This window comes from Vombatus ursinus, unplaced genomic scaffold (genome assembly GCF_900497805.2).
Source record: "Vombatus ursinus unplaced genomic scaffold, bare-nosed wombat genome assembly UNPS02007284.1, whole genome shotgun sequence".
In the NCBI taxonomy this organism is placed as follows: Eukaryota; Metazoa; Chordata; class Mammalia; order Diprotodontia; family Vombatidae; genus Vombatus; species Vombatus ursinus.
Genome location: NW_020947062.1, coordinates 27,226,614 through 27,333,897, shown reverse-complemented (window position 1 = coordinate 27,333,897; position 107,284 = coordinate 27,226,614). Strand labels below are relative to the sequence as shown.

Sequence of the window (107,284 nt, the reverse complement as noted above, 5' to 3'; positions counted from 1 at the left end):
GTGTGTGTGTGTGTGTGTGTGTGTGTGTGTGTGTGTGTGTGTGTGTGTATGTGTGTGTGTTTGGTGCCAATACTTCTTACAGAATTTGTAGCCATCCAATTTCACATGCAGCACCAGCTTTGGATGTTTCAAATGAAAAACTATCAAAGGGAAACAATAGAATCTCCTGAACTTGAAGAATCATCACAGCAAGTTTCTGGTTTGTCTTCCTTTATTTTTTTCTTTTAAAAGGTATCATTGCGTTTTGTGTTTGTATTTACCTTGTGGTCATTTACCACCCCCTTCAAGAAAGAACTTTCTCTCATGCCAAAGAAAAACAAGCAAAAATAGCTGATATTTCAGTCATGTCTATCAATGTGTACAAAGGAGAATCCTCGTGGGTTTATAGTGAGAACCTTCAGAAACTCTGGATGACATTGTACTGCATCAGGCCCCAGAAGACTGTAGAGGAAGAGATCTGAAATTACTCAAAAGAGTTTGGCTTGTCCATTCACACTGAAAAGACCAAGAAGATGAAAAATGTCTGTTGCCTAGATTTCAAAATACATTTGGATGGACACCCTATAGACTTGTCCAACAGTTTATATATCTGGGACAGATAGTAAATGAGTTGATCCTAGAGTTGAATAGGAAGACAGCGGGCTGGATTACTTTTAGGAAATTACAAAGTCTTTTACTGACCCCAAGCTTCACTTGGAAGCAAAGGCCTATCTTTTTAACAATAATATTTTATTGGTGTTGCCAATGGCAGCAAGGCAGCAAGACAGAGCTTGATGGCTTTGTTGTTAAATTGTCTTCAGTCACGGCTGACTCTTCATGACCCCATGTGAGATTTTCGTGGCAAAGATACTAGAGTGGTTTATCATTTCCTTTTCCAAGTCATTTTACAGATGAGGAAACTGAGGCAAACAGGGTAAGTGACTTACCTAGGTTTACACAGCTAGTAAGTGTCTGAGGCCAGATTTGAACTCAGGTCTCCCTGACTTCAGGCCCAGTGCTCTATCCATTCACCACCTACCTGCCCATTGCCTGCTTATGAAAAGCTAAAAATAAGTGTCCCACAGAAAGCAGTGAAAAGGCATTTGGTGGGTATAAACAGGCACTAACATTTATCCAATAAGGAGCTCCAAAGAACAAGAGTAAAGGACATCATCAAGGAACTACATGATAAAAGAGAAGCTGGGCCAGTCACATGGCAAGACCAAGTGTACCAGTGGTATCCTCTTGATGGTTCCAGAAAGTAAGGAAGGCCTTTAGGGCACTGGATAGAGCCCTTGTGATTAGTTTTTGGGCAACATTGGCAAGAGTTGCACAGGCATGGATAAATTGCACTCTGCATTGTTGGAAGGAGCTCCCAAATTGATGAGATCGCAAATCCTTATCAGCATTTTGAGCAACTGAGCATTTAAAATTTTTTTTTGATCTCTGAAAATGTCTGAGTCATGATTATAATAACCAAATATGCTGGGTATCCAATTATTCACATGGGGAGAAAGGATGCTGTATATATATTTATCTGTTTATATAGGCTGCAAATGAGGGCCTGATTTATTGTTTTGTTGTTTTTCTACACTTAAAAAGTGGTGGGAAAATGTTAATACAGATTAAACTTTAAAATGTGTTGCATATTTTGGAGAGTTGGTTGTTTAAAACTTACCAATACACCCTTGGGTCTTATACTAAAGTAGCTATGGATATTTTTAATAGATTAAGCTGCAGGGAAATGTAGTAATTTTCTTTTTCAACATTTGAGAAATATTTCAGCTTGTTTGAAAAATAGCTAAAAAGACATTTCCTTATAATAAACTTTCTTTTAAAATAGCTGAATTCCAAATGTCAGATCCATAATGAAATTTTATTTGGAAAAAAGATTTTGACATTTTAGAATTAGAGAAGAGTAAATTTCCTGCCCTTAGCAGGTCATCTGCACAGTGTTTTTAGATGAGCTTGGAGATCTGTGTGATGATGGAGCCAGAGAGATATGGCCTAAAGGCATGGAGGCTGACATATGAATCAACAGTGTTGCAGAGATCTACTTTGTCTAGTTTTCTCTGCCTATATCTCTGAGGGCCTTAGCTAACCAGGTTTTGTCAGACTAGGCATTTCTTGCCATATAGACAAACATTCCTTCTATTAATTAGCATCAGTATCACATGAAATGATCAAAAAAATTTTTCATTTATTCCACATCATTGAACTCCACTTCCACTATCCTGTAAGATACAGATAGTCTCTGTGAATGAGATAATAAACTAAGTTGAGTCTAAATTTAAAAAGGTTAGTACTTTACTTCTATTTGCCTTAAGTGGTGATGCTTACTTTTTTAGTCCTTTTCACTGTTTCATGAGATATATGCAGATGGATCTGCATGTACATGAACATGAAAAGATATGCTTTAGATATATAAAAATGTGATGATCACCAAGAAAAGAAAAGTACATTAAAAACAAAAATGTAAATTTGCCTCCTCTCTATGCCACTGAACTAACACCATGCCACTAGACATACTACTCATATCAAAACTATGTCTTGAATAGTTCATGTTATTTTCAATAAAATATTTAGTTAATAATAGCCAGCAACACAAAATAAACCCCCAATTACTGAAAATTAGAAAAATATATCAATTCTACTCTCAAGTCTTCAGACAACCAACATGAACTTGGTCAAACTTGGAAACTAGGGAAAAAATAATTTTGTTGTTGTTAATACATTTGTCAGTTGTATCTGATTCTCCATGACCCCATTTGGGGTATTCTTGGCAGAGATACTGGAGTGATTTGCCATTTCATTCTCCAATTCATTTTACAGATGAGGAAACTTAGACAAACAGGGTTAACTGACTTGCCCACGTCATACAGCTCGTAAGTATCCGAGGCCAGATTTGAACTCAGGAAGATGAGTCTTCCTGATGTCAGCCCTGGGCTCTATCCAGTGCCGCTCCACCTAGCTGCCCTAAAAAAAAAAAAAAAAAAAAAGAATCTAACATGAGACTATTTGTACACTGGTATTCCTGCAATGCAAATGTATTGGCTTGAAAATAATTCGCATCTATAATGATGTTTTTATGGTAGTAGTCAATTTGGTATTAATTGGGAGAAAGAATATGGCAAGGTGGAATGATTGACAACAAATTTTTATTGCGTATCCTCTGTGGGAATAACCTCTTCTAGACATTTTCTTCAGCTTCATCCCAGAGAACTACAAAATATCTTACCCCAAGCATTGTCTGAATCCCACAAAAGTACATTCACTAGCTTAATACACATTCATGAGCGCCTCAGTGGATACCTGTTCTTTTGGAACCTCAAAACCCTAAATGAAGTATGCTACATAAATATAATATTTAATTTCCCAAAGCACACAAAATACTAATGTCTACCAGACGCTGCAAAGAGCCACTTGATGTTGGAACCAATTGGCTGTAAATGACAAAGGAAATTCACTTGAATTGGTTCAAGATGTGTGTTGCCAGGAAACTGTATCCAGTGTACAAATAGCAGTATTGATTTCAGGGTAATGGTGACACAAAGTAAGTGAGCAGACAGATGGAACAACACAACAACCATTTAGTTGTCAATGATGAGATGCCTGCTCTTGTTACATATTAAAAAGATGATGGCACATGAAGATTTAGAGGTAAGAGGAAAGTAAGCCATAATCATCTGTTGGTCCAGAACTCTGATTTCATAGCTATATGGAGCTCTTGGCAAGAAAAGTCATTCAACCAATGGAGATTATCAGGTAGTCTATAATTTATAGTATAGTTTTAGAGAGGTGCCCTTAGGGGATGTTTAATGTGTAAATGATTTGCTAAGAGGTCAGCCAGCCAATATGTGTGAGTCAAGATTTGAAACCAACTCTGAAACCAGCTCTCTATTAGCTGTCTCTCTTAGGGGCAAGTAAAGCCAATTGATTGCTCCACTATATATTAAGAGTAGAATTTTTCAAGAAAACCTGTATGGATTGGCAAAGATGGGGAGAATGGCTCTAGATTTAGTTTGGCAGAATTAGTTTGTCTTTATTATTATCCCATGAAGCTAGATGACACAGTGGATAGCACTGGGTTTCGAATCAAGAAGAGTAATCTTCCTGAGTTTATGAGTTCAAATCCATCCTCAGACACTTAACTGGGTGTGTGTGACCCTGAGCAAGTCTCTTAACCCTATTTGCCTCAGTTCTTCTTCTGTAAAATGAGCTGGAGAAAGAAATGGCGAACCACTCCAGTATCTCTGCTAAGAAAATCCCTAAAAAAAAAAAAAGTCCCTAAATGGGGTCATGAAGAGTCAGACACGACTGAACAACAACATCCCATGAGCTAGACAGTGCCTGCTGTCAGCTCTGAAAACAATGACCAAAAAGTAACATAGGTTATGCAGCTGCTATTAACTCTGAAAATACCAAAGAGCCACACAAGTTATCACAACCATAGTGAACTCTAAATAAAGTAAAATAAAAACAAAGAGATAACAGTGGTTATAAGCAAAAGGCTTTCTTTATTCCATTGGAGGAAGGAAAATAGTTACACATGCTAGGACTCGTGGAAGAGGAGATACTCTTTAGTGAGGACAAACCTTGATACATTTAGCAGTTCCTACACAGTGGGCTGGAGCCATGACAATGAGGGGTAACAGCAACAATGAGACAAGTTTGATTCATAGCAGGGCTTTATGACCAGAACACAGTTCCTGCAGGTGTTTGTCCACGTTCAGGGACCACCTGAAGCTTGTGTGAAACAGTTCTGGGATTTTGCTGCAGCAGAGTTCATCCAGAGGGTGAGCGCAAAGGATCGTTTTATGCTTAGCTCAAGGCACAGCTTGCTTTTTGGGCCTTATCTGTTGAAAACAAGGAATCTAATAGTAAAAAGAGAGGAGCATAAAGAGAGGGGTGGGCTTGACATGGGGATCCTGATACAGCTCTTCAAAAGCATGTTTGTGGGGGCAGCTAGGTAGTGTAGTGCATAGAGTCAGGAGGACCCAAGTTCAAATCTGGCCTCAGACACTTGACACTTACTAGCTGTGTGACCCTGGTCAAGTTACTTAACTCTGATTGCCTCACCAAAAAAGCAAAAAAAGAGCAAAAAAAACATGTTTGTGAGGGGAATTTTCTTGTATTTCCCATGTTGTTCATGCCCTCAGTCATCACTGCGCTCACAGGAATCTAGACAAATCATAACCATACAAATCAGTCAACAAATTTAGTTGGAACAGGAAGAGAAATAAAGCAAACATTAGAAGCAATCTCAACAACTGTTTTTCAAGGGATAATTTCCTAATCTTTATTTCCCCAGCTTGGTTCTGAAAGAAGGTTCTACTTCATCCACTCCTTTTAGTTGTTCAAGTTGTTTCTGACTCTTTGTGACTCTGTTTGCAAAGATACTGGAGGGGTTTGCCATTTCCTTCTCTGAGGCAAATAGGGTTAAGTGACTTGCCCAGGGTCACACAGTTAATAAGTGTCTGAGGCCAGATTTGAACTCATGAAGATGAGTCTTCCAGGCCTGGCACACTATCCACTGTGCCACCTATCTACCTGAAAATAGCCCTACTGAATAATAAAGGCCTATGTCATGCCACCTCAGCCTGCTCTGCCATTCTTCCTTTTGACAAACCACTAATGCATCATCACCAAGTTCCGATGGCAATGAGAAAGGTTTCAAGCCACATGCACATCAGTCCCAAGTGCAGGGTTGGGATTTGGTGAGATTGAGTCAATGAAACAGATGTCCCCTTCCCCCAAATAAAATACAACAAAACTCTTTTATTAGAAAATGACAGTAAGGCTACATGCTGAAACAACAAAGATACTTAAGTATAGTTCTCTGAATCCCTCATCTCCCCAGTGGGACATGCCCTGATGAGCAGCAGTAGCAGCCCTCATTGTCAACAAAGACAGGACATAGCAAATTTAGCCAAGCAGTGGGTAGGGTTCTTCTCTTGCCTAATTTGGAATTTCATCCCAAAGACAATCATTGATAACACAGTGATACTTATGTCCACATTTCAGCTCTCTATGTCATATAATTATAATCATAAGGAGCTATGCTTTGACCCTGAATTTCTGACTGCACCAGGTAGCCCAGTCAGTGCCTCAGAACCCAAGACCCGGGGAGAACATGTGTCACCTGCTACAATAGCATAACATTTTGGGAGCTCTGTTCATTCAGACCCTTGTAATTTAGTTATTCATTGGTTCATTTGATGTGTCCTTGATTCTGATTTTAGTCAGTTCCAGATAAAGGACCTGACACCAACCCCCTGCATAGTTCCATTTTTCTTCTTTTCTCTTCATCTCATAACTATTATGATCTGCCCTTGTTACAAGCACAGAATCCCACAAGAACTTGAAATCTTGGTCCCCTGACACCAGGTTCAACCTCTGGAATTTTGGACCAAACAAGGAGTGTAGTTTCTGATGTGGTAGGTGTGCATTGGTGGCAAAGCATGCTAGGAAGTACAAGTTTCCCTCAATATGACTCTTGTTACATCTTCCCTCCCCCACCCCAGTTAAAAAAAAATTACAGTCCTTGCAAAATGCATCAGGTTTCTTTATAAAGGTGTAACAGAGGACTTGCCAATGAGGGCCCAATCTTTACTATATGAACAGACAACTCATATGTATGATCACTGAGCCTCCTTCTGAAAGTTTGTGATGACATGGAATAATAGAAGGGCCCAAATTTCCTCTTCAGATCATGTGCAGATATTTTCTCACTGTTTCTGGTTCACTTACTGCCTGGTAAAGAAAAGGGCATTTGGCGGGTGCCTCACTGGGGTTGGCCACTCTGATCATGTAACACTCACCCCAACCCCACACCCCTTCAGTCAATTCCATTGCTTTCCTAGTATGTGTAGGATCAAAAATAAAATTCTCTGTTTGGCTTTTAGCAGATAATTTACTACTTTTCCTGGAGTATTTCCTATTTATATTTCCAATCCTGGCATTTCTCCTCTCACAACAACTAAATGCCTACTAAACGTTTTTAACTAATTGTCCTGAGGGATTTTAAACTTAACATGTTTAAAACAGATCCTATTTTTAAACCCAAATCCACTCCTATTCCAAATTTTCCCATTTTTGTCAAAGGCACCAACATCCTACAGCAATCTACCTCCATCACGCAGATTGAGAATTTCAGTCATCTCTCCCCCACCTTCCATGTCCTATCAGTTGCCAAGTCTCGATTCTACCACTGCAACATGTCTTGAATCTAACCCATTCTCTGTACTCACACAACAACCACTTTCATTCAGTCCTTCATCACCTTTTCCTTACTGGTTTCCCCAACTGAAATCTCTCTGTTCTCCAACCCATCCCTTACTCAACTGTCAAAATAAAATCCCTAAAGCACAGATCTGATCACATCCATCCCTGATTAATAAACTCCAGTGGCTCCCTAACATCTCTAAGATAAGACACAAATCCCTCTGATGTGCATTTTAAAGTCCTTTATGACTTAGCTACAACTTATATTTCCAGTTTTATTATATATTACATACATATTACTTTTCAGCCAAATCAACCTTTTTTGCTCTTGCTTAAATACATCATGTTGGCGCCTTTGCTAAGGCTGTCCCCATGCATGTGTACTTTTCTCTCACTTCTACCCCCTATGATATCTGGCTTCCTTTGAAGTTCAATTTCAATATCGCTTCCTACATGAGGTCTTTCCTGGTGTCTCCGAATTGCTGGTGCTACCCTCCCCCATTAATTTTTATTTATTTTGTATAAACTTATTTTATGTATGCATGTATATAAACATACATACATACAGATATAAGGATATATGTATGTATACACACACCCAGTTGTCTTCCCCAGTGGAATGTAACATGCTTTAGGGCAGGGACTGTTTTCATGCATGGCTTTATATCTCTAGCATTTAGGATATTTTCTGGCACACAGTAGGTGTTTTTTGACTGAATGATTTTCCTCTGCATGATGTACTCAATAGGGCAAGCTTGGAGGGAACTTAGAAATAGTCTAGTCCATTATATGAGGCACCCCTCCCACAAAGAGATCTGGCTCCAGATTTCCACAGATCAAGTTTTGGCCTAATCCCAAAGCAGGGGGTCAGACATCTCTTTATCTCTTACTTGAAGCCCCCAAACTCTAGGGAAAGAACTAAAACAAAAGTTTTGACATGGCTCTTGAATAGGGTCTTTACCAAAAGTGGCAAAAACTGGCTAGGCAATATGAGTACCATGACTGTAGTCTATTTTCTCCACCACTGCAAATGCTTCAAACACACCTTAACAAATACAAAAAGATACAACAATAACTCATTACAACTTATAGCCTGCATAGAAACAAAAACAACTCTTTGGGATTGCTTGAAATAGATATTTCAAAGAAATATACGAAATGGGGTACAGAAATCTATCCTGCCTTACAGGAAAACTGAAGGGGAAGGGGATAAGAAAAGGGGGAGAGAGATAGAAGGGAAGGCAGACTAGGGGAAGGGGTATTCAGAATGCATGCCGTCTTGGGGTGGGGGGAGGGGCGAGAGGGGGTGAAAATTTGGAACTCAAAATCTTGTGGAAGTAAATGTTGAAAACAAAAAAAAAATTTATTTATTAAAAAAAGGAAAAAAATAGCTATTTCATTTTAACTTCAGACCTGCACTATCTGAACAACTCTTAAAGATCCCAACTTCCTCACCAGCTAGGGGATACCTCTGACTTACTCCTCCAAGCTCCACTCCAGGGACTGGTGCTTCTTCTCCTCCAAGAAGCAGCTCTATGCCCGCAATCCCCACCTCCGAAACTCAGAACCTCACAGACTCATGAGGTTACATCAGGGTTGGAGAAGCCTATTTCTCTTAGGATCACCTGCTGCTGGACTCTGCCCAGGAAAGTAAACAGAAAGCAGAAGGCAAAAAAAGGACTTAGGCCCATCTGAGCAAGCACATAGCCTTGCTGCCTGGTGCTCACAGCCTCCAACACCATTGGGGGTGGGTAGGAAAGATAAACACTCACCCACCATCCCACCCTTGCCAAGGGAGAGTATGCATTAGAACAGTTCTAGAAAATAGAATCTCAATTGTTACGTATCAGGTACTTTTATAGCCCTAAGGTTTCTGTGGACAATAATCTTTAACAGTGCTCCTCCCCCCAAGGTGAGCAATCAGGAGTTTTTGTGTTATCTCAACAAGGGTCATGTCTTCTAGCAAGGTCCTAGGGCACATGTCCCACAGAAGTGGACTAGAGTACATGCTCGACCCCATGCAATGTGCCCCTGTCCTGAAGATCAGGGTATTCTCACGATTACTTCTAGAAACAAAGAATAATAAAACTTTGTTTTTAAACCAGATAGGACAAATAGTCTAGTCTAAATAGCAAACATGACCATCTTGCTCAATGATTTAAAAAAAAACAACCCAAACTTTTTTTTATCTTTGTCCATGAATGCAAAATGAAGAGAAATATTAAAACAAAGATGGTTTTATAACAGCAGTGTTAAAGTTTTCTGCTGTGGGATAAGTTTGGGGAAGCAAGTCAATTGATAAGCATTTATTAAGTACCAACTATATGCAAGTCGCAAGTCACTGTGCTAGGTGTTGGCAATATGAAGACAAAAATGAGTTGATCCTTACTACCAAGGAGCCTTTGCTAGGGCTGACATTGAAGAGGTGACGCTTGAGGATGGCTTCGGTACCCCAGCACAGTGAGTGGGCAGACCTCTTTTCCCTATCCCTTCTTGCTATGGAAAATTGTAGTAGCTTAGAGACTTTGGGATGTTGGTAATGACAAGGTTAGCATATGCTAGTAGCCTGCCATGGATTTTGTGCAATTATGTATCCAGTCCATATTCATTTCTAACATTGTAGGATGAGACTGAGTTGGGGCATTTGGGCAAGAAGGAATAGTGCTTGGAGTCAGAGGACTGCAATTTGAATGCCAGCTCTTTTTACTGCCTAAGTGACCTTGGGTGAATGATTTAACCTTTCTGGGTTTCAGATTCCTCATCAGTAAAAAAGAGGTTGTTTGAGAGCCTTGGAGCCTTTTCTAGCTCTAAACCTGGGATTCTGTGAACTTAAGACTTGAATCACATGTTACTGTCAGTTTAAGCACCTACTAATATGCTAGGCACTATGAATGTACTGGACAGAGGCATAGTTCTACAATGACCTCCATTCTAATTTTTAATATTTCATCCTTCATATTGATTCTGAGATGTTATGAAGAGCCAGTAAGGAAAACCTGGATTACAGGATGGAAGAAAAAGGGAAAATACGTTGCTAAGCATGACTTATTTAGTAAGGAAAATGTATGTAAAGAACAATCTGAAATGAAAACAAGGTTATGAGGAAGATTTTCAGCACACTGGTGGCTAGATCTTTGTTTTTTCTGTTTCTTACTCTATGCTTTAAGTAAAGGATTCTTGAGGCAAAGCTATTCCACAAATAATGCCATACACTTTTCATTTATGCCTATATATGATACAAATTGAATATCTTTTTATGGAGTTTTGTGGGGATTCCAAAATCATTAATATCCCTACAAAAACAGACCAAAGAATAGCCTGTCCCTAATTATTTTCTTTTTTTTCCTCTGGTTGGGTCACTTAAACAAAGAATAATGTCACGTTTTAGTGGTGATGGTATTGGTGCCAAAAAGGTCAGTCTGATAAAACAAAAATTATTAGTATTTTAAATTTCCTTTTTTATTAGTTGCAAAAATACTTTAAGTATGTTTTGTTAGATTGACAGAATTGTATTCATCCATGTGTCATTTATTCTAAATGGCCAGAAAGCAGGCTGCAGGAACAGGCTGCTGAACAATGAGATTTTATTAGGTGTAACTCAATTTTAATTTAAAATGGTCACATACAGACTTGAGTGATAAGTGAATCAGAGACCTGAATGGAAGATTTCAGTGTAATAGATCACAGAAAACAGGGAAAGTGTTTGATCTGTGACAGAGGAATTGGTATTATAAGCAACAGACACAAAAATGTGCGTTATTTTCCACACTTCTTTGCATTTATCTTTGATGCTAACAGCAGTACTTCCCTAAACTACCAAACTCTATTTGGATTATTAATGACATGCTATGGAAGCACAAAAAACAAAACAAAACAAAGCCACATTTATCAGAGATGCCTCTAGTGTCTTGTGAAAAAGACCTGAGTGTTTTAGTGGCTTGTAAGCTTGATATGAATGAATTAAAATGCAGTGATTAAGTGCTTACTATGTTCGAAGCATTGTGTTATGCTCTGGGAATAATCAATAGAAAAGCCAGATAAACCCTGCTTTCAAGCGGCTCGTTCATAACGGGATATGAGTTAATGATGTAATGTAGCAACAAAAAAAATTGTGTTACTAGAAATAAAGTAGTGAGAATGAGAGTAATGATAGTTTGCTGAGCAGGATTGCAACCCAAAGAGGGCGACCGGGAGAAAGTGATTTAAAAAAATTTTTAATTAAAAACTTTAATAAACATTTTAAAAATATATGCAGACAAGTATTTTCAGCAATCTTTAGTGAAAGATTGTACTTTTTGGTGGTCACAGGAACCTAAATTAATGATTAATTTATTAGTTAATTTAATAATTTTATTAAGTTGATTTACCTAATTAATGGTTTTAAAATATTCCATAAGAAAATAGAGGGAAGAATTTGGGATGTTTAGTGTGAAGAAGTGAAGAATTTAGGTATCCCGAATAGGATGGCAATCTTCAAGTTTAAGGTGAAGGAATTAAGACTTGTTCTGTTTGACCCCTGAAGGAAGAACTGGGACCAGTGGGTGAAGTTGCAAAGAGGCAAATTTAGGCTTGATATGAGGAAAAACTTCCTAACAATTAGAATTTCCAAAAGTCAACTGGGATGCTTTGGAAGGTGATGGGCTCTCCATCCCACCTCACTCCTATTTTGCCCCTTAATTGCTATTTAATGAATCATTTTACAATATAAATACTTATCATCTCCCTGTTGTATAAGTTCATATTCTTACATAGAAAACGTTTTGAGGAAAATAATATAAAATAATATTACCTATTTGGAATGAAAAAAAAAAGCTATATGACTGCATCATGTAGCTTGCAGAATCAACCTGATTATAAAAACATAATGGGTTCTTTTTATCACAGTGCCTATAGAACTCCCTCAGAATAATATACTTGGGGAGGTTTAATTACTATATCAGAAGCCAAATCACTATCATCAATGATTAATCAAAAGGCCACCCCTTGGCACTAGACATTCTCAGGAATTGAGAAATTCTGGGGGAATTTGGCTCCTAAGGAAAGCAACTGCATGAATTGTTTATGCTTCTTGATTTCTCTCATTCTATATAGACTGGTTTATTCTGAACTTCAAAATTCTGATCTCTGCTTAAGGGATTTCCCAGCTATTTAAAGTTGGGCAATCAAATTCTCTGGCAAGGACAAAGTCACACGGATATGGAGAAATCATAGACACATAAATAGCATGCACCCAAGATGATACTGAACATCAGCTATAACTGAAGAATAGGTAGTTCAAGATGATAAATACAGTCAGTCCTCAGCTTTCAAGGGGATAACATTCCTAGAAAATGAACTCACATGCTGATACATTGAACCTATTTGAAATAGGGGGTTAGGTTACTATGACCACCAAAAACTATAATCTTTTGCTAGAGATTGCTGAACATACACTTTTTCTGCATATAATTCTTTATAACAAAATAGTCATTCTGATAATACTTACTTTTCCTAACACAGTAACCATGAAATAGTCCATAAAATACATCACACAAAATAAAATTGGTAACATGCGAAATATTTTTTCTATTCAGTAATTCCCTAGAATTCTGTAATCTTTTGTGCTAATATCTTAATTTAAAAAACAAAACCATTGATTCAAGACAACACTATATTGCTATAAACCTCTCTACCTTGGCTGCCCTCTGAAAACAAAGAAAGAAATTGCTGGGACTTTAGTCGCTGCCACCTGAAGACTCCAAAAATGGCAGGGTCTCCACATCACCCCCAATGCTCCAAATGCAAAGGGAACTTTTTACAATGGTAGGGTGAACAAAATGAGTGAAGCACCTAGGATACCAGATGCTCCATAAATTTGCAGACGTTGGCCTTTTCATTTTTTTCTCTACTGCACATAGCTGAGAATGTGCCCGGGTGCCAACATGAAAGTGAAAATGAGATTACTAATAAAATCATGAGAATGCTTGAAGTCGGGAAAGTTAAATGCATGAATGTTGAGCACTGTATCTCAATGTTTGACTCTTACACCACTGGGAGCACCATTGAGGCCAACTGAGTGCCGACTTTATTATCTTATTCCCGGTGGTGCAAAAGGAACTTGGACTGAGTCTTCTCTAACCATATTGGAGCACCAATTTCTTTTTTTATTTTTTCTTTCTGGGTCTCCATCCTTCTCATTTTTACCTGTAACTACCCTCTGAGAACTATTTTTGTCATTAGTAATTATTAACTTAAAAGTCCTTTCCACAGTACTTTGAGATAGGGAGAAAATATACCAATCAAGGTAGGCACCTTCTCTGCTTCACGTATAGCTTTAGAGAGGTATCTAGATTGTCCTGAGAGATCAAGTAAATTGTACCAGGTAACACAGCCATAGTATTTCAGAGGCAGCACTAGAACACAGATCTTCCTGGCTATGAAACCAGTTCTCTATCTACTATCCCATATATAAACAGAATAGATATAAACGCATATGCAGTACTAGAGAGACTGCTAACTATATAAATAATGTGACCACAAAGGCTGTCTCTGAAATATGATGGTATCAATGGGGGGGGGGGGAAGCTTTTAGATTTCAAGGGTTAAAAAACTCACTTTCAAAAATATTCTTTTAGTGAATCTTGGAAAATGTTTACAAAATTTTTGAGGAATAATATGAGTGCTATTTTTTAAAATAATAAATTTATTTATTTATTTTTAGTTTTCAACATTCACTTACATAAGATTTTGAGTTCCAAATTTTCTATCTCTCCCTTCCCCTCACCCCAAGACAGCATGCAAACTGATAGAGGCTCAACATATACATTTATATTAAACCTATTTTCACATTAGTCTTGTTGTAAGGAAGAATTAGAACCAATGGTAGAAACCATGAGGAAGAAGAAACAAAAAAAAAAAGAGCAAATAATATGCTTTGATCTGCATTCAGACTCCATAGTTCTTTTTCTGGATGTATGCAGCATTTTCTATCATCAGTCTTTTGGAGCTGTCTTAGTGTCTTGCATTGCTAAGAAGAGTTAAGTCTATCAAAGTTAGTCATCACACAATGTGGCTGTACTGTGTACAGTGTTCTCCTGGTTCTGCTCATTTCACTCAGTATCAGTTCATATAAATCTTTCCAGGTTTTTCTGAAGTTTGCCTGCTCATCATTTCTTATACTATTCCATTACATTCATATACCACAACTTGCTCGGCCATTTCTCAGTTGATGGGCATTCCCTCATTTTCCAATTCTTTGCCACACCACAAAAAGAACTGCTATAAATATTTTTGTGCATGTGGGTCCATTTCCTCTTTGTATGATCTCTTTGGAATACAGCCCTAGAAGTGCTATTGCTGGGTCACAGGGTATGCACAATTTTATAGCCCTTTGGGCATAGTTCCAAATTGCTCTCCAGAATGGCTGGTTCAGTTCACAACTCTACCAATAGTGCATTAGTGTTCCAATTTTCCCACATCTTCTCCAGCATTTATCATTTTCTTGTTTTGTCATATTAGCCAATCTGATAGGTGTGATGTGGAACCTATCTGTGCTATTTTTAAAGCTATATTTGGACACTTCTCTACATAAATCTCTAGTACTTTAAAGTATGTTGCTGTCTTCTTTTCTATTAGTTAAATGCAAAGCTATCCCTTTTGAACTTTGTGCATACTGCCTGAATCCCGGTTGATCCAGGGAATAGCTCTGAATTATAAAGGTTATGATCTGACCACTGGTTACCTTTCTTTCTAACCATTGTGAGAAATAATTTGTTATATGGATTTAGGTACCTCATTGTTCATATCACTAGGTATGAGGAACTAAAATATTTTTAAGTGAATACATGAATTAATATCCACCCCAATGGCTTCTAAAGAGCAAGAGAATGTGCTGTACCAATGCTTAGTAAACTACTATGTACACAGTACAAACCAAATTATTGGCGACACTGATGTTCTATTGTTACAGAGTCATTATAGTATTATAAGATAAAATAGGCAAGAATTTTACTGTGATGCTTAAGCTAGGCTATATAATACAGTAAGAATGAATTAATACAGCATAAATGAATAAGATTTTAAACTATTTAGAACTATGAAGAAATCATAAGATTTTATTAACTGATGCAAATTTTTTAAAAATGACCTTTGACCCTCTTCTATAAGTATACTGAAAGTGATGAAAACATCTTTTGGCATCTGAGAATGTAATCAAAGTAGTTATCAATTTGGGCAAAGTTTATTTGATCAGTAATCTCTCACAGTTTTGCATTAACCCTCTCTGAAACTTCTAGAATCCAGTTTTGCCAGAAAACACTTTTTGTTTGCTTGAAATCAAAAGGTTAATATGAACTACTTTTCTTGAACAGCAGCCCAGCTGTTGCAGGTCAATAGGTAGGTGCTTTGAGAAAATGATGACAGCATTCCCTGCCTGACGGCTAACAAATATGCTGTAACATTTTAGGTGCTTGATCGATGGACAACTTAAGTCTTCAATTTGTAGGGTATTTATTCTCCTGACCAGAGTTACAGTTGGTCATGTTGCTAACTAACAGAACCCGCTGGCAGAAGAAAAGGTCGCTCATCTTTCCACTTCTTCGGGGGGTGATGGCAGAGAGGGGAAGTGCTACAATTCTGACATTGCCCTGTCTTCTGTCCCCGGCCCCCCACAATTAACCTTGACAGAAACGGGGTGGGGGGGAAAGGCCAAGCTGATGGACTGCCCGTTTCCTCATCTCTGGCTATGACTCTCAGACTGATTCCATTTACCTCCTCCCTCCGTACCTCCTGTAAGAACTAAATCCAGTTCTTCCTAGTGGTTCATGCCAAAGACAGCAAACAAATGCATTGGCCACGCGCACGTAGTCTTTTACCAAACACCCACCGAGGGGAAGCCCCTTTCGCTTTGCGCCTCACCCGACTCCCAGCCGTCGGCTCAGAGGAGTGGGTGGAGGCCAGGCTGGCAGCCGATGACGCACGGGCGAGCTCTGGCTAATGGGAACCATGCCCTCCTCGGACTCTATAAAGGGGGTGGACGCAGCAAGCTGGCTGTGACAGTGAAAGAACACTTCTCGGACACACACGGGCGCGCACACAAATACACAGGCGCGCACTCACTCCAGGACAAGCATTCAAACCCTGGGAACCCTAAGCGTGCGGAAAATCCCCCAGACAAGTTCGGTGGCAGCACTCCCAGTAGCTGGCTATGGAAGGCGTCCCAACTTCCCCTAGAGCGGAACGACGGCCGCAGCGGGCTCCAGCCCCTCTCCTGCCCCCCAGGCAGATGGAGAAGGCTGGCAGTGCTCGTACACCAGCGGAGAGGCGGCGAGGTGCCCAGTGCAATGGGTATGCTGCGAAGGAGCAACCCCGGCCAGAGCGGAGTGAGCCAGAGGAAAAGCCCCGGGGCCAGGAGGAAAAGAGCGCCCAGCAGGCGGACTATTGGAAGACGGAGCGGACTCGCAGCGTGGAGGATAACGAGCTGAACCTGCCCAGCCTGGCGGGCGCTTACTCCACCATCCTGCGCTCCCTGGGTGAAGACCCCGAGCGGCAGGGGCTGCTCAAGACCCCCTGGAGGGCGGCAACGGCCATGCAGTTCTTCACTAAGGGCTACCAGGAGACCATTGCAGGTCAGTGCGATCCTGCCAGTCTGACTTAGTCATACCCTGGGCGAATCGACAGGTAAACGTCTCCCAGTTAGGGCATCGAAAAGTTTACTGAGTTAGTCTCTTTCCTCTACGCAGACACACACCTGCCTTTGCCAAGCCCAAACTTGCCCAGTGAATCATGTTTCTCTAGGTTCTCGATTGTCTGCGGGGCTGGTTACGCACTGAAATGGGGAAACAGAGGGGCTATCTAAACTGAGTCCTGTGTTTTGGTGGAGAGGTAGTGTAAAGCAATAGGCAAAGACTGAATTTAGAATCAGAACGTTTCGAATCCCAATTCTCCCAGTAGTGTGACCTTGGGCACTTTAACCTCCCTGAGCTTCAATTTCGTTCTCTGTAAATTGAGGGGAATGTAATGATTAATGACACCTACGGTGCTTTTCAATGCTAAAATTCTATTATCTTAAATCCTGTCCTTTTGTCCTTTACTCAGAGTACTTCCAGGAACCCTGTTGGACATGGATAGTCTTTGGCTCAATGAAATTTGAGATGCATGGGGTCCTTCATTCAGTTCCCACTCTTGGCCCATGGCCGGTTGCCCTCTTTTACATTTTTTGAGATCTGTCTCAAGTGTTAATGGCATTTGTTGAAAAGGTCATCCAATTCAGTTAAGGAGGAACTTTGGTTCACCATCAGGAGCGCTAAGTTATCTTGGCAACCAGGGAGTGGGTAACTTTGTTGTGGTTTCTGCATACTTGCAAATGCAGATCAGGCCTATTGAAACCCAGAAATTTTACCAGACTTTTCAGCCAAAAATCAAATCTCCCGCGGTTAGTAACTCCCCACCTAACCTTCCTTCACCACTTTCTTTTCCCCAGACACAGAAACCCTGGATTGCCTCGTCTTAGCTAGGAATCTGAGATAGTGACATAAGGATGTATGAACATACAAACCTATGAGATCTTTTAAAATCACTGCAAATAATCAGATGACTCTTCCTGGCAGGTGGTCAGTTGATCAATAAGCATATTATTTATTATAACTAGAGCTTTCGAGAGACAATGTTAGAGACTTACCTGAATTAAATAATGTTTAAAAAGAGCTGTTTGCTATTTCTTACCATCTCCTGTGCACATCATTGGTAAACAATCATAATTGGCAGGAAAAAAAGGAGACTTTTTTTTTCTTGTGAGAAGAAAACTGTTAGAACAGACTTCAGGGCTGTTGATTTTTGCATAGGAAGCTCTTGAAAGTCTGTGAGACTTGGTGTGTCTAACAAGCCTTATCTACTTGTCTTCCCCTTTTCTCTGTAATGGGTTGCTGATTCTCCGGGTACCTTCTCTTCCCCATTTGTTCTTTCTTTTACCTCTGAAACAATATTGATGGAGTTCATCTAGAAGGGACTTTAGGAAATTACAACATTCTACGAACTTCTCCACACCCAAAAGGAAATGGCAGACCAAAACCGGAAATACTACTCCCGAAGAAATTGCTAATTTTGATTGTGTTTCAAGAGTAACTTTCCTTGCCCTACTTTTAGTGCCTGATTTCCTCTTCCTCCACTCCTCCTCCAAAGGGAAATTGGGAGCTGCAAAATGCAGAGACGCAAGGAAGAATTGTTTGTGACAACTGTAGCTCAATGTGGTTTCTATTCACAGGGAATATTTAAATTATTTAAATTGAAAAGGGGGATGTATCACACATAGTAAATTGAGAGCTAGCCTCAGAGTCAGGAATACCTGGATTCCAGTCTCTGACACATGCTTGCTGTGTTACCTTAAGCAAATCATTTAGCTTTATGTCACTGGAGATAATTCTCTAAGACCATAAATTGCCCAGCAGTTACTGATTTCCATTGATAGAATTTCTTTACCTGCAAATTCCCTACACTAATTAAATGGTGTGTGTGTATATGTGTGTATGTGATCTCAATCCTATCCTTTAATGAAGTGGTTTTCTTTGAAGACCTTGTGGCTAGTTTTTTCTGTTTCAGTTTTTCAGTGGGAGAAAAAAAATACGACAGTGGCAAAACGTGATGCTCATCAAGGGGAGGAGAATGGAAGTGTCAGAGGAAGGGAGGAAAGAGGCTTAGCATACACTTGGAGCTAAAAAACAAACACAAACAAACAAATTTGAGGCCCTTCCTGAAGAATAGGGAACCAGATGGTCTGAGCAAGCATCAGCTTTACCTCTAAGAAATGATATGGTAGAGCTCTCAAAGCTAACAGGTGAGATCTCTTCCAATAAGCATTAGAGGAAACAGCAAAGTAGAAGTGGCTGGTGATTGCCTACTCAGGGATATTGAAGTAGCTGTTAGCAACAGTAGAGAGATCTTTTGACTTTATGGAGGATTTATCCTAGATGTAAGAAAGAACTTTTCGTAACATCATGACATCAAAAAAGTTGACTATCACTTCTTTTGATTGATGGGGGTGCAAACAATACTGCCAAAACGAACCTTAAAACCACTGGAAAATATTTATGAAATCTCCAGTAATAAACTGAAGACCATAAGGCATGTGTTAGTTTTTCCTCATTACTACTTATCGAACAGAAAGGATGCCAAAGAGAAAAAAAATGAACATCTTTCCAAGAAAGTGGTATCTGAGAATGGGATTTTGATGTCTGGAATATGGTTTAAAATAGAGAGATGAGTGAGTATGAGGGAGTGCACCTGAGGGCTGTTGAGAATGCATTGGCTGGTAAATTAAAACAATTCTAAGGTTCCAGTTCAAACCCATCAAATTGACAAAGGTGACAAAAAAAGTAAAATTACAAATGTGGGAGGGGGGGCGATGGGAAAACAGCACATTATTACACTGTTGGTGGTGTTATGAGTTAATCTGACCCTTCTAGAAGGCAGTGTGGAACTGTAACACCAAATTTTTAGACTGTGCATACCCTTTGAGCCAAGAAGGCCAAAGTGATTGACCCAATACTCCAGAGTGATCAAAGAAAGAGGAAAAGGACCCAAATATACAAAAATATTTATAGCATTTCTTTTTCTGGTGGCAAAGAACTAGAAACTAAGGAGGTACCCATCAATTGGGGAATGGTGAACATATTATGGTATATGAATATAATGGATATGGAGTGTAATGTAAAGGAATATTATTGTACAATAGGAAATAATGAAAGGGATGATTTCAGAAAAAACCAGGAAGGCTTGTGTAACAAACTGATACAGAATGAGGGAGGAGAAAATTACTACAATAACAACGTTATAAAGACAAAAAATCTTGAAAGATTTAAGAGCTCTGATCAGTAAAATGACCGATCTTGATTCCAGAGGTCCAATCATGGTACCTACCTCCTGAAAGAGGTGTGATGGACTCAGGATGCAGAATGAGACATATATTTTTGGGCATGGTCTATATGTCATCAAGATTTTCTTTTTCTTTTATTTTTAAGTGGAGGCAGGGAGGAGGGAAGAAAAAAATAGGTTTTTATTCTTTAAAACAATTAAATTTAAAAAATAAAAAATATTTTAAGGTGTTTTATAAATCTAATCAAAAGGGATCATGAAATCATTGATTTAGTGCTGCAAGGGACCTCAGAGGACATATAGTCCAACCGGTCTGTTTTTGACTTTATTTTTTACTTTACTTAGATATTAAGTGTCAGAAGTGGAATTGAGCTAATCCTTTGCCTCCAGAATTCTTCCCACCTTGTGGTAGGATGGGAAACAGAAACTGGGCTATGCGTATCCTCCAAGCTAGAGAACATGGAGCGTAACTGCAATGAAGAAGGAAGAATAGCAACTGAGTGTAAACTCCTTAAAGTGAAGGGTGGTTTCATTCTTCGTTTGACGTGGATTATGGCTTTGGCATCAGTGTACCTTATTCAAAGAAGCAGAGTAAGTATAAGGGTATGTGTCGGTGTTGTGGGTTTGGAAATCCAGGAACAGAAGGAACATTTGCATGAAGATAGTAGAAGGAGAAACAGAAATAATTTTGTCATTGGTGTATGCTATAGACCCTCTGGACAGAAAAAGGAATTAGATCTGTTCATTATCAACTTGGTGAGTGGTCTCAAGAGGAGCCAGAGTTCTGTGATTGATCCTTTACTATTTACATTTTTTAAAAATTCAGAACTTAAAGTCCAAATAGAATGAGTATTTTCATATGCATGGTAGAACAGGAAAAAGAGGATTTAGATCTCTATTATATTGTTGTTTACCGCGTCCTACTCTTCATGACCCCATTTGGGGTTTTCTTGGCAAAGATATTGGAGTGGTTTGCCATTTTCTTCTCCAGCTCATTTTACAGATGAGGAAATTGAAGCAAATAGAGTTAAGTGACTTGTCCAGGATCACACAGCTAGTGAAGTGTCTGAGGCCAGATTTGAACTCAGGTCTTCCTGACTCCAGGTGCACGCTATATCCATTGCACCACCTAGCTCTATTATGTACAACTTGCTTTTCTTTTCAAGTAAATAAGCGTTACCCGTAGTTTTTAAAACTGTCTTGCTTGTGTATACTTCTTTCTGGCCTACCTTTTTCTTTTTGCATTTGAAAAAAAAAGAAAGATGCGTCACTGACCCAATTCTCTTTCTTTTCTTTCTGTTTTTCATCTTTCTTTCTTTTTCTTTCTTTCCTTCTTTCTTTCCTTCTCTCCTTCCTTCCTTCCCTCCTTCCTTCCTTCCCTCCTTCCTTGCTTCTTTCTTTATTTCTTTCTGTTACTCTATCTCCCCTTACCCATCCATTCCACTGCCCCACCCTCCTCTCCCATTGGACAAAAGAAAAAGAAAAAACAAGCCCTGGAACAAATATACATAATCAAGTGAAGCAAATTGCCACATTGGCGATGTCTGAAAACGAATGTCTTATCCTACATTTTGAGTCTATCACCTCTTTGTCAAGAGGTGGTTAATTCATTTTATCATTACTCTTCCAGAATCATAATTATTGAAATGATCAGAGTTTTTATGCCTTTCAAAGTTGTTATTATATAAATTATTGTTCTGCTCACTTCATTCTGTATCAGTTCATAGAGGTCTTCCCAGGTTTCTCTGAAACCATCCATTTAATTATTTCTTATGGTGCAATAATATATCTTTATATCAATGTAGCCTAATTTGTCTGTTTTCCAACAGATAATGTACCTCTTCTGTTCTTTGCTACTATATATAAAAAGAGCTGCTATAAATAATCTTGGACATAGGGGTCTTTTTCTTCTTTCTTTGTTCTATGTGGGAGTATAGGCTTAGTAGTAGTATTGCTGGGTCAAATTTAGTGACATAGTTTAGTGATTTGAGGGGCATAGTTCAAAATTGTTTTCCAGAATGAGAGCGCCATACACAGCTCCATCAACAGTGTATCAGTATGGCTGTTTTTTTCTGCCATCTATCCAACAATTGTCATTTTTGTTGATATAATGGGTAGAGATGAAACTTAGATGTTTTCATTTGCATTTCTCTAATGATTAGTGATTTGAGGGCAGCTAGGTGGCTCAGTCGATCCAGCCTTGGAGTCAAGAGGACCTGGGTTCAAATCCGGCCTCAGACACTCGACACTTACTAGCTGTGTGACCCTGGGCAAATCACTTAACCCTGATTGCCTCACCAAAAAGCAAAATAATAATAATAATGATAATAATAATTATAATGATAATGATAATGATTAGTGATTTGGAGTATTTTTCTTGTAGTTGTTGACATCTTGCAATTCTTCCTTTGAAAACTACCAGTTTATATTTTTGACCATTTCTCTATTGAGGAGTGGTTCTATTTTTATAAACTTGAATCATTTCCTTGTATATCTTATACTTGATACCTTTATCAGAGAAACTTGCTGCAAAGATTTTTTTCCAGTTATATGTTTCCCTTTTAATTTTAACTGCATTTTTTTTGTGTAAAAACTTTTAAGTCTTATATAATCAAAATTGTTTTTTATCTTCCAAGATCTTCTCTAACCCTTGTGTGGTCATGAGCTCTTAATTTATTCATAGATCTGAAAAGTAATTGCTTCCTTTTTTACTTCAATTTGTTTATGATATGACATTTTATGGCTAAGATGTATCCATTTGGAGGTTATCTTGGCATACAGTTTGGGATATTGGTCTATATCTAATTTCTTCTATATTGCTTTCCTATTTTTTTCCGACAGTTTTTGTCAACTAGTGAATCCTTACCCCAGTAGCTGGAGTGTTGAGGTTATTGAACACTATTCTACTGTTTGTTTGCTTCTGTATGTTCTGTACCTAACCTGTTCCACCCAGTGATCTTGTCTTGTGTTGTTTAGTGTTTTTATCAGTGACTCAGATGAGGGCATAAGTGGCATGTTCATAAAATTTGCAGATGACACAAAGCTAGGAGGGATGGCTTAATGATAATCTTATCTTTCAAAAGGTAGAAGACTAAGACTGTGAAAATTCTGTACCAGTTTTGATTCTAATTAGTAGGAAAAAATTGATTTGGAAGTGGAAGTGATGAGAACTTTATGAGGAAGGGATCACTACCTTTTACAGTTTGTGATAGAGGAGATGAAAGGAATATTGAATGTAGCCTGACATGCTCTCTAGATTTGAGGAGAGCAGATTTTTAAGGATTCAGAAGAAAGATAAGTAGCATGGACTAAAATTCTATCAATGATATAAGCCCAGGAGAGATGAGAAATTCTCAAGAATGAAATTCTAGAGGCACAAAGGAACACAATTAAAATGAATTAAAATGAAGCCTCATAAAATGAGTATTGTCTAAAGAAACTAATTGGACAATGCAGTAAGTCATCAACCATATTAGCTTAAAAATATATATGTATATGTGTATATATATATACACATACATATATACACGCACATACATATGTGAAGCATGGCATGTCCAACAAAATTGATGTTAGGAATGGTAAAGTTCATAATGAATTGATGTTATTGACATAAACTAGAATCCAAAAATGAGTTTTTAAAGCTATATTAGGGGAAAGAGAAGAATCAGAGAAGCAGTAGGACTGCTGCTTGGGGTGGATGGAACAATAACTACCCACCAAGAGAAGGCAGAGCTGATCAATTTTTTATTTTGTTTCTGTTTGCTCTGCTAAAGAGGATAATCTCTGTGCTTGAAATGACAGAACAAAAATGTGATATATAAATAAAGCAAGATAAATAAGGATATAGCTGATTGCCCTTAAGCCTCAAACCACCTAGCCCAGATAAATGGCATCCTTGAGTACTAGAAAAATTGGCAAGTGGGATTACCAAGACAATAATATTTGAAAGATTATATGAAACAGGAGAGGTAACTAAGGGCAAAAGTCATCCTAATTTTTTAAAGGAAGAGAGCAGAGTCTGCAAATTATAGTTTGCCTAGCAAGCTTGACTTTGTTTATTGGGAAATTTCTGAATGGATCATTAAAGAGACAGTGAACATCTATCTAGCAAAGAGAGCAGCAATTACAAAGAGTGAGAAAAGCTTCACTAAGAACAGGTCATATTAGACTATTTTTTTTGACAGATATTACTAAACTAGTAGAATAGGAGGAATTTTATGGATATAATTTACCTAGATTTTAGGAAATCATATGATAAATTATCCCATCCTATCTTGTGCCTCTGACATATACTGGTTGTATGATCGTAGGCAAGTCACTTAACCTTTCAGTGTTCTAGGCAACTATCTAAGACTAGGAGTCAGAAAGCTATGGTCCAAGGGCCAAATTCAGTCCAAAGCCTGTTTCTGTACACTATTCTTAGCTCTTGGGCTGTACAAAAACAGATGGGAGCAGATTTTCCCCATGGACCATAGTTTACCAACCTCTTCTAAGACTGTAAGTTAGCAGAGAAACTGCTAACCTGTATTGGTAGAAAGTTTCCTTATCTGAAAGTTCTGTGTATCAGTGAAATTACAGAACCAGTGCCTATGCATATACCGATTTTTCTAGAAAAGGTAAAGTGATGTAAACTAGACAATGATATAATTAGATGGATTTGGTACTGGATTGAAGGGAGAAATTAGAGCTTGTTGATTAGACTTTGGGGAACTTGTCTAATGGTAACCAAAGTCACAGGAGAGTGAAGTTACTTGGAATGCCAATACAGTAATTTATCACGTCAGAACCTAACACAGTGCCATGGACCCATTCAAACATCCAGTAAATATTTGTTGAATTTTTAATTTTGTTGATGTACCTGATCTAGAGTCAAATCAAAACACCTCCTCAGGCATGGTTAATTAGTTTTCTGAGTATAAGAGTTTACCTTAGTCAGATTTTGTCTTTAGTCATTTTAGTTATGTCCGATTTTTACTGACACTGTTTGGGATTTTCTTGGCAAAAATACTGGAGTGGTTTACCATTTCCTTCTCTAGATCATTTTACAGATGAGGAAATTGAGGCAAACAGGATTAAGTGACTTGCTCAAGGTCACACAGTCAAGTATCTGAGCCCAGATTTGAGCTCAGGAAGATTTCATCTTCCTGACTTCAGGCTTGGTACTCTATCTGCTCCACCACTTTATTGCCCTACCTTAGTCAGAAGGGTATCAGAAAAAATGAGAAGGAAATGTTTTTAAGGTATATGTTAGGCTATATCAGCACTTGGAAGAATCATCTCATAGTATTATAAATCTTGTGCTGAAAGGAACTTTATAGTTTATCCAATCTGAAGCCTATTCTAAGTTTATCTAAACTGAAGTCTAGAAAGGTTAAATGTCTTTTCTGAAGTCATACAGAGAAGGGGCAGCTAAATGGCACAGTGGATAGAGCACTGTCCCTGGAGTCAGGAGGACCTGAGTTCAAATATGACCTCAGACATTTACTAGTTGTGTGTAACTCTGGGCAAGTCACTTAACCGTATAACTCAATAATGTTGATCTTGTATCCTTTCCACAGCACTATGGCAGATTTTTAATCTTAAATAGAGCAAAAGACCTAATAAACTACATATCCATCTATTTTACCACTGGCAGGGAAAAACCCCAAAACATCTCATCACAGTTAACTGGGATATAGGTACTACTTTTGGTACCAGATTGATGATGTTTAGGTTTTATTGTCCTGATTGGTAGATCAATTACTGTGAGACCTAAGAGAATTAGTTCATGCTTTGATAGACTACTAGAGATCTGTGGATTAAACTAACTTTATCCTTAATTCAATACCTGCTTTTCACAGCAGGTGACTCCTCCACTTTAAACTGTTGACGATGATCAATTCCCTATTGCATCCCTTATCCAGACTGTTCCAGACATTTGTACTTTCCTCACATACTTTACTAGCTATCCCCCAAATACACAGAGATGACCTTTCTTCCAATTTCACTGAGAAAATCAAGGCCATCATCTGTCTGCTTCAGCGCTTTTTTTCCCCACACATCAAAGCCAAGGCCTCTATCCCAGAAGAAGAGGTAATTACTTCACCCATGTAATTAATCGCACCTCCTCCCACCCGCTCTCAGTCTTTGCTTCTTTGTTCTGTTTGTTTTGCATCTGTACTTTCCCACTCTCCACTACCTTCAGCATGATCAAGTCTAATATTAAAAAAAAAAACAAAACATTTTTTAAAATCCTCCTCTTTCCACCCCTTGGGATATCTTCTCATAATTCTTCCCTTTCACTGCTAAATTTGTTGAAAAGTCTATGCTGGAAGCCTCTACTTCATTGTCTATGTGCCCCTTACCCCCTTTGCAATAGGCTTTGATTCCTGTAACTTTATTGAAACTATACTCTCAAAGGTCATAATGACTTCCTAACTGCTATATCCAGTGGCCTTCTTCTCAGTTCTCGTTCTCCTGGACCTCCCAGAAACTTTTGATATTGTTGACCAATTCATTTTTTATATTCTCTTCTCCGTTTCTGTGATACTAAACACCCCTGTTTCTTTTTTTAATTATAAAATCATAGGACTGAGAACTAGAAGGAACCTTAAATATCCTCTGGTCCAGTCCTTTCACTGTACAGATGAGGAAACTGATGCCCAGAGATGTTAAATGACTCATCCAAGATAACTTAGAGCCCAAATTCAAACCCAACCCAAGGTCAAACTCCAACTTGTGTTCTTTCCACTACATTTATTCACCCCACTGTATACGATCTCTCTCTTCTCTGTAATGTGTTCCACTCTGTCTGGACTCCAATGTCTCCAATGCACTTGCTATATCTTTATTGTATTCATTTAGTTACTTATTCTGTCCTTCTAACTTCCTACTAGGTTTTATGCTTCTTTAGGAAAAGGACTATGTCTTATTTATGTTTGTATTTCACAACGCCAATCACACTGGTGCTTGTAGTAAGCATGTGGTAGGTACTACATAAGTTTCTCATTTGAATGGTCTTGTATTACTCTGCTCTCTAGTTGGCTCTTTCCTCCTACTCTTTAAAATTGGTACAGATCAAGCTTTTGTTTGGTCCTGTTTCTATAGGGAGACAAGTAAAGGCCCCCTCTCTTCCCATTAGTGCTTTTCCTCTGAGATTACCATCCATTTATGTTGCATATATAGGTGCATAGGTGGTACTGTGAGTAGAACAGTGGACTTAGAATCAGAAAGCCGAGGTTTAAATACTATATCAATTACTATACTTATGAGTTTGGTAATTCAGAAGAGTTGAAACTTTATTTAACTGATAGTTAAATAAACTTAAAGTTTGTATTTGGATTAAATTATTTTAAAGAATATTTCTCTTTTGGTCTGTGTCTTCTTGCACACTATGACTAATATGGAATTGTGTTTTGCGTGATTGTACATTATTAACCTATATTAAATTGCTTACTGTTTAAGGGAGGGAGAGAGCAAGGGAGAAAATTTGGGACACAAATTTTTTAAATGGTATTTTATTCTTTCCAATTACATATACAGACAATTTTAAACATTTATTTTTAAAAATTAAAGAGAATTAAAGAAAAAAATAAAGTGAAAATACTATGCTTCAAGCTGCATTCAGACTCCATCTGTTCTTTCTCTCAATGTGTATAGCATTTTCCACCATGAGTCTTTTGGAATTATCTTGAATCATTGTATTGCTAAGTCGTTTATAGTTGGCCATTATACAATGTTGCTGTTACTGTGTACAATGTCTTGCTGGTTCTGCTCATTTCACTTTGCATCAGTTCATATAAGTCTTTTCAGGTTTTTCTGAAATCCCCCTGCTCACCATTTCTTATAACCTAATAGCATTCCATCATATTCCTACCACAACTTGTTCAGCCATTCCCCAGTTGATGGGCATCCCCTCAATTTCCAATGTTTTTTTTTGTCACCACAAAAAAAGCTAATATAAATATTTTTGTACATGTAGGTCCTTTTCCATATGATTTCTTTAGGATATGGACCTAGTAGTGGTATTGCTGGATCAAAGGATATGCAGTTTGTCCTTTGGGCATAGGAACTGAACATTTTAAAAAAATGAATATTAAAAATTATCTTTATATGTAATTGGGAAAATATTATTTAAAATATTTTAAAGAACACACTGTTTTATATTTGGGGCAGCTCCACAGTAATTTTAACAAATTGTCTCTACAACACATTCAAAATGTCAGTACATGTAAGTCACTGATTTTTATAATCTCCCCACTATTACTGTATCTTGTAGAAGGAAAAGTCAAAGCGTTTTCTGAAATCATACGTATTTATTGTCATAAAAAAGATAAAATATAAGTCTGTTTCTGTCCAAAGTCATTTTACTTTTTCATACATTATAGTTTTTTCTTTCTTTCTTTTTTTTCTTTTCTTTTCTTTTCTTTTTTTTTTTCAGTGAGGCAATTGGAGTTCAGTGACTTGCCCAGGGTCACACTTAGTGTCAGGTGTCTGAGGCCGGATTTGAACTCGGGTCCTCCTGACTTCAGTACTGTATAGTTTTCTAAGGGAGTTGACTGGTTGATTGCAGCCTTTCTCCATTTCCCACCCTCCCCATTTTTCATTAAAGTGAAAGAAACAAATGTATCAAAACAAGCTGCTGTCAAGGATTTGTGAATTTTTAGTTTTAGATTTAAGGTTAATTTAGTCATTTATATTCATTAATCTACCACAATCGATTTCATATAAGTAAATTATGAACAGAGGGAGCAGGAGAATGGAGAGCTATTCTCAACTGACTTGGTTTCAAGTCTTTCCTCTGACATATACCTGACTTTGATTCTGGGCAACTCTCAGGACTGCAGACTACTGTTCCCCAAGACAATAGATTGCAGAGCAGATGCCATCTGAATTTGTAGAAGAACTTTTCCTTTCTGACAGTTCCCTATAGTGATGAAATCACAAGTCTAGTGAAAATAATAACTTGTGTATGGTATTAGAGCAGAAAGGAACCTTACAGATAAGTGAATCCAGCTCCCTTATTTTACAATTGTGAAAACTGAAGCTGAGACGCAAAAAGTGATTTTCCCCAAAGTTATGTACTTACTAATTATCAGAGCTGGGAACTCATCTTAGTTCTTTTGACTTAAAGTCCTGAGTTCTTTTTTTTTTTTTAAGGCAATTGGGGTTGAGTGACTTACCCAGGGTCATACAGCTAGTAAGTGTCAAGTATTTGGTCTGAGGCTGGATTTGAACTCAGGTCCTCCTGACTTCAGGGCCAGTGCTCTATCCACTGCACCACCTAGCTGCCCCCAAGTTCTTTCCACTATGACATATTGCCTTTCTCTTTCTCTGACTTATCTTATACAAATAATAAGAACTCATGTTCCTGAGGAAAGTTTCTGCATCTTGTTAGAAAGATTTTTCAAGAATTGAAACAAGAAGTTATGGTTAACCTTAGGTTTCCTTGAATCCATTGTTAAATTGTTAGACATAGTGTTCCAATGCAGACATTTTCTTTTTTTTTTTCCAATATATATTTTCAAGTCAGTAAACCATGTGTTAATAATGTCCTGAGTAAAGCCAAGTCAAAAACATTTATTAACAATTTCTCTGTACCAGACATTTTACTAAGCTCTCGGGATACAAAGAAAGGAAAAAAAAAATTCCTTGTCCTCAGAACTTAACAGTTTAATAGCAACCATTATGTCTAAACAAGGTAATTGGAGGATAAATTGGAAATGATTACAGAGTGCTAGCATTAAGGGGGAACAGGAAAGGCTTCTTGCAAAAGAAAATGAGGTTTGAAGGAAGTCAAGGAAGACAAGAGGTAAGAGATAAGGAGGGAGAGAATTCCAGGCATGGGGAACAGAATGTAAAAATATTGAGGGTTAGGAGATGAAGTGTTTTGTGTGAGGGATAGCAAGGAGGCCTGTATCATTGGCTTCCAGAGGATGTAGAAATTGAAGAAGACTGCAAAGGTAGGAAGGGGCCAACTTACGAAGTTCTTATAAAGCCAAACAGAGGATTTTATCCTGAGTTTGGAAAATGATTTGTTGGGGGCAGGGATAGGGACTGATTTTATATATTGTTTATTGATGCTTTCCTAAATATTTTATCACCTTTCCCTACTCTTCTGTATGGAAGGGAAAATCTTTTCTTATAAGGTAGGTAAAAATCCTCAATCAGCCACTTAAATTTCTTTTACCCCAGGTATATAAAAGATCACCTGCTCTCCAAAATCCTTGTGTACATTTGCTGAATCAGATTTAAGCTTCACAGAAATTCTGACTCACACACCAAAGTAAAAATTTCAACCCAGCCTCAGCATTGGAATATGTCAACACTCTGTTATTACAGTTAGGTTTCAAAGCCCAGAGTTTGATCAGGTCTCTTGGGGAAGAAATGAAAGGTTTAAAAACTGCATGGGTGTGTCACATGAACCTAAAGTCTTACTATGAGGAACCTACTAGCCAATGTCTGAAGACAGACTGTGTTTCTGTATAGGGTCACAGTTATATAATATTCTAATTCCAAAAATTTCTAGCTTTTTATTAATTTTATATATATTCTTGTTATCCATTTGTAAGTTCTTATCTTAAGGTAGAGAAGCCCCATGGTTATGTCCTTTTTTGATTAGAGAACCTAAGACAATGGAGATTTGTGACCTGTTCATTTGATGCTAATTGATAGGTGAAGTACTATAATGGTTTAAAACTGTAAAGTCTGGATATTGGATTTATTCTACAGTAGTTGTGACTTCCTCTGTATATGTGAGATGGCAGGATACTGGTTATGAAATGTGCTCTTGTTGCTTTGGACCCTTTGCTGTAACAGGTGAACAATAAAGGTTGATTGAGCATCCTCAGGACTTCAGCTTTTAAACCTGGCCATAACACATGTAGCTTTGCATCTTTTAATTTTACAGTGAGCTCTCATGCTGTGTAATTTATACCAGGTATGTTTTTGTTTTTGACCCATGATTTCATTTGCATTGGGGATGTGGCGCTCCCTATTCTAATTTACAATACCGACTTATAAGACAGTAAATGTGCCAACAGTGGTAATCTCAGCTTAGTTTTCAATTGCAAGTACTTAGTTGCTAAACCAGTTCTCTTTACAATTCCATGTCTTAACATATTTATAACTGAAACCATAGATTTTAAGACCATTCAATAGTGTCAAACCCTGTCTACTATATGAGTTAAAATGAATGCAGTTTACCTTACCTTCCGCATCAGATTTCTTGCTAATCTTTCCGCTCCTCAGGTTTAGAAAAATGCTGTTTCTGGGAAGAAAAGTAAGGTTTTATTTACCCCCCAAATCCTCAATAATTTGCAGTACTGAATTAGATAATTACCCAAAAGAAAATTCTGACAAAAGTATTTCATTATTTAAAGAGAGGTTTTTCTAAAATTCTGCTAGGTCCTAGATGTGTATGTGAAACCCTGAAGCCAGTCATTGTTGGAGTGGTTCTGTTCTTTACCATCACGGCTATTGGTTGGTCAGTTTAACTAGGCCTGAGTATAGCAGAAAAATTTCTTCCTCTCCTTCTCTCTGAACTTATAAAAGTGCTTGGTGCACTAATGTTCAGAAATTCTTGGAAGCTGTTACTGTTTTCTGTTAGTAATTTACTGGAAGGTTGCACAGACGCAGGCTTCACCCATGACACTGTGACAGGAATAGTGACATGGAGATTTTTACTAGGCTATTTTTTTGGTCATTTTTTTTTGAGTCAGCTTCTCTCTAGCTTCATCATGTACAGAGGGTTTTCATGGAGAAGAGGAATCTTATATTTTAGGTTGATCAAACTCCCTCCATTGATATTGGAGAACTTAGAGTTGCTTAGGGGAACCGAAAGGTTATAAGTGCCTTCTTCATTGGGGCCACACAGCTAGTATGTATTAGAGGCAGAATTTCAAACTATGTCTTTCTGATTCCCAAGGCCATCTCACCATTTATTGAGTCCCGCTGCCTAGCATTTATTAAGTACTTACTAATTTCAGGGCCAAGTGCTAGGAATATAAATGCAAGCCAAGAGAAAGCTCCAGCCCTCTAGGAGCTTGTATTCTGATGGGGAAGAAAGCAAGTCGAAGAAAGCTCAAAAGTGGGTGGGGGATGGGGGAGAGAAGGTATCCAGCTTGGTGGCATGATAGGGAAATCTGGTGAGAAATGAAGACAAGACTGACCTTAAATGTCCTTAAATGGAGGTTCTGGGAGAAGCATCTAATCAAAGGGAGATGCCATAGGGAAGGAGGAGGGTACTTCCAGTCTCTGAATTCTAGTGATGCAGTTTAGGGGTTCAGGGGCCCTGGGACCCCAAAATCACAACACACAGGTCTTGCCCAAAGGAATTCGACCCAAGCCTTCTTTTAGCCAGAGACAAAGTTTATTAGGACATCCGCCATATTGGGCAGACTCTTAAAGAGTCTGAACATGAGTAAGCAGTGGCTAGATTATAAGAATCTAAGCAGTGGCTAGATTTTAAGAATCTAAGCATCTTAATGGAGACAAGATGGATCTTATATACAGAAAGCCTGTGGGAGGGACCTAGGAGTGGCCAGTAAACTGGGGTGAACAGAACTTCTGGGACCTGGACCTCTTGGCCAAGGAAGAATGGAGCCTAGCTAGGATTAAGGGTGGGAAATGGCTGGGGTCCATAGGGAAGTAAAACAATGGAGGGGAGATTGGGTGTAGCCACAGTGAAAGACCAGTTGATGGGATTATAGCCTCAGGCAAACGCCAGAGATTTGACTGTGTGGGAAAGTTCAGGGTTTTTCCTTTCTGGGGCCCAAATCCCAACCCCATCACTAGGACTAGAGTGAGGCTTCAGGATGAAGACCTTGAGCAGGGTAGAGAAGGTCTGGAGTACTGTCTGGTACGAAAATAAATTATGATTAATACAAGTGGAGGGGATACCCACATAGATGAAACCACAGATCTTTGAACTATTCAAGAATAGTATACTAAAATCTTCAGCACCGAATGGCATCCATTCCATTTCCAACTAATAGAATTGGCTAAAGTGCTTACAAAGCTATTACCTACCAATGTTGAAAATGGAAGATGCTGGGTAGGTGATAATTGGAAAAAAGTGAGTCAATGTTAGTGACTTTATAAATCTACACATAAAACAAAGACTCTTTTTTTTTAACAACAATATTACTGCTTCAAATGATGTAATAATGTAATTATCATAGCAGGATCAATATTGCAGGTCACTCAAAGAACAATGGAGCGATATATGGTTATGAATGTGCATAAGAAGCTGTTCAGAGATACCATTAAAAGGGCATATACCTGAAAAAGAAGGTGGGACAATCTTTTAACAAGAGTGAGAGATGATCAATGAATAGTCTAAGTGTTATATTGGTACCCATGCAATGTCAAGAGACATATAGATCCATCCCCAATATTGGATGGACCCCCCTGTGGAGGGTTCATGGGAGGACATGGACAGAAGTTGCACAGAATAGGAAGCTCTGGATGATTTGTGATCTGTATCATTGGAATAATCAAAATGTAACAAAATACATGGTGGGTTGAATTTGGAATGCAGGCTATAGTTTGCTGGCATCTGATCCCTGTTGATGTGATCCCTAGTTCTAAGAATCCCATGACTTTTCAGAGCTGGGAAGTGAGAACTTTTTGGGGGGACATTGTTGATATTTAGAATAACTGGGCTACATAATCAGATTTCAACAGCCAGGTTCATCAGAATCCGTAATATAATCTATCCTAAAAATTCGATAAATTTGAGACTTCAGGCTATGCAAAACAAATTAATTCCCTACTATATCACTGCAGTGTAAATAATCTGTAATTTGAGCAGCCACCATCAGTGGATTAAAAGCCATTGATTACCACTATCCTTATTCGTCTATTAATTTATTAGCACTGGCTTTTATTCTCAGCTGTTTTAAAGAGTAGCGTGAGTTTAGGTGCTAGGGATTATTGGTACAGGGAAATTTCTAATATAAATCCAAATAATCATGACCAGGGGTATATGAAAATATTGGAAAAATCATTATCATCTAATGTAATTACTGTTTGTTATTCCAAATATTTTAACAAATGCTATTTGAAATGCATTTGAAAAACATCAATTTGTGAGGACAAATTCCACTGGAGAAAGAGAATCTTATATCATAGGGGAAGCCATAGTGTTAATGAGGCTAGGTACTGGGAGGCAACTACCAACCATCACCAGTGATTAAGTTGGTTGTCCATTAAACCTATTGGAGTGCCTGGGCTTCTGGGATCTTTTGGTCTTGGTCTTGTACATTCACAAATTAACTACATGGTTATGCTCTAGAGGTGAGAATTTAATGGGGGATTTTAGGACAAAGGATGTTTCTTGATAATGAACATACCAATCTAATATAATTTGAACTACTGAGCACATGGGGCATTATTTTTTTAGCTCAATGACATACAACTCTATCAGTAATAAGTATTATGTAATAAAAACATAATTCTTAATAATCTTAGTAATATAATGCACAAAACTATTCTTATAAAAAGGATGGCATTGACTTCCCTCTCCTAAGCCTATTTTGGCATTTCTAGACTGTGTCCATGTGGACCTATCTGAGTAGATGTGAGGGAGGCTGCCAAAAACAGGTCTTCATATTCCCTTTTTGGTCCCCAGTCAAGAGAACAACAGGAGGGAATATCAAAGGCTCAAACTCCATTAGTCCTCTCTAGTACTTCCTGTCAAACTATGGCCTCTGCGGCCACATTCTCACTCTTAGTCCCTCCTTCTTAGAGGTGACACAGTTCTTATTTTCTATCCATATTGAAAGAAATTTAATCTGCCGTTAGGTGATCAGAGATCTAGCTGCCCCCTAAGGGTCCATGTTTTTGAATCAAGAAAGGAAGTTGTCTCCTCTGTTTGTGGCCCTTCAGGAAGCATTCACTAAATGTAGGGGAGAGGCTGGGTCTTCTGTCATTGTCATTCCAGCTAACTAGACAAGGGGGTGTTAACTGTAAACTTTTCATTTGCAAGGGATGGTAGAGAAGAAGTGGACATCAACTAAGGATCCCTTTCTTGGCTGATTGATAATCCCCAGCCTCATGGAGTTGAGAAACTTCATGCTTTGGGAACAAGATCTGTGAATCTGCTCTTTTGATTGGCCTTGGGTGACGTCATAGTGACTTCATATTTTTCTCTTTCTGCATTGAAGAGTTCCTTTTTATTGGATAGGTTTACCTAGCCTCTCCTTGAAGTAAGTATTGGTGAGATTTTTTGGCATTTTTACATTAGAGAGGTCATGCCTTCGATGATACAGGTTTCAGCAACAAATAGCTAGCCCCAGCTCCTTGGTTCAGGGAAAACTTCTCAATTGGTCATGTCACAGACTGTCAACAAGATCAGAATTGCCCCAGGAGGTATACTAGATTGTAGCTGAAGGCTCTTTGCAGTGAATGTGCATCTTCCAGTTAGCCCCATTTTTCTCACCACTGAATAAATAGATGGCTTTGAGACAGTACCAGGCCAGGAACCATTCAGATTTTTTTTTTAACTGAGATTATCAGTCAATTCCTTGAGCCAGAATGGGGTTATAGATATAATACTTTTGAGCCTTCTTGACATTGGGTCAGCCTTCTTATCCTTTTTTTTTAAACAAATTTTGAAATATTAATTTTGTTTTTTTTAATTAACAAAATTCTAGCCCCCATCTTCCATGTCCCACCAATTGAAAAAGAAAAAAAAACAAAACCCTTGTAATAAATAAGAATGGTTAAGCAAAACAAATTAACACTTTGGCCATGTCTAAAACATGTATGTCTCATTTTAGACCTTGAGTCCATCATCTCTTGGTCAAGAAATGAACACATCTTTCATTATAGGCCCTCTGAAATCATGGTTGGTCGTTGTGTTGTTCAAAGTTTTTAAGTGTTTGAAAGTTTTTAACTTGAAACTGTTATTATTGTATAAATTGTTCTGCTTCTGTTCACTTTGCATTCAAGTCTTCCCAGGTTTCTTTAAAACAGTCCCCATTATTTCTTGTAGCACAATTGTATTCCATCATATTCATATACAATAATTTGTTCTGCCATTCTACAATTAATGGGAACCTGCTTATTTTCCAAATCTTTGCCACCACAAAAAACTTATATACATACAGGTGTATGTGTGTGTGTGTGTGTGTGTGTGTGTGTGTATGCGTGTGTGTGTATATGCATATATAGGATAGATACATATAAATGTATTATGTACATAGGAAGTCTTTTTTCTTTCTTTCTTCTCTTTGGGGATTTAGGCCTACTATTGTTATTGCTATATTAGAGGGTAGGCATAGTTCAGTCACTTTTTTGGGCATAGTTCCCAAATTACTTTACAGTATTTTCTTTTCTTTTCTATTTGCCATCATAAGAGATGGAGAAAAAGCCATTCTTGTTGCTTTTTGATACCTGTTGTTTTCATGCCTTTTTACCTCTTTGAAGTTTGAAAATTTATAACTAAGAACTATTTTGTCAATTCTTTGGAAACTGTAACCTTTATAATTTTAAATAATTTTTGTATACCTCTGAGAATTATTTGTATCATAGTGAATGTTAATTTTTAGTTTTTTAAAAAATTATTGAAATATTTAAGCTCATCCTTATCCTTAACACATATAAGAGCTATATAAATTTGGTTTTGTCTTTATTAATTTTCACTTATTAACTGAACCTTTTCTTTAAAAAGTTCTCTTATATGACATGTAATTATCTCAACTCTATAAACAATCTATAAACTCAACAGTCAGTTTGCCTTTAATCTATTAATCTTAGCATTTTAGCATGATAAATGACGATTTGGGATATTGCCTGTGTATCTTCTTTTCAGGGAAAAAAAACCCCCAAAGCAAACCCTGAACATGACTTTGTACCTTATCAGTAAGGTTTAAAAATTATGCTCATTGAATATTATTGTTTAACAGAGGTTTTGAGCCTTCACTGTAATATGTGGCATCTAACTTGCTTCTGGTATCCCAGATATGCATTTGTTCTGGAAAAAAAAAACATTAAAAAGTGTGTTTTGTTGTACCTCACCCTGCCCTACAACGATGGGTTGTCTATAGGGAGACAACCTACTTACCTTATTCAGCGTCTGTTTGGCTAAATACTGTTCAATTCAACAACCATTTATTTTTATTTTTTGTTGGTATTATAGAATCATAGATTTAAATCTGTAAGAGACCTTAGAGGCCTGACTTGCCCATTTTGTTTCTCATCACCCTCATTTCCATATCTATATCGATATCTATGATATCGATATCGATATAGATATAGATATATATACCCTTTCTACCCCCTTTATCCAGGGAGTCATCACTGTAACAGAGAATGAGAAAGAAAAAAGATCATGTCAGCAAAACTAACCAATACATAAACTGTGTCTGAAAATATATGCTAATTTTCACACCCAGAGTCCCTTGCTTTTGCAAAGGAGGAGGAACATTTTATTCTTTCTTCTTCTGGACCAAATTAAGTCATAATTACTCATAGTTCAGGTTTTTGTTGTTATTGTCCTTCCTATTTACATTTCAAACAGCGTTAATTAAGTTCATACAATGTGTTAGTCACTGTGCTAGGTACTGGGTCTACAAATGCCAACATGAAACTGTTCCTTCTCATCCTTTGGGGAGAAATGTCTACACAGGAAATGAAAAATGAAACATATAAAAACTCATTCCCCCCAGGACAGCACTTAAGAACTAGGGGACTCAGGACTTGAGCTGAGCTTTAAAAGAAGTTAGAGATTCAGAGGGAAAGGTAAAAGAAGGGAATGCATCCCTGACATGAGGGGTGAATAGTACAATGAAAGGTGCAGAGATGGGTGATAAAATATTGTATACTGTGTGCACTTTACAAGCCTAGATAGTTGTGGAAGTTAGAGTACACAAAAGAGACAAATTTACAATAAGCCCAGAAAGGAAGGGTAGAGCGGGATTCTGGAGGCCTTTAAATGGCAGACGTGTTTCTATTTTTTCCTAGAGACGTCAGGGAACCAGTGGAGCTTTTTGAGCTGGAGAATGATGGGGTCAGACTTGTGCTTTAAAAATAGCAACTTGGTAATGTGTGAAGGTGGATTGGAAAGAGGTGCGGGGGTCAGGAGTTAGGGAGACCAATCCAGAGGTTCTTGTAACAGTTCAGATGAGAGATGATAAAGGCCTGAACCAGTGTCGTAGCTATGTGAATGGTGAGACATGGCATAGGATCATACAGCCAGCTGGGGAAGGGACTTAGAGATTATTTATTTATTTGTTGACAGATTTATAGTAGTCCTTTAAACCCCCTCATTTTACGTATGAGGAAACTGAGATCCAAGGAAGTTAAGTGAATTGCCCAAATGAGTATCAGAGTCAGGATTTGAACTTAGGTTTTCAGACTTTCAGAGACAGGATGGAATACACCACCCCCATATATGTATGTATGTATGTATGTATGTATGTATGTATGTGTGTATATATATATGTATATATACACACACACACATACATACACACATACACACTATAATATGCAATATATATATACACCTATATATGCAATATACATACATAACATATATGTACAATATTTGTGTGGGGATGTGTGTATGTATGTGTGTGTGTGTGTGTGTGTGTGGAAAGAGAGAAAGAGAATCCACAAGGCTTGGAACCTGACTGGATATGAGAGATGAGTGAGAGTGATGAAATGAGTATGACTCTGAGGTAGTGAATTTGGGTGACTAAAGAGATGGCTGTGCCCTCAATACATAGGGACATTAGAAAAAGTGGAAGATGGGGAGAAAGAGAATGAGTTTTGTTTGGGACAGGCTGCATTCCAGTTGTCTAGTGGCATTGAGTTGCTTCAGTTAAGTCCTGGGCCCATAAGGAAGTGACTAGCCCTTTTAAGGTATACAAATTCTAAAAACCACAGAAAAGTTAGCATAAGTGTCTAACCTCACTGGCACTTGCGTACTCTCTGTGCCTTATCACAAGTCTCATTACAGACAGAGATCTTTAAATAGTCTTAAAAATTATTACGCCAGACCTTAAGACAGCAACCCAACCCCCAGTCCTCTGGACAACATCATCCCTCAAGAACCCTCAAGAATCTTCAAGAATCCTCCAGCGGCCCCTCCCTTAAATTGAGACGTAGAGGAATCCTCCCAGAGCCTCCATTTAAGGAGACCCTCCCCCCCCCCGGCCAGCCAGCTCTACATTTCCTAGAACATCTAGAACATAGTGCATGGAAGGCTACTAGAGCATGGATCAGGAATAGGCCAGGCAAATCTAGAATCTGCATCTTGAAGCAACTGGGTGGCACAGCGAATAGAGTGTTGGCCTTGAAGTCAGGAAGACCTAAATTCAAATCCCCTCTGAAATACATATTAGCTGTGTGCCTCAGTTTCCTCATCCATAAAATGGGGATAATAATAGCCTCTACTCCCTAGGTTTGTTGTGATGACCAAATGAGATAATATTTTAAAGTATTATCATGATCATCATCATTATCATTATTATTGTTATTATTATTATCATCTAGGTACCTAGGGGAATGGTTGGTTATGTTGTTTTGACTCTGGGTTGGGGATCTGGAATTTTTGGGGTTTAGACCAGGTGGGAAACAGTCAGGCTGGCCCCTGGATCACATCACTCTGTACAGCTTACTGGCCTGTGCTGCTCCTGAGGCCTTTGAAGAATACAGTGCTCAGATCTCAGAAGAAACAGCAGCAGGACCCCAGATAATAAAAGTCAGGACCAAACAAGGGCCACTTTTACTTTCAGAAGGGCATGGAGGTTGACCCAAATACAAAGCCTGGGTTCCAGAAATAAGGCTGGAAAAATGAAGAAACCAAATAAGACACAAATAAAGAAATAATGGAGTCAAGGGCTCCCAAAACATGAATCCAGAAAGAGAAAGTAACCTTATGTGGTTGATGAGAAAAGCTTAGGAAATAGCTTCATTTCATTCATGATTCCTGAATGAAACAAATGAAGCAAGACTTGAAAAATAATCTATGAGAACACTACTGTAAAGAATGGGAAATGAAATGAGAATATTAGAGGAAAAAACTGAAAGAATAAACAGCATAATATAGCAAAGCACAAAATCTTACCCAAGTAATAGACTTTCTGAAAATTATACAGATCTTAGTAGAAATCAACAATTCAATGAGACAGTAAGAAATACTAGGGCAAAATATGTCAGTAAACATATGTACCAGGCACTGTGCTAAATGCTGGAGACACACAAAAAGCCAAAAGACAGTCCTTATCCTTGAGGAACTCACAATCTAGTTGGAGAGAAACATGTAAATAATTATGTATATACAAGCTATATATAGAGAATAAATCAAAAGACTGAAAAAACATAAACAACTGACTTGGAAGACAGATCAAGGAGCACTGTTCACTGATTCCTTCCTCTTTGACTTTAGGGAGTTAATTTTAGATGAAAAGCTCTGAATTGAGTCACAATTTTACACAGCTGCCAGTTGTGAAATTTCCTAATATTTAGGCAGAAGTTGAGCTTTCTCCATGTATCTGTCTCTGCTTAATACCTAGCCTCTTTGTGATTGAGTCAGAATCCAGTTTACGGATAACATTTGGGCAATGAAACAACAGTTTATATTATAGTGTCTTTGGATTGACAGGCTTCAGGAGTGTAAGTTGGGGAAAGAGATGCCGTTGTCTTGGGACTTCCTTCAGCCTGTGTCCTCCATTCTGAGATGTAGAGCCAGTGACTCTTCATATCTCCCTTTAATTTCTCACAGGTATGCTGGAAATACCATTTTCTTTCTAACTTCTTAAGTCCAGAACCTCAGAATCTCTCCCGTTGGTTCTAAAATAGCTTCATTTTATACAAACAGCTTTGGGGGGCAGGGTTTTCGGGTGTGAGAGAGCTGGGTGAGTGGTATAGAAGGCTTGAAGAAACAGTTGCTTCAGGGAATGGAATAGAGAAGTGATTAGGGAGGAATAAAAGGATGACCTTGCTTCCTTAATGAGTGCCCAGTTGAGATTAAATAATACCAATTTTTAATGGATCCAAAGAACGTGGTCCTACAGACCATGGAACTGCAGGCAACATTCGGCTTCCCATTATATGGTGAATACCTTTGACTACCCTTGAATTTCAGCAGAAAGCTACCATGTTGGTAAGAGTTGATAAGTTTTTGACTCTAGCACTTTGAGGCAGGAGTGAAGACTTGTTGCCTCAGTGTCTGTACACCATGTTCCCCTTTCTCTTCCCTTTCCTCTCCCCTTCACTAGAGTTATGGTTGGAAATCTTATTTCCAGTTCCAGCAGTTTGATGGACTTGCTTATGTCCAGAGAGAATGGCCCTAGATCCATGTGGTATTTTCTCTCTGTGCCTTGGAGGGCTATCATTCATTGCCCATGCTGTTCAAGATTGTGTCCTTATTACTGCTTCCAGCTGCTGCTTCCTCTTTGGTAAACTCTGCTTTTCCCATCCTACTATCCTGCAAGCTATCTGTGTAATTTTGAACAATTCAGTCCAAGCTTCTTGGATAAGCAAATTGGATAAGATAAGCAAAAACTCCCCAGTCCCAGAATTCTCAGAGAAGGTTTAAGCTGTTTCTCCCTTGAAATCTCCAGCGCTGCCCTCTCCAAAGGAGAGGGACATGTAACTTACTTGGAAGGGGATCAGACACCTCGCCACATATGTAATAGCTTTAATTTCTTCCATGCTGCTTTTTAAAGAATTCAATATAAACAAATGTAGCTCTTGGAAGATGTTCTTCTTTCCCTTGAAACACAAACGCATGTACAAAGGGTTTCTATAGCAACAGGTATTTTCAGGATTTTGTCACAGGAAAGAAAAGGTTTCTTAATATGTCATGGTTCAGTGTTTTAAATATGTATGCATATATATATATATATACACACACACACATATATTCTCTTTCAGAGTATGATGTTACACTGTAGCCAACTCTGCTAACATTAATGATAATTTGCTTTGGGAAGTGAATTTTTCTTGGATGAACCTGGATTAAAACTCAATTTACTCTTGTAGAACAGATTGAACCCAAAAAGGGTTTTATATATCTGAGAACTGGACAATTTAACCAGAAATTCAAGTCATTTGAATACCAGATAAAATTCCTCTTATCTCCTCCCAGTTTCTGCCCTGGTAAGTTCCATGTAATAGATATGTAATAGATGTTTGGGTTTTAAGATTTAGTCATTTTTTTGAGTCCTTCTCCTAATATCTTGACTAACATAGGGTCAGTGTGGTATAGTGGAAGAAACATCTGTGTTGGATTGGGGAAATCTAGCTTTGTCATTTTCTCATTGTGTGAGAAAAGTCATCTCTGGTCTTTTCTCTTTCTAGTTACCTTCCTAATCTGCAAAGTGAGGGGCTTGGATTAGCCGATTGCTGATACTCTAGGTCCTATCAGCCACAATGTCTCTAAATGTGTGTGTGTGTGTGTGTGTGTGTATGTATACACACACCTATATACACACACAGCATGCATGTGTGTATATGTATGTGTTACATATATGTATGTGTATGTATGTGTATATATGTATAAACTTGACAAACATCAATAAACAAACATTTTTGTATACAAAGAATACAAAAAAAGACTGCATATGAAATCATGAATCTATTTTATGTAGTGTGCTTTTAACAAAACATATAACAAATTCAATATCTTGATTCTGAAGCTATCTGTATATCTGTGCTTATTCCTGAACTTTCTATATTCTTTAGTGTATTTTTAAAAATTTTTCACTGATATTCTTTTCTTTTTCTTTTTATCAGTATCAGTATTACTAGTTTTCCTTTCCCTTCCAACTCTATGCTCCCTCCACCTAAAAAAATCCCCACAAAAAACAGCCCATCATTATATCAATAAACCTGATCAGGCAGAGCAAATCCACACAAGGCCTGATGTATCCTGTGGTTGCCAGAGGTCCTCTGCTTTCCCTTGAAAGACTTAAAGCTGCACAAATAGTTTCTATAGCAACAGGTCTTTTCAGAATTTTGTCATAGGAAAGAAAAGGTTTCTTATTAATAAGTTGTGATTCACATATATGTATGTCTCTATATCTAGATATAGATATAGAGACACATATACTTATAAATTTTAGCCCGTAGCTACTTTTCCTATTTAAAGATTTTATTTCTAGTCTAGTGCACTAGGTACTATTTCTTCAGGAATAACCTGCTACTGTTTTGTACCATGAGATGAAAAATCCCTTCCTTCAATACATTCTGATTTTAAAAATGAAAGTTTTCAGATTACTTAGACTTATTGCACAGGGGTGTTGTGGGGAAAATGCTTTGTAAACTTTCAAAGTCATATACAGGTAGATGTGGGTGGTTTTCACATGTGATGTCAGTCTCTTAAAGGTGGACTTGGGTAAGGGTGTGCTGGTAAATGTTTAACGACAACTCTAGTACATTTACAAACAATTTTCTATCAGTTTCTTGAGTTTAGACAACTAACAGAGCAATAAATCAAGTCCTGATTTGTAGCATTTGGTGATTTTTTGAGGTGTGAATGGTTACACTGAAAAAGTAATCATTGGCTCTCTGGTGCCAGTTTGAGTTGACCCCAAGATACCACTGTAAAAATATACTGTGGCGCATATATACATAAAACATATATATATAATATATTAAAAATTATATATATAAATATATATATAAAATATACTGTATGTGTATATATGTATACTGTGGTAAATATACTGTGTGTGTGTAGACATATTTAGATAGATATATAAAGATCTATCTATTGTTCAGTCGTGTCTCTTTGTGATCACATATGGGGTTCTCTTGGCAAAGGTACTGTAGATAAAAAAAGTATTTGCCATTCCCTTCTCCAGGGGATTAGGCAAACACACGGTTAAGTGACTTGCCCAGGATCACATAGCTAGTAAGTGTCTGAGGCAGGATTTGAACTCAGGTTTTACTGACTCCAGGCCCTATCCACTGAGCCAGCTAGCTTCCTTCTTCCGTCTCTATATAGAGAGGAGATATCTATGTCTCTCTATATGTTTATGTCTAGATAGATAGGTATCTCCTGTAGGAGTTGGGTCCAAATAGTATTTGCTGAATGATATGATGACTAAAATTTTGAATTTTAGTTTCAAGGACTTTTATCTGGTTTTAAAATGTGTGAATATTCCTTTTATTTCCCTCTTCTACCTCCCTTAAGTTAGAAGATAGCTTAGAACTCACTCTTCTTGTACCTTAAGCTAAAGGTTTAATAGGACTTGATGCTATTTACTCTGAAAATGAAAATACTGTTTTCTTGATTATAGGAAAAATTGCCAAAATATCCTGATGTTATCCTTGTGCCAATTTTCCCTCCCAAAAGCAGTATGTTGAAGTAGCAGTATTTTGCAGTGTACCAATAGTCTTACCAATGGTGAAGATGGCATCTTATTCCCATCCCTAGTCACCAAATCCTGTCATTTATTCTTTTGAAACACATTTTAGATTCACTTTCCATTTCTACTTCTTTCATCCTACCAACATAGGCTCTCATCATCTCATCCCAGGATTACTGCAAAAACCTCTCAGCTGATCTTCTTAACTCCAGTCTCTCTCTTGCTCCAATCTATCCTGTGTCAGTACCAGACTAATCTTTTGTTTTTGCATTGTGCTCTCCCTCTCCCTCTCCCTCTCCCTCTCCCTCTCCCTCTTCCTCTCCCTCTTCCTCTCCCCCTCTCTCTCTCCCTCTCTCCCTCTCTCCCTCTCTCTTTTTCTCTTTTCCTCCCTCCCTCCCTCTCTCACTCTCTCCCCCCCCACCTCAGTAGAAGAAAAAGCAATTCAGTAAATACAGTGGTCTACAACCATCCTCCTACCCAGCCCCCGCCCCCACAACACATCTGCAAAGCAATGCAGAAATTACGTTTTCTTTCATCTTCTAAATACGGTCATTACAACCACAGCATTCAACTTAATTATTTATGTTCTTTGCACTTGTCATTGTGCAGTTTGTTTTCTGTGTTCTCATTATTTCACTTAGTTTTAGTTCATATAAGTCTTCTTGTGCTTCTCTGTGTTCCAGAGAAGGCTTTCCTCTTCAAGCAATGCACAGGTTCTTGAACAGTGGAGTTATATAACTAAACTCCCGGCTGATTAGTCAATTAAATCAAATGCTTATGCCTGACTTTGCCCACCTTCATTTGCTCCACCTATCTGTAGTCTTGTTCCCCACTTCCCAATGACTGTCCTTAGTCAGACAAGTCACCTCTTTCCTTCATTATTTTGTGCCTTTCCCCTGTATTCTTTACTTATCCAGACCCTTCGAGTCCTGTGAGGTCCTATGTTCCAGATTTTCCAGAACAATACCACTTTCAAATAGCTAGGCTCTTTAAAAGGAATATTTTTGGTCATATGATATCCTGATATGTGGTTCAGAAAATAGTCATCGTAAAATATTTTATAGTAAGCTTATAATACTTGTACCAATAATTTCTTGTTTTTTATTTCTACCTTTTTAACTCTTAAAATTATTTCTCTCTGAAGTCTGCTTTCCTGATTTCCTTTTCTTTCTCTCCCTTCTTTCATGTCATATATTTTCCCTACTCATTATTTTCTTCTTTTTATCAGATTGTGTGATTTTCTTACATGGCTTTCCGTAAATTCCTCATAGATGAGCCATTCGGTGCACTGGGGCCTTTCCCTCTATGCCAGTACCAGACTGATCTTTAAACAGATTATTTTTTTGTGATCTTTTGTTTTCATATTGCTCTCCCTCTCTCTTTCTCTCTCTCTTTCTCTTTTCTCTCTCTCTCTCTCTCTCTCTCTCTCTCTCTCTCTCTCTCTCTCATCAATTACTAGTTTCCTGTCACTTTAGCTATTTATTCATCAATTACAATTTTACTAAAGACTGGCCCAGCTACTTTCCTAGGCATATGTGTTTAATAATGTTTAAGTGCTTAAGAAAGGTGCAAATATAGCATTTTGCAAGGTTTAAGGAGGAAAAGGTGATTTTATACTTGAGAGCATCATGGAAGGCTTCTTGGGGGAAGTGACATTTGAGTTGGGCTTTAAGGAGGAGGAAGAATAATGAAGCAGAACTGGTGGTAGAGGAGGGCATTCTAACCATAGACAAGATTGTAAGAAAAAGTATAGTCATTTGATTCAACCCAACAAACATTGATAAACATCTACTATGTGAAAGGCACTGTGGATGCAGAAGTAAAAAGGAAACAATTCCTGCCCTCAGGGAGCTTACATTTTTTGGGGGAGATACAACAGGTAGACCGATAAGTAAATAATTTAGGTGGAACAGGGTACTGATAACTAGGGGCAGGGAGAGAAGACCAGATAAGGCTTAATGTAGCATGTGAACCTCAGCTGAGCCTGGAAGGAAGCTTAGGGATTCTAAAATGTGGAGATAATGAGAGAATCCATTCTATTTATTGAAGAGAGCTTTTACAGAGACATGGAGATAGGAGATGGCATGTTGAGTTTGGGGAATGGCTTGCAGATCAGTTTGGCTAGAATGTAGAATGAGTACATGAAGGGAAGAAATAGGAAATATGATTGGAAAGGTAGGAAGGAGTCAGATTGTAGAGGATTTTAAATATCAGGCTGAGGAGAATACTTTTTATCCTAGAGGCAATAGGGAGCCACAGAAGATTTTTTTTTGAGAAGAGTGACAGTCAGAACTGTGATTTAGGAACATTAATTTTAAATCTGAGTAATGAACCGATAGGAGAATGAAGGAGTAACTAGAAGTTAATGACAAGGCACTTGAAGTGTTCTGAAGGCTTGATCCAATTTTTTCATTAAGAGAACCAATTTACTTTGCGTGGTAAATATTATTCCTATGATAACCTCTTCCATTTGGAGTCTGTACTGGACTTCCTCCATGAAGATGGCAAATATCTTCGACATGCATTCAAGCAATATCATAGTCTCTGAAGAATTAAAGGTCACATTAAGGGCTATGGCATATTACCAATGAACTGTGCAGGGAAAAGTGGCAAATAAGACATCATTAGAGAGATGTGTTATGAGGAAAGAAGGTGTGTAAGTTTTCTTCAAGAAACAGATAACCACTGTGTGACCCTGGGCAAGTTACTTGATCCCGATTGCCTAAAACAGCAACAATAACAACAACAAAAAAGAAACAGATAACCAGTAGAGAACCCTTATGTTCTTTGGTATTCATATAATGTCTTGAGCTAGAGAATGCCCCCCAGTTCTTCAGATAGACGATCTGTGGAGGATTTATGGGAAGATATGGACAAGAGTCCTATAGGATAAGGGACAAGGATGCATCATTACAGAGAGTACTCATGTTGATGAAATTGCAAATCTATCAGAGGTGTATTTGGACAAATATAGAAAATATAAAAAACATGAATGAATATATTGAATAGTATATCCCTATTGTGTTCATTTCTTTATTCTTGAAATATACCTAACAGATGTCACCCTCAAGGAGCCACATCATTTGCCTTGTGGCAGCAACCTAAAAAAAAAAAAAAGCCAGCAAAAAGTCCTGGAAGAAATAAGGTGGTTATGGGACTTTCCTTGCATCCTGAATCCTTTTGCATGATATAGATGTCTCATAGTCACTAATGACACTCAGCATTCTGGGCCTTATCTGTTGGATAGAGTTACAAATGGTGCCATGGTACTTATTGCCCAGAAATTTCATGTGGTATAAATCAATGTGGGATGACCTTTGGCACAGGACTAATCTGCCTCAAATGATACGAATAGCAAATGGCCAGTTTGTCGAATTGATATTTTCTTTCTTTAGAATTTTCCTGAACCCAACCTTGTTATCCTCATCTGTTTAGTAAGTTTTATTTTCAGGGTCAACAGCTGAATTGGTGCTAAAAGAGCCATAAATTCTCCCCTTGAAAAATTAAATTTGTTTAATGTGTCTTTCAGGACTTCTAGAGAAGGTATTTATTTTCATCATTCCCCTCTCCTTTGGTAATATATGGTTTTAATTTTGTGTTTCAGAAATAATCAAAATAGTGGATTGTACCAGACACATGTAGGGATTAGAACAGTTAGAGAGTCTCTGGCTTGGAACCTGTCTATTTCCTCTAAAAGTCATTGATAATGGATAATACAATGAAAGCACAAGTCATTGACTTGTTCCAGGATAAAAATAACTTTCTTTTTTATAAGTTAAAAAAATCTTTACCTACCTTAATAAAAAAAGGTGCTATTTAGCGGGAATCAAATATTGAAAATGGAAGCATTGACTTTGTCTTATTTTAATTTGATTATCTCCATGATCTCTTTGGTTACACTATTACTTTGGCAGGTATTTGAAATAGTACTTGTTCAGGGATAATGGTGGTGTGGCACAGATGTAGTTTGTATATTTCTTAAGAACAAGTCATTACAATCTAAACAAATTATGTCTGTGATATGTACTAGTAAACAATCTATAGTCTGAGAAAGGTTGTATTCTAGCAGCTCTTTTTGTGGTGGCGAAGAATTGGAAATTGAGAGGATGCCCATCAATTGGGGAATGGCTGAGCAAGTTGCAGTATATGAATGTGATGGAATACTGTTGTGCTATGAGAAATGATGAACAGGCTGACTTCAGAAAAACCTGGAAAGACTTATATGGTCTGATGCTGAGTGAAGTGAGCAGAACCAAGAGAACATTGTACACAATAACAGCCACGTTGTGCAATGACTAATATTGATAAACTTAACCCTTCCTGGCAATACAAGGATCTAAGACATCTCCAGAGGCCTTGTGATGGAAAATGCTATCCATATCCAAAGAAAGAACTATGGAAGCTGAATTGCTTATTTTTTTTCTCTTCTGTTGAGTTTTGTTTCCTCTCTCTGATGGTTCCTCCTGTTAGTTTTAATTTCTACTTTTACAACATCACTAATGTGAAAATATGTTTAATATGAATGTAAATCTATAGCCTATATCAGATTATGCACCATCTTGGGGAGGGTGGTAGGGAGGAAGGGGGAGAAAAATTTTAAACTCAAAAGCATATGGAAGTGATTATTGATAAATCAAAATAAATTAATAAAAAAGTAAAAAAAAAGAAAGGTTGTATTCATTTGTAGCAGCTAGTTTAGTTGACTAGTCCCCAAGAGTCTAACATAATAGATGTAAAACAGCTATTCTTCAAACATAGTGGACACACACACGCATAACCAGCATACTGTGCTGTCACACCACCAGTCACTGTGGAGGGCTCCTTATACTGGACAAAGCTTCATTAGTCGGAACAGTGTACATAATATAACCTTTGGGTGTCATTGTGGAAAGTGTTCAGCCATTCCCCAATTGATGGCACCCCCTTAATTTCCATTTCTTTGACACCACATAAATATTTTGTATATATAGTACCTAGTTTATATAGTACTACTATATATAGTTTAGTATATAAAGCATATATACTATATATAAACTATAATATAAAGATTTTCAGAGTGTTTTATGTGTGATATCTCTTTTGACTCTTACAACAACCCCCTAAAATAGGTGTTCATATTATTTTAATTTTAAAGATGAGGAAACCAAGGTAGACAGAAATTAAATGACTTAACAATCACTTAACTATCTGAAGTAGGATTTGAAATCAGATGTTCTTGAGTTTAAGTCTACAGCTCTATTTATTGCACCACCTATGGATCTTTTTCTTTTTTCTTTGATCTCTTGAGTATAAGCCTACGAGTGGTATTGCAGGGTAAAAGGTAGTGCGTAGTTTCATACGCCTTTTTAGGTATAGTTCCAAATTGCTTTCCACAATGGGTGTACCAATTTATAGCTCCAATAGAAGTGCATTAGCATTCCTGCTTTTTTGCAACCCCTCCAGTATTTGACATATTTCTTTTTTTTTTTTTTGGTCAATTTTGCCAAATGTGAGGTGGTACCTCAGAGTTTATTTCAATTGTATTTTTTAATTATTAGTGATTTGTCACATTTTTTATATGCTTGTTGATTGCTTAGATTTCTTTGATTTAGTTATCTGTTCATATCCTTTGACCATTTATTAATTGGGGAATAGGTCATGCTTCAATTATTCTTAAGCCTTCTTTTATACATAATCTGTGCAACCCCAAACCCCAGTTGACAGTTCTTGAGAGGGGCTATGGAAATCTCACCTGTCTTTGATATCATGTAGGTTTATGGTGAGTCTTTGATGATTGCCTCCTTGTCCTCTAACATATGATAGCTTATCTCCCACTTGTACTAGCACCTCCTGTTAGCACAGTCGTAGAGTTCCAGGACAACCTCTGCTGTTTCTGCAGTTGTGTTGTCCAACTTAGTTTTGGGCAGTTGGGGCTAGATTATTAAAATTACCTGAAGCTATATGAACAAACAACTCTCAAAAGGAGAATTGCAAACTATTAACAAATCATATATTATTTGAAATCCAAGTCAAAATAGTTTTGAGGTTTTTTCCCTCACATCTACAGATTTCCAAAGATAACCAAAGATGGAAATGATAAAATGGGGAGGCTGAAGGAAGATTGGAACCTAACACACTGCTAGTGAGCTATAAATTAGTCTAAACATTCTGAAAAGCAATTTGGAATTATGTTTAAAAAGGGTTCTGAAATGGCCATACTTTTGACCGAGAGACCCCATGGCTATGTATATTCCAAGGACATCAATGACAGAAAGTTTTTCTCTCTCTCTTTATGTAAACCGATATTTAAAGTAACACTTTTTGTGGTAGCAAAGAATTGGAAATAAACTATGTGTATAACTATGTAACTATGGATTGGGGAATGATTAAACAAGCTTAGTTACATGTATATGATAGAACATATGTGACTTTTGATGTAGGAAACAATATAAAGAATTCAGAGAAGCAGGGGATGATAAATGAATTAGCATGAACTGAAGTAAACTGAAGCAGTAAAACAATATGGAACGGAGGTCTGGCTAATGCATAGAATACTTGTGATGGCGTTTCTCCTTGTAGAGAACCTGGGATATCTGCTTCTGGGAGAATGATGATGAAAATAAAGTGCCTTGGGGAAGACCAGAGCATGGAGAGACATTGTATAATTGGTTTTGGTTGACTAACCACATGTTGAAAAGGAGGCTTTTTGTTTGACTGCAGAGACTGTAAGAAAGGCCTGTTAGCTTGAGCTCTTCTCTCTTTTGCCTCGTTCTCTGTTGGCTTCATTTAGTGACTCCTTAAGGATGCTTAGGGATCTGGTGAGAAACCATGTTGACTTTGGGAATTTTGAAAGTTTGGAAGATTGAGCCACAGGAATCTGGGATACCCAGTTTGGGTGGGGTTTCCCATCAATGCCATAAGAAGCAATCTCCAGGAATAACCTTTCGGATTTTGGCCCAGGGGTGGCTGAGATTAGGACTCATGTAGCAGCAGTACATTTTTGGACATGAATTTGATGGGATTGATGCTGTGGTAGGGAGTAGAGCTAAGTTTTTAACCCATTCCCCTAGCCCAAAGTGGCATAGTTAAAATTAACGTGCCAGAGGTATTGGGGTAAATGTTTGCCAAATTTTTGCTCTTACTATATTTTTGAAATAAATATTCCTTTGTAAAAACTAATTGTTGTTAATTGGTTAAATGGAACTAGTGCTCTTATTCACTGGCCCGTTAACAGTGGGAGGATCCTGCTGCTTGGGTGTGAGCCATTCATAGTAGAGAAGAGACACTTCAATTCCTCAGGGTCATCTTGAAGAGAGATGTAGCCAGCCTGGATCTGAGAGCTTATAAGGTACAGATATATACATGATGGCTACAATAGCATAAATAGAAAGAACTAAAAGTGAACAGTGTGTAATTACCATGACCAAGATTGTCCAGTGCCTAGTGCAATACCTGAAACATAGTGGGTCCATGATAAATGCTTATTGATTGATTGATTTATGTGAAACAAAAGAAATCAGTTTTTAAAAGTTAAAAAAATTTCTTGAGGTTGCTTTAGAAACATCAAAAAGAAACAGAGATGATACTAGTTTCTCCTAGACCTGAGGAGGAGAGTGATTTGCAGTCCCTGTTTTAATAGAATGACAGGGGCAGCTAGGTTGCACAGCGGATAGAGTACCAGCCCTGAAGTCAGGAGTACCTGAGTTCAAATCTAGCCTCAGACCAAACACTTGACACTTACTAGCTGTGTGATCCTGGGTAAGTCACTTAACCCCAATTGCCTTAAAAAAAAAGAGAGAGAGAGAGAATGACAGACAGTGGCCTTTGTGTGTTAATCATTGTGAATTGAAAACTATCTCTGCTCAGTCATTTAACTCCACGTAGAAAACCTCTTTAGGTGGAATAACCTGCCAAAGTGGAACCTGTAAGTCAAGAATGAACTGGGTTCAAATTCACCCTCTAATCCATCCTTTGTGAACATGAGAAAATGATTTAACCTCTATGAGCCTTAATTTCCTCATCTATGCAATGAAGATAATGGCTTAAGCATCTTTTTTAAAGGCTGTTGCAAGGAACAAGATAATAATATGTTAAGCTCTTTGCAAACCTTTAAGAGCTATGTGAATATTAGCTATTTTATTCTCTGTTTTCTCATCTTATATTTGATAGAATTCTATTAGAAACTGGCCTGGGAAAAGACACTATCTTCTTATTGTTGTTTTATGGGCAATAGTGTATAAGGGATTTATTTTTGCAGTTTAGTAAGTGTTGCAAGGAAGGCTCATCTTTTGTGGGTACATTGCATCTTCAAGATGATTCTAAGCAGTATAGGACACAATAAAACACACACACACACACACACACACACACATTGGTTCCCACATGATTTTTATTTCTTACACTAGGTTTCTATATTTTGAGGTGTATTTTAATTCCATGTAGTTTCAGAATTTATGTCTATTAAAATATTACTCTTAAATTTTTATAGGTCAGAGATTATGTTTGGAAAATTGTGGGCAAAAATTCAGCGTATTTGTTGAATTCTCAAGGATATTTTGAGGTTTGTTCTTATATTATGGGGAATTTGACTTTAGCTAATATAATGGAAGGCCACCTCATAACATGCTCCACTTGCTTCCAACTCATGTGGAGGCTCAGTGAATCTGCCTGTGGGCCATAATGGAAGGTTCATGGCCCCTCAGCCCCCGCCCCCCATTTCAGACCATATTCTTGTATTTTTTGACTGCTGGTGGCTGACAGTGTGACTAGAAGTCTTTTACTTGGATGTTGAACCAGAACTGACTGTATATTAAAAAACATCACAGACAGTGAAATCTCTCTCCCCCTTTTGAGTGAAGAGGAAGAAATGCTGTTTGTTAGCCACTAGGTAGGGAAAGAGATAATTTTAACTGCCTTCTCTGCCATGTGTCCATGAACACTTGGCACCTTTATCTTCTATACTTGTTGTGTCTGTGATGGTCTTAGATGAAGGAGTTGGAATGGATGAGGTCAGAACCTTGCTCACAAAGTCAGAAGAATCATCAGAGGTCCAGCAACTGGTGTCCATAGCAAAGTCTGCTAGCAGCAGGAACAGCCAGGACAGTCCTAAGGAGCAGCCTGCTTGACTTAGCACAGTAGTTTTTGACCTGAAAGCCAAGACAGCATGTCCTGCAAAAAGGGAGTCACTTGTCTGTTGACTCAAAAGGAACTTGGTGGAGGGAATATTAGCATCAGTTACTTTAAATTTGAAGCTACTCTCTCTAGGGACTGAGGTGATTTTAGAGGTTTTTGTCCCACATTTGCAATATATTCTTGTAAAATATCCCTTTGTAAAAGCTAATTGCTATTAATTGGTTAATTGCTATTAATGGGTTAGTAGATATTGGTCAATCACTGGCTGAATGATATTGAAGATGAAACTGATGTGGATTTGGGAGAAATATACTGGATGAGATACTGTGAGTGATAATATTAAGAGAACCTCCTAACCTTTCAGTGGTACTCTTAAAACCCTGAGGGGAGAATCAGTAGCCTTGTTCTGGGCATACAACTGACTAGTGATAGTGCAAAGGTTAGAACCTGTATGAGTCACATTAGTGGTATATGATTCTGGCCATCTGGTCATGTTTTTTGAGGCATTTGATAAGCACTCAATTTTTGCAACCTGCAGTGATAGTACTTAGAGTTTCTACAATTTCCTTACAAATCTTATCTATTATTATTGTAATTACATAATCACTAATTATATGCCTCACAAATATATTGTATTAGTTGTGAAGACATAGTATAGATGATTGAAGTAAAAAAAAAAGGATAACTTCAAGGGCATATCCAAATGGTGTTAGTACCAATGGTTTTAATACTACTATCTTTGCTTTCCAACTTATCTATTTCAATAGCATGTAATATAATTAACATGTATATATTTATGTTTTTGAGGGGTAGTATTTGCTTCTTCCATACAATTAGTACTATTCCAAATAATTGTTTTGACCAGAAGTTACATGTATTTTCTTTACCTTGTTTTTCACACTGAATATGAGTTTTTCTTACAAGGTCAGACTCTGTAATGTGAACTTGTTCTTTTTACATTAAGCCTCAGTAAGTTTCCAAGAAAAATAGTTGCTGGAAATGATTTGTATGGATGCTAAATTACACACTTAAGTGTTGAGGAAGACTATCTGAAAGGATTTGGCCTCCTATATTCATGTTGGGACTTTCTTTCTCTATGTAGCCCCTATATGCTTTGAGGAACCTTATCCCAACTTCTGCTGTCAGAGATGAGTCTCAGGTTCCACAGCAAGGCTACATCTCTTTCATAATTCTGGGCACACCCCTGAGAAGTCAGAGGTGATTCTCTAAGGTCATTTCCCCACTGGTTTGCTTTACTTCAGTATTACCACTTGAGAATTTATGTAGCTATTATTAAATCATCATTCACTAAGGTGATACAATGAGAAAACCGTTATATAACAAACATCCTTCCAAAAGTACATGACACGCTTTCCCACAAACCCATACAGGATCCAGTGGAAAGTGGGCTCAAACTTTGAGAGCACAAAAAGAAGTAACTTATAGCTCTGGGTTGCTAGAAGTCCTTTCCTTCCATTTGTGGAAGTTTTCCTTAGGCATAGTGTAATTTCTTTTTTGGACTCCTTGTAGAGCCATTAATTTCTGTCTTGTTTGTCCTTTGGTGAACATGCAGACACATCAGTCAGCTGATGTTGAGATAATGCTAGGACGTGGAAGGGAAGATGGCAAGTCCAAAATCCTCCAGACTTTTCCAAGCTTCTCCTTTGGCCAAAAAGATGGGGAGTGGGGAGAACTAGGACAAGGCTCAAACCAAGGCCTCTACTTCTTCCTCTGCCCCCAGTGACTCTATGTCAGGAAATTTACTGGAATACCACCTTTGCTCTAACCTCATGAATGACTTTCAAAACTAGCTCAGTATTGGAGTTGCCACATCATCCCAATTCCATGCTTAATATAAAGACCAAGATGAGTTCAGTCCATTAATTGAGCATTTTTATCACTTACTTTATCACTTACTTTAAGTGGGATGGGGTGACTTGATTGATTTACACAATTACCCTGCTCCTGCACTTATATTTTTTTCCTAGACTTTTTTTTGGTGAACATCTAGTACTGTTCCACAAGAACGTAATAAAAACTCATGTTTATATAGCATGTTAGGGTGTACAAAGTACTATCCCCACAATAATCTTGTAAAGAAGGGAGTGCAAGTATTATCTCCATTTTGCAGATAGAAGAACTGAGCTTCAGGATTCAATCCCAAGTTGTCTCAGTCCATTACTTTTCCCATTGTTCCATGATTTTTTCTCAAATTAGTATCTCATGGGGCAGCTTGGTGGTGCAGTGGATAGAGCACCGGCCCTGGATTCAGGAGAACCTGAGTTCAAATCCGGGCTCAGACATATAACACTTACTAGCTATGTGACCCTGGGCAAGTCACTTAACCTCATTGCCTAGCCAAAAAAAAGATATGATCACGGGCCAGGATATATTGGTATAGGCTGTTGGTTTCCCATCTTTGAATGTAAAGACCTCTTTTTAGCAAAAAAAAAAAAAAAAGTCATAGATCCTCACACATGCACACGCGCGCGTGCGCACACACATTAAACTATTACTATCAATTTATTAAGAAATTACATGATGGCAGAAAGCTATAAAGAATTTTATAATGTTTTAAATGAACTTTATTTTATCAATCACAGTAGCATTTTTATGTATTTGAAAAGCTATGCATATATACATATACACACACAAACACATATATTGTGTTTGTTGTTCAGTCTTATCCAATTCTTTAAACCATACTCTCTTGGAGTGGTTGTCATTTCCTTCTCCAGTGGATTAAGGCAGAGGTTAAATGCCTTCCCCAGGGTTACAAAGCTAGTATCTGAGGTTAAATTTGAACTCAGGTCTTCCTGACTCCAGGCCCGGCATTCTATCCACCGAGCTGTCTGGCTTCCTCTTACACACACATATGTGTATGTACATATTTCTATGAAATAATAATGAGCTACATATGGAAGACATGATAATTCACACAGAATCAGAGTTATTTCCATATACAGAGAGAGCTTCATAAAGATACTGAAGAGGGACCACAGAGATTCTATCAAGTCCAAGCAAATACCTGTGGAAGGACACTAAGGTCCTTACTTCCTAGCTCCCTATTTTAAAAATCCTAAGAAAACATTTTTCTCCATATCCTAGTCTGAAACCTTTGGACTAATATGAGTGAGAAAACTATATCAATCTTCTGTTAAGTGTCAATTTGCTAAACTGAAATCTTTTTTTGTACCCTTCTTATCAAAGGGCTAACTTGTTTCTAAGCCACCCCCAAGTCCCCCATAGCCTGATAAGCTCAGGAAGGCTTTTCCTGCTTTAAGTGATAGGGTAATGATCAGAGTAAGGCAAAGAGAAAGTCTGAATATTTCAGTTAATAAAAGTGCAAATTCACCTTTGACCAGGCAGAAAGGAAAATTCTTAGAAAGAGGGATTGAATGGTTTTAAGAAAATTATTCCCTTGGCTTGCACAGTGACATTTTAAGTTACTTTTGTACTGAGGATCCTTCCTTAACCTTTACTCTGCAATTTTGTCTATTATTTAAGAGTAGTATAAATTAAAATTAAAAATCAAATTCCTATCCCAGATTTATTTTTTTTCAAAGCCATTACTGAGCATGCCACCAACATTAAAATCTCCCATCCCTGACCATAACAGTCATAATCTTTACTAGTAGTTCCCAGTCTGTGAGCCACTGATCCTGGAGGGTCCAAGTAGTTTTTGTAGGGGGTCCTCAAATCCATTAAGCATTTCCATTTTAAGCTTTATTTAGCTCCAATAAAACATACGGGATAACTCATCATAATAAGTTAACATACCACATCCTATAGTTTGAGTACTACTTTAATTTGCCTTGGTCAAAAAGTGTGTATTGTGTTCATTATTGGACACCACATTTGAGAAAGGACTTTGATAAGGTGGAGAGTGCCCCAGGATGACAGAGTGACTTGAGATCATGCCACATCAAAGCTGGTTGCTCAGGGTATGTTTGGAAATTTTTAGTCTGTCTTTATTCGAAGAGACTTAGAGATCACATGATAGTTATCTTCCAGTATCTAAAGACCTCTCATGTGGAAGACAGATTATTCAGAAGTCACAGTCTTTCCCCCAAATCCTACCTCTCTTTCTAATTTCCCTGTTTATGTCAAGGACACCATTATCCAAGCTTGGAACCTTAGAGTAATCTTTGATACTTCCTTTTCCGTCACCTCTCATGTGTGTAGTCTTTTTAATTCTGTCTCCATAACATCTCTTGAATCCATCTTCTACTTTCCAATCACACAGATGCCATGCTAGCTTAGGTTCTTATCACTTCTTGCCTTGACTATTGTGATGGTCTTTCAATTGGTCTTTGTGACTCCAGGTTCTGCCCTCTCCAATTCACCCTCCACACAACTGCTAAAGTATTATTCCTAAAAGTATGGGTCTGATCAGGTCAATCCTCTACTGAAAAAAACTACAGTGGCTTTCTAGGTTAAAAAGGAAACTCTGTTTTGGCTTGTAAAACACTCCAGACAACCATTCCACGTCACTTATAACACATCACTACCCTACACTCACTCTACCTACAAGCTAAATTGGGTTATTTGCTTGTCTATCTCTGATCTCTTTAGCTCAGGACAGGCTGTCCCCCATTCCTGGAATATATTCCTTCCTCATTTTCACTTCTTAGGAACCATAACTCTCTTCAAACCTTGGCTCAAGTACAACCACCTACATGAGACCTTTCCCGATCTCCCTGTCAGCTTATGCATACTTCATATTTGCTTTGCATAGATTATTTTCCCCCTAAAATGTAAACTCCTTTGAGGGCAGGGACTTTCACTTTTATCTGTGCATCCCCAGTGCTTTGCATAGGACCTAGTACATTTTCAGGTGTTAAATTTGTGATTTTATTGGCATAAGGAAGCAAGGAGGAAACTTCCTTCCCTCATGCAGAATGGTAGCTCTTCTGCCATAGATAGTCTGAGCACTGAGAGGTTAGGAGATTTGACCAGAGTCACATAAACATTATGTGTCAGAGACAGGATTTGAAGCCAGATTGTCCCAACTCCAAGTTTGGCTCCCAGCTTCTCTGCCATCCTGCCTCCTCTCGCCTCATGTGGTACAGACACTTAGTGCTTACTGAATGAGGGAATGACTGACTCAGCTCCAGAGGGTAGAACTAGGATGTGGGTAGAAGTTACAGAGTCAAGTTTAGTCCCAGTGGAAGGAAAAATTTCCCTTAAATTAGAACATCTGAAAATAGAAGGGGCTACATTGAGTGGTAGTAGGTTCTCAGATGAATATTGTTGGGTTTATTGAAGAAAAAACCTATAGTGTGGATTTTAGTCATAAACCTACTAGAAATAATTTTTGCTAATTACATTAAATGAATTCTAAGCATTTTTTGCTGCGAGAGGGGTACAAAAATTCTCAGAGTATCCAAATGCTTTTGAAAAATTCTCTAACAAGCCATATTAGAGTTATTTATAATATTTATAATTTTAATTTATACTACTCTTAAATAATAGACAAAATTGCAGAGTAAAGGTTAAGGAAGGATCCTCAGTACAAAAGTAACTTAAAATGTCACTGTGCAAGCCAAGGGAATAATTTTCTTAAAACCATTCAATCCCTCTTTCTAAGAATTTTCCTTTCTGCCTGGTCAAAGGTGAATTTGCACTTTTATTAACTGAAATATTCAGACTTTCTCTTTGCCTTACTCTGATCATTACCCTATCACTTAAAGCAGGAAAAGCCTTCCTGAGCTTATCAGGCTATGGGGGACTTGGGGGTGGCTTAGAAACAAGTTAGCCCTTTGATAAGAAGGGTACAAAAAAAGATTTCAGTTTAGCAAATTGACACTTAACAGAAGATTGATATAGTTTTCTCACTCATATTAGTCCAAAGGTTTCAGACTAGGATATGGAGAAAAATGTTTTCTTAGGATTTTTAAAATAGGGAGCTAGGAAGTAAGGACCTTAGTGTCCTTCCACAGGTATTTGCTTGGACTTGATAGAATCTCTGTGGTCCCTCTTCAGTATCTTTATGAAGCTCTCTCTGTATATGGAAATAACTCTGATTCTGTGTGAATTATCATGTCTTCCATATGTAGCTCATTATTATTTCATAGAAATATGTACATACACATATGTGTGTGTAAGAGGAAGCCAGACAGCTCGGTGGATAGAATGCCGGGCCTGGAGTCAGGAAGACCTGAGTTCAAATTTAACCTCAGATACTAGCTTTGTAACCCTGGGGAAGGCATTTAACCTCTGCCTTAATCCACTGGAGAAGGAAATGACAACCACTCCAAGAGAGTATGGTTTAAAGAATTGGATAAGACTGAACAACAAACACAATATATATGTTTGTGTGTGTATATGTATATATGCATAGCTTTTCAAATACATAAAAATGCTACTGTGATTGATAAAATAAAGTTCATTTAAAATATTATAAAATTCTTTATAGCTTTCTGCCATCATGTAATTTCTTAATAAATTGATAGTAATAGTTTAATGTGTGTGCGCACGCGCGCGTGTGCATGTGTGAGGATTTATGACTTTTTTTTTTTTTTTTTTGCTAAAAAGAGGTCCTTACATTCAAAGATGGGAAACCAACAGCCTATACCAATACATCCTGGTCCATGATCATATCTTTTTCTTCCATTTACTTATTTTATTTTTAATTTATGGAATAAAACAAGCATTTCCATAATATAGTATAATAAAAAAAAAGATGATTGCACATGAAACTGCACATCTATTACGTCCAACTTAATCGTATCCAAAGAGGTGGCAGAGAACAATAGAAAGGACTCTTTCTGGCCTTAGATGGTTTGGGCCATCCTATTCTACCTCCTTAGCAGTCATATCACTTTGGGCCGAGACACTAAACTTTTCCAGCCTGTTTTCTTACCTACAAAATAAGCAGTATAGGTATCAGCTGCATCTGAGAAATTGAGTCAGGTAGGTGGCTCACTGGAGAAAGTGCTGGGCCTGGAGTCAGGAAGACTTGAGTTCAAATCTGGCCTCAGATACTTACTGGCTACGTGACCCTAGGAAGACACTTAACCTCTACCTCAGTTTCATTATCAATAAAATGGGGTTAATAATAGCATCTACCTCGAAGGGATGTTGTGAGAACAAAATTAATATTTATATTTATAAATTATAATATTTATAAAGGGATTTTGCAAATCATAAAGCCCTATACAAACACTAGCTATTATTATTATCATCATTATTATCTTTGTCACATTTAAACATGTTAATGGATAACTCTCATCTCCCCAAGATATCAAGTTCCTCGAAGTCAAAGGTTATTTCATTCCGTTTACATTTCCCTCTTACCCAGCAGAGTACTTAATCAACTATCAAGAAGCCAACAAATATTTTTGTTGTTTGTTGTTGTTAAGTTGTTTCAATTGTGTCCAACTCTTCGTGACCCAATTTGGGGTTTTCTTGGCAAAGATGCTGGAGTAGTTTGCCATTTCTTCCTCCAGCTCATTTTACAGATGAGAAAACTGAAGCAAACAGGATTAAGTGACTTACCCAGGGTCACACAACTAGTAAGTGTCTGAGGTCACATTTGAACTCAGAAAGATGAGTCTTCCTGATCTCAGGCCTTGTACTCTACCCACTGAGCCACGTAGCTGCCCCAACAAATATTTATTAAGTGCCTAATATGTGCCAGGCATTATACTAGGTGATTGACGTGTAAAGACAATAACAAAATAGCCACTGTTGAGGAAACAACATGTATAAATCAATACAAAATATATAATTGAGTTCAAATGTGACCTTAGTAAATTAAAAAAATAATTTGGGGGAAGGGAAGAGGGAACAAACAACTTGGGGTGGGTGGGTTGCGAGGGATTAGGAAAGACCTCATTTAGAAAGTAGTACTCAGGCTAAGCTTTGGACCCCTCCCCCTTTTTTACAACCTTATCACTGGTTCCTCTCTCCTTTCCCACTCCTCCCATCCCACTGAGCAAAAGGAAAAACAAAACCTTCATAACAAATATTAATAATCAAATGACATTTTTATATTGACTGTTTCTGAAAATGTATGTTTCAGCTGAGCTTTAAAGCAAGCTAGGGATCCATTCTAAGAGCAAGTGGTGAGGAGGGTTTTCTAGGAATGGAGGCTGGCCTGTGCTAAGCACAGAAAAGGTTCTCAGAGATACTTGAGTTGAAATGAACAGCCGTCTATTTTATTTTACTTCTATCTCCTTTTGGAAGCAAGAGATGTTGGATAGTGAGGATAAATCAGGAGCCATGGGGGACAGGATTCAGGAAATTCTTCTGGTAGTAAAAAGTCTCTGGCCTGTCATGACCCCACCAGTGTGTGTCATGGCAGCGAATGTATTCAAACAGAATAATTCAGCCCCTTCCCCATGTGGCCAAGGTCTTTACAGCTCAAGTGTAGCTCAAGGTTTATACTTCCCTAATGTTTGCAGTGGTATTTCTAGCTCCTGGCCTTCTGCTACCAGATAGAAATACCTAGGATTTCTTGAAAAGGAGGGAATACATTCTTTTTTTCTAAAAATAGCATGCCTTTGTGCTGCCAGTTACAATTAATCCCAAAGAAGAAAGTACAAATACTTGGGAGCACTGGAAATGTCTTTTTGCAGAAGGTGGAATTTGAGCTGAGTCTAAAAGAAAGCCAAGGGAAGCTAGGAAACAGAGGTGAGTAGGGGAAGAGTATTCAAGGTATGAACAGCCAGTGCACAAAGACTAGAGAGGGAGGGTTGTGTGTGTGTGTGTGTGTGTGTGTGTGTGTGTGTGTGTGAACAGGGACTGGTGCACAGAGTACATCATTTTGCTTGACTGATATAAATCCCTCATGTAGGAGAGGGTGGAGATTTCTCCTGGGAGAGTCGTGATGACATGTAATGGAAATGCTTTGGGGAAAAAAAGTGGAATGGGTAGGCATGGTAACTAGTTCTGGTTTGCTAACCATATAGTTAGGAGAAACCTTTACAAATGACTTCATAGCCAGAACTAGGATGGCCTTCAAAAGAGTGTTAGCCACTATAGCCTGAGGGGGGAGAGAAAAAAAAGAAATTTATATGATAATTTTGTTGTATTTCTGAAAGGAATAGCAAGTTGTGTATAGTAGATTTTCAGTTTCATGTACAATCATCATTTTTATTGTACTATGTCATGGAAATGCTTACTTTATTCCATAAATTAAAAATAAAATTTAAAAAATGCTTCTTAATAATAATAGCTAACATTTATATATCACTTAATATGTGCCAGTCTCTGAGCTAAGCACTTTACAATTATTATGTAATTTGATCCCCACAACCACCCTGGAAGATAGGTACTATCGTTATCCCATTTTACAGACGAGGAAACTGAGGCAAAAAGATTAAATGGCTTGTCCAGGATCACATAGCTAATAAATGTCTGAGGCTAAATTTGAGCACAGGTTTTCTTGACTCCAGGCCCACTAGACCGCTTACCTGCCCTAAATTGTTAACTGACTTATGGAGAGACTGGGGAGGCAATAGTCTCACTATACTCCTTTGTCAGACCTCATCTGGAATTAAGTGGTATGGTTAAGAAAAGCATTAATACCTTATAGAATGTCCAAGGAAAGGGAATCAGGATGGTGAAGGGCTTTGAGTCCATGGTAATGAAATTTGATTGAAGGAACTAGGCATATTTAGCCTGGAGAAAAGAAGAGGGGTGGGGAGAAAGAGTAATGGTAGCCCTGTTTCATTATTTTGAAGAGCTGTCACGTGGCCTCTGAGGGCCAGACAGGAGCAATGGAGGGAAGTGGCAAGTAGACAAATTTAGAGTGAATGTTGGAAAACATTTCCACACAGTTAGACTTGTCTGAAAGTGAGGTGGTGAGTTCTTCCACCTTGAAGGTCTTTAATCTGAAACTGGACTATCATTTGTCACTTATGTTATGACGTGGGTGGGTGGAGATTCCCTTTTGGAATGAGTGCGATTTGATGGTCTCCGTGAACCCTCCCAATTCTCAAATTCTCTGGTTATGTGATTGCACAGATGAAGCAGGTAGGAAAAAGTCTGTTAGCAGGAAATGCATCAATGTTCAAATTATTGTAGCGCAAACTCAAGAAGGGAGTAATGGGCTTGTGTGTTCTAAAGTACTTTCCAAGAAATTGGAGTGATTTAAATATCTCACATCATTAAATCGCAATGATAAGAGGAGCTTTGTGATGGATGTACATGTAGCTCCGCACCAGTTGTTGAACTGATGTTGATACCTAGAAGTTATGTCTGAAGTCAGGTGCTCAAACAGGATTTCAGCAATCTATTTGATGAGTCATTGAAACAGATAACCTGTGAATGGCTATTATAGTTCATATACTTGTGAACAGAGCTGTCTGGAAACCATTTTGCATCATAAGGAAGCAACATCATGTTAAGTGCTCTGTGTTCTTTTTTAGGTGTCGGCCAATCTACTGACCTTTGAAGGAGATGACACACAAAGGCAGGTGATTAGCTTCCTCTTGGGTCTCTATTTTGGAAAGAATCATAGAGCAACAATATTATTCCTGCAATCACACATCCAAAACAAATAGCATTTTTTGAGAGTTCTTTCTTCTTTCTTCTCCCGTAGAAACTGCATGAACACTACACATATTTTGTTCCATTTACCTAATTTCTTCTCAGAATACTTGTTCAGTACGCTTTCTTTTTTATATAGATTTTTATATATTTTATCCTTTAGAATGCAAGTTTTTTAAGGGAAGATGAATATCATGTACTATTTTTGTTTTTCAGTCCAGAATAGTATGGATGCTTAATAGAATGCTTATATAGGTACTGTAGATGGGCCATTAGTGGAACACTATAATGCCCTGTTGTGCTATATTTTCTTTAAAAAATTTATTGATTCCTTTTGTCCTTACCTCATAGATATTTCCCACTCCCTTACAGATTAAAAACTCCTTTGTTAAAAAGAAAAAAAATAAACAAAAATGTCCATTTTATTGATTATAGTTGATGATGTGTGTAATATTCTCTGTTACTGTTCTCCAGGGCTCTGCCATGAAGGAAAGGGAAATTTTTACCAGCTGCTTTCTAGGACCTTTATTGGTTTTTCCACTCTTCAGAATTCTACTTGCTTTTAATGACTTCATTTAAACTGTAGTCATTGTATATATGAGATGGAGTTTCACTAGTCAGGAATAACAAGGCAACCAGTTTGGCTGAACTATAAAGTGCATAATAACACTGGAAATGTGGGTTCTGTCAGATTGTAAAGGGCTTGAAATGCCGAACAGAAGAGTTTGTATTTGATGCTAGAGATTATAAGGAGTCACTGGAATTTATGGATCAAGAGGATGACATGGCCAGACCCTTATTTTAGGCATATCATTTTTACAACTAAGTGGAGGATGGATTGGAGAAAAGATTTAAGTCATAGACAAATGAGGTCAGTAGCCTAGGTCAGAGGTAATGAAGGCCTGAACTATGATGGTGGCTATGTGTGTAGAGAGAGGGAAAGATGTGTAAGAGAAGGGACTAGATAGGAGAGATCTTGTAGAAGTAGAATCAACAAGGTTTGGTAACTGATTTGCTATGTGTGGTAAGGAGAAAGAAGGGTTGAAGTGAAATTGGGTACCTAGAAGGGTGGGCATGGCCACATTGGAAACACCTAAGTTAGGAAGAAGGCTAGGTTTGGGTGGTCAGTTGCTTTAAACATGATGAGTTTGAGATGCAAATGGGACATCCAGTTCAAAATGTTTAATAATGTGCTACTGATATGGAACTGAGGCTTAGGAGAAAAATTGATATATAGATCTATGATGTATTTACATAGATCTGATAATTGAATTGGTCGAAATTGCTGAAGTCACCAAGACAGAAAGTATAGAGAAAGAAAAGGGCCCAGGACAGAGTCTTGGGGCACACCCACAATGAAGAGGAGGAACATGGGTGATGATACAGCAAAGGAGACTGAGAAGCAATCAGTAAGATGGCTAGGAAATGAACCAAGAGAGAGCAGTATTATTTAGGAGAAAAGGTTAGACAACAGTATCAAATGCTACCCAGGTGAAGACTGATGAAGATTAAAATTAGGTTATTGGATTTAATGTTAAAGAGATTATTGATAACTTCCAAGGGAGAGAGTGGAGGCAATTAGAGTAGACAGGTTTTTCTGGATGAGTGGCTTAGAAGGAGAAGAGAAATATAGGCAAAAATCTCCAGAAGATGCTAGAGTCAAGTGAAAGTTTTTAAGGATGAAAGAGATCTGGGTACTTTTTAAGATAGGGAGAGAGGTAGTAGGAAAAGAGAATTTAAAGATTAGAGAAAGAGAAGGGATGATTGTGGGGCTATTCTGTTGAAAAATATGGGAGGATATGGAATCAACATGTGTAGGAGTTGGTCTTAATAAAGATAAGGTGATGAACATGTGGAACAGAATGGACCAGTAGAAGGATAAGACGATAGCCACAGAGGGGCTCAGTCCATTTGAGAAGAATATAGATCCAAGTGTCTCACCAGATTCTGAGAAGAAACTTCCTGAAATGAACATTGATTAATTCCGGTACTAGTTTATATTAAAGCCCACTTATCATAAAAAAAAAAAAGGAAAAAAAAGAAACCAGAGTAAAGGTGGGAAGACTGAAGGATCATCAGTCAAGGGCTTTGGAGATGTAGAGATGGGGAGAAGAGGGAGCTCACAGGGAATGAACTCTGTTTTTCTCAGTATGAGGTCCTCTGTGGAAAAGGTAGAGGGCGGGTTGTGGGGGAGTCCTGAGAAGAGACTAACGAAGGTTAGGAACAACCACAGAAAATCAGTTTGGTAGGAGGGAACAAGAAAAAGCTTGTCTTGATGCACTGAGGGACCGGCTGAGATTAGATATAAAATTTGTATTCGATCCAGGCATCATGGGCCTGACTTCTAGCACCATTGTGCACTGTGTTAGTGGGAGCAGAGGAGATAGCTGGTGTGAATAATCCAGAGATGGGGTTGGGCAAGGGATTCTTGAGTATAGGATAATTAAAATGTTGAACTGGTTAAGTATAGGGTCAAGATTAGGAAAGCCAATAGTTGTGCAAGGTACCTGATCTCATTTTTATTTATTTTTTTTTGTTTTGGTTTGTTTTTTAACGGCATGGCCCTTTGTATTCAGTACATAATACAGTATACACTTGAGCTTATTATGGTATAACGAGTAGGATGTTAACTTTAAACCTAATTTCTGCAAGACTGCATTCTAGTTTTTGAAGTAATTCTCATTAAAAAAGAGTAGTTCCTCCGGTAATTTATATGCTTGTCTTTATAAAATACTGAATTACTGTTTTCTATTGTTCTTGTTTCTTGCTTACCTAGACTATTCCACTGATTTCCTTTTCTGTTTTTTTAACCATTACTAAACGAGTTTTGATAACTACTACTTTATAGTTCAGGGTCTGGTAGTCCGATAGACCCTTACTTTGTGCTATATTTTCAAAAGGAGGCTTTAAAAAATGAAGCACCTAAGAGATAGAACAATATATTTTGTGTATTTTGGGTTGTTTTTATCCTTAAGAATGACAATAAAATGACAGCAAATGACAATTAAAAATATACGGCCTGAAGCTGACGTATTTAGGTTATTTTGAGTGCTCGGGATGACTTCTCTGTGGCCTTTGTTGGTTATAATCAATAATAAGAAATGATGTCTCAAATCCTGGTTTCCAGGGTTACCTACTCAGTGCTGATAGCAGGCAGGAAATTAAAACAATCTGTGATCTTGTTTTGTTTTTATTAGTTACAGATGGGAGCTTTCAGATATATACATGTTAGAGTAAAATGTAAGTAAATACTGCATGGAAAAACTACACTACAGAAGAATAATAACTTGAATAAATAAACCTAATTAGGCATCTTAATGAAGAAACTGGGATACAGTTAATATTGAGTTAGTTTCCAGGTTATTGCTACATTATTATACATAAGTGGTTTTGATATATTATGAGTAACTAACTCTCTTACTTAGTGACCACATCCATTCCCGGGAGTTTAAATAGCATCTCTGTGCTGATGATTCTCAGATTTATATATTTAACTCTATTTTCTCTCCTGCACTCCAGTCCACCATTACCAATTGTCTGTTGGACATTTCAAACTTGTTGGCCCATAGGCATCTCAAATTCAACATTTCCAAAATAAAGTTCGTTGTGTTTACCCAGAAAACCACTAGACTTCTGAGAAACAGGAAACTATTTCTACTGAGGGTAATTATCCACATCCTACCAATTACCCAGGTTTTGCAACTTTGGTATTATCTTTGACTTTTCACCCGCTGTCACCATACGTATCCAGTTAGTAGCTAAATCTTCCAATTTCTACCTCCACAGCATCTCTCACATAAATCTTTCCCCATCTTTCTACTCACATAGCCACCACTCTAATTCAGACCTTCATCATCACTAATCTTAGACTATTGTATTAGCCTCCAATTAGAGGAAACCTAAATGGACTCCCTTCCTCAAGTCTTTCCCCTCTCCAGTCCATCCTCCACAAAGATATTTTCCTAGAGTGTAAGCGTTATTATATTATGGCCCTACTCAGTAAACTCAAGTGACTCCCCATTTCCTCCAGTATCAAATAGAAACTTTTTTGTTTTAACATTTAAAGCCTTTCAACAACTTGGCACCAGTCTCCCTTCCCACCTGTCCTATAGATTACTCTCCTTCATTTACTCTTTAGTTCAAATGAATGAATTTCTTGCTGTTCTTCATACTCAACATTCCACCTTCCATATTTGTGTGGAATGTCTCCTAAACCTGAAATGAATTTCTTCCTCACCTCCACATCTTAGAATTACTTGTTTCCTTCAAAAGTCTGCTCAAGTACCAGTTTTTACATGAAGCCTTACATGATCTTCCCTAGTGCCTTTCTCCAGTGCCCTTTTATTTATTTTGGGGATAAGTATATCTCATATATGTATATAATATATATATTACATATATGTGTATATGTATTTTTGTGCATGTAGTCCTCCCTGATATGATGCAAGCTTCTTGAGAGTAGGCACTGTTTGTTTTTTTTGTCTTGGTACCCCCAGCTTCTAGAGCAATGCCTTGCATATAGTAGGCACATAATAAATGATTGATTGATTATTTGAATATTTCCCATGCACAGCGTATCAGTAGTACCCATTGTATATGTCACTTTATGAGACTTCTTCCTAATTAAAGGACTAGAATTTCTACCCGAACTGATCATAGAGATGTTCTGATCCTGAGGAGATAAAATTAAAACTTTTTGTAGCTTTTATTCCATTTGACAGTTAACTTCTTTTCTCCTCCTTCTTCATTTTAAGAAATTGTTCTTTTATTTCCATAACCAGGAGATTCTCAAATATGATTGAAGTTTTTATTAGGTCATGATTATTTAAAAAATGACAAAACCTAGAATATGTTTTGAAACACATAGAGATTATTTCTCTCTAGCCTTAAAAAAAAGAAATTATTGTGGTAGAGTACTTAGAATGAAAAATCTAATTCCTTAGAAAAGGAAGTTTGACTGGGAAAAAAGAAGTTTCATTCAGTTTTTCCATTTTAGTTTTTAGCAGGCAGTCTAAGGCTACAAGTTTAATTATCCTGACAATCACTCTAATGAATTTCTACCACATATTTAAATGTGACTCTAGGGATGATACCCTAAACTTAAATTCTTATTCAGTGCCTAGAAATCATTAACCTTTTCAAGAGCTACAATGCCATTGGGGAACTTGACTAAGGGGATCATCTTCCTGGTGACTCATCAAATATCCTTTCTTTTCTGAAAGAGGATAAGTACTCCCATCTTATGCTGTATTTCAAATGAGATAATGAATGTAAAGCACTTTGGAAACATTGAAGTGTTATATAAATGCTCATCATCATCATCATCTTCATCCTACAGTCATCCAGTCTGGTGATGACTTAATTTCAGGAATTGAAGCCTTCTATAGAACTCCTGTTGAACTCAAGTAATGTTTATAGAGGAAGAAAAGGAGTATGCTGGTAAATATTTAACAATCAGGCTGGGAAGGGGAGTATGTACATTATTAATATTTTCTGAAGTCTAGACAATCAACAAAACACCAAATCAAGGCTTGATTTATAGCAATTACTTATTTCTGAGACGTAAATGCTCACACTGATAATTTAATAACCAGTTTGCAAACTGGTTAGAACTGGTTCCAGCACACTCCTACTCATCCCTGAAACTTCCTGTTGGCTTTTTTAACTAGGGACTAGGCATCTTGTCAATGTATCTAGCATTCTGGATAGAGATAGTCTAACTCAGTTTTCATTGGAGTCCTTCAAAACAGTGTATTACTATGTTCAAGGGGAAATTTGACTCTTGGTTAGAATGAAGGTCTGAAGAATGACATAATACTAAATGTCCTTAGATAAACAGTTGCTTGAAAGGGTTAATAGTAAGATTCTGTCTCTGCCATAAGAATGCAGAGTAAAATATGAAAAACTGAATTTGTTAATGTTTTGCTACCAGTTTTGTTTTTACAAAGTTGGAAGGTATGTTACTAAAACAAACATTTAATTTCAGATATCCTGAATGACGCTATATTTGATGAAGACCATGATGAGATGGTGATTGTAAAGGACATAGACATGTTTTCAATGTGTGAACATCACTTAGTGCCATTTGTTGGAAAGGTAATGTTGATTCTTACTCAAAGAAGACTGTGCTTTTATTATCTTTATCTCTGGAGTTAGTAATTTTTTAAGCAAATTTTTTTTAAATTCAAATCTCTTCTTGTAGAATAAAAGTTCACACACACACACACACACACACACGACATTTAGAAGTAAATCTACCTCTTCTCCCTTTATCAACTGATGAATCTAATAATTTCTGGCATTTTATTTCAAAGCACTTCATGGAATAGCAAAAAACCCTCCAGGGCAGACATTTGGTATTAAATCAGAGTATCATAGATAGTAGTTTTGCCATATAATAGGTTACAATAAAGATTTGAAAAAGCTACATTGGGATTTTAATCAAGGTGACTGCAATGACTCTGTGTGTCTCTGATCTTTATTCTGGTCAAGTGAAGAGTGATCCAAAGTGAATATTTAATACTGTACTCCATGGTCAATGGTGAGAGCAATATTAACTTCACATATAGCATCAGACTTGAAGCAGATTTTCATATTTATAGCTAGAATTTCGTATTATAGCTAAAATTGTTCCCAACACATTTATATTATGATTTCTCATAAGGAAACAGGTACAATGTTCTGATCTAATATAGACAAACATAACTGGATCTAATACAACTTCAGTGACCGGTTGAGACATAAGCCTTCTTTGAATTCCACATCCCAAATATGTTTAACTTGAGAAATGAAAATTGTTATTATTTTGTTATAGAACTACTATGATTATAGAATTTTTGAATTGAAAGGGACTGAAAGATCATGTATTCTGTCCTCTTTCTTATACAGATAAGGAAACTGAAGAACTTGCTCAAGATAATACAGGGAGTTCATGGCAGAGTCAATGTGTGACCCCATCTCTTGACTCTCAGCTCAGGATTCTTTCCATTATACCGCATTGCTTAATTTCAATTTTTCTACGTTTCATTATTGTGTATATACTAATTTTGTGCACTTAATATATTGTACAGCTAAGGTATGATGTTTGAAATGATCAGTTGGCTAATATAGCATTACCAAACTACAGAATTTGAGAATTGTTGGGGACCTTAGCAAACGTGTTCAACTCATCCACAAAAGGGCATCCCCCATAACCTACTGGACTACCATACAAGTGGTTACCTAGACTGTACTTGAAAACCTTCAAGATGAGGAGACCACAACCTCTTGAGGGAATGGTCTAATATTTAGGAACTTTTTCTTGAAATCAAGCCTAAATATATCTCTTTTCAGCCACTACTCATTGAATTGAATCTATAAAATAATTAACAATGATTTAGCATTTATTTCACAAAAGAGTATGTCCCATAAAATCAAATAAGCAGAAGAATGAATACATTGTTGTTGAATACAACATGTCTACAAATGCCCCCCCCCCCAGTATAATATAAGCTCCTTGAGGGGATTGTTTTCATTTTGTTGGTCAGTAAATTAGTAAAAAAGCATCTATTCAGCATCTGCTATGCGCTAGGGTTTGTGCTAAATACTAGGGATATGAAATTTTTAAAAAATTCTCTAAGAAAGTTAAGGAAGCATCCTAAAAGAATTAATATTCTAATGGAGAAGATAACCTGAAAGTAACTAGGTACCTGTAAGATATATACATGCAGCATAAATAGAAGGTAACCTCAGAGGGAAGGCACTAGCTATGTGAGGGAAAAGGACAGATCTGCAGTAAGTGGGATTTAATCTGAGTCCTGAAAAAAGGAAGAGTTGTCAAGGGCCAGGTAAGGAAGGAGAACATTTTATATTTGATTTGGACATGATAGGAAGCCATTGGCAATTATTAATGAGTGAGCAGGGATGATGTCAGATTTACACTTTAGGAAAATTACTTTGGCAGCTATAAAAGATGGATTGGAGTGGCAGTCAGGTAGACCAATTCGAAGGCTATTACAAAAGTCAGATAATGAGAGACTGTACTAGAGCAGTGGCTCTTGGGATTGCCTGGGATGCAGTGAATACCCATGGTGTATTCTGTGTCTGACCAAACTCTAAACAAGGGGTCGTATATCAGAGAAGTTGTAAAAGTAGAAAGGACAAGGTTTGGACAGGTGCCTCCAGGTATTTCAGGGATGCATCCATGATGTTTTATTGTGGTTAGGGAGGAAGAAAACAGTATTGGTGATGACAAGTCACGAGATGCACAAGTCTTTAGTAGTAAGTGATCATCACTATTGCTGTTTCTGACTCCATTCCTCTCAAGGACTCCTGCCATGTCTGATAGTCTGTGCCTATTCTAGCATTAAAGTCACCCAGAATTATAAACTTGTCCTCTTTTGGCACATTGATGATGAGGTTCTCTCAGTCTTCACAGAATTTTTCTTTGATCTCATCAGGTTTCATCATAGTCAGGGTATATGCACCAATGATAGTAGCCTGGTGCCTTTCTCCAAATGGTAATTGCATTGTCGTGAGCCTATCATTCACTTCTTTTGGGAGGCATGCAGTCTTGCTGGCTAGACTGGATCTGATTGTGAAATCTACACCTGCTTCACAGTATTCTTCACCACCATGGCCACTCCATAAAAACGTGTATCTAACTCTGACTTCAATAAGCTGGTCTTTGCCAGCCTTGTTCCACTCAGTGCTGCTAATTGAATATAGTACTTGATGGGTTATCTAGCAACAAGAGCTGTGTGTTTCTCAGTTCTACTAGATTTCATGTTGTCCATAAGTGTGCACACATTCCATGTGCCATGGGTGAATGGAATCATCTTCACAAAAGGTTTTTGGTTTTTATTTCATCTCAGGGTGAGATCCCCACCTGCTGAGGTAAGTAGGCCAGAGTTTGAATGAGGCAGACAATTTTTAGGGCACCTTTTCTAGCTCCTTCTTCCCATGATTGGGTGAGCAGTGCAGTCCTTAAAAGGGCTGCATAGACGCCCAAGAGGCTGCCAAATTCATCTGTTGCTTTGGTCTAGTGAGAAGATGACTCTATGGCCTGGGCCGCCGATGTTCAGGGTTGCGGCCACAGATTCCAGCGTACTGCACTCGCCTATTGCCAGAGTACTTTAAGGTGGATGAAGTAGTAGATGATGAGTGATGTCTTTACTTGTGCATGAATTTGATTTAAGTGAGGCTGAGTTGCACAGAGCCTTGAGGCTCACTCTCTCTGACAGTGTCATGGGTGTCCAGAGGCAAGACAGAAGTCAAGATGACTGGTGATTGCCTGGGATGCAGTGGATGACCATGATGTGTTGTGTGTCTGACCAAACTCTAAGCACTCCATAGTGCCTGCTTCAGCTGACTTCATGGCCATTGGAACAAAGTTATTCTTGTCTGCCTATTCCTCTGGGAGAAGTCTTCACATGCTTGGGTAGATATTCTCTCTAACTCACAGACAGGTTTGAGGCCTGTTGGTTACCCTCAACCTGATTTGGCCCGTGTCCCTAGACAGTTTTATAGGGGTGTGACTACAGGTGAGAGCTAGCCAACAGGTGGACACCAGAGGTGGATGAGGAGCCCTGAAAGGGCTTGGCAAACTCTTTCATCAGAGGTACTGGTCCTCTCTGAATACCCCTTACACCCCAACTGCATCATTGTCAGAAGAGACAGGTGGGATGTGAGAGTGATGAAGGTGATATGTGGTGCAGAGTGCTGGACCAATCACAGACTCATCTTCTCCAAGCTAAACATTTGCATTCAGTAAAAGCAGAGTCCTTAATACAAGACGACTGTCAGGAGACTCAATGATAACAGGCTGGAGCATTTCTTGGTGAGTGGAAAGTGAAGTGCTGCCTTTCCCCCAAGATGGCGCCTAAGGCGAAGAAGGAAGTGGTTGTCCCCCCCAAGATAGAAGCTAAGTCCAAGGCCTTGAAGGCCAAGAAGGCAGTGTTGAAGGGTGTTCATAGCCACAAAAAGAAGCAGATCCGAATGTCTCCCACATTCCAGCGACCCAATACACTAAGACTTTGACGGCAGCCCAAATACCCTCGGAAAAGAGTCCCTCGGAGCAACAAGCTTGACCACTATGCCATCATTAAATTTCCCTTGACCACAGAGTCTGCTGTGAAGAAGATTGAGGACAACAACACCCTGGTCTTCGTTGTGGACGTCAAGGCCAGCAAGCATCAGATAAAGCAGGCGGTCAAGAAGCTCTATGACATTGACGTGGCCAGGGTCAACACACTGATCTGGCCTGATGGAGAGAAGAAGGCCTATGTCCGACTTGCTCCAGACTATGACGCCTTAGATGTTGCCAACAAAATTGGGATCATCTAAAATGTGTCCAGCTATCCTACTCCACTTAAAATAAAAAGTTTTCCAGTAAAAAAAAAAAAAGAAAGAAAAAGAAAAGTTAAGCGCTGACTTGGAGGGAAAGCTGAATCAGCATAGAGTCAGCAACAGTGTAACAAGAAAGAAAAGGAAGAAAAGCAGGCAGCTTTCAGAGAGTTGGTATACTGCACTGCATTTGCTCATCTGGATCAGAACACCCATAAATGTCACTATTGGTTCGATGAAAATTATGGGGAAATTCAGAAGCTGCTAAATGAGAAACGAAAAACAAGAAGCCCACAGTTTTTCAGCAGGATAGCTTGGCAGTATTTAACTCTATCAAAAACAAAATGCAAGTGAAACTTAGATGTGGGATTCTTGCCTCAGCAAGAAGGCAGATGAGTTCAAGTCTGTGTTGACAGCAATAATCCCAAGTGCTTCTGTGATGCCCTGAAGACTATGGGCCAAGACCTCTGGTGCAGCTCAACTACTCCATGCTTATGGAGCCACACTGATAAAGGACAAGGACATGACCCTGGAGATGTGAGCTGAACCTCTCCATAGTATTCTTCACAGATCGTCATCAACCTATTCTGAAGCCATTGATCTTATGCCTCAGGTTGTAACCATTTCTTCTCTGGCTGAACCTCTAACTGAAGAAGAGGTACTGAATGCCATCAAGCTCCTCTTATGTGGCAAAACACCTGGTGCTGATTCCATCCCAGCAGAGAGCTACAAGGCAGGGGGCCCACTGCTTATACAGAAGCTGACAGAAACCTTCTGTGTTATAGGCAAGAGGAAGTTGTCCCCCAGAAGCTTGAGGATAACCCTATTGTTCATCTCTATAAAGGAAAAGGAAATAGGCCACCCTGTGACAACCACAGGGTGATCTATCTTCTAGTCATTGACAACAATATCCTTGCCAGAGTCTTCCTTAATTGGCTGATTAATCATCTGGAAGATGGTCATCTACCTGAAAGTCAGAGTGGCTTCAGAAGGGGTCGTGGAGCAGTCACCATGATATTTGTTGCCTGACAACTTCAGGAGAAATGCCAGGACCAGAACAGAGGTCTGTATACAATGCTTGTCAACCTGACCGAGGTCTTTGATACTGTCAGTCATGAGGGTCCATGGAACATCATGGCAAAATTGGGTTGCCCAGAGAAGTTTGTCAGCATAGTATGCCAGTTTCATGATGATGTACTCGCATAGGTTCTGGATGAAGGACAGGGCTGTCATACTTTTCCAGTCATCACTGGGGTGAAGCAGGGTTGCATGCTTGCTCCCATGCTCTTCAGCATGGTGTTTTCCATGATGTTATCAGATGCCTTCCGTGGGGACAAAAATAGTATACACACTGATTAAATGAATATATAATACTTTCTCTTACAAAAAGGTTGTAAGATGTGACAAAAATGGCATCAAGATCAGCTTCTGCACTGATGGTAAACTATTTAACTTGAAAAGGCTTACAAGCTAAGACCAGACCAAATTGGAGAGAGAGTTGGTGCATGACTTTGTTTGCAGATGATTATGCACTCAGTGCAGCCGCTAAGGCCCAGATGCAATGGAGTATGGCTCGATTCTCTGCTGCCTGTACTAATTTTGGCCTGACAACCAACACCAAGAAAACAGGGGTCATCTACCAGCCAGTCCCACACTATCCATACGTGAAACCATTGGTTACAATAAATGGAGAAATTTTGAATGCTGTGTATGAGTTCACTTACCCTGGCAATACTCTCCAGGGCTGTCCACATAGATAATGAGGTTGAGGCATGCATTGCCACAGTTAGCTCAGTGTTTGGGAGGCTCCAAAAGAAAGTGTGGGAGAGAAGAATTGGGCTGCATACCAAATTGAAAATATGGCTCCACAGAGCTATAATGCTTGCTACACTGTTGTATACGTGTGAAACCTGGACAGTCTATCAGTGCCGTGCCAGAAGGCTGAACTGCTCTACTTGAGTTGTCGTAGGAAGATCCTGAAAATCACCTGGCAAAATAAGGTACTGGACACTGAGATCCCCTCCAGAGCTGAACTGCAAGCATTCAAACTCTGTTACAAAGAGTGGGGCTGGCCATGTAATTCAAATGCCAAAAGCATGCTTACCCACAAGACTGTTTTATAGAGAACTTGTACAAGGTAAGAGCTCATACGTGGTGGTCAGAAGAAGCACTAATAAGGACATTCTCAAGGTATCTCTGAAGAACTTTAATATGGAATGTGAGATGTAGGAAACGCTGGCACAAGACCATCCGGCATGGTGTGCTCACATCAAAGAAGACACTGTACTCCGTGAGCAAAGCAGAATCAAAGAAGCATGCAGGAAACGTGACCTGCACAAATCCAGAGCCACTTCTACTCTAAATGTCCCAATGGACCATTTGTGCCTGATCTGTGGTAGTGCTTTCCAAACTCATTTTGGTCTGATTAGCCATAGCCGAGCACACCACACTGCACTACAATATTGGTCTTCTTCTGAGCGACAACACTGGTGTTTTCTGTTTTTCTTAGTAACTTATGTCTTTTTTTAGTTATCAGCATTTGACCTGAACAAAAGGGTAATAGGAATGAGTGTTTAGCTAGGTATATTTCTAACACTTTAGGGACTGAATAAAGTAGAGATCAAACTAAACTAGACCTAAATTAAGCCATAAAACATTGGCTAAATGAATGGATCCTAATCTCTCTCTGAGCACATTTATATTGGGAGGCAAAATGGTGGAGTCAATAGAGCAGTTAATTGGCTATTAAATGATCTGGGTTTGAATATTGTCTTTGTTACTTACAGTCTGTGTGTCCTTGAGCAAGTAAGTCATTTAACCTCTGTGATCCTCATTTTCTGTAACGGTAAATGAAGAAGTTGGCCTAGGTGATATTTAAGGTACCTTGTAGCACTAGTATCAAAAACGTCCATTATTCCTGTGAACACATCTATGAAATAAAGTGCTGTACTCTTAAACACATCTAAGCTCTTGGGTCAACTAATTATCCTTTACATGAACAGCAAAATGGCATTTTCTTTAACCCTGTGAGAGAGATCATTCAGAGAATTGCTATGCTTTATACTTATCATTGTTAGGTTCAAGATTGTAAGGAATGTAGACAAAACCACACACATACTGATTTAAAGGATATATAATACTCTCTCTTACAAAAAGGTTGTAATACCTTTGCGTATTGCAGTAACTGGGATTCCCATTTTGACCTGGTACATGAGAAGTGAAGTAGTCTACTGAGGTAGCTGAATCGTAGGATTAGCCCTTCTAGCCAAATGACTGGATCTGAATGAACCATCAGTGTTAGAGGTCCCTGGGATTTTATTCCACGGGCTGGTGCAGGCAGCCTTTTGCAAGTGTACTAGTCTTAGATTAAGCATTTAAGGCTAAGTATGGGAGTTGACAGAATTGAAGTCAGGGGTTGTATTTATGGATATTCAGTCTCTCTAGCTATCTTTTTTTTGGGGGGGGGCTAGGCAATGGGGTTAAGTGACTTGCCCAGGGTCACACAGCTAGTAAGTGTTATGTGTCTGAGGCCTGATTTGAACCCAGGTCCTCCTGAATCCAGGGCCAGTGCTCTATCCACTGTACCACCTAGCTGCCCCTCTCTACCTATCTTTATCTACAAATTTCTCTCCCTCTTCCTCTCTTCTGCTAAATAAAAGGAGCCTGATCTAACTGACTTGTTTCAATGTCAAGCATAAAAAATAAATTTTACTAGGCACATAATTGAATATGTTCTGTTAACATTTTAGATGTTAATGCCTAGCGCTCTTGCAGAGGCGGAACCAAAGTCTTCTGACTCCAAGGCGAGCACATTAACCAGTACGCTACACTTCCTCCCTGTGAAGACTTAACTGGGATAGGACTGTATTCATGAAGAGTAGTTGAAGTTTTATCTTGACTCCTTAGTTTAGAAGATGGCAGCTGTTAGAAGGTTGCAAATAAAACTTTAAATAACTATAACTGTGGATACTACCGTCAGGTTATAGGGAACCCTTTGGATGCCCACTTCTAAAACTATCACTTGCAAACCTCCACTGTTGTCCTTCCCATTAATGGCTTGTAGATGCAATCAGCTCCTAGTAAATTATTGGATAATGTACTAAGATGACATGGGAAGAACAGAAGCTCCATAAACTTGAGGTAGTCTTCCATTGTACCCACAGAGGGAAGAGTGATCACATGCATTGGACAATGTTGATCATCTTCTTATACAGGTCACTTTCTCCTCTGTGTTTTTGTGATGCTGCTCTCTTGGTTCTTTTCCTGTTCCCATTATTCTGTCCCAGACCTCTTCTCATAGGGTCCTAGAATCAAAGCTTTAGAGCTGGAAGGGACTTAGATGCCATAATGTCCATCTAACGCCCTCATTTCACAGATGAGGAAACTAAAGCCCAGAAAAGGTGAATTGACTTGCCCAGGATCACATAGCTAGTAAGTGTCCCTTTTCCCTCTATTCTTTCACCTTCTCATCAGCTTCTATGGGATCAATTACCATTTTTATGCAGGTGATTCATAGATCTACAAATCTAGCCATAGTCTCTCTTCTGATCTCTAATCCCACATCTTCAACTGGACAGTTCCAAATTGATCTCCCATTGGCATTTCTTACTGAGCATGTGAAAACAGAATTCATGTTTCCCCCTCTTCCTCTCTTCCAGACTTCCCCCTTACTGTTGAGGGCACCACCGTCCTACCCCCACAGTGCCAATCCAGTGCTAAATCTTATCATTTTAACCTTCACGATATCCCTCATATATGTCCCCTTTTCTCTACTCACAACTATAATTGCAAACTCCCATCACTTCTCCTTTGCACTATCACAATAACTTTTTCATTTGTCACCCTGACTTAAATCTCTCCCCACCCCGGCATATACTTTGCTCATCTATCAAAGTGGATTTTCTAAGGTGCAAATCTAACATGTCACCACCCTCTACCCCACTCAGTAAACCTCAATAAATCCCAGTGGCTCCCTATTACTTCCAAGATCAAATATAAAGTCCTCTTTGTGGTATTTAAGGCTCTTCACAACCTGATCTCTTCCTCCCTTTCCATCTTCTTGCATTAAATGCTCTCTATGCATGCTACAAGCCAGCTACATCAGCCTACTTGCCGTTTGTTTGCATGACACTCAACTCTCATCTTTCTGCCTTTGTACTGACTGTTCTCCATTCCTGGAATGCTTTCCCTCCTCACCTCTGGCTCTTGACATTCCTGGCTTTTTTCAAGACACAACTCAAGGGCCCTCGTCTTCATGATTCCTTCCCCACTCCTCCAGTCACTCGAGTCTTATTCTCTAAGCTTACCTTCTGTCTACTCTGCATCTGTCATGTATGTACATGTGTTTAATTTGTCTCTTGACTCCTCCATTAGTATGTTAGTTTCTTGAGAACAGAGGCTGTTTCTATATTCTGAATGACCCAGGGCTTAAGCCTACTCCCTTGAACATAGAAAGCATTGAATGAGTGTTAATCACACTGTGATTAACAGACCATAAAGGTAGTGAACCATATTTATAGGAAATATATGTGGAAAAGGCTGCTCCTAGCTTCTTTTTCTCTTTTTGGAGTCCTAATGACCCTCTCCCTGGTAGAAATATCTCTGATGGGCAGTGACTCATCTGGGCTTCCAGAGTTTGTTGCTCTCTAAAGAATGACTCTTTTGATTGCTAGGGATAGGATGCTCTGAAGTCTATAGGCAACTCTCTTTTCTGTCCCCAGAGGTCCCACCCTTTGAAGCTGTTTCTAGTCTGGGATGACTGTCTTTCTGGAGCATGTGTCTCTGTTTCCTCAATTGTACCTCAAACTCTTTAGAATTGATTTTTCCAACTACTAGGTAAGGTGTCTGTTTCTGAGCAAGTAGTGCTCCTCCTCAATATTCTATGACCCATAGAGAGGGGGAGACGAAAGAAAATCCCATCTTCTCTGCTGGGAGGTGGTCGGTGACTGGGTTCTTCTTTGACATCTGGCTAGATCTTAGGCTAACCTGAATGGCCAAACTGACTTCATGGCTTACCTCTTTAAATGCTGTGGCCAGTTTTGTTGTTTGCCCAATGCTGTTCCTAGCTTCTAAATCAGAAAGAGATGTTCATTTTTTTTGTAAAAGAATAATATTAAAGCAGTGACTATATCCTGTGACTGCACCAGGTAAGCATTCAGTGCAAGAATGGCTTTGTCTGGTCACACGTTACTCTATTAAACAGAATAGATACATTTATATTTTTTTAAATGAAAGGGACTTACTGTTGTTACTTATATTGTTCCTAAATATTTAAGAATATTAGTTTTATGGATATAGAGTAGTCTTTGATAAATGCCCCATAAGTCCAACTTATCAAGGCAAAAATACGATCATCATATTTGATGAGTAAGAGACCTGAATTCTTCTGGACTTACTTCTTATCTTTTGGTTCCAGCCTTGCCCCAAATCTTTTTGGTATTTGCAAAAATGTGTGGCTTCCTAGGTAATCTAGATTTTTAGACATACTTTAGTTTCAAATGTTCTCACGTATTTGTACTTTATAATAACTGATTCATTATTTGTATAGTACAGTATTTTGATTTAATTAGTGGTTTTCTATTCAACAGGTTCATATAGGTTATCTTCCTAACAAACAACTCCTTGGCCTCAGCAAGCTTGCCAGGTAAGTACTGTTTTGGAAGTCATGCTTATTAATGAAATGGATTTGTAGGACTTTTGCCTTTTAATAATTACCATCTGGTGAGTCATATTGGAATAGCATTATTTTTATAATTGTAATCATATTAAACTTTTAATTTAGGCTTAGATCTCAATTTACTGTTACACGTTTATTAGAATAAATAAAACATAATTATTACATCTATTTAGACCATATTCAAGAAGGAGGATTATAATAGGGACTGGGCCTAATTTCATTGATAAAAGACAGTTCTGTTTGAGGAAACTACTATCAATTCAGGTCAGTACCTTCTCTACAACATATAGTCTGAGAGAATTGCTTAGAACCCCCAGAGGCTAAATGTCTTGTCCAACTTCACACAGCCAATAAATGTCAAAAGGCTAATCATGAGCACAGGTTTTCAAGGTCTATATTATGCAACACTGCCTCCCATTTTTATGGTCCAATAAAGAAGCATGGTGAGAAAAAGATGTCTTATGACTGACTAGATGATTTCCTTAATTTTCAAATGAAAAGTATGCCATCAAGACATAGAGTAGCATATTTGAGGTTATAGAGGTCATTGAGCAAGAATGACAGAATCCGAATTGGCAGCCTTAGCTAGCTATAGTTCAGAAGGAAATAAGCATTTATTAAGCCTATATTATGTGCTAGGCACTTTACTAAGTGCTTTACAAATATCATCTCATTTAATTCTCACATCAACCCTGAGTTGCAGGTGCTGCTATTATTGCCTCTAATTTATAATTGAGGAAATGGAGGCAGAGAGAGTTTGGTCACACAGCTAGTAACTGCCCAATGCTGGGATTTGAATTCAGTTTTTCCTGGCTTCATGCCCAGTTCTCTGTCCTCTGTGCTATCCAGGTAGGGTAGCATAGTTTCTATGCAGGGAGACTTAGAGAACAAAAGCTTTCCATTTGTTAATAATACCAATTCAGGGATTTAGAAGAAGGGTACTGAAGAGGAATGGTATTCTTTTACTCATAATACTCAGGAGACTGGGGTCTTTTGGTTAATTGGATTTCAAATGATGGAGGACTAACCAGAAAGTAAATCCTTGTTGCTAAAAATCAATCCAAATCGGATTGGCCCTTTTAAAAAAGATATTGTAATTTAATCCTATTTCTTCTGAATGGGGGGTGGAAACCATTCTTGACCATTCTCTACAGCTACCTCTAATTTACTTTTATTCTTCTATAGAAGTAGAGAAAAGTGAACTAGGAAGGAAGAGAGAATCATTTCAATTCCTTTCCCCACCATAACTTCAAAAGACCCCAATTTAGTCATGCAGGCAGGTCAGTATAGTTTCACAATGTTCTGTGTAGTGACGTTGAGGTTAGACAGTATAAGAACTGCAGTCTCTAGTAAACTGAGACTCTTGAAAACAAAAAAAAAAATCCTAATTTAGGTTAGTGACCTGCAGGGGAGTCTATCTACTTTATGCCTGGTACATGGTAGGCATGGAATAATAAATTCTTGTTCATTGAGAATAGTTCTTATGGATAAATTTCACATTCTGCAAAATAGGATATAATAAATATTCATAGCTTTCCCTTGATTAGTGTAGCATTCTCTAAGAAACCCTGTTGTATTGTAGGTAAAATATATACAGGGGAAAATTTCTAGATAGGGAGATCGAGAAACTCTGTTTTCCATCAAGGAGTAAATAGTAAACATTAACTCTGGGTTAAGAAGGGATAAACCACTTTGTTATCTAGGGGAGGGAATGGATTTCAAAGAAAAGCTTTTAAAAGATTAAATAAGAAGCTGACCAACACAGTAGTTTATATTCCTATTAATAGAAAGTATTTTTAAAGTAATTTTTTTAAAAAAAGTAGTGCTTAATGTCAAATGAATCCAATCCTTGCTACTTGAAATTTGAAGGATGGAGATTAGATGAACAGAAATGTAAAATATTATGTTCAGCTCCTTTCATAGAGAATCAGCGTGGTGGTTGTAGTAAAGAGTCCTAGACTAGAATAGAAACTTGGGTTCAGGTACAGTTGGATTAATTATGTATTCACTCTGTAAACATCATTGAATCTTAGCTACTTTATCTGTAAAAAGGGAACGATTATATTTGCAATACCAGCTACAAAGGTGGTTGTGAATAAAGCTTTGTGAATAAACTTTGCTAAGTAATATAAATTTGGGGTGGTCTACTTTCTGTCTTCATCAGTATAATTTAACTGACCCTTCCTTTGATTTAGAACGTTGTAGTGCCCCACGTTGGCATTATTAATCGCTATTTGAGCACCTGTTATGTGCAAGGCTTTTGGGGGGGGGGGATAATTCAGAGAATTATAAAATAGTTTTCAACCTCAGAGAGTTCACAATCTGATTGAGAATGGACAAGATAATTAAAAATACAAGGTAGTAAGAAAGTACCCAAATGAGTTATTACTCATATATATATATATATATATATATATATATATATATATATATATATATATAACTCCTCTCAGAGTTAGGAGGAGGGAAAGCACTAAGCTGGCATGGTTTCAAAGACAATAGATGAAAGGGACATTTTGTGAACAAAGGCTTGGAGGTAGCTAAGAGTTAGAAATGTTTGGGGACAGGGGGCAGTGAACTAGTCTAACAATTTGGCTGGAAGAGAGGGCATCCATGTGGGAAAGTTGTGGTAAATGAAGCTTGAAAGGTAGGTTGTAGCCAACTTTTAGAAGAAATAACAATTTTATTAGATAGAACTTTCCATGTGTGAGGATTTACAGAACCAAGAAAACATATTTGAAAATAGTGTTGTTGCTTTCAACTAAATTATTATCATTCTATTTTGTTATTTACCTTCAAGGCAAAAGGGATAAAACAAAATATATTGAATTAAGGGCCTTTGTAAACTGGGGAGTGGTTAATGAATAGGTGTACTGTTTTTAAATCCAACACTACCATTTCTGTAACTCAAAGATATTTTCTAGCTGACATATCATCAGTGTAACTTGGGAGAGGGGGAAAGAGTACATAGTTTATTTGTTTTAGAAAAAGTTTTAATTGTTGCCTCCAATCTTCAGTCCCAAATTCTAACTTCCCCTTGCAGTATTTCACTTTCTGTATTTTCAAAGCAAATATATCTATGTCTTTTTAGATTTTTAAAGGCTTTAGGCTAGAAGTTCTTAACCTGGGAGGCTGTTAACTTGTTTTTAAAAAAGATTTTGATAACTATTTTAACATCATTGTTTTCCGTTGTAATTCTATGGGTTTTGTTACATGCATTTAAAAAAAAGCATTATGAGAAGAGGTTCATAGGCTTCATCAGACTTCGAAAGGAATCCATGACATACACAAAAAAGATTAAGAATAGTTGTTTTAGGTAATAATTAATAGTTGGTAATATAAGGACTCCCAAATGTGTCCTTGCTATTTCAAATGATATCATGAACTTGAGACCTTAACTAACTCTCTAAATCTCTCTTCTCTTATTTTTTTTATAAAATATTTTTTGATACCTTCTATCTCTATGTCCTCCTGATCCTGATTGTGTAAAAGAAAAACAATTAAGAAAAACAAATCCAACACCAAAACTGTTTCTTATTTGCTATACAGTATTTTGTCATAGTAGCGCTCCACCTATTCACTGTGAAGGAAGATGTATGTATGTCTTGACATTTCTTCTATAGAACTTTCATTGTTTTTTCCATTTTTCAGAGTTCATTTGAGGCAGTATTATAATCCAGTATTATAAAGCTTATGGAAAATCAAAGATGTTTATATAGACCTTTCTTATAAAGAGATATCAGAGGGAGGTATAATTGGCTCCAATCTGATTATACTAATAGGTTTAGTTGGTGTACTTGAGGATGGCCTGCTATTAATTAGTAAACAGACCATCTCTTTATTTTTAACTTGTAGTTAGAACTGTTAAATATTATGATTAATTATAATACTTGGATCTTACTTTTGAGCATACTGGGAAGCTTCCAGTTTTGGTTAATCACTTAACTTTTATTACCAGCTACTAATTTTTACCATCAGAGACTTTTCTTTGGAAAAAAATTGAAATAAATGAGTAGACTTGTACCTCATGGGTCAAATAAATAAGATTTTTTTCATAGTTTTGGTCATTTAATCAACCTTTTCTAGTCTACCTATGATTTCAGTCACTTCTTAAGCCCTAAGGATTACATTTTCCTGCAGTACTGTGTGTTCATTGTTCAATGTCATAATGACATACAGACATCTCTTTATCTTATGATAATCAGATTTTCATTCAAACTTTATGAGAATCATCAAAATGAATCTTTATTTTCTAGGATTGTGGAAATCTATAGTAGGAGATTACAAGGTAAACTTTCCAAATTTTTTCTTCTTTATATGAATTAAAATATTACTAATTACCTGAGTTGAATTATGTCAAAGTTTTATATTTTTACATTGTACATTTTCATTAGTGACTTGTGAGAAAGATACTAGACAGTCATTCAATTATATACTCAAAATTGCTTTTTTCAATAACATTGGGGTAACTATGAATAATAGGCAGTAGGTTTGTGTTATGAAAATTTTTTCAATCTCCAGTGTGAACTAACTCTTGATGTTTCTAAAATATATTAAGTGCACCCTTGAGTCCCTATATTTATGGTGAGATTGTGCGGCACTTATAGTTGAGCCCTCTAGTAAGGGTCTTTCTTTTGTGCCTATGGCATTAATTCTTACATATCTATATCTAAACACAACTTATATACATATGTATATATAATTGCATATGTGCACATGTGTGTTCCTATTCACCTCCATGCCTAAAAATTCCAAATATATTATACAGACATGTATACAGCTATATGCAAACACATATGTAAATATACACACACGTGTATCTATGCACAGATTTACATGTAGCCATGTAGACGTGCATTGTATCTACATATGCCTACACATCTACATGTAGATGCACATGTGTATCTATAGCTTTACACATCTACATGTAGATTATGTATAATAAATATATATTTATACAAATATATAAATGTATACATATTTATACAAATAAATAATAAATATATTACAAATATATTTAGTATAATACAATATAAAATAAATATATATGTAGATATGTGTACCTATAAATATAGTTACATATGAATATTTGTATACACATGTACATACATATATATCTATACACATTTCTACACATGCATACCTACATGTATAGAAATATCTATATATAAAATATGTGTACATATACATGCATGTATATTTGTATGTAAATGTCTGTGTATATATTTGGAAACTTCCTAGGCATGTAAGTGAATAGAAAGAAAAATAGACAGTGCATCAACTGTTTGGTTAACCTTATTTATATAGATGCCTAAGTGCTGATGTGGGTAATTTAGTGAGATACTTTTTGACAAAGATTATATTATTAAACAGACAGTGCAATTGAAGCTTCTTGATAGCAGGGATTATTTTGCTTTCACTGTGTATCTCTAGCACCTAGCATAGTGCTTTGGTTACTGTAGATACTTAATAAACATTTGTTTTTTATTGTGTCAATTCCTTAAGTGTAACTTATGATTATAAGTAACTATAATGATCTTTTGGGACCTCAGATCCTTTCTAAGAGCCACTCCTCAAATTAATTTTTTTTCTTCTTATGTATCATCCTGTGGAAGTGGCACGTTCTGGTTCTGTCTGCCTATTGGTCTTGATGGTTGCTTGGGACTCTTTAAGCCAGATGTGTATCAAATCCAAATTCATCATGGCTAATCTGTCACCTCTGAGCTAGGTAGAAAAGACTCCCAGATTGTTTCCAGAGCTTCTTAATACAGATACCTGTTCTACAATTGGCACTTGGTTCAGGTGCTAAAGATCACTCCTGAGAAAGAATATTCATCCAGCCCCTTTTGAGGTAGAAAGCAGAAACAACCTCAGATATCCAAAGGAGCCAAGTCTTGTGGGAGATGGAAGATCAGAACCCATATATGTTATCTTAATGCTGTTGCCAACTCTGCAGCTTAGTGCCTGATACATAGTAAGCATTTAATAAATAAATGTTTAATGATTGATTGTCCACAGTGGCTTAGATGCAGTGAGATCTAAGGAGATTGCCGTGCAGCAGTCAGTGCTCTGGTACAGTGAGGGCTTAGAGTTTGTGGCATGCTTCTGCCAGTTCCCCATGGCACCTTGACTAAGACAGTGTACCATTGGTGCCACTGGGAAGAATGTTCTCCTCTCTAGATAAACCAAGGGCCACTGACTTTTGACTTTAAGGACTCTTCAGAAGTTCCAAATCGATTTCTAAACTGAAATCTGTTTACAATAAAAAGTACTATATGGACTTTGTATTTTGCCATGGTAAATCTACCTTGGCAAACTTGAGTTAATTGAAGGTTTTACAAATAAATGCTCTAAAGATGAAGAAAGCCAGCATAGATAAAAGTATCAAGTTCTTTAGGCAAACCCAACTTGTACTTTGAACAGACACTTCCAAAACCTTTGTGAATGCTGTATTGCTTCTTTGTGTAGTTACCTCAAACTTGCAAATGGAAAAAAGCTTCTAAAGACTGCTGTGTATCTCAGTAAAACACCCCCAGAAATAAATCTTAACAGACATCTTGTATGTATTTAAGATCGGAAAATTATCTGCAGTGTTCTCACCCAGAGAACTTATGAATCACTGTAGAAAGGAATAAAATGTTTGAATCCACCCCCTAAATTGAATTCCCTGTCACGTTCACAGTTCAAGAGAGACTTACAAAACAAATTGCTGTAGCAGTCACAGAAGCCCTGCGGCCAGCTGGAGTTGGAGTGGTTGTTGAAGCAACGTAAGTTAATATCTGTTCTTTTGTGATGTCATAGTGTGCTAAAAGATTGTTGCCTTGGCTACAACAGTATCAGCTTTGTATTAAATGCTGGCTCCTCTTCTGAGCAGCTAGTGGATGCTCAGTACACATCGATAATATCATTTTTAATACTTATACACATATAAATCTTCCTTAATCCTTAACTTACTAATAATTTTGTCCGTGATATCAAGATCAGTTAGGAGTAATCCCATTTTTAGAAGTGTATGCAGAAGTATAGAAGCTGTTAAATGATTTGCTTACTTCTGTGTAACAAGGGAGAACACTCAGTGTTCTTGAGGACAGTATTTTCCTGATTCTATCACTTAGTTATGCCATGGCAGCTAAAGAAAACAGAAAAATGGTAGTAGTGTATTTAATTCTACATCTTAAAATAATATTCTGTCACACATTATTTAAAGATGTAGTAGACACTACTACCGTTTTTCTGTTTTTGTTTTCTTTAGCTGCCATTTATACTTTTTCTTTACAAATTAGAATTGAGTTTAGGCTTTAACTAATATGGTTTCAGAATATCTTATAAGCATATATCCTAATCAGCATGGATAATGTATCTAGATAATGACAACAACAAATAATAATAATAATAATATGCTTTATACATATTATCTCTGATCCTCAGATATTCTAATGATTCATATTAACCATCTTCCATTTCTGTCTGGCTATGGTCATGATGTACTTCTGAAAATACAAACATGCTATTAATTAACTTAAACATTTGAGAATGTATGATATTACCTGTGCCTTGGAAGCAGAAGTCTCAAGAGCATAGATTTAGAATTGGAAGGAACCATAAAGGTCTTTCAGTTCCATAACCTCATTTACAGATGAAGAAAGTGAGGCTTACAAAGGATAAGTGATTTTTACCAAGGTCACAAAGGTTTTTAAGCATCAGAGGTAGGATTTCAACCCAGATCCTTTGACCCTAGAGTCAGTACTCAAATATCTCTGAGAAATCTGGATTTATTTCTAAGTCGTATGTAAGTTAGTTAGTCCATAGGTCATTTATACTACTTTTACTAAAAAAAAAAAATTCTTTTTTCCCCTTCTAACAAAATGTGTCCTGATATGATTTAAGTTTTTTCTTCCTATATTGTGAAATTCTAGAATAGTCACAATGAATAGGTTTTAAAAATCACCTTTTCAGGCAGAATTTGCCTGAGAAGGAAATATGCAAATAACATTATCTAGTCTTTTGTATTTTGCTACACTCTTTATTTTAAAGACAAACCACTACCTTTTCCCATAAACCATTTTTGTCGTCTTGTTTTCTAGACATATGTGTATGGTAATGCGAGGGGTACAGAAAATGAACAGCAAAACTGTCACCAGCACAATGTTGGGTGTATTCCGGGAAGATCCAAAGACCCGGGAAGAATTCTTATCACTCATTAAGAACTGAATTGGAGGCAAATGAAATATGATCTGAAGATTGTACTGCTAGTGGCGTTGTCTGTCTGTACATTATATTTCAAGTGTTGCAGTAGTGAGATCCTCTTTGTCATTAACTGTCACTGAAAAATATTTATAGGAAATAAAAAATAATAGAGAAGCCCTGTGGTTTATACTTACCACCTTTTTAGCAGTAATGGGGAAGAAAGTTGCCCGTTGAGTTTAAAGTTCATAAAACTGTCACCCAGATAAACTGAGGATACTAGGACTCAGATGAGAATTTATTTTATCAGAATAGCCTGCTTATTTATGATGCAATAAATGTGAGCATCAGGGAGGGAATATTGGGGGAAATTATATTAATCATAGTAAGTTAAAATGGTGCCAGTTCTCTAAGTGCTTAAAAAAAAATCTAAATATGTGATGGCATTGCTGTACTGATTGATGATTCAGCAGTGCTCACTTTATTGTGTCAATTAAACCTATCATTTATAATAATTTTTTTAAAATGTCCTATGTTTACTTATTTTTGGCCAAGTTGTGCCTTTGGTCATGAATTGTTAAAAGATCCATACTTTGGATTTTATTATGAATTAGTTATAAAAACACTATTCTTTCATTCAGCTGCCAGGAATTGTTTCCTGGAATTGTTTACGGATATATTCTCATGTCAACATGCAGGGATTTATACATTTAACTCTCTGTGCCTTGATGAGAATGTCACATCATTTAGATTGTAGTAACATTGATTTTTAAACAATTTTTAGTAAGAGATTTAGTGTTATTGCATAGGAGACTCAAAACTTTTATTTGATTACAGCTCATTAGTTTCACAAAATATTTTTATAAATATTTCCAGGAAACTTGAACTCTTCTCGTCTTTTCCAAGTCTATAGAATCACAGACTCCATGGACCCAAGACTTACAGCTGAGTCATTCAGCTATAAGTGTTTTTAATCCATGACCAATGTTCTAATGAAAGCTTCTGTCAGTGGTCTTTGTAAAAGCACTGGCAGAAATATTACTACTGTTAGTGTGTGGTCTTCAATGTGGCTAAGATGAGCCAAGCAAACTTTTGTTCACCAGTTGGTAGAGGTTATTTCAGCGTAGGAAAGTTTTCCTTTATTAATGGACAACTTGAATTTGATATCACTGGGGCATAGAGGCCCAAACTAAAAAAGATTCTTTTATTGCCAATGAGTCATTATTGGATTATGGGTTTAAAAATCATAGGTTTTTGTCTCCTTTCTTAAGCTCAAATATTTGTTTTTCAAATATGTCCCATTACTAAGAAAAAAAATTAAGTTATCATGATCTAAGAATCAATTTAAAAGCAAGTGTTTATTTATGTATTGAACTAGTGTATCTTTACATAGCTATATTATTCTGCTTCTGATCCATTTTGCTTTTAGAAGGTAAGATGAAAGACTTTTTAAAGAACAGTCTCTCTACTTCTAGTAATAAATATCTTTTCCCTGACTTTCAGTAGCTTAACAAATTGCAAACAAAATAAAAACCAAAAAAACCCCAAGTCAGGCTTGTCTCAATTGGTAGTACCTCTGTAATTCTCCCCTAACCTCATACAGTTATTTCTCAATTGTTTCTCTTACTCAGTATTTTGACCTAACCTTTTAAAAGTAGGATTTTAAAGCCTCAAAAACCAAGTCTGAGTTGTTTGATATTATTTTAAAGCAAACACTGATATGAGCTGGAGGACAGAAGGAATCTTTACTGTAAAATTCATCTTTCTGTAATCATTTGAACTCCATTTCCCTTTTTGTTTATGTCCTCTTTTAGAGAGTTTTCCTGCAGGGCCATTGCAAAAAAAAAAAAAAAAAAGCCATAGGCTATTCCTGTGAAGTCAAAATGATTAGCCTGCTACCTGTTTGGTTTTTCTCATGAGCTGTCCTTTGAATATACCTCTTAGTTTCCTTGGTCTTAGATTGTGTTTATTGTTCGGATTTTTAGAATTTGATGCACTTATACTACGTATTTGATTCAAATGAAGCTTGTTTAAATTTTATGTGTTTGTGTATATGTTGTGTCTATTTAAAGTTGGTTCTATTTAAACATTAAAGTATTGCTACACACTTGCTGCTTTGGGTGCTTTTGTAAATGTAGTGAAGCAGTGGTGGAAATAGCTAAGTGGTAAAGTTCTGGGACCTCTCAGAACCACCACTGTTTTGTTAGAACCATCACTGTACAAAGTATTCCTCAATGAATAAGCAAATTGCAAAGGATTGATTTTTTTTTTTTTTTGGCTTTTTTATGAAACTGGGTCTCTCCATCTAGCCCAAGCTGGAAGTGCGGTGGCTCTTCATGGCTTGATTCAAATGAGAGCAGGTTTTCCCTGACCTGAGTAGGTTTGCTGATCCTTAGAAAACCTTGTGGGTTGTCCCCCACCTCTCTTTTGGGGGTTGACCATACACTAAGCTCATAGACTAATGGTAGAGACCATATTCAAACAAATAGGTAATGTAAGCTATATGTAAGATAACTTGAAGATATTAATTCCTTTATTCAGTAAACATTTCTTAGGCTCCTCTGTATGCCAGAAGTGTGCTAAGTGTTGGGTATACAAAAAGAGACAAAAAACAATTCCTGTTCTTGAGGAACTTATAGTCTAATGGGGGAGACAACATGCAAACAAATGTGTGCAAAATAAGGTATATACAGGATAAATAAGACATAATTAAAAGAGGTAAAATACTGGAATTAAGAGGAGTTAGAGAACACTTCCTGTAGAAGGTGGGATTTTAGTTGGGAATTAAAGAAAGCCAGGGAGGTCTGTAGTCAGAGTGGAGGCAGGAGATAGCCAGAGAAAATGCCAGGAATAGAGATGGTTTCTTGTTTGTAGAACAACGAGGAGGTCAGTGTCACTAGATCGAAGAATCCGTGGGAAGACACTAGCATTAAGGGGAACTGGGAAAGACTTCTTGTAGAAGATGGGATTTTAGCTGGGATCTGAAGGAAGTCTGGGAAGCCAGGAAACAGAGGTGACAGAGAAGATTATAGGATTGGGGGAAGACAGTGAAAATGCGTGAAGCCTTAAGATGGAGTGATGCATGAGAGAAGTGTTACGGAAGCCAGTGTTACAAAGGGAGTAAGATGTAAGGTAAGAAAGAGCTAGGCTGTGAAAGGCTTTAAAAGCCAAAAGGGGAACTTTATTTGATCCTAGAGGTAATGGGGAACCACTGGAGCTTATGGAATAGGGGAGTGGTATGTGACATGTTTAGACCTCTGTACTTAAATAAGATCAATTTGATAGCTGAATGGAGGATGAACTGGAGTGGGGAGAAACTTGAGGCATGGATTATCTGGATAGCAGATATCATGGATATCTGATTATTTGTGTTTCCTGTGGTTCAGGAAGCTACCTCATACAAAAGACCCTTGATCTTCACTTACATGGAACTCAGATTTATTCTGAAGATAATCTGATCTCAAAAAGGTAAGTCATGTTTTTCTTGTTCTCATGTCTAGGGTCTCACAAAAAGGGATTAAGAGATACCTTTCCAGAAAGTCAAAGCAGACATTTATTTCCTCAATATAATAATAATAATAGTAGTAGCCAGAACTTATGCATAACTTTGAGATTTGGAAAAACTATTTACATATTTATTTGATCCTCACAACAACCTTGTGAGATATGCGCTATTATTATCCCCATTTTTTACATGGGGATAATGAGTCTGAGAAAGTTTAGGGTCTTACTTGTTGAGGTTCACACAGTCAGTAAGTGTTTGAGGACAGATTTGAATTCAGGTCTTTATGTCCTACACTATATCCACTGTACCACCTATCTACCTCTAAAGAACACAGAAGACTCATGACCATGTATTAATAAATATTGAAAATATAGAACAATCACCCATTAGCATTATAATAATCTCCCAAAAGGCAAAAGCACTTTGTGGCACTGCTGAACAGTTCTATCACTTTCACTTCAGACCAGCACTGTCTGTGTCCCTAACAAAGCTCTCTTCCAAGAAGTGGTGTAGTGGTATCCTAGTGGGCAGCTGCCATTGACTCAAGAATCCAGAAGTTCTTATACTAATGAGGTAAGCCCAAGGACTATATAGTAGTTGCCTTTTCCTCTATGGAGAATGCTGATAGCCTTATGAAAGAATGGAGGGAGCCTACTTCCAGCCATTTGTGACTTAGGGGTATGTGATGAAGACTTCCTCAATTAGCTGCTAGCCTGGAAATCAGTGGATATACAAAAGGGGCATCCCACTGCTCTGACCACTCTCTTCCTTTTGGCTTTGAAATGTGACGAATGCTTTGGGCATCTTTCCAATATATGGGCGGGGCAGGACAGCTGGCTTCATTCCTGCATCTGGGTCTATATGGCCATAAACATATATCCAGCCTAGCAAAGCCTGCACCTGGAATGACATCACACCTATCTTCTGTGTTTCTGTCACTGAAGTTACCAAGTTGCAACCTCAAAACATACGTTTGCTTGTGAGTTCTGAAAAGTTTGAAGGTTCTAGGAGGCTGTGCATGCCATTGGTTGTGGTGTCCCTAGAGTGGCAGTGGCTGACAGTGAAAGTATCTGCATTAGAGGCCACTAGAAAGATTTCTAAGGTTGGCTATATAAGAGCACATTGCCCAGTGCTGAAGCAAAATGTAAAATGCCCATTTTAATAGCCTTACAAAACCAGCAAACTGTACTAGTAATTATACCTTGTAACTTACTCCTGTTTTCCTTGTTCTGTTGATGTATGCTGTGATTCTTTTTTATGTCTGTCATTGCTTTCCATGCAGGAATCAACTTCCTGTCCCATACCTGATTCATATTGTATTCTGACCATTTTTTATGACTCCTGCCTTTTTAAAGGAGCACCAGTTGAGAGCTATAGACAAATTGTCCCCAGGACGCCAGGGTGAGAGTTTAATGAGCCAACAAGTGTGAGAATGAGGAGCCTACTTCTCCTCATCCCAGGTCAATGTCCACCAGCAGTGAACCCAGGGAAAACCTTGGGGGCAAGATATAAGATAAGGGGTGTTATAGGTTATTGTGTTCTGTGAGGCGCAGCCCAAGCCTATGCTGGACTGAAAACACCCATCTCTGGATCACTGATTGCTGGTCAAAGACCTGTGTTCAAGGAAGAAACACAAAGGCTGAAAGAAGGCAGTCATAGACTCAGTCTTCATTGGCAAGCATGTGTTCTCACTGTCCTGTGCTTGAACTGCAGGCCACCATTGCTCTTAGGAGCAGGGAGGGAGGGAAATCCTTTCTGTGGCAGTCCAAAAGAGATGTGACAAAGTTCCAAAGATTTCCAATGTGTATAAAATAGAAATTGGAGCTTTTCTCCTTGTTTCTTCTATAGTGTACCACATAGGTGACATTTCCTGGCTCAGTTGCAAATTGTCTTTGACTGAGTTACAGGGACCAATCAAGAGTTAATGTTTCACTCATGTCCTTTAGTAAGAGGCCAGAGTACATGTCCCACAGAAAGGGGCTAGATTACATGTCCAGCTCCATGGGAAATTCTCAGGTCTACCCCCATCACTTTTGTGTAACTGAGAATTTTTTTAAATTCACTAGGGTTTATAGGAAAATACTTTTCATTTTTATTAAATATAATAGAATAAATCATTACTAAAGTTTAGTAAAGCAGTATCTCATCTTTCATAGGCTAAATTAAGTTGTCAATTTGAATCCGGACATCTGAATTGATTAGACTATATTTGCCCAGTGGTTCAAGATAGATTTGTGAGACTTGTTGGTTATTAAGGTTTAAGGGAGAAAAGTAATTCAAAAACTGATATTTGGGGAAATGGAGAGGGAAAAACAATCTGTTAATGATTACTGAACCAATCCAATTCTTATTCTTGTGTTGTCTCTGAAATATTAAATCAGAAACAACCCAAGCCTTTCTGTAAACAATACCAAACTCTTTTAAATATATTTCATGTTTTCATTTAAATATATGTAAGAACTCCCAATGTGGAAACTCCCTCCATTGAGGCAAATAGTAGCCTGTTTATAACATAGAGTCTCTAACTTAAATTCTTTGAGCCTTAGGCAATTTTAAGTAACTTGTCCATGGCCACAAAAGCCTTCCTGATTGTTGATCGCTATCTGCTTTATCCATCCATGTATAATCACTTAAATTTTAAAAAAATATTACTTTTTAGTACTGCTGTATTATAACATCCTAGTGGGCACACTTCTTGGGAAATTTTGCATAGAGCCTAAAATGGCTCCATGTATGCAAAATATACAAAAATGATGACTATGGATTTCTTAATGAAATATGGAATTATAGAATTAAGTGGAAAGGCTCTTCAGACTTCATCTAGTGAAGAGAAAATAAGAAAGAGCTACTTATCTAGGGGCAGTATGAAAGGTTTACACCTAATTTTGCATTTAGACAGCTTTTCCCATTCCTTTTTCCTGACTGTATGTACATCTATATGCAAATCATATTACTGCCTTATGTCTAATATCTATATGCAAATCAAATCACTGCCATGTCTTATAAATGACTCACAGCAAGACTATTAGGCAATCTTAAGAGTTCTCTCAGTTTTCCCACTTTTATATTTCCCTGTTTGGCTTGAGTAATTGCTCCACACCTTCTCCTGGAACTTCTTGTACCAAGAGCAATAAAATATGGTTTGGCTGTCTGGAAATATAATGGGGTGCTGGCCTATAGAGGTCCAATCCTTTGAACATGGATGTGAAATCTTTTCTACTTCATGTCAATACATATGGATGCTTTGGGGAGCATGCTTTTGGAAATTCATCATGACCCATAATGGTGGGGTCCTGTCCCTGATTTAGAGCATTTAGGTATTCTGTGACTGCTTCCTGTCCACTTAACTGCATGGGGAAGAAAGGCCTTTTATTTTAATTAACTGCTCAGCCAGAACTAAGTGTGCATTCAAAAGATTCCAGTGGAGGAACTTGTCCTCTTTTCTCCTTGGTGAAAAGTGGCCATGAGTACATTGTGCTGCCATTTCTTCTATCATTGGTGTGTTACTAGGCTATGATCATGTGAACTCTGAAGGGCTAAGAGAGCCTTCACAGGTTGTCACAGTAACCAGAGCCGATAGCTACTGCAGACAGGCCTGGGGAACCATCCTTGAGGAGCAACCTTCTTGATTTGGCCCAGACATGAGCCAACCCTGCACTGACCCAGGTATGAGACTAGCACAGCCCCGAAATGATTTGCTTGATCCAGCCCAGTAGTGGAAAAACTTGGCAGCTGTCTTTCAATAGTAGAGTGACACATTGGTTGTACTGTACTCAGAAGAGAATTCAGAGGAGGAATCCTTTGTAGTTTCCACTTTAATTTTGAACTTAATCTTCCAAAGGACTGAAGTGGTAGGGGGGCATGTGCCCTGGTTCAGGAGGAAGTTTTTGTACTTGCTACTCTTTCCTAGTAAATGTCACTTTGTAAAAGTTGTTAGTATTGGTGGTTGTCCTTTTTCGAAGAGGACCAAAATGACATCACTATGCTACAGTCAAGTTTCAGTGTATCTGACTGTGGCTGATCAGACCAATATGAGCTCAGAATGCTCTACCACAGGTTGGGCACAAATAGTCTGTGTGAACATTTGGGATGGATTCTCTAAATTTGCACATCCTACATTTACTTTGAGTTGTTTCAGTTCTGCTTTACTCATAGAGCACAGCACCTTCTTTGACATGGGCATACCAGGTGGAGCAGTCCTGTGTCAGTGTCTCCCATGTCACACAATCAATTCCAAAGTTCCTAAGAAAGATTTTGAGAGTGTCTTTGTATTGCTTCTTCTGACCACCATGTGGACGCTTACCCTGTGTGAGTTCTCCATAAAATAGTCTTTTGACAAGCGTACGTTTTGCATTCAAACAACGTGGCTAGCCCATTGGAGTTGGGCTCTCAGAAGGAGAGTTTGAATGCTTGGCAGTTTAGTTCGAGAAAGGACATTAGTGTCTTGTATCTTATCCTGCCAGATGATCTTCAGAATCTTCCTAAGACAATTCAAATGAAAGTGATTTTGTTTCCTGGCATAGCGCTGGTATACTGTCCAGGTTTCACAAGCATACAACAATGAGGTCAGCACAATGGCTCTGTAGACCTTCAGTTTGGTAGTCAGTCTAATACCTCTTCTCTTTCCTTCAGAACTTTGCAAACATTGAACTAGCTCTGGCAATATGTGCATCAACCTCATTATCAATGTGTACATACCTGGAAAGTATACTACCAAGGTAAGTGAACTTATCCACAGCATTCAAAACTTCTCCATTTGCTGTAACCAATGGTTACATGTATGGATGGTGTGGTGTTGGCTGATGGAGCACCTGTGTTTTCTTGGTGTTAATTGTTAGGCCCAAATTAGCACAAGCAGCAGAGAATTGATCCATACTTTGTTGCATCTCGGCTTCAGAGGCTGCATTGAGAGCGCAATCATATGCAAACAGAAAATCATGCACCAACACTCCCTCCACTTTGGTCTTGGCTTGTAGCCTTTTCAAGTTGAAGAATTTACCATCAGTGCAGTAGCTGACCTTGACGCCACGTTCATCCTCATTGAAAGCATTTGACGACATGGCTGAAAACATCACGCTAAAAAGCATGGGAGCAAGCACACAGCCTTGTTTCACTCCCTTGGTGACTGGGAAAGCACGAGAGCGTTGTCCATTATCCAGAACCCAAGGCAAGCATGCTGTCATGGAATTGATGTACAATGCTGATGAACTTCTCTGGACAACTAAATTTTGGCATAATTTTCCATAAGCCCTCACAACTGACAGTATCAGAGGCCTTGGTCAGATGTACAAACCTTGTGTACAGACTTCTATTCTGCTCCTGGCATTTCTCCTGGAGTTGTTGGGCAGCATATACCATATTGACCATTCCTCAGCCCTTTCTGTTTTTTTTTTTTTTGGCTAGGCAATGGGGTTAAGTGACTTGCCCAGGGTCACGTAGCTAGTAAGTGTTATGTGTCTGAGGCCGGATTTGAACTCTGGTCCTCCTGAATCCAAGGCTGGTGTTCTATCCACTGTGCCACCTAGCTGCCCCTCCTTAGCCCTTTCTGAAGCCACACTGGCTCTCAGGTAGATGGCCATCTTCCAGGTGAAAGATGAGCCTATTAAGAAGGACTCTGGCAAGAATATTGTCAGCAGGGGCAGCTAGGTGACACAGTGGATAGAGCTCTGGTCTTGGAGTCAGGAGGACCTGAATCCAGCCTCAGACACTTGACACTTACTTGCTTTGTGACCCTGGGCAAGTCACTTAACCCTGATTGCCTCAGCAAAAAAAGAAAAAAGAAAAAAAATGTTGCCAGCAGTGACTAAGAGGGAGACCTGCTGTGATTGTCACAGAACAATCTATTTCCTTTTCCTTTATAGAGATGGACAGTAGAGGCATCCTTGAACTCCTGGTGGATAACCTCCTCTTGCCATATAACCTAGAAAATTTCAGTCAGCTTTTGTATGAGCAATGGACCCCCTACCTTGTAAATCTCAGCTGGAATAGAATCAGCATCAGGTGCTTTGTCACATGAAAGGAGCCTAATGGCATTCAAAACCTCTTCTTCAGTTGGAATTCAGTTAGGGAGAGATTGACTTCAACCTGAGGTGAACAGTCAATGACCTCAGCATTGGTTGATGATGGTCTGTTGAGAACACTATGTTCAGCCCATCTCTCTAGGATCATGTCCTTACACTAATCAATGTGGCTCTATCAGCACTGAGTAGTTGAGATGCACCATAGGTCCTTGTCCCATAAATAGCCTTCAGGGCATCATAAAAGCCCTTTGGATTGTTACTATCAGCATAAAGCTGAATTTCATCTGCCTTCTTACTGAGCCAAGAATCCTGCATCTCTCTAAGCTTTTCTTGTACTTTACTTTTGATGGAATTAAATGCTGCCTTCTTAGAGATGGATGAACTATCCTGCTGGTAAACTCCGTGGAGTTCTCATTTTTCATTTATCAGCTTCTGAATTTCCCTATTATTTTCATCAAACCAGTCTTGGTGTTTGCAAGTGTTCAGATCCAGACGAGCAAATCTCTGAAAGCTGCCCACTCCTTTTCTGCTCCACTGTTGCCAACTGTGTGTTGGCTCAACTTTCCTTCCAAGTTAGCAACAAACTGTTCCCAATCAGAGAAGAGCTCTAATCTGTTGACATTAATTCTTCTGGTAGTCATTTTGCTTTGGGGATGCTTCTTTTGTTGAATGCAAAGATTTAACTTGGAGAGGATAAGTCTGTGATCGGTCAAGCACTCTGTGCATTGCCTTTGTCACTGTTACATCCTATCTGTCTCTTCTCCTTACAATCACAAAGTCTATTAAATGCCAGTGTTTGCTGTGAGGGTGCTTCCATGAAGCTTCATTGCGTTTAAGTAAATAGAAGACAGTGTTTGGTGATGAGAAGGACATGAGATGCACAAGTCTTCAATGGTAAGTGACCATTGTTGTTGCTGTTTCCAACTCCATTCCTCCCTAGGACTCCCTGCCAAGTCTGGTAGTCTGAGCCTACTCTAGCTTTAAAGTCATCCAGAATTATAAGCTTGTCCTCTTTTGCCACATTGATGATAAGGGTCTTCAGGTCTTCATAAAGTTTTTCTTTAACCTCATCAGGGTTTGTCATGGTGGGAACATAGGCACTGATGATGGTGGCTGACATTTTCCTGCAGGTAGCAATTGAGTTGTCATGAGCCTATCATTCACTTCTATTGATAGGCATACAAGCTTGTTGACTAGATTAGTTTTGATTACAAAACCTATGCCAGCTTCACAGCCACTCCAGAAAAACATTTTATCCAGCTCCAGCTTCAGTAAGCTGGCCTTCATTTACCAGCCATGTTTCACTCAGGGCTGCTATTTGATGAGATACCTGCTGAGTTCTCTTGCAACAAGAGCTGTTCGACTTTCAGGTCTACTGGATTTTGTGTTGCACTGGATTTTGTTGTAAATTCTGATTAGATGATATTGTAGAGATGATAATGGTCAAATGATATTGGGATAATTGGGCTTCAGGCCAATAGCTTTAGAAAAGTCTCCCCAAACAATTGGGATTACCCCAAGAACCTCAAGGGGGAAAAGAAGTCAAATTTTTGTGTAGCCCCAGAATACACACACACACACACACACACATGCACATGTGTAGATAGAGATGTATATTTTGTATATGTATATATGCACACATATATACACAAATGTGTATACACACATACATGTATATGTATACATATACATATACTACTAAAGCCTTAAGAAATCCCTTTGTTAAATCTCTGAAGGCATATCTGGAAATTTATAACAAAAACTTTCTATGAAGCAGTCACATATCCAATTGAGCATTGCTACTTTTTGTACTTGGGATTATATTTTCTTCTTCCCTCAGACATTCTAATTTTTTTTATTACTATAAAATGCACTGAACATATTTAGATTTTAATCTTGGGACTATAATTCCTGGTGTGTGTGTGTGTGTGTGTGTGTGTGTGTGTGTGTGTGTGTGTGATTCCCCCTGCCTATCATATAACTCTACAAGTAGTCTTAATTTTCTTTTTTAAAATGTTCTAATTAATATCATTTGATTTTACACATCCATCATTTCTGAGCATCTCCTTTCCGCCTTTCCTGCCAGACAAGACATCTCTTAACAAATATGAAGAAAAAGAAGAAGAAAAAAGGAATACTGTAGAACTAACCAACACATTAACTGGGTCTGACAGTATGTATAATGTTCCAAATTCATGATGTCCCATCTCTGCAAAGTTGGGGCAGGAAGGCTTACTGCATTTTCTCTGGGTTCAAGTTTGGTCATTAGAAGTATATGGTATTCAGTTATTTTTTCTTATACTTTTCACTTAAATATTGTATAATAATTGTGGATATTAGTTTTTTTCTGGTTTTCTTTCCACTATACCTTGCTGTCTTTTAAAAAATATAGCATTTTATGCCCAAAGAGCTATAAAACCGTGCATACCCTTTGATCCAGCAATAGCACTATTAGGTCTGTATCCCAAAGAGATCATAAAAAAAGGGAAAAGGACCCACATGTTCAAAAATATTTATAGTAGCTCTTTTTGTGGTGGCAAAGAATTGGAAATTGAGGGGATGCCCATCAATTGGGGAATGGCTGAACAAGTTGTGGTATATCAATGTAATGGAATACTATTATTCTGTAAGAAATAATGAGCAGGTGGATTTCAGAAAAAACCTGGAAAGACTTATATGAACTGATGCTGAGTGAAGTGAGCAGAACCAGGAGAACATTGTATTCAGTAACTGCAACATTGTGCTATGACCAACTGTGATGGGCTTAGCTCTTCTCAGCAATGCAGTGATCTAAGACAATTCTGAAAGACTCATGATGGAAAATGCTGTCCACATCCAGAGGAAGAAATATGGAGTCTGAATGCAGATTGAAGCATAGCATTTGCTCTCTTTTTTTTTCTTTCTCATGATTCCTCCCATTGGTTCTGGTTCTTCTTTCACAACATGACTAATGTGGAAATATGTTTAATATAGTATATATATAGCCTATATCAGATTGCATGCCATCTTGGGGAGGAGGGAGGTGAAAGAGGTGGAAAAATTTAGAACTCAAAATCTTGTAAAAGTGAATGTTGAAAACTATAAATAATTTAATTTTTAAAATGTAGTATTTTGCATGCTTTTGATAATATTTATTTGAAAATCCATTTTTAGCGAGCACAAAGAGATACCTCCTCTCACAACAACAATCTGTCCTACAGTTGTCAAAGCTAACTAATTTATCTCCAATTTCTGAGACCCATACTCCATGAGATGCCAAGGAGTATCTGTATACCCAAACACCTGTGCCCCCCACAAGTGAATTGTGTGGTTCTAAATTGAAGAATGGAGGATACATTAAAGGATAGAAAATAGAGAGGGAGGGGTGATGCATTCTAATCATGGTAAGTAATAAAGAGAAAATAACTCCTGTAGTAACCCAAAAAGGGGGGCTATCAAAGAATATGTGAAATAGTAAAGGAAGGGATTGAAATAGGGAGAAAGGAGATCTCACTTTGGTGGTAAGAGAACAATCCAAAGCAGAGACAAAGAACAATTCAAAGGGGAGAGATATTCTTTAATGAGAGATGAGGGCCTTGCATTAAACATCATCTGCAGAGATTTGGTGTTCAGGGAGACCAATACCACTGACAAAGAGTTATTCTGCCTCAGGAAAATCAGAACTACTGGGGCTACCAGCATCCAGAAAGGTGAAAAAGTATGGATTCAGATTGGACATGCATGGCAAATGGAAGGAAATCATCATGGGGAGGGCAGGGAATAGAATTGTACTACATGACTGGGGACACACAAAGTAATTTCTACCATGGGCAATATTTCTATACTGACTACCTTTCACAGGAATAGATACTTTTAAAGATGAAATTGTTTAGAAGAAGAAATTCAAACTTGTTACTTTAGAAGCTTTAATTTCATGAGGAACACAAAGCTTAAAGAAGGAATCAATAAGCAAAGACCATGAATCAAAGAATAAAAGTTTAGAACAGGCAGAAAGAATAGAGAACTTATGAAGAAAACAAGGTAAAGAAAACCTTTTGGTATTTATGGCAGTAAAGAATTGGAAACAAAATAAATGGCTATTGATTGGGGAATGGTTGAACAAATCGTGGTGTAATGGAGTATATTACTGTGCTGTAAGAAATGATGAATAAGAGAAATGCAGAGAAGCATGGAAAAGCTTAAATGCACTGTTTCCAAGTAAAGTAAGCAGAGCCAAGAAAACAATATACGCAACGACTGTTACAATGAGAATAGAAGGAACAATTACCACAAAACAATAATAAAAAATGTGTTGCAAAATTACAAAGAAGTATGGCTCCAAAGAAGAGATACGAGAAGACATTTTCTCTTATTCTTTTCAGAGGTGAGGGGTCAGCAGGTGTGGACCATTGTATATATTTTAGGATTTTGTTTTGATCTATTGATCGGTTTTGCTGATTCTTTGTTAAGTAGAAGGAAAAAATTAGCCAAATAAAAGTAAGGAATAAAAAATAAGTAAAACTCCAAAACTAGGGACAGAGGTGGCAAGTGGGGTGTTGAAGATGAGGGGAAAAGAGCCTGTGGGAATAGAGTTGCTTTAAGATAGATTAAGCAAAAATAACAAATAGGGGACAAAAAATCAGCAGCAGAAAAAAAATTCTTTTAAAAATATTAGGCACACAAATGGAGGAAAATATAAATATACATCTCATAACTTTAAATGTGAATGGATTAAACAATGTAACAAAAGTAAAAATTTACTAGGAATAAGATGAATCCAAATAAGTGATTGTTGCAGTCCTATTATTAGGAAAAGTAAAAATTAAAATTTGCAACATAGAAATAAGGAAACTATATTATGTTGAAAAGGAACCATAGACAACAAACCAATATCAATATTAAATTTAAATGCTCCAAATGCGGGAGCATCAAAATTCAGGAAAAACGAACTGAATTACTAAAAGACAGACAATAATTAGTAAAAGAAAGAAAATAAGAATGTATGGAGTTTATTAAATACTTAAAAATAAATAATACAAAAGATTTATAACTTCATATGTAATTCTTTTCTTTGTAGGAAAAGGTTTTTTGGGGGAGTTATTCAAGTTCAAAATAATAAGAATAAAAAGAATAAAAACTGCTTCCCTGAACTTTTATGTTGCTCTTAATGTAGACTTCACAGAGTTCCAGACCAACCTGGTGCCTTATCCCCAAATCCACTTCCTCCTCATCACCTACTCCCCCATTGTCTCTGCTGAGAAGGCCTGTTATGAGCAGCTTTCCGTAGCAGAGATCTCCAATGCCTGCTTTGACCCATCAAGCCAGATGGCAAAGTGTGACCCACATCATGGCAAATACATGGGCTGCTGCATACTGAATAAGATGATGTAGTACCCAATGCCATGATTGCCACAATCAAGACCATGAGATTTATTCTGTTCATAGACTGGTGTCCCACTGGCTTCAAGATATAGAGTACTCCTGATGAGGGCAGCTAGGTGGTTCGGTGGACAGAGCGCTAAAGACTCATCTTCCTAAATTCAAATCTGGCCTCAGATACTCACCAGCTGGGTGACAGTGGGCAAGTCACGTAACTGTTTGCTTCCGTTTCCTCATCTGTAAAATGAGCTAGAGAAAAAAATCCCAATCCACTTCAGTATCTTTGCCAAGAAAACCTTAAACGGGGTCACAGTAGAGTCAGACACGACTGAAAATGACTGACCAACAAAAGAATAAAATTTTAAAAAAAACTTTGTTACAAAGAATGACTTTCTGGCTGGTAGTAAAGGGATATATCTGGAAAAGAATATCATGTTTAAAAAAAGTATCAATTTTTTGAAGAGAATAAAAACAGTGCTATGCAATTTTCTAAATGTAATATAGGCTACTATCTTCCTGACATTCAAATAGGGGCCCAATTCATCATCTACACTTAGTGTTGGGTCTATATACATGTACTGATGGGCAAAATCTACGGTTTGGCCTAGACCAGAGGTTGGCAAACTATGTGACCAAAATGGTTTTTACATTTTAAAGTATATTTTATTTAAAGATATAAAAACTATTCTTTCTTTTCTGGATCTGCTTCTGACTCTGGACTTTGGCACCATTCCTTACCTGCCTTCTTACCCTGGAATGTCTGTCCATCATGGCAGCCCCCTTCTCCCAGTTCTTTTTCAGAAACTCCATTATGAGGCCTCTTCCTGGGCCACCTTCATTCCTCTCCTGGATCTTCTGATCCTTTGGATTTCTTTATTGTGCCTCCAGTGCTTTTGGACTCTAGAACGTCCTTCCTCTATGCTAGCCCCTTCTTTCATTGTGTTGGGGGAGGCAATAAACATTTATATAAGGCCAACTATATGCCAGGCTCTGTGCTAAGTGCTTTATAAATGTTATCTCATTTGATCCTCACACCAACTCTGCAAGGTAGGTAGTTATTATCCTCATTTTACAATTGAGGAAACTGAGGCAAACAGAGGGTAAATGACTTGTCTGAAGTCATACAGCTACTACGAGTCTGAGACTGGATCTGAGCTCATGTCTTCCTGGTTCTTGACATGCTAACCACTGTACTATTTATCTGTGATTGGTGAGTTCCTGCTGGAACTTCCATTTTGAAGTAACCTTATCTATCCTTTTGGCAAAAAAGATTGTGTTAGGTAGATTCTTTGACCAGTATTTTTGCTTTATTGAAATTTTTCTGTTTGCAGAGATGCTTCTCTTATAAAACTCAAAAATTGGAATTACAGATGGAAAAAACTCAGGAAATAGAAATCAATGTAATGTAGAAGGAACACTGAATTTAGTCAGGAGACCTAGGATAAAAACTCAGTTTCACCAGTTATTACCTATGTGAACTTGGGGAATCACTTAATCTCTTTGGGACTCAGTTTCTTCATCTATAAACCAAGATATTTGGATTAGATTATCTTCAAGGTCCTTTCTACTTCTAAATTTTATGATCCTATGAAATCATCTTAAAATCATACCATACCATACCATATCCTAGTATTACCCTCCACCGAAAAGAAAAAGGAAAAAAACAATAAACCATAAGATTTTTGTTTATTTTTTAAGGAGTATATTGAAATAAGAGCAAATAGTCTTTGAAGGCAAAGTTTCTAGCTCTAGACGTGATTAGATTGACTAGATTTAATTAAGCAAACATTTATTAAGAGTCCTTTCTACATAAGTTTCTGGGGATGCCTTTTCTTTGTATCTTCAGCACTTGGCACAGCGCCTGGTACAGAGCAAGCAATTAATAAATGGGTTTTTTTTGCTTTTTTTTTTTTTTAAGGCAATTGGGGTTAAGTGACTTGCCCAGGGTCACACAGCTAGTAAATGTAAAGTGTTTGGTCTGAGGCCAGATTTGAACTCAGGTCCTCCTGACTTCAGGGCTGGTGTTCTATCCACTGCGCCACCTAGCTGCCCCCAATAAATACTTGTTTTAAGCAGCTAGGTGGCGCAGTGGATAGAGGGCCAGACCTGGAGTAAGACCTGAGTTCAAATTAAGCCTCACACCCTTACTAGTTGTATGATCTTGGGCAAGTCACTTAACCTGTTTGTCTCAGTTTCCTCAACTATGAAGTAGGGATAATAATAGCATATATCTCCCAGGGTTGTTATAAAGATCAAATGAGATAATATTTGTAAAGTATTTAGCACAATAGCACAATATTTGTAAACTATTTAGCACATAATAGGAATTAATTAATAAATCCTTCTTTCTTGCCTGCCTTCTTTTCTTAACTATTAAATAAAGCAGGAAAAATAGGTTAGACCCAGATTGTGGAGGCCTTAAATTCCAGACTGAGTACTTTTATTTTGTCCTATAAATAATACGGAGGTACTGAAAGGTTTTGAGCAGGAGAGTTACATGGTTAGACTTAGGATATGACATTAGGAAATAACCTTATGGATATTTCAGAAGATGTATTCACTTAAGAATAGCAGCCTGACAGCATGGATAAAGAACTGTTCTAGAATCAGGAAGACATCAATGTAAGTCCTCTCCCTGGCACATGCTAGCTGTAGGGCCCTGGCTAAGTCACCGAACCTCTTAGAGTCCCAGGAACTAAAGTGATTTTCCTAAGGAAGGTTTTATCATGTCAACACCCCCCCTCCCCAACACACACACATTCAAAAAACTCCTATAGCTCCCTATCACCTCCAAAATGCTCTGTTTGGCGTTCAAAGCCCATTACAACCTATTCCCCTTCCACTTTCCCAAGCTTCTTACACCTTAATCCCTAACACTCTCTCTTTAATTCAGTGATTCTGGACAAACAAGACTTCATCTGTCTGCTCTGGGCATTCTCTTTGGCTGTCCTCTATGCCTGAAACACTCTCCCTCCTGGGTTCCATCTACTGATCTCCCTAGCTTCCTGTGAGTCCCAACTAAAATTCTCCCCCTTCTATAAGAAATCTTTCCCCACCCCTCCTACTTATCTGTTAATTATTTCCAGTTAATTCTATATATCCCTTGCTTTGTATATATTTGTTTGTATGTTGTCTCCCCCATTAGATCATAACACCTTGAGGGTCAGGGCAGTCTTTTGCCTCTCTGTAACCCCAGCGCTTAGCACAGTACCTGGCACATAATAAGGGCTTAATAAATATTGATTGATTGATT

The 107,284-nt window shown here is 37.8% G+C and overlaps 1 protein-coding gene and 1 pseudogene across 1 annotated transcript; both read left to right on the top strand.

Annotated features, from left to right (window-relative positions):
* The first annotated feature begins 16,151 nt into the window (after positions 1–16,151).
* On the top strand, positions 16,152–91,216 carry GCH1 (GTP cyclohydrolase 1). The gene is given in 7 exon segments (XM_027849219.1): positions 16,152–16,377; positions 16,380–16,808; positions 69,952–70,061; positions 80,876–80,931; positions 85,221–85,252; positions 87,647–87,731; positions 89,049–91,216. Coding segments are annotated over 7 exon segments (1,065 nt in total). The 3' UTR covers positions 89,176–91,216.
* Positions 73,737–74,307, top strand: LOC114033611 (annotated as a pseudogene).
* Positions 91,217–107,284: the final 16,068 nt, after the last annotated feature.